This window comes from Ischnura elegans, chromosome X, assembly GCF_921293095.1.
Source record: "Ischnura elegans chromosome X, ioIscEleg1.1, whole genome shotgun sequence".
Classification (NCBI taxonomy): domain Eukaryota; kingdom Metazoa; phylum Arthropoda; class Insecta; order Odonata; family Coenagrionidae; genus Ischnura; species Ischnura elegans.
Genome location: NC_060259.1, coordinates 68,166,663 through 68,310,841, shown reverse-complemented (window position 1 = coordinate 68,310,841; position 144,179 = coordinate 68,166,663). Strand labels below are relative to the sequence as shown.

The window sequence follows — 144,179 nt, the reverse complement described above, 5'->3', positions numbered from 1 at the left end:
TATGCCCTCTCTCGTTCATATAAGGGAAGATGTGACGGAGCAGTTGTGATTTTTAACTCTGGCAACCCATTGCGCTCGCTTTATAAAAATGTATGCGACGTAAGTCCAGGGTACCACTGCAAAAAGTCCCTTCAGAGGAAAAGTGATAAGGCGCTTTCAACTTCATTCAGAAGGAAAGGTGTGCCAAGATCGAAGAGAAGTATATTCAATCGTCTGGGAAAAAATCGTGACCCTGATTACGGGCCATTTTCTGAAAGACCGGACATGCCAAACCCCCAATTTGAAGATGAGTGTCGGCTTTTCCTCAAATCCCTCCAAAGGACCAAAAAAGAAATAGAGGACATTGAAAGACAAACAGTGGGGTAAGGAAAAAACAATCAGTGGGTCACAGTGCGGCGAAAGATGCTCACTGCTTCCAATTTTGGCCGCGTATGTAAAATGCTTCCGCACACTGGCTGTGAAAACTTTATAAAATCAGTTATGTACAGCAATTTTGACTCTCCTCACTTGGAATATGGAAGGATAAATGAGGAAAAAGCTCGCACAGCATTGGAGTTAAAGGAAGGTATTTGCATTCAACCATGCGGGCTGTACGTCGACCAAGAATTTCCTTTCCTTGGAGCTACTCCCGATGGAATTGTTGGTGATCGTGGGATAGTCGAAATAAAGTGTCCGTCATCGGCAGCAGAGATGACTGTAGAAGAGGCAGTCAACAAAGGAAAAGTAAACTTCTGGATGAAGAATGATAAAATGAAGATTAACCAGAAGCATAATTACTTCTTCCAAATTCAGGGCCAGCTTCACATCACTCAGCGAGACTTTTGTATCTTTGCCGTATGGACCAAATGTGATTTAAAAGTGGAGAGAATCGAAAGGGATGACGATTTTTGGAGAAAATTTATGGTGGAAAAATTGAAAAAATTCTACATTGAGTGTATGCTTCCCGAAATAGTTGATCCGAGATTCTCCCAATCAATGCCGATTCGGAATCCTCCTGGAATTTTGGCAGCTCAAGAGAGGAGAAATACAGCAGGGAAAAGAAAGAGCGGGGAGAAGGACGGGGAAGGACAGTTGCCTAATAAAAAAGCTAAAAATAAATAATTTAAAAACAGATATTACATACTCTTTTCTTTAACTCTGGTGCAGTATCCCAACAATTACCAGGAAACTAATAACCTGTCCTCATCGGATAACTCTCCATACGGAAAAGCAACCAGTAACTGTAAATTACCTCGAACGAAATGACCAGCGAGTGAAGCAGGATTTCATCAGGACTTTTCAAAGCCCATAAGGGCAGTATTTTCGTTGTCATTCGTGTGACATATCCGATATAAGCAGAAATTGAAGTTATATGTTATACTCAAGCCAACATTATTTTGTAATCCTCATTGGTATTATTGATTTTACTGCAATATTTACCTTGTCGCCAAAGTTTTTCCAATCACTACAGCTGATGCAACTCCACTACGAAAGCTTTTCGGATTCATAGCGTCTGAATAAGTAAGTACTATAAAAATACAAATCCAATAGGAAAATAGAATATTATTTTTATGCTACAAAAATGATATTTTTCGTTCCCAAGTTTCTTTTCTGTGGTATTATTTAGGTATCTAAGTATGTCAGATTCATAGCATGTGTGCGATCTGGCCCGAGGGACCAAAAAATGTGCGGGTGGGGATGAGGACCCCCGGTTACGATAAGGCGGGGACACCTTCCAGCGAATGTGGATTTATTTCCTTCGTGACTTCGGAGGAAGCGCATTGCAAAATTCTGCGTCCATACGCTCTCAGCTTTCCATGAATACGGATAAAAAAACTCAAAGTGACACCCATGCTGAAAGTAAAAGGGCTCTAATGAGAAAGGGTAACTGATCCTAGAGTATCGCTACTGTCAGGGTGCACACACACCCAAGAGTGCGAGTGAATTCCCGTTGGCGACGGCCACGGGAGAAGCGAGAGAGGAGGAGCGAGAGCTTGCAGAAGCCTCGCCCGCCTCATTCCTTCAAAGAGGAGCACACTGAAGATAATAAACCCTAGTCAAAAATGCCGACGCAAGGATGGATTGTCTGAGACGACTCTACCGGCCGACAAGAGAACTATCTCTAAACTCAGACGGCCTCGTGGGAGGAGAAAAATTTATGTCCCACGTCCTCTTAAGAACGTGCTTATGTTCTCTTTGCTTGCTCTATATCGCTTCATGCTTTCTATATTTGCTTATAATGACTTAATTCGTCATTCTCTATCGTGTGTGCACAACTGCTTACGAAATCAAGGGCCGCTAAAGTCACGATGGAGTCCTTTAAATTCCAGCAGGAAAAACTTCTTCGTAAAATTACGAATTCTTTCACGAACTTTAAGAAGGAAGGAAGAGCCAAAATGACTCGGGGTGCGTGTGAAGTACGCTTGGAACAATTAGACGGGTGGGTGAGTCAACTAACACGTGACCACAGTTCAATGATTAGGTCAAAAGAAGTTGACTTCGAGGATATTTATTTTAAAGACGAATTCTCTGAAGTGGCTGAAGAAAGTTATGTCTCTCAGAGGGGAGAATTTAAGGAGTACTTTAACTGCTTAACGAGGGACGAATTTTCGAATACAAGAGAGAGTGCTTCAAATGTGATCCCCGGGGAAAGTAATTGTAATGCTCAGCTAACTAACTTACCTCCATTGAACTTGCCAAAATTTTCTGGTGTGTTCTGCGATTGGCTGCCGTTTAAGAAAATTTTTGATTCCTTGGTAGTGGGAGAAAAGGCCATCGCCGACGTAGCTAAAATGCACTATCTACGAAGCTCCGTAATCGGGGACGCTGCAAATTATATTTCTTCAATTCCAGTAACTGGGAACAATTTTCACTTAGCCTGGGAAACCCTTATGAACGCGTATGAGAACAAGCGTCGTCAAGTCAATGCGCACATCGACAGTTTGTTTTCTGTGACGGCTGCTAAAAGTGAAAATTCCGCAGAGTTGAGACGAATTTTGACATCAACTCTAAACTGTGTGCGACCATTGAATAATTTACGACAAGCAGCTGAGCAAAGGGACGACTTGTTAGTCTACCTTACCGTTAGCAAGTTGTATCCACCAACTCGTAAGGAGTGGGAGAGCCATCTGGGGAATTCAAGCACGCCAAGAGAGCCTGCAACTTTAGATACTCTTGTCAAATTTTTAGAAAGTGCGATAATCAGCTCCAAAGCCTTTGAGAGCGGGACTCATGGGACTTCTAAATCAACTAAGTACTGTGCGAACAGTGCAAAAAACAAAAATTATTCTGACTCTAAATATTCGAGAGTATTTCACGTGGGCTACGATTCCAAAAAGACCGAAGACAAATGTGCTTTGTGTAATCGATCACACTTCATAATGTTTTGCGGCCAATTTAGAGAAAAGACTCCACAGCAACGACAAGAGATAGTGAAATCAAAGCGCCTTTGCTTGAATTGTCTCTCGCGTCATTCAATAAAGTGTAGCAAGTCCAACAAAAGGTGCAGATTCTGCCAGAGAAAGTATCATTCGATGGTTCACGAGACAGAAGAGCCCGCAAAGCAATCTATCCTGTCACCAGAATCTTCTCACGCACATAATAGTGTTTCACCTGAAGATGATTCATATAAATCCACATTAATGCACATACCCCCGCCCCCAAAACGTGTTCTGTGCTGCTTGCTTCGGCGCTCGTTAAAGTAATTGGACCACATGGTCACTCAGTACTTGTTCGAGGACTTGTGGATCAGTGTGCTCAGTCACCTTTCATCTCCGAGTCATTGTGTCAACGGCTAAGGCTGAAGGGAAGGAACACTAATGTGGAGATACTGGGACTAGCGGGAAATAAACAAGCGAGTTGCAAAAAATCCGTGTCATTCAAAATCAAGCCGCATTTCCATTCCCCATTTGCTTGTGACGTAGACGCTTTTGTTGTCTCAAAAGTATCCTCATATATTCCAGATAATAAGATTTTTTTCTCTAACTGGAAACATATTCAAGGGTTGACACTTGCTGATCCACAGCAATATGAAGAAAGGGGGATTGAACTTCTACTTAGCGCTGCCATCCATGCCAAGATTGTGAAGGACCAGGTGAAGAAAGGAGGTTCAGGTGAGCCCATAGCTACGTGCACCACCTTGGGATGGATGCTGCCGGGAGACGTCCAAATCCAGCAGGTTGAGCCGTCAGAGCCTTCAACGGTTCTTCATTGCCTGGAGACTGAGGACCTCACTGACCTTCTGAGGAAATTCAGGGAACAAGAGGATTTTCAACCTTCACGAAAAATACTCACTCCGGAGGAGCAAGAGTGTGAAGACTTTTTTTCATGTCTAATTATAATAGAGATTTTTCAGGTCACTTCATCGTTCGACTGCCATTGAAGGATGATGAGACGACCGAAAACCTACAAATTGGTAATTCTTACTCTACTGCCAAGAGGATGCTCCATCGGATGGAGAGGAGATTCGTCAAAGATGACCACTTGCAAGAGAAATATAAGGCCTTCATGCGTGAGTACATTAACCTGAAACACATGAAAGTCGCAATAGAGTATTTGCAAGGGTCGGAATTTAGCGACAAATATTTTTCCAGAGAAAGATTGTATCATGAAAAAGACAATCTTGACGCAAAACGTAGTTCTGTTGCTTTGCCGAAATAATATAAGCCAATAAAGTTACATTTTTTTCGTATCTGAGGAAGGAAAAACGTGCTCTGATTGGCTGCTTAATTCTGACGTCACCAACCCTATTCCGCCTATTCCCATGCTGTTTGGCAACGCGAACGTGCGACAACGTCATACCTAACATTAGTTAATTCGAGAAAGTTAATTGTTTTCGCAAGCTTTTTTCCCGAAATGCAACCAGGATATTCGAAGGCTTCATTCAACAACCTGCCAGCGGTTGATGTTTTGATGGTGGCAGATTTTATGAAGAGAAACCCTCTCTTCGTGAGCTCAGAGCAAAGAGGAGTGAAACTTGCTCGGTAAGTTTCCTTTGCTCGTATTCTTCTAGGTAATCTACCGCTTAAGGTTAGTTTGTAGGCCACCCATTCCAAAATACACACTCATTTCATGTTATGCCTTTATTAGATATTTATTCGAATTGAATTGAATTTAGAATGTAAAAATATTAAGAACCTCACGGAGCTTTTTTTACCGTATTACAGATCTTCGAGAGAGAATTATGGTGATTCTGCCGTTGGATACGTGCAAGTAAAACGAGAAGAAGAAAGGTGTTATGTAATGGGTAAAATAACTCCAGAGCATAAAATAAGGGATAAGCCTTATTCAGTTTCAGCAGTTATTGACGAAGAAGAAGGGCGTGTAGAAGAAGTATCTTGTCATGATTGTGCAGCTTCTGCAGGTAAGAGGTCTTCATAGGCTTAAGTAAATAGTAAAATAAATTCAGCTAAAAGTTTTAGAACTATAATCTGCTGAGTCTATCATTTATTAATTCGCAATGACATTGGTTCAAATTTTAACGACCAGATATGCAGCATTTAAGAAAACCTGCATCGTTTCATTTCAAAGCATTACAAAACTTACTGTATGCAAATGATTTGGGACCATACGGAAAGGTGTTCGTACATAACTTGATTTCAATTTAATCTTGGCTTTACTTCTGCATAAACTATCCTTCAAATATTGTTGGTATAAAACGATATTAAAAATCGATGGGAGTTTTTAAATTGCTTGTTGCACATGAGTCGAATTTTGTTGAAGATTTGGTAATAGTGGACAATGTTTCTTAAGACAGTTTAAAGTTGTCATAACCATCATGACAGGAGGCTAACAATTTGTTGCTATCATGAGTAAATAAAGAAGTTAACACATAGCACTCAAAAGATTATTATAAATATAAATGAATTATAACATTTTAATGGTAAATTTTACATGTATTGCATACATTTTAAAGCAATTGGAGCTGCTATTTACACTCATATTCAGTTGTGGATTTGGCATCACTATTCTGTTTGGCACTTTCAAGCCAATAGCTTTCCAGGTCTGAACGTCGCATCCTAACCCCTATTCCTAACTCCCCCTCCCCATACACCTCTCCCCTTACCCCTCTTCTCCCTCTTCCAACCCTCTCCTTTCCTCACCATTCATACTTCAGCTGACGAAGAAGCCTGAAGTGCTTCGATAGCTTCACGTATTTTCTCTCGTTATGTAATGACCCGAGTAGGGGATGATCACATATGTGTGGATGAGCGTGGGTATGTCTGAGTGTGTGCGTAATAGTGTGTCATGCCCCGGGCATGAGGTAAAAGTGACTCACAAATGTTCAGTGTTTGGTCAGCTCGGACCGGTGGTTGCCCCACCCAACAGTGAGGCCCAAGTGTAACCCCTCTTGTCCCAAAAAACCCATCCCCTGTGTATCATCCCCCTCCAATATCACTATAAAGCGGCGGACGGAGAGAGCCTCCAGGCGAGAAATGCTAGTTGGTCGACGGGCGAGAAACGCTATCCTGATCGACGGAGAAAGGGATTGATGACGTGCCAGATTGGTCGTCATTATTCTGGGTGTACCCAAAGAGTGCTGTTAGCGGGACGAGATTGTCTACGGAGGTAGCCAGCAGCGGAGAGCAAGATTGCAGACGAGCGACAGGCAGGACCAACGCCCAGAGGTCGGGAGGAAGACAGCCCCCGATCCCACGGACATTTGGGGTCCAACGTGTCGCATCATCGACGGCTCCTACTGCTCAAGGCTCCGAGAAACCGTAAGAACGTCGCAGTCAGCGACCCGTCCCCGTGCTCGTTCGCCCAGACCCGATTTAATCCCCAAACTGTGTATCCAAAATATTTGGGTTTTTTCTCTCTATCCCGGTGCGCCGTATGTAATCACCAAACTGTTGACTCCTTGTCAGAAATCTGATTCAGTGTTACCACGAGAGCAGCCTAAAAACTTAATTTGGGCAAATTGTAAACTCGGCCCACGAATTCTACCAATCACAAATTGTTGCTTTTTTGTATTTCTTTTGGAGGGGGGGCAATTTGAACCATATCATCTTGTGCACTTTTCGTTCACCTCATTCTCATCAGGGTATTTAATTTCAATAAGTGTGTGTGTATGCTATGTCTGAAGTGGAAAATATATTTTTTTTTATGTTTCAAAGTACTCAATAATCGTTCGATCATTCCGTACTCGGGACCATTGATGCCCTCCCCACCCAGTTAAATAGGTGACGTTTTCATGTTCCACCACACATAAATGGCGCCCAACTCGCGGCACGATTGGTAATGCGTATAGTACGCAAAATAAATAAAAGGCGTCTTAACCCTGGCAAGGAACACCTTCACAAGGTTGGCATTGTTTTGTATTTTTAAGGGATATTTTGTTTTATCGAGGTTATTTTTCGCATGCCACTATGGCCGAACTTGGGAATAAAGAATCGGCATTTTCAAAGTATCGGGAGAAGGAAAGCGAAGATGACGAGTCTGATGCGGGCAGCGGTCGGTCGGAAACCAATTGCATAACAACTGGTTTAGCAGGCATGGTGTTGCGTACCCCAAACGAGCGTGAGGTAGCATCATCGACCGCCCGTATTAGTGACCATATGGGGGAGTTATTACCGGAAGATTCGAGGGATGGCACTCTTAAGACCCTCGTGTCCTTGATCCAAGATTTAACCAGTAAAACTAAGTCGATGCATGACGAGTTAACAAGTAAAATTACCGGCATCGAACTTAAAACTGAGTCGATGCATGATGATTTAACAAGTAAAACTGAGTCGATGCATGATGATTTAACAAGTAAAACTGAGTCGATGCATGATGATTTAACAAGTAAAACTAAGTCGATGCATAATGATTTAACAAGTAAAATTACCGGCATCGAACTTAAAACTGAGTCAATGCGTGATGAGCTGAAGGCTGACAATGCTGCGTTACGCGAAGAGTTTAAACTCAATAATGAGAGAATACAAGTCGAGATTCAAACTTGGAAGGAGACTCTCTCTCAGGAGGTGTCTCAAATGAATAGAAATATAGGTGAGGTAGAAACTCGTTGTGAAATGAAAATAAATGAAACCGCCAGGAAGGTGCGCGAACAATGTCGAGAGGTGGTAATTTCCGAAGTAGGGTATGTTAAGGTTCGTACCGAGGTGTTGGAAAAGAACGTTGAGGAAGTGGTAGCGACACAGAAAAGCGAGCAGGATAGTTTCAAAGCACGCGACGAAAAAATGAAATCGCTTGAAAATGAAATTGTCACATTAAAAGAAAAAAGCATTACCTCGCAGGTAGTTTCTGTGCCTGCCCAGTCTTTCACAAAGCCAAGCTTCTCTGCCCTCAGTCACGAACATCCCATTGCCTTCATAAAGGAAGTTCATGATTACTTCTCGGTGGTAAATATTCCGCACGCATTACAACCGCAAGTTTTCTTTCAAATGTTAGAAGGAGATGCCAAAACGTGGGGGAAGTCCTTATTTCCGCTTCCGGCCTCACTTGCGGAATGTAAAGACAAGTTTTTTTTCGAATTTCTGGGATGCCGATACTCAATACAATTTTCGTATGCAAGTAATCACAGGCAAGTATGTAAGAACGAAGATGAACACCATGAAACAATTCGCGACGGGGAAAGTAGCGTTAGCGAGATTGTGTTCTCCACCAATGTCTGAAGGGGAAATTATTTATTCATTAATCCGACAATTTCCCATAAATGTGCAAAATATGCTAAAATCTGTAGAACAGCTGACGGTCGATCGGTTAATAATGCTGCTTGGGTTATATGATCAAACGTATCAGTCAAGCGCGCCACCAGTGGGTAATGCTAATCCCCAAGGTTCGCAGCACGGGTCGAGTAACACGAGGCCGTCGACAGCTGATCACGAGTACCGAGTGAACTCAGTCACATTCAAAGGGGGACGCGGGCGAGGCAACTTGCCATCAGAAAAACAATCCTCCTTTCAACCGCATCGTAGTGGGTCCCCATTAAACCAGGAGGAAGGTTTAAACTCGCGCCGGCTGGTCTAGACTCCCTCCGGTGTCCAGCCGACGCGGAAAAAGCGGAGGTTTTATGTCAGATCATCGCGACTTACGAAATTGAGGTAGAAGGCGCAGGGGACGAAAGGAAAGGAAGTATTTATGCCGAGAGGCGTTGCTGTCCGATCGTGAATTGTTCCGCGAACGGCGTTCAGAGTAAAGCGCTGTTAGACACGGGCAGCGAAATTTCCGCAATCTCGGAGGAATATTTCAAAGAATTAGATATCAAAACTATGATACCTTGCTTTCCTCTGAACCGATCTTGTATCATATGTGCTGATAGTCGGAAGTCTCCTCCCATCACTCGTCAGGTTTTACTTACGATCACTATAGAATGCATTGAGTCCGAGGTAATTTGCCTGTTTGTAAAGAATCTAGTTAAACCATTAATACTGGGAATAGATTTTCTTATGGATAACAAGGTCATCATTGATTTAGAGAAAAAGCATATCTTGCTAAGGAGTTCGGAAACGGCACTTGTTAGTATCCCGATAAACGCTCGTGGGACCCGGGAGATTCCTACTGTTTTAGCCTTAGAGGAAAGGGTAGGGGAGGCGGAGATAGAATTGGCGATAGAAAGTAGTAGTAGTAGTAGTAGTATTTGGATTTAGGGTGCGTTGACGGCAAGGTCATTTTGCACCACTACTGTGCGATTTAATTACAAAAGTTATGTATAAAGTAATCTACTGCATCTGATGTCTTCGTTGAAAGTTGCATAATTAGACTTTATTAAAAATGTTTATTTCTCTGAGAAACCGAAATGTACAGATTAAGTTGGTAGGGTGGTCTCCTAAAAGGGTTTTTAGGTCTCCCCCTAGATTATTTCGTCTTCGCGCTTCGCGGTACTTAACACAATCTAGCATGATGTGTCTAATACTTAATGGACATTTACAATCCCCACATTGGGGAGGTTCCTTCTCTTCAGTAAAGAGATACGCATGGGTCAGGGGGCTGTGCCCTATCCTCAATCGTGTAAGTACTACTTCCTCTCTCCGATTACTACGAGCTGAGGAGGGCCACGCTGCTACCATGTCCTTGATGCCACGGAGCTTGTTATTATTTAGAATCCTCCATGACTCCCTCCATTTTCCAAATACCACGTTTCTTAGAGATGCTCGTAAGTCCTCGTGGGGAACCAGCGTTGAGACAAGAACTTCGTTATTCAGAGCTTCCTTGGCCATAGCGTCTGCTATCTCATTCCCGGCTATCCCCTCATGTCCCGGTACCCACAGAAAATGGATATTCAAACCCTTTCTCGAAAGGGTCAGCAGGAGAGAGTGTATTTCTTGCACGATCGGGTGCACGGGTGAGAAGCCAGAGATGGCTTGTAGCGAGCTCCTGGAGTCAGTGCATATGACAAAGGAGCCGCCGTGGTCACCTAGGGCTTCTAGAGCTGTCCTTATGGCATAAAGCTCCGCCGTGTACACACTGCACATCGGGTGAAGCTTTGCTCTGATGTTCCCGTGGATAGGGGAGAACACTGCACATGCACAAGCAGAGTTATCTTTCGAACCGTCAGTGTAAACGGGGGTAAGGTTGGGGTGATTCCATCGGAACATGGCAAACAAACGCTGGTACTCCGAGGGAGTTGTGGAAGACTTCGGTCGAGATCGTGAAAGAATATTCACCACCGGAGTGGGAGTGATCCAAGGGGGGTGTTCCGAGAATGAAACAGGATACATTTCAGGTAGCGTGAATTCGCATCCGCGAATAAAATCGTTAAAACGAACGCTTACTGGTCTGGTTGCTTTAGTCCTTCGGTTAAAAACATTAATAAAACGGGGTTTAAAAAGTAAACTATAACATGGGTGACTCGTCATTGCTAAAATTTTGGAAACGTAGCTACAAAGAAGCCAGGTCCTTCGGTAGCATAGAGGAGGCTCGCCTGCGTCGGTATATATACTGGGAATCGGGCTGGTCCTAAACGCCCCAGTGCATAGTCGCAGACCTGCGTTGTGCACTGAATTAAGTGCTTTCAAATACGTCTCGCGAGCGGACGCATACACGAACGAGCCGTAGTCTAATTTCGACCGCACCAGTGTGCGGTAAAGTAAAATTAAGGTGGTGCGGTCTGCTCCCCAAGATGCGTGGCTTAAAAACTTTAAAATGTTCAAAGACTTCAAACAGTTTACCTTGACAGAATTAATGTGCTCCTTCCAGTTGAGTTTGTGGTCGAGGGTCATCCCCAGAAAACGGACTGATTCCACAAATGGGAGGTTTCTACCACCTAGGTGTAACGTGGGATTTACATGGACGCCCCGAGTGCGAGAAAAGTGAACGCACTTTGTTTTCTCCAAAGAGAAAAGGAAGCCGTTATTTTGGGTCCATTTGTGAAGTTTATTGATGGTGAGTTGCGCCATACGCGATGCATTCACGACCCTAGCTGATCTGCAGAAAATCGCGAGATCATCCACAAACAGTGACCCTAACACTGGCTCCTTGATGCAGTGAGCTATGTCGTTGATCGCAATAGCGAACAACGTCACGCTCAGAACGGAGCCTTGGGGAACTCCGTTGTCAAGAGGGTAAAAATTTGACAACAACTGTCCCGTCCTTACTTTAAAAACACGGTTGGTTAAAAAATTTTGTATAAAAATGGGCAAACAGCCTCTAAAACCCCACTCGCGTAATACGCGTAGAATCTTACGTCGCCAGACCCGGTCGTAAGCCTTCTCTAAGTCGAAAAATACACCGACTACGTGTTGGCGGAGAAGGAAGGCTTCTTGGATGAAATTTTCAATTCTAACCAAGTGGTCCATTGTGGAACGGTTCCGTCTGAATCCGCATTGTATCCTAGAGAGGAGTTTTCGACGCTCCAGCCACCAAATGAGACGTCGATTTACCATTCGCTCCATTAACTTGCACAGGCAGCTGGTAAGAGAGATCGGCCGGTAAGAATTCGGATCAGCTCGGTCTTTTCCATGTTTTGGGATGGGAACAATGACGGACTCCCGCCAGGACAGAGGAAAATCCCCATTGGCCCAGAGCTGATTAAAAGTTTCAAGGATTTCCAGCAACGCCGATTCCGATAGATTTCGGAGGAAGGCATTGTGGATCTCGTCGGGTCCTGGGGACGTGTCGTGGGAGTCATGGATGGCAGATTTCAGCTCCCAAATGGTAAATGGCATATTGTAGTCTGCCGTTGTTTTAGGCTCCATAAAGGATATAGGGACGTTCTCGAGCCTTTTCTTGAGGATCGCAAAAGAAGGTTCATAGCATTCGTCGCTGCTCACTTTGGCGAGTAATTGGGCGAATACGTTCCCTATCGCAGCTGGAGAAGTGATAACCTTTCCTTCGACTTCTAGGAAGGATATACCTAGATGCTGGCTGCTACCCGATATGCTCCTCACCTTACGCCATACCTGTGCAAGTGGAGTCCTGTGGTTGACACCGGAGACAAAATTCATCCAAGAAATCCTCTTTGCGTCCTTTATTACCTGACGCGCTTTCGCTCTTAGTCGCCGAAAAGCGGAGAGATTATTTGCTGTAGGATACTTGTTGAAAATTCGGAGAGCTTTCTTACGTTTTTTAATGGCTTCTGCGCAGGTTTCATTCCACCATGGCACCGCATTTCTTGGAAGGATGCTTCGAGATCGTGGTATGCTAATTTCGGCGGCTTGAATGATGCTGGATGTCAAAAGATTTAAGTTTGTTACACAGTCTTTGTTTTTATCCCACACGTAGTTAAAATTTGAGTTAAAAAGATGCCAATCAGCTTTCCGGACAATCCAACAGCCTGGTCTAATAAAATCGGGGTTTAAATTTTGCTCCCTTTTGATTAAAAGGGGAAAGTGATCGCTCCCACTAAGATCCTTATGCACAGAGAGTTTGAGTTTATTGACCAAACTAGTCGATAAAATACTCAAGTCAATGGAGGAAGAATCGCCGCTATAAGAGTTAAAACGGGTTTTCTCGCCGTTATTGAGTAAAAAAAGGTTAAAATCACTAATAAAACTTGATAAAATACGTCCCCTGCGGTTGCACTGTTCCGGGGTGCTTCCCCATAGACGATCGTGAGCATTAAAATCTCCGAGTAAAATAAAAGGCTGAGGTAGCTGGTGAACAAGGGATTCTAGATTAAAACGGGTGACGGGTGCACCCTCCGGCAGGTAAACGTTGCACACCGTTATCGCCTCGGGAGCGTGCACAGCACCAGGCTCTTTACACCTCCCGAATAAATCTTAACACACCGTGGAACGGTGTGTTAAGATTTATTCGGTAGGTGTAAAGAGCCTCCCGGACAAAAACCGAAACTCCACCATGGGCTCGTTGGCCACTAGTATCGTCCAGTCTAAAAGCGTTAAAATGTTTTAAATATCCCTTGTCTGTATCTTTAAAACGCGTTTCCTGCAAACATATACAGGAAGGGTTAAAATCTCTTATTAAAATTTCAAGTTCCTCCTTATGCTTATAAAAACCGTTGCAGTTCCACTGCACGATAAAAGCCATGATTAAAATATAAAAGAGGATTAAAACTAAAAGGAGCAGTTGAGTCACGAAGGGCGCTTGAGGCGCTTGACGTGACTCTTCTTCCCTTTGCTCTCAATTTTTAAAATATCCGTATCGGATAGGTATTCCAACTCCATTAAATTGGTTTGGCTCTTTGGAGCCTTATCAGAGGGGCCGGGGGACTGAGAGTTCCCGCGTTTGGTTTGTGTAGCCCCGGCGTTGTTTTTGTTGGGTTTCTTATTTGGAGATTTCGTTCCCACGACTTTATCCTTGTTTGCCGGATCTGTGGCCTTAGCCGGCGCGGCCGATTTTTGTTCTCCAGCCTTCTTGTTCAAATTTTCTTCCGTCTGAGTCGAGATGGTGATTTTGGCGATAGGAGCGGAAGCTATTTGGGCGAAAGATCTGGAAAAAGTAGGAGCTACTTGAGCTCTGTACTTTTTCCTCGCCTCAAAGTACGGGATCTTTTCTACCGTCTTGATCTCCATTATTTTCCGCTCTTCTATCAGCTTCGGGCATTTGCGGGAGTACACGGGATGAGCACCCTCGCAGTTGACGCAACGCTGGTCACCATTGCACTCACCCTCATGCTTGTCCAGGCCGCATCGTGGGCAGGTGGCTTTGCCTTGGCACCTCGTGGCCATATGACCGAACTGCTGGCACTGGAAACATCTCAGGGGTGCCGGTATGAATGGTCGCACTGGGACCGATTCGTATCCGATAAACACTCTGTCAGGGAGTTTGTCACGCGCGAACGTGAGTACGACTGATGTCGAGTCGATTTTCTCTCCGTTGCGCCTTGTAGTGAGTCGACGAGCATCAGAGACTCCTTGGGAGGCCATCTCACGTTTGATCTCGTCGATCTCAACGTACAGCAGATCAAAGTGGCTTATAACTCCCCGACAGGTGTTTAGGGTGGAGTGCACCTCGACCCTGACGGGAATATCATGCAGCTTATTAACCTTAAGTAACTTTTCGCTCTGGGCTTCATTTTCAGTTTCAATGAGCAGTGTGCCATCGCGACTCTTTTTAGCTGATTTCAGCTCCCCGGGAACCAAACCCGACAAAACTTTACGAATAAGGAAGGGGGACACCTTTTTCAGGTTCTCCCCTTCCTTCTGGCACCTCATTACTAGGTAGCGCTGACTAGCGCCGTTAACTTTAACTCTCCCGTCGTCTGGACGGGATCTTTTGGTTGGAGGTAGAGTTTCTTCAGCCATCCAAGTATATAGAATTCATCCCCTGGGCTCCCCACCCACCACGGAGCCACACATTTGGGACGCCACCCGCAAGCCGGAATGGACGTCAGGGCTACCCAAGGGATATAGGAACCTTTGACAGGGGATCCCTTTCGGGTTAGAACCTCCAGCGCAGGGGCCCTCCGAACCCACACGCCTTCGGCCGCCCTACGGAGACCCCCATATCTCCAGCACTAACCCGTCCTGGCGTACGCTCGGAAGGAGCCGCCAAGCTCCCCAGCCGCCAGGAGCCGATTGACCGAGCTGGGCTCTTCTCGGCCGCCCGTTTTCGGGGAATCCAGGGCCGAAGTGGGGTATTGAACTCCGGCCCATACCGGGTTTCCGACGCCCAGCTGGGTGCCGGAGAACTCACCCACCAGGATCCCCTTCTCCCCCTTGTACGGGTCTCCACGCACGGCAAACACGTGGGTGATTCTGGACGCCAGATGTTACGGCTGCTCAGAACAGCAGAGTCACATGCTGTCTGGACACTCTCCGAGCGAGCGACGGGGTTTTTTAACGAGCTTGTCTCCTCGGTGGGCTCGGGTCCGTGGGGGCGCGGCTCCCCAAAGGAAGAGATTACTCTCTTCCCCCCGTGCGGGGGGCGATAGAAAATGTAAAGCATTTACATGATGAAGAAAAGGACGCTTTGCGGGGTCTCTTAATGAAATATAAGGCGTTATTTTCCTCTATCCCGAACCCGATCACGGGAGTCATCCATCGGATTAAACTTAAGGATGATCGGCCATTTGTGCAGCGGTCATATCCCGTTCCTTTAGCTTACAGACCAGCCGTTCAAAAAAAAAATTGATGAGATGCTTGCCCAAGGGATAATCAGCAAAGCAAAAACGGCCTATATCAACCCACTTTTGGTAGTAAAAAAAAAGGACGGTACGGTGCGATTATGTTTGGACGCTAGGCGACTAAACAGCGTAACCGTTCCAGAAAACGATATTCCGCCGCGCATTGACGAAGTTTTGCTGAGTTTTCATGGAACTAAGCATTTCTCCAGCCTCGACTTCACCGCGTCGTATTGGCAAATCATGCTACACCCAGAGGATCATAAATATACCGGTTTTTTGTTTAATTCGTGTAGTTATGTTTTTCAACGCGTCCCATTCGGACTAAAGACAAGTAGTTCTGCTCTAATACGGTGTTTGCATGATGTTTTATGCCATGAAAATAATCATTGTTTGACCGTGTATGTCGATGACATACTAGTCACGACATCCAATGTAGACGATCATTTAACACTAGAACCGCGGACTTTTTCGTATACCTAGAACCGCGGAGGGGGTCATTTTGACCCCTCGTCTTTTCTTGCCATATGTTTAGTATTTTGGGTTTCTTTTGGATACTGCACTATGTGAAATGAATTATATGAGATTTACAATGAATTTTGAATGATATATGGGCGGTAAAAGCGCTAGATAGGCTACCCGCCTTGCACAAATAATGCGTTTTTCACATTTTTACCGTATGTTCGGCTGAGGATGGGGGAAAAATCTAAATTTTTTTAAGAAAAAAGAAACACTTTTATTGGTGCAGAGAAGCATACAGTAATGAAGTATGTAGAATAAATTCGTTTCGTTGGGGAAAAAGAGAACCACTGAACAAAGTAAGTGTAGAAAAGGTAAGTAAACCACATTGATTACCTTGGTTTTCTTGTACAATTTTCACATTGCGAAACTAATTTCTATCTTTTGCCTTGCAGGATAGACATATTGCTTGCATTGTCGAAGTACATGGACCGCAGACAACTTTCTTACATTCCATACAGAGATAGGATGACTTGTTCTTGCTTTTCGCAGAGCATCTGACATTTGCGTCGGTTCTCCAGCCCAGTTAGTGAGAAGAAGGGTGGGCCCCATTCTTTGGACCACAAAAAGTCAAGCTCCAAGTTCCAAGCTCCGCACCAATCTCGCGCATACAAAACTGCAATGAAAGCTTCCAGTTCATCCATAGATACCGACCAGTCCTTGTCCCCACTTTCTTCACGAGCCCGATTTTCTTGCACATCTTCATGTGCTTCAGCATAGTTGGAGTTGTCACTAAATCCCATGCTGAGCGAACAACACCCTCATGAATGTAACGCTTTGCGAACGCAGAGGGTCCAGGAGCTTCACGAAACACAATGTGAGCGTCCCTCCGCCCAACATTTCCGGGGCCAATGTCTGTTACAGTCCATTCTGTTGCATCTGTTCCAGATACTTTGTCACCAACCTGAAGTGCATGCAGTGAAGAAGAAGATTGAAGACTAGCACGCCCCCGGCGCGCCCACCTCGTCCTCGTACCTGGCCACGAGGAGCGGCAGCAGCAGACTCAAGCGGCTTGTCGTCTTCAGCAGGAGCGACTACAGCATCGCCACCCCCACGTCCTCGATGGCCCCGAGCACCACGGCAGAGGCCCTGGGCAGTTCCAGGGCGACCCCGTCCCTCGAGCAGGAACTGTGGACGCGACTTGGTCCACGGGAGGCTGTGTTTGGGGACCACGTCCACGTCGTAGTGTGCGGGTGGTTGGCGGCTGATAGGGAACGTACTCCTCACCATCATTATCTGTACCAAACAAAATAAATGCTTTATGAAATAGATTTGTAACAATTATCAAAGAATGTGAGTAAAATAAAAAAAAGGAAACTTAGCAGTGTCTTCGCTTGAATCTTCAGCCAAGGACTCTTCACTGTCTTCCTCAGCGTCAACGCCGCCGTCATGCACTACAACAGGATCATCCTCCACCTCAGATCAATCCTCAGGCACATCCTGAAGTTGCTCTAGAATACGAGTGACCTGTTCAGCGGTGTACCCCTTTGACCGACGCATCGCTGGGCGTTGACCGGAGTATCACCCTTGAAACGGTATTGCCCTTTGTTCAGCACTGAGCGATGCAGCGCAACAAGCGAACGGGCAAGACGTCGTGTGTGTCAGTGTCGTGAAAAAAGACGTGTTCGTTCTGTGAAAACCAATACGAGGCGCACTCCCCCTCACCCCCTCGACTCATCCGACTTCTTGCTTTACGCAATACTGCATTGCCGCGCAAACTGATGAATTCGGGTGAATTGCGAAGTATTACATTGTAATTCATGTAATAGAGCTGGCAACTACAATGGCGCCGTACTGGTAGGGGAGGCACGGTAGAAGAAGTAAGGAGCCTTGAGTGGGGGTAGCCGAGGTAAGGGGGGTGACCGCAAAATTTTCGCATAGGTCCATTTCTACGCGGCTCGACTCTCACATTCTTTCAGGCGTCTGATGGGCGGGTTGCCTTTATCTGCGGCCTAATAAGAAACGAAGGAGGTAATCCATGCCATTCCCACACATTCAACCTTAGAAAATTACGCTTGCGGTGAATTTCTGCTACGAAAATATAAAGCTCGGGAACGACAACAGAGCAGGGGTCAAAATGACCCCTACCGCGGTTCTAGGTATATTGTTGTCTAGTGTTCACAAAAATAGTCCTAGAGTGTCGGAATTTCGCACGAATACACCTTTCTACAATTCATTAAAAGTCAGAAAATTTCAGGTTTGTGAAAAAAAAATTATGTGTGAAATATACATGTTGAAAATCATAAGGGGTCATTTTGACCCCCTCCGCGGTTCTAGTGTTAAAGCAATTAGCTATGCTTTTTGATAAGCTCTTAAAAGCCAATATTTCCCTAAATTTGACTAAATCACAGTTTTTTCAAAAGCAAATTAAATTCTTAGGACATGTCCTGTCCGAAAAGGGTGTCAAACCAGACCCCGAAAAGATAATGGCCATTAAATTCGCTCCACCCCCTGTTAATTTAAAACAACTGAGAGGATTTCTAGGTCTCTGTAATTTTTATGCCAAATTTGCACAGAGGTATGCCTCTTTGACCATTCCTTTATTAAGGTTATTGAAAAAGAACAATCCTTGGAAATGGGAGAAGGTTCATGACGAAGCTTTTAATAGGGTAAAAGAATGTTTCTTGGAAACAGTTATGCTAATCTTTCCGGATTTCTCTAAGAAAATTTACGTACAAACGGACAGTAGCGATGTAGGTATCGGAGCTGTCATATTTCAGAAAGGAGATAGCGGTGATGATCAGGTCGTTTCGTTTGCAAGTCGTTCTTTAAAAGGTCCGGAATTAGCTTATTCAACCACCGAGAAAGAAGCCCTTGCAATTGTCTGGACCTTAACGAAATTTCGAGTCTTCTTGTTAGGAAGGGAATTTATTATTCTCACGGATCACAAGGCCCTTTCTTTTTTAAACAAGTGTCACTTTAATAAGAGCCGTCTGACCCGGTGGGCTCTCCTGATTCAAGAATTTGCTTTTAAGATAGAATATTGTCCGGTTAAGAAAAATGTGGTGGCCGATTGGCTCAGCAGATACTCGTCGAGTCTTTCGCCGATGACCGAATGCCTTCCGGGGCAATTCCTGATTGCCGAAATCGACCTTCACATATCACCTTTTCCCGAAGGTGAATGCAGAGACATTTCACGCCTTCAATTTGAGGATCAAAATTTGCGTTCCATCATAGAGTGTCTTCGTGGAAGCGCTTTAACGGACGACGCACGGAGCAGACGTATAAGAAAGCTAGCGGAATCCGCAACCTTACGTCAGGGAATCCTGTTTAAAAAACTGAAATCGCCCGATAATCAAACACATTATCGGATTTGGTTACCACGAGGTATCAGGGAGAATGTTCTAGTCTTTGCCCACCAAATGTATGCCCATTTTGGAAGCACAAAAACCACGGCGGCTTTAAAAACGAGGTACTATTGGCCTAGCATGGAGAGAGAAATCAGAAAACTCGTATCGAAATGCGATCTCTGCCAAAGAACTAAACATAAGTCAAAAAATTTTCAAGGCCCAATGGCCAATATTATTCCCACCAGGCCAAATGAACTCATAGCTGTGGATATCTATGGTCCGCTTCCAAAAGCAAAGGGGGGCAATAGTTATATATTCGTTTGCGTGGACGTGTTCTCAAAATTTGTCCAAGTGTATCCTCTGAACAGGACGAAGGCAAAAGATTGTTTAACCTGCTTAAAAAATAAATTTTTCCCATTAGCGGGAACACCCATTGCAATTTTATCGGACCACGGGACTATGTTCACTAGCGATAGATGGAGGAACGAATTGACAGGGCTGGGTATAAAAGTCATATATTCATCCATACGCCATCCCCAGTCCAATCCGAGTGAGAGAGTCATGAAAGAGTTGTCTCGAGTTTTTAGGGTGTACTGTAGTGAAAATCACAGGACGTGGGTTGAACTTGTTCCTTTCATAAACAGATGGTTTAACGAGGTGGTTCATGAATCCACTAATCTCACGCCGATCGAAGTCCATTTCGGTCATAAGGCGCCAAACAGATTTCCCGATGGGCTGGTGATCCCAGATGATTCCAAAATTGAAAAGGAATCGATCATTCGATTTGCTACTAGACATTTGAAGAATTCTGCCGATCGAAGGAGGGCTTGCCAGGGAAGGACTCATTCCCATTTCCAAATTGGGGATTTGGTACTTCTTAGAACGCCGAGAGTTTCGGACACGAAGCTCGGTCTGTTTCATAAATTTTTCCACTTATTTAGTGGCCCCTTTAAAATATCCAAAGAGGTGGGACCTAATGCCTTTATTTTGGTCCGTAATGACAATTCCGAACTGGGTATTTATAATGCATTTTCTTTAATTCCTTATAAGTGTTAAGGAATCTAATTGTGTATTTTTTTTGTCATTACTTTTCCCTTGTCCTATATTTTTTAGACTAAATTTTGGTCAAGCTGTGTGATTTATTTTGTTCATCCATGTAACACGAACTCATTTTTCTTTGCGGGGCCCCTTTCATCCCTCGCAATGAAAAATTCCTTCGTGTTGGGGGGCAATTGTGACATACCGACCATATGTCACGTATTTTCTCTCGTTATGTAATGACCCGAGTAGGGGATGATCACATATGTGTGGATGAGCGTGGGTATGTCTGAGTGTGTGCGTAATAGTGTGTCATGCCCCGGGCATGAGGTAAAAGTGACTCACAAATGTTCAGTGTTTGGTCAGCTCGGACCGGTGGTTGCCCCACCCAACAGTGAGGCCCAAGTGTAACCCCTCTTGTCCCAAAAAACCCATCCCCTGTGTATCATCCCCCTCCAATATCACTATAAAGCGGCGGACGGAGAGAGCCTCCAGGCGAGAAATGCTAGTTGGTCGACGGGCGAGAAACGCTATCCTGATCGACGGAGAAAGGGATTGATGACGTGCCAGATTGGTCGTCATTATTCTGGGTGTACCCAAAGAGTGCTGTTAGCGGGACGAGATTGTCTACGGAGGTAGCCAGCAGCGGAGAGCAAGATTGCAGACGAGCGACAGGCAGGACCAACGCCCAGAGGTCGGGAGGAAGACAGCCCCCGATCCCACGGACATTTGGGGTCCAACGTGTCGCATCATCGACGGCTCCTACTGCTCAAGGCTCCGAGAAACCGTAAGAACGTCGCAGTCAGCGACCCGTCCCCGTGCTCGTTCGCCCAGACCCGATTTAATCCCCAAACTGTGTATCCGAAATATTTGGGTTTTTTCTCTCTATCCCGGTGCGCCGTATGTAATCACCAAACTGTTGACTCCTTGTCAGAAATCTGATTCAGTGTTACCACGAGAGCAGCCTAAAAACTTAATTTGGGCAAATTGTAAACTCGGCCCACGAATTCTACCAATCACAAATTGTTGCTTTTTTGTATTTCTTTTGGAGGGGGGGCAATTTGAACCATATCATCTTGTGCACTTTTCGTTCACCTCATTCTCATCAGGGTATTTAATTTCAATAAGTGTGTGTGCATGCTATGTCTGAAGTGGAAAATATATTTTTTTTATGTTTCAAAGTACTCAATAATCGTTCGATCATTCCGTACTCGGGACCATTGATGCCCTCCCCTGCCCAGTAAAATAGGTGGCGTTTTCATGTTCCGCCACAATATATATATATATTTTTGTGCAGAAAAAGTTCAATAAGTGTACTCATGTATTTTATCATTGGCTACTTAAATCAATGGCATCTTGTATTTCCATTTTTTTAACTTTACTTGTTTTACTCTAGCCAGGATCCAATCCTAGGCGCACAGTCTTTTGCTTTTCCTATTATTTGTTAGAATCTTAATGGGGAGTTTGATTTTAAAAAAAATTGATTTTCCTGTTAAAGAGAGTGAATTTTAAGACTAGCTTATGGGTAGAAATGTTTCTTAGCCTGCTGAGTGCTGACATAGCCACTGGGTAATAGTGTGATTTTATTAAGAATAAATAGAAATAAGTTAACACATAATGCAGTGAAAGTGTTCCTATAGACATATGAGACTAAACAAAGAAGTAAAGTATATAACAGGAAATGTTATATTGATAAATAGTTTAGATATGAGTACCAACATTAATTTATTTCTTTATATCCTTATAACAGGTGGGTGTAAGCATGTTATTGCATTCCTGATGTGGTTACATCGGCGTAGTGAAGAGCCTTCTCCAACTGAGGTGGAAAGCTACTGGAAAAAGTCTTAACTCTCTTCATCCATTGGCAACTTGAAGCCCCTGAAGGTGAAGGACATGACTGGAGGAGAAGGAGTGGATCATGAGGGTGATGGGATGTTTAGAAAAAAATTTATCAATAAATTTAGGGAAGTTGGCCATTTTAATAATGGCTTAATGGCTTTGTATGAGGACGTGGATTGTGGGGCCTTAACATTGAGAAATATTATGAGGCACTTCCAAGATCAACATGGCACTAAGAATCCCCAAGATTTCCTGGAGTTCAGCCAAATTTTCATGGAAAATTCAGGCCTCTGTGAAAAAGCCTATTGCCTGACAAAGAGTCAACATGAATGCCCACTGTGGCATCAGCTGCGTTGTGGTAGGGTTTCGGCATCAAGGGTCCATGCAGCAATGCATTGTAAAAAGGGAGATGATGTGCTGGTGGAGGTAATTTTAGGTGCCAAGAAACTTCGTGATACTGCTGCTATGCAGAGGGGACGCATTTTGGAAGGAAGGGTGGTTAAAGCCTCAGCAAAAGTTTTGGGCAAGAAGGTTGAGAAATGTGGTCTTTTCCTTGACCCACAGTACCCTGTCTTGGCAGCATCACCAGATGGAATATGTGAGGATATGGTAATTGAAATTAAATGTCCTCAGAAAGAGGCAACAGTAAAGAACTATTATGTAGATGGTAAAGTAACAAGAAAACATTTAGCCCAAATTATGGTACAAATGTTGCTTTCCAAGAAAAGAAGAGGCCTTTTTGTTGTAGCAGATCCAAACTTTGAGATAAATGAAAAGCTAAACATTTTTAACATTGACTTTTGTGAAGAAATGAAGTTAGAAATCATAGCTCTTTGCAATGATTTTTGGTCTAAGTTCATATATCCTGTGATGTCTGAATAAAAATTTTTTAAATGTCATTCTGTGATTCCTCTGTCCCACAGGAGAAGTAAAAGTTTTCATGTTTTCATCATTGAATACAGTAAAGGTATATGTGCAGATCTTGTCCTTGTTTATTTAAAATCTGAACCGAAGGGAAATGATGTAAATGATGTTTTATGGTCTGGGAAGTCATTGTCCACTATCTTTGTATACCTCATATTTGTTATGATATTTTCAATTCAAGTGCTTCTGTGAGCAGCTGCTTTAATGGGGGCATCAAAATTTACAGTGACATTATTTTGGTATTGATTTCATTCACTTCAATAGCTGAGAGTTGACAACTACCATCCTCATTGAAGTCTTTCATATCACCCCTTACTTTGAACATAATATTTTCACTTTTTTCAATAATATGTAGGAACTTCCATCTTTTATGTTATCCCTTGCATAGCCCTCAGCAGTATAAAATCCTTGATTTTATTTAGTTGTTGTTATTGGTAGGGTTTCAGCCAGTGTTGATTTATACACAAAATAGAGATATCCATTTTGGCCTTCTCGTCGATATATACCTGTAAATGATCAAAAATTCTAGTTTATGCCATGTATATTAACATGCATTGATCACTTAACTCTTTTTGTTTAAACTCATTTCTTTAGGAGAAAATTATTTCACTTCCAGTCTCTTTTGATGGTTTCCCCAGTTTTTACTAATTGAATTTATGTTTCTATGATTAAAGCTACAGGTTGCATAGTATTTGAGTTGATGATATCAGCAAGAATATTAGGAAAATGGAGAGGATGTACTACTTGTCTAATGTATCCAATATTTTTGGTAAATAAATGTTTTAAAAATTTTCAACGCCAATAATCACAATATTTCTTTCAATATCATGTGCATTTGGAATGTGGGTGTGGAGAGGGATGGCAAAAGTAAGATGGGTAGATAAGTTGAGAAATAAGGAGGCCTTAAGCAAAGTGAAGGAAAAAAGATAGCTCATAATGGAAATAAGACTAAGGAAAGGTAACTGGTTGGTCCATATGATCAAAGAGAGAAACATAGTAATAGGGCAATTTGAAGGTTATAAAAAGAAGGAAGAAAAATAATAAACTTAATGGAATACATGAAGGACAACAACTACATCTGCACTAAAAATATGGTTTGCAACAGATGGAGATGGAAACAGCAGTGGGGTAGAGTAACTGCCAGCAGACAGAAAACCAGATGATGATAATGTTTGTATTCGATGACAAGTTTTGAGGTGAAGCACTCAAATGGAAGCAGAGCATTATTATTAGGTCTTAAAAAGGTATTCTTATGTTCACACTAGGGGGCATGTATGCATGAAATGGTATGAGTCAGAGGAACTCTTGGCTACCTGTACCAATAACATGAATGATAATTAGGAAATATGGTCATTTGATTAGGTTGTGCCGAAAAATTAAAATTAAAACGTTTCACAGGTTATCACATCAATGCACCTGTGAGGAATAAGAAACACCATACTGCATAGTAAAATGGATCATTTTATTGAGAGTCATTATGTCAATGAACTGTAATAGTTGGCCCATTTGGGTCACATAAAATTTTAAATGCTGAAAGTAATATGAACAAACCTAAATTTAAAATTTAACAAGAGGAGATTGAATATTGACCAAAGCACAAGCAATCGTTATCATATGATCAGCATATGAAACTAAATTGTGGTCCATCACATAGCTTGGCTTCAAAATGCTGAAGTCTCTGATTCTGCCTATTGCCCGTTCCACATGAATTCTGAGACTGGCCACTGTTTTAGACATCTTAGCGTCATGCTCACTCATTTTTTGGCCAGCACTAACTGATGGAGGTCTCACCAGGCTACTCCCTTTTGCAGTAACCCCTGCCCCTGTCAGCCATTATTATTGAACCCTGCTCTAGAGTGTCCAAAAAACCACAGTCCATGGTGATGGCTTCATCACTGGCTCGTCCACAATACCCTTCAGAAATAAAGGTGATGAAACCACTTGGCAAGCAAGATAGCAAGTACTTTATAGTATTTGCCTTTTTATAGTTTGACCATGTCTGCGCTTGGTGGAGGGCATCACTTGGCTTTTCAATGGCTATTTCAAGGCAGTCTACTATGCCACACACATTTGAATAGCGCGCCATGAAAGCCATAGGTAAGACTCGCATGCGCATGTCCCTTTCTGGCATAAATATCAGCTCTTTTACACTTTTTGATATAAGAGGCAGCACATACTTTAAAATGCGACTCACAGAGGAAATGGCTGCCAAATTCATGTGCCAGAACCTGCAGGGAATCATTTAATTTAATTTTTTTAAGGCAGATCATAAGATGCCTTGGTGACACATCAATATGATCTGATAAAACACAAATCATGGCATAACCTTCACTTGGAATCCCCAGGTACAATTTTGGACTTCTTTCAATGTAATATGTTATACGTTTTATGCTCATACCCTTCATCACACTTTCCTCATCCTCCGAATAATCTGAGGAATCACTAAATACACTCTCATGAAATGATGAGTCCAAGTTTTCAGAGGAGGTGCTAGAATAGACAACACTTTCCAAATCATTTTCAAGGGTGGGCAAGACAACAGACTTAATTTCAAATTTCATTGGCGAAGTAGCAACTGTTCTAGAACACCCGCTCGTTTGCACATACTTGCTCCTGTATTTTATTCGAGCCTGTATCCCCTTCTCTGCAGAAGAGGGAGCTCCACTTGTGCTCGGAATTTGGTCTTCTTGCATCACTGGGCTTGAATAAGCTTCATCAGTCTCCACGTTGTCATTTATGGGGATGGCTAGGTCATTTTGTACCTCCTTGGGCTCTGCATGGTCCTGGAGGAGTTCAAGAATTTTTCTTTCCCTTAGTACTGGGCGATCTGGGGAGATAGGGCTGTTCCGATGCTGGCATTCAAATATATGAGGCGTTACTGTTTTTTTCATCCTCAAAGGGCCTCCCATCATCTTCCAATACATATAATTTTCGGCATCCTCTTCCAACTGAAAGGCATTAGTGAAAAACATAGTTAATACACAAACTAATTAATAATTATGATTGCAGAGAGTTAAATCGATGGTTGTGTTTTGAACTGCTTACTAATAACTATAACTATTCCACATAATGTTAATTGTTATTGATTTTCAATAAAAACCCTTCGTTTACGAGTTAATTGAGAGTTAGACTAATACTTAAATGCCATGAAGAACGGCTAACTATGTGGATTCTACCGCGAGAACGTTATCGGTCTAAATGGATTGTATTTTCACTATGCCAAAGATAGTAAGATCATGTTAAATTTTTTTTACACCAAGAACGTAGTGGTGAATAATCATAACAATTATTGGATTGAAAGTAGTAGTTCGTTCATTTTATTAGTCCTGAAAGGTTATATAAACCGTTATATTTAAATAAGCATGTAATGTAATGAACAAAAATGTGTGATTTAGGTTTTGTTATGTATACACAAGTAAGGTGATTTCCTATCGATTTTATAAATGTTCCATTTACTTACATTAAAATGATCAGCGCAGCAGCGGATTTGAGTTGACGCTGATAAAAGCATCTTCTTCAAATCCCTTCGGGCAGCTAAGAGCCACTTCTTCCGCAAATCCGGTTTTATGGGTACATTTACAAAAACTTTGTCAGGCGTTGATTTAATCGTGCTTGTACACATAGGCACGAAACAATATTCTTTGGATCCTTTTTTTTCAGTCTTCACTTCCAAACACGTATTATGTTCCTCCTCCATAGCGTACTTCAATAATACTCTTTGCTAGTAGCACACGATTTTACGGCACAAAGTCACGAAATACCGTAAATAAGTATGCAAGCAACGTTACTATTAGCAAGAAGCAATGGCTGTATAGGGTTGATTACGTCACATTTCATAGAAGATGGCCGCCGGTCGTTTTGGCGAAATGTTCAAAATAAGATTTTTAAACCGTTATATTTAAATAATTATGTAATATTATGAACAAAAATTTGTGATTTAGGTTTTGTGATGCGCCAAATATATATTTACCGTAGTTAGCGAAAGTTGTGCAAATACTCTATTCCTGAGACAGAGCTTCATGGTTTTTATCTTCCTCACCATGCTGTTTGGAAAGAGTCCAGTGCGACAACTAAGTTAAGAGTTGTGTTTAATGGTACGCAAAAAACTGATAAAGGGATATCTCTCAACGATAAGTTGCATATTGGTCCTAACTTATTGCCTGATTAAGCTGATGTGGTATTACGTTGGCGAACTTATCGCTTTGCTTTTACTGCGGACATTGAGAAGATGTTTCGCTAAGTCTTAGTTGATGAGCGTGACCAACATATACAGAAAGTACTGTGGAGATTTGACACAAATGAACCTGTGCTTTCATACAAATTACAAACTGTGACTTATGGCTTGGCATGTTCACCTTATCTAGCAAATCGATGTGTTAGAGAACTAGGACGGAGTAAAGGTGCCCATTACCCTCTTGCTGCCCCTGTGCTACTTGATGAGATCTACATGGACGACGTGCTGACAGGAGAGCACACCCTGGAGAACGCGCGCCGCAAGCAGGAGGAGCTCATCAACATGCTGATGGTGGGCGGCTTTCCTCTGCGCAAATGGGCTGCAAACGACCAAGAGCTTCTGGAATGGTTGCCACAGGAGGTAGTTGCTGCTGATCCTGGTGATCTTCCACAGCCGGAATCCAGGATGGCTGTCCTGGGCCTATCCTGGGTCCCCCAGGAAGACAATATTTACTTCCGGATAAGTATCGATTCAGTTTTGACTAAACCGATAACCAAACGCAATGTTCTTTCCAATATTTCTAAATTGTTTGATCCACTTGGTTGGTTATCACCGGTTATTATTACAGCTAAAATATTAATGCAATCTTTGTGGCTTCTGAGAATTACGGCACTCTGCTTGAGATTCTTAAAAATTAAATTTGCAACTTGGGTGGCGTCGGGAAAAATTCTTGAATCTTTAAAAAACTTTCCATCGTCTTATTCCTCGCATCCTAGCGTCGAGGAAACTGACTTCGCATGTTTGCTATGGGTCCATGAAGTCCAAAGAACTTCCTAATTTAAAGAGATCTCTTTAATCAAATCAGGACTTCGAATTTCTCATCAAAGTTCTCTACATAAACTTAACCCCATTCTTACAAGTAATTGTCTTCGTGTTGGTGGGCGTTTAAAACATTCTATCCTGAGTGAAGACGAGAAGCATCCTCTAATTTTACCACATTCTTCTCGCCTAACTACTCTTATAATAGATCATTTCCTCAAAATTACTCTTCATCGAGTAACTCATCTAACTCTCTCACATATTAGGAGAAAATACTGGATAATAAAAGGAAGGCAAGCTGTGAAAAGTGTTATCCACAATTGTACGACATGCCGTCGGTATTCTGCTTCTCCTACGTATCAAATAATGGGCGACTTACCTCCTCTCAGGGTAAGACTAAACAGACCATTTTTAAATTCAGCGGTCGATTACTGTGGGCCATTTCTCATCAAGTGTTCTCCTGGGCGGGGTCGCAAACACTATAAAAGATATGTGGCTCTCTTCATTTGTTTGAGCACCAAAGCCGTGCATCTGGAGGTTGTGTATAGCTATGACTCTGCAGCCTTCATTGCTGCCTTTAAAAGGTTTGTTATTATTGCTTTATTTTTTTCTCTCTGTTGGGTGATATTATTTTAATCATGTTTAACAAATGTTACAACGTATACGATGCTACAGCATGCTTTGCCTTTTTATGTTATGTAATATCTATATTCTTATTTAAAATTTCTCTATCTCAGTTGTTACTATTGCCATGATACTTTTATTTCGAAGTTTTCCTTTGTACCCTTGATGTGTCGTTTTTCTTTTTGCTTTTCTTTTTACTTGGAATACTTCCCAGTCAACAAAACAATTATGGCCACAGTGTGGCCGAACTAAATATTTCCCTAGGAGCAAAGGAACTCCACCCACAGCATACATCTCTTCATGTAAAGTAAGATTTGGACGAAATGCTTACCATTTTCAATGATTTACCTAGCAAAATATTTTGCGCCACGACAGATAGAGGAAGTAATATTGTGGCAGCAATTAAAATGCTGCTGGGTGAGGGCAGACATATTCCATGCCTTACCCGTTTATTAAACAATAGCTTAGTAAATGGAGAAAATGCCAATGAGCATCACAAAATGGTGATTGAAAAGGTCAAATAATAGTGACTTATTTTCACAAGACCACCAATACTATGGATGACCTGAGGTCAGAAGAGAGGAAGGATGGAATCCCAGAAAGTAATTTAAAGTACCTCAAACGGGTGGTAAAAACACGTTGGAATTCTACCCTTCATTGTATTTCCAGATTCGTCGAAATTGCTGTGCATGTTGGTAGAGTGCTACTATTTCCGACCAACAGAAGAGGGCCAGAAATGCCCCTCAAGAAATCTCCATGATCGAGGAGGTTGTGTCGGTTCGTAAGCCGTTTAAAGAAGTTACCATGGAGATTTCTGGGGAGATTTCTTTAAAGAAGTTACCGTGGAGATTTATGGGGAAAAGTATTCATCAGGCAGCATGGTCATCCCATTGATGAATTGCCTCAGAACATAAGTGAGCAGAATGCGACCGGTATATGCAACTGTGAGGGCACTAAAGGAGACTCTATGCCAGGAGATGGACATATATCTGCCTATCATTGAAAATAATGTAATCCTTGGTGTAGTGACAATTATAGACCCAAGATTTAAAAAAATTCATTTTTCATACCCTTTGATAGCCTCAAGGGCAATGAGGGCCCTAAGTGATGAAGTATACCGAGAACTTCGAACCAATGGGTCACCAACGCATTCAGCTGAAGAAGATGGAGCGGGTTCATCTTCGATCTGGTCCATGAAAAGGTAGCTGCTCTAAACTCACCAGATACCCCGGCACTTGGGACTGGATCTGTCCCTCATGAGGTTAAATTATATTTAAATCAGAATTTACTCGGGCGGAGTAAGGATCCTCTACAATTTTGAAAGGAGAGCAAAATGGCCTTCCCGGGGATGTACCAAGTTCTCTTCCGGAGAAAGTCTACGGAGGCATATGTACATCATTTGCGAAGGCATGAAAACAATATGTTACCTTCGGCGATTTTATGTGATGACATTTCACGTCGCGACATTTTGTTTTTTATTGTGACCACTTTCTTTGCTTTCCATGTTTAATATTTAAATATGTTACAGAATTTAATGGGTGTAACATATTTTCTATTTTTTTACATTCTACCTAAAGTACTAATTTATCAATGAAACTGATTATTTCTCACCGTCTTACGCATGCTATTATGGACAATTGATTGCATCGTTAGAGTGGATAGATACCGGACACAGGCTGTAACGAAGAGAAAAAAATTCGATATCTTACCGAGGAGTCTAAGAGAGAGATTCACAAATGACGTTTATACTAAAAATATTTATAAAGAACACCTAGCGGAGTATGAAAGTCTAAATTGCTCATAAGAGCAGCATTTCAGAACTTTTCTGGTGCTTTTATACGCGAATAACATCAGACGCTGGGTTGATAAATATTAATTCTGGGCTATTCTACAAGTGGACAGCAGATATTGTCCTGCACACGGATGACCAAGTAAAGACCCAGGACAGAATTTGCTTGAAATTGCTATGATTGTCTAATTAGTAATTGACAAGCTGCACAAACCATATTATACCACACTAAGCCTTAATGTACTCAAAACGTCCGATAAACAGTATTTTCTACCTTTATGACCCCGATTGTACGCCACGAACAGATGCTTTGAACTGTTCTTGCCGGTTTAAAGACCACAGCTTAATCTGATCTTTGCCGCCGCTCTCCAACGACTACGCCACCGATTTCGACCCTGCTCGTCTGGACCTTCGCCACCTGCTTGACCTCGCCTTCACGGACAACGATTTTGGACTTCACGCCACAGCACTCCGCTTCCGCCGGGAGCAGAGTCATCACTCCAGAGTCCCGTCGCTAAAAGGGCGCCCGGGGGGCCGCAGCTGACTGGGCTCGTACCTACCTTTTGAACCCGGTCACTGTGGTTATCACCTCCGGGTGGTGCCTTTGCCCAAAGCGACACGCCCAGGTTGTCTCGACCGCTACCCCAGGCATTAGAGTCTAACTCATTGCACGCCTGGGGGACACGGTCGGGTCCCCTCGTTTGGGTGTTAGGCCCCAAACAAGCCCTCCCTGTCCTCCCCAACGAATCGTCTGGCCGCCATGGAATCCATGGCGGCCTCAGCATCCACCGGCTCAACATCTGCAACATCTCGGTCGACTGGCTGTGACACCGAGGCACCGTTTAACGGCCATCCGACGCTCTACGCCTCCCGAATGGCAGCCAGGAACCTGCATCAAGGACCCAGCAACACTGCGCCACCATCGTTAGACTCCCCCGATTCACCAGACTCCGTCAATACGGAAGAAACCTCAACGGCCCTTTTAAGGTCCTCTTCATCGGCCCTCTTTGGGGCCTCTGCTCCATGCTCATCTGCTAAGGACGTCTACTACGCGCCTAATGCCTCCACTACATCCATGAAACACCAACTTTCTGCCTCCAACGGCCCTTACGAGGACCAAAATGGTCCTCTTCAGGACCACATGGAAACTAATGACGCATACGTTCCTTCCGGTGCATTTATACCGGTACAGAGGAACAGGAGGAAGAGAGGCCGTGCTTCTCCACCGACGATGCAGCCTGCTAAACAAATAGTGATGGCTAATAAATACAATGCTCTCTCGATTGTAGAAGATTCGGTATCTAATGGAGACTCGGCATCTAATGAACCAATTCCGGACGCAGCCATTCCGCCATCAGCACCTGCTGCACCGAAGCGTCCCCCACGACGACAACGTCCGCCTCCATTCCTGATATATGGAATTTCAGACTACAGGAAGTCTATTGAACTAATTAAGTCAGTAGTAAAAGGAGAATTCCGCCTTGACATAAGACGAGAGTTCACTAGAGTCCATCTTGATTCCATTGAGGATCACAAGGCCCTAAAAGAGCTGCTAGACAAGGAGCAGGCAGAGGCATCCTCGTACGCCTTACCCGAAGAGCGTACAACTGCATTCCTCGTAAGGGGATTGGAAGCAGAATTCGACGTGGAATATCTTGCGGAACTGTTCGAGGGTGAAGGCATTCCGTCGTTTCCATAAGGCCCCTCCTCACTAGGGAAAAAGAAAAAAAGGACCTATATCACCTTACCGTTCGGCCCACTGCTGAGTGGACACCGAAGCAAATTGGAGCACTTAAAAAGGTTGGGCCAGTCCATCTTCGGCTCTCACCCTTCAAACACGATCGGCCACAAATGTGTCACCGATGCAACAGATTCGGTCACTCCAGTGTGCATTGCACAGCATCACCACGCTGCTGGTCCTGCGCTGGCCCACACCACGGATCCCAATGTCAAGTTCCAAAGACAACCCCTGCAACGTGCTGCAATTGCGAAGGCGACCACCCCGCAATGTCCAGAAAATGCCCCATCTACAAGAGGCATCTAGAGAAGCTGAGAGCTTCTCAAAAGAAGCCTCAGACAAACGCGACTACACCGGCTGCTCCCAAGCCGATCCCGACTCTTGGGCGCCAAAACCCCTGGGGAACAGGACTTTCTGCGCCATCACAGAGGCCCTCATCCACTCCGCGTCAGCGCTTGGATGCCGAATTTCCAGGCCTAACAGGCACTCAGGAACCCACACCAACGCCTGCCACTACCTCCTCTAATGATAAACCAGATCTGGTAGCTGCCATCCAATCACTAGTCGCAGTCACCTCTGCGATACAACATCAACTCCTGCAACAACAGACGTTAATGTCTAAGGTACTAGCTGCTCTTAATATCAGCGTTCCCTAGATACGTCAAATTGCCACCTCGCCTCATACTTGCAACATGGAATGCAAACGGAGGTCTTTATTGGAAGACCCCTGAACTACTGTCCTTCCTTGAAGAATTCAAGGTTGACGCTGCATTAATCAGCGAAACGAAACTGCTTCCCACTCACAAATGGACCGTTCCAGGATACAGTCTTCCGCACTGATAGACCAGGTCAAACTGCAAGCGGCGGAACTGCAATCCTCCTCAGAGAAGGCTTAAGCGGCTTCCAGCTGCCTGACCCTCAAAACTCATCAATTGAATCAACATCGATTCAACTTATTACCAATGCTGGAGACCTTACCATAGTCGCAGTATACCAAAAACCAGGCCGGGACTTCTGTGCAGGAGACTACGCTGCGCTACAGCAGAGAGGACCTCCGACTGTACTCGGCGGAGACTTAAATGCCAAAGACTCTTCTTGGCATTCCACAGCGCCCAATTCCAGAGGAAATAAACTGAGGAACTGGCTGAATGACACAGACATCAGAGCTCTGGGACCTGAACAACCCACCCACTACCACTTCAATGGATCCAGCGATGTACTGGACATTTTCCTGCTAGCGAAACTGCAACTCTGTTTCCTGCCGCACCATAGAAGCTCTTGAGAGCGACCACTACCCGGTCCTTTGCTACATGGGAATAAAACCTGCCAGATTACCACGGCCAACTCATCGTAATCTTGCCAAGGCTGACTGGCAACTCTTCAGAACGAGACTGACATCTACGCTGCCGGAAACGGTGTCCGCTGAAACTCCAGAGCAAATTGACGACCTTGTGTCGACACTCACAGAGAAAATGCAGGAAGCTGCAGACGCGGCAATCCCAGTAGCAGAACGTAGTCCACCGGATTACCTGGATCTTCCAGCAGGGATCAAAGACTTACTACAAAGGAAACATAACGCAAGGAAGAGGTTCCAGCACACTCACAGCCCCAGCGACAGAAGAAAGTACCAGGCACTAAAAAGGAAAGCGCACGAGGCGGTCGTTGACTTACGTCACTGCTCTTGGGAGAAAAAACTCTCGTCCTTGCATACGGATGACGGAAGCATCTGGCGAATGGCAAGATCGCTACGAGCACCATACGTCAAAATCCCACCGATTTTCACGCAATCAATGACCGCATGCAGCAATGAGGAAAAAGCGACCTGCTTTGCAGACTACCTGGAAGAATGCTTCCAACCCAATCCACTGGACCCCCTAGCAGCCGACATAGAACAGCTGGAAAATGATGAACCACCACTACCAACTGCAGACACAGAACCGCCCCAAGTCACTCTACCGATGATTGCGGAAGAATTAAAACGGCTGCGCTCAAGGAAAGCCCCGGGACCGGACGGAATCCGAAACGAAGTACTGCGGCAACTGCCTAGAGCTGCTGGCATCCTAATCGCCTTCATCTTCACGGCCTGCCTGAAACTACACTATTTTCCCAAAGTGTGGAAGAAGGCAAAGGTGATTGGACTTCAAAAGCCAGGGAAGCCACCATCAAAAATATCCAGTTATAGACCAATCTCCCTACTGGACGGACTCGGAAAGATGCTGGAGAGGATCATCCAAGTCTACTTACAGCAGCACACGGACTCCGAGGAAGTTCTACCATCCTTTCAATTCGGATTCCGCAGTCACCACTCAACATCGCATGCTCTCCTAAAAGTCACCAACTTCATCACTGGATCCTTCAACAATAAAGGCTGCTGTGCCGCCGCTTTTCTAGACGTCAGTAAAGCATTTGACAGAGTCTGGCACCAAGGACTAATCTGGAAAATGAAATCATTCCGATACCCAACGTGGATCACCGCTATCATTTCCAACTACCTACAAGGCAGATCCTTCAAGGTCACCTGGGACGGCGCCACCTCAAATGACCGACTGATACTGGCAGGCGTCCCCCAAGGATCGGTGCTTGGCCCCCAGCTTTACTCGATATTCACAGCCGACTTCCCAAAGGAGTTCGGGTGGAATACCACAGTCAGCTTGTTTGCTGATGATGCAGCACTACTCTGCAGATCAACAAGACCAAAATTTGCTGCCACATATTTACAATCAGCCCTAAACCGAGTCTCCAACTGGTACGCTAAGTGGCGAATCGATTTAAATCCAGGAAAAACAACGGCAGTCCTGTTTGAACGCACGAAGAGGAAAGCTCATAAACCTGCGACACCAACATCTCTAAGAGGCCAAAAAATAGAGTGGAGCTCCTCTGCCACCTACCTTGGCGTCAAGCTGGACAAAAGGCTGCAATTCAAGGACCACCTGCTGGAACTGCGTCAAAAACTCACTAAAAATGCAGCATACCTCAGACCATTGCTGAATTCAAACGCCATCCCTCAATACCTAAAGTTGAGACTATTCAAGGCGTCTTACTTCCTTGCATAACATATGCCTCCCCAATTTGGTCTGGACTGGCACTGAAAGGTCCAACCAAACAACTCGACAAGACCATCCGGAATATACTGCGCCAAATAACGAGCTTCCCGAGATTTGCTGGCAACGAGGCCCTATACCTAGCAACGGGGGAGTCACCAATCGGAAAACGTATGCAGGAAGAAGCGAGAAGATTCTACGAGACGACGAGGACATCCCAAATAACAGATATTGCTTCCCTGGCAGTAGCGACTCCCAACCCATGGGACCGCTACCGTCGACCAGTGTCTTCTACGGGAGATGCTGTAAATATTCCACAACCCCGGAAATAAACAATCCCAGTCCTGGAAGGCAGGACACTAACTCGGCACCATCTTCAGAGTGCCCAAAAGGGTGGAATGAAGAAGCACAAAAAGAATCAACCTGTGAACTGTTCTTTTAACTGAACAGGTTTAAAGTGAACGGTCCATCAAAATGAACAGTTGGACCAACCTCTAGTAGGTACATTTCATGTACATTTCCCCAATAATTTCGACAAAAAATAGTCAATTTTTATACTCAGTGATATGCATGTGGATATTATTGACTGTAGTACGATATAAAAAAGTCAATATTATCATCCGCCAGTGACTAGCGTAGCTAATGAAAGAGCGAGTGGTGGAGATCTTAAAGGTTCGGTGAAGTGGCTCTTTCATGATTTGCATAGATATATTATTTATCCCATCGATCCCCTCGTTGATTTTACAAATGCAGAGGACATTACACCAAAAAAATATCAGACAACCGAAGGAGGCGGAGGAAAACTGAAGATTTTTGAAACAAGAACAGTGCTCTCATAGAAGTAGACGAGTTTGCCTCGGTGCCTGAGGAATATATCGACTATTCTGTTTGTGACCAGAATCTGAGGATGGATTTCTTCAGTTTACATAATATTTTTGGCAAGTACCTACACCTTATATTTATTACTCGGATGAAGTTTGAGTGTATTTATTAATTAGCACCTTATATTTATTACTGTACACCATTAGCCCTTTTCTCTCTCGCTGAGCAGTTTTGCAGGGCCTCCTCCTAAAAAACAATGGGCAATAGGTTTCTTACAAATATAGTGGGAAAACTGCATGTTAGGGTGCAATGTTGCTACAGTACCTTGTTCACATAGACCTCTATGGAGGAGACAAGTTTCACTACGTAGGTATAAAATGAGAAGCCTGCTCCTGCTTTTGCCCTAAATGCATATTTCATTCCCTCTTCATTTTTAAAAAATCTTACTCTCTTGTAGCTTATGAATTGTCATTCTTACCATTATAGTTCATCTGCTTGTCATCACACTCTCATCTACATGTGTGTCTGAATATATGCTTTACGAATGAAAAATGCCCTGTTTTCCTCATAATTTGTCAACAATTTCACGGGCATTGATAACTCATAAGTGCCTTATTTTATCTTTTCATTACAGAAAATAATAGCATGGAGAACTAATTACACTACAAACAAGTAATTTGAGCAAAGTTGAAGCTAACTTTCTGTTTCCCAAAATCACCAGTTCAGACCCCTTAAAGCAACGCAGGATAAAATACAGATTGACCCAGTAAGAATTTAATTCCATTTCGAATAAATTAATAGAAAAATATGTAGTGGATATGGCAGAGTTAAACAATTTACGTTTTAACTTTTCCGTTTGCTGAAATAGATATGCATTAATATAACTAATAAAAATAAAGTTTTAACCTAATGATTACATTAACTCTGAACCATAACATAAATTACGAACAGATAACCGAATGGTATATTGACAGCGCCACAGAAAAGGCAACTGTTTCACCTCAGCGCTATTTCTTGATATACATTGCAACGACGGCAAACACACGAAGCGCATGCATGTATATAACCATAAAACCGTGTGCGCGGGATCAGCATCTGAGAGCTTGTCAAGTGATGATCGTCGGTCACCTTGACGTCCAGTGGCCGCGACATTACCTTTAGTTCTTGTTCATTGTGATCTTTTCTGTTGGTTTCTACGAACTGTTTTCTTTGTGTGGGAATACAGTTGCTTTAAGGTAAGTGCATAAATATTTATTCAATTTTCTATTTGTTTTAGACCTATTGTGTGCTAGGAGTACTTGGCATCGTCGTCTCTGTAACATGTTCTTAAAAACGGTCAACAATTCTGTTTGGTAGTCCTATTGTTTGATGAACATAAGTATCGGGAACTGTTTTATTTTCATTGGAAGCACCAGGTAGTTGTTCCTTCAATGGTTTGCGAGATCCTTCATGGCGCGGTGTAATACCTCCATTCTCCTTTTCCGGTCATTTCGTCTGTAATGTTAGTTATTCTTCATTTCTCATGGAATGCATAATGTCGTTGAGATTTCGGAGAGCAGTGCTGGACGTTTGGAGGTAGTTCATGAGACATGGTTTACCCCTCGTAAAAGAGAAACGTATTGGCCCAGTAAAAAACAATTTGCTATTCAACAGAGCATAAAGTGGAGGAATGCCTCCTAAAGAGGATTGGGTTGTTTGTAGCATAAGAAAGATTTGTATGCCACTGGTAAGTTTTCTACGACCAGAAAGAGCATGCAATGAATTGTAAGTTACAGCGATGGTTACACGACATTCCTTGCACCTACTCGTATTATTTTCGCGTGTGAAATCGTCTCATAAATGTTAATTGTAATTTCAAATGACCTGTTAAACACAAGAAATGAGAAACGTGAGGCACAGTATACTTCGGATATCCGATTCGAAGTGCCCGTGATGAAAAGACGAAAGATCCTGCCTAGAAGGTTAATAGAATCGAGAGATGAAAATGAAGAAAGTGAGAATATTGGGAATACAAACAGTGCACAATACGTTCATATCCATCTCCTGAAGAGGATTGTGGTGGGCCGGACGTGACTGAGTCCGTTAACATCAATGCCAGTAGGTTCCACGTAATGGAAATATTTCTACTGTATCTTGTTCATAACAACTCGGAGTGTACACTGCTACTAATGTAATTCATGTATCCAGTATTTTTACTCTTTTCATTGATGAAAATTTCAACAACCCACGTTGTTCAACATTTCAAGATCCAACTGTGCCTGTAGGAAATACGAATTCACTAAGAAAAGGCAGTTATGGAGTTAAATAGAAGCGGTTTTACTTAGGTTTTCCCATGATTTGACTCTGAGATGTGATGGCTGTGTCATTATCTTTTCTAATATTCATTGTCATATCGAAGCATTTAGCGCGGCTGGAAAAGAAAGTTGACGATATACAGCTGCAACATCAGGAAATCTTAAAAAAATAAATCCTGAGTCTTCTAGTAATCAAGCCTCCATCCTGCCAAATCGCCTTTCATTTCCATGTGAAAGCCATGGTGACCTAATGGAAATTGATAAATGGCTTGCACTGAATACTGAAAATGAAATTTCTTTGGTAAGTGAATATGTTTACTTCTCCTTCTTATTTTCAGATAATCTCGGTGAGAATTTTGTTTTTGTAACGTTCTTTCAGATAATATCGTGAGACATCTTAGAATGCTTCTGAAAAGTTAGAGCTGAATATTATTTTTTTATTTAGGCAATGTATTAACCCTAACAACACCGGATACCTGTGCGATATCCGTTTCATGTTCACCATGTCGCATATCCGCTCCATAGGTCTGCTTGCTATCAGGATATTCGTCGGATCTCCGTATCTACTAACGACTATGTAACATTAATTATACATAATTTTTATGATTATACCATTCCGATTTGCAAAATGTAAATGCAGTCACGCCTTTCATTAATGGAAACCACAACTGAATGCAAACATCAATTCTGACAACAAAAATTATTCAAATAAGCATTGCAAATTTTTCCTGCGAGTTTTGGTTTAGGCTCATTTCTAACATGTATTGTCTATGGAATTCAAATACCTATAATTTAGAATTGGTTATCCATTGTCATAAGACGACGTAATTGCAAGCATTTTTTCAGTAACTAATTATCAACACCTATTCATTATTTTTTTATCTTTTCCCGTGAACCTTGGCTTTCATTGATCTCCAGCCGGCAATCTGAGTCAAGATCATAAATACTGTAACAATATAAAGGAAGCTGCTACAAAAGTGAGTTTAAGAATTGCCCACGAAATCGCCAGAAGAGGAAAGCCATTTACGGATAGTGATTACGTGAAGAACTGCATGTTGATCGTAGCTGAAGAATTGTTCCCTGTAAAAACGGAACAATGCAAAGCTATATCTCTGTCGGAAAATACTGTGGCGCATCGAGTAGAAGACATTGCGGCCGATTAAAAAAACTGTTGCAAGAAAGGGCACCCAAGTTTGCATGGTTCTCTATAGCCCTGGACGAACCCAGAGACATTTCCGATACTAGTAGTAGAATTGAGCGAAAGGGTGCGTCGACGGCAGGGTCATTTTGCACCACTACTCAATCGTTTGATTCAAGGCGCATTATAAATGGATCTTTACTACGCAATTTGTTAATATAAAATAGAGAGGAACTTTTAAATTTTATTAAAAAGACCTATTTCCCTGAGAAACAAAATTATACTACTTAAATTGGTGGGGTGGCCTCCTAGCATAGATTCTAGGTCCCCATCTACATTTAACCGTGTCCGCGCATCACGGTATTTGTCGCACTCTGTCAAGATATGTCGGATACTTAAAGGGCACCTACACTCATCACATTGAGGAGCTTGCTTTTCTTCGGTAAAAAGAAAGCCATGAGTCAGAGGGCAGTGCCCTACAGCGATCATGGACCTATCCCTCACAATTCCCTTTTTTCCATCTCCGAACATGCCATTTTCAACAATTAAATTTTAATTTTAAATTTGAATGTTTACCATTTCCTGAAATCTCAACGCCCGTTAGCAATTCTCTCAGGTCTCATCAACTATGATCTACGAAGGCAACCGCAGAGGAGTGACGCATTTTGTTGGGATACATTTAATAATGGATGTCTTGGATATACTCGGGTAAAAATGTATTGGTAGCCAGGCAACGAAGTTCCAGTGATATCTAACTGTGTGCCAAGAGACCGAATTTTTTAATTTAGGAGACATTATTTACATTTTGAGGGCAATCAAGGTGAGCACGACCATAATGATAGAATGTGGAATGCGCGTCTGTTTTTTTTATTTAGTAATACGTAAAAGTGTAACTTTACCCAGGCCAGCTCACGTCATTTAATGAACAAATGGTATTCTCTGGCATATGTTTGTTTCGCCAGTATGTCCCGTCTAAAGTGAATCCACTTAGGATTGAAACGTTTTGCACTCGCAGCCTCACATGGGTTAGAGTTGGATTTTCACGTGTGTACAGGCAAAGGTACAGTTCCTGACAATGATTTGAAAGAAATGGGTCTAGAATCTTCCGTGATAAAGCTACTCACCCAGAGTGTACCGTAAGATGGAAGGCACTGTGTTTACACAGACAGATTTTTTACCAGCGTTAAATCCGACAAATACCTCAGGAAAAACAATATCTTTCAAGTACAAACAGTAATGAGGAACAGAATTGAACCATTCACAAACAAATTAAACAGTGACAAAAATCTCAAAAGAGGAGAATGGGATGAATTAGTAGAAGAGAGTGATAGCGCTTGCCTCGTGAAAAGGAAAGATAATAAATGTGTGTTAATGCTGCCATCCTGTGCTGGAAGTCAACCACTATTGACTGGTAAAAGGTGAAGTAAGGAGGAGAAGAAAAAGATTGAGATACCCCAGCCATACGTTGTAAACATTTACAATGAAAAAATGGGAGTCGTAGATCTATGAGATATGTACATGTCTTATTATAGATGCAATGTGTTTGGACCTCAGGGTTGGGGTGAGTGGAGGTTGCGATGATGGATCTATGAGTGAAGGACTGGGTTAGGAGCCTTCTTTTATGATTTTGACTGATACGGTGAGGTTATGATTTTGGAATTGCACAGGCTTTGGATGTTTTTGCCAGATCTTGTAAAACTGCAGGTTTGAAGACATGTTGTTGACCCATCAGACAAGACTGTTGTAGTAGTAGTATTTGGATTTAGGGTGCGTCGACGGCTAGGTCATTTTGCACCACTACTGTGTGATTTAATTACAAAAGTTATGTATAAACAAGACTGTTGCTGGGGGGCCATCTCCCGTAAATTAGCTTTTTCAGTGGTTTTGGTTTGCGTATTAAAGAGCTTAGGGTCGGCCATGGCAAAATGCCTATAAGTAAGGACAAAGAGATCGTTGTATCTGACTATGGTACAGGTGGGCGACACCACATAATGCTAGAAGGATGCACATATCCACCAGAAAAGAGGGCAGTCATGGCACAAAGTTTAGGCCCTTTAACTAATTTAATACTCATGATGCGCACAGAAGATAGATACAAGGGTAAATGGAAGGCAGCGGTTGAGAGACCCTTTGCACATGTACCGCCATATTATTGATCATCTTCTCAGACCTGAGATTTCGCGCAAAGTGGCCGGGCTGGTGGCTGCGTTGGCAGACTTAGCTTTAATAGTGGGCACACGGGCTCAAACTCGCATATTCTTTCCAATAAACGGCAAAATGTTCGTTGAGTTCAAAAAGGAGAACGGTGTGTTGCAAGATGTTGACATTGGTGTATCAGGAATTAAATCCTATAATTGGTAAAGAAAGATGTCTAGAGTTCCATACTATATGAATTGCAGTTTTACAAATGAGCAGGCTGGTCAGTTAGTTTTTCATGCGATGCATGGGACATACAAAGAAGACCTTGGTGTTTTGCATAGTATCACCGGCGTGGAATTCCAAAGGAGAAAGGATCTAGGAAAGAATTTCCGAAAATCAGGCACAGCACCCACAGTGGAGTTTAACCTCGTACCTTTTCTCTATTACTTCAAGATGGCTAGTGCTAATCAAACAGACCTGATCACTTCTGGCACTCAACAAATTGTAAGTGCTAATGCCTTTTCAGGGAAAAGAACGGTGAGATCCAAAAATGTTCGATACTAAATACTCGTCTTCAAACCGAATGCTACCAAGATAGGTTGTATCGCAATCCATTTCAGAAGTCTGTATGGACAATATTGGGTATATACCCATTTATATAGAAGCGAAAAATGCCTTTGAATGTGGAATGTCAGGCTGTACATCTCAAACAAGGATAATGTGCAAAAATGTCATTTGTATCTGTGTATAGTTAAAAATAATTGTTTTGAAAATATGATAAAAAATAAATGGCAACACCAGTTAAAAATAGTAATTATTTAAAAATCCTACTCAATAACCCATAAAAAAGTAACAAAAAAATGAAATGTCTTTGCATGATTTTGCTTTGGCCATTCTTTGTATTATTTGACTCCTGAGATCCACAAATGAGGACCTCCCATTATGTCAAAATAGGCATGTGAAAAATTTGTTTTGGTAAATTTGGTTTTCAGTACTACATACGTGGCCATATTTCAGTAAATAATATTTTTAGGCAAGACTTTGATCTCAGATTTGAAGAGGATATATATCCCGGTCGAGAAAGATAAAAAATTGTGGAAAATTACTAAAGCTGTTTCAATTATTAGTATCCATGGACTTCCACAAAGTTAAATCGTCGACAATGTCGTTTCAACTTAGTTGACCTAGTCCAGGACCCCAATAGCACATGCTGTAAATATTTCTGACAAATTTAAGAGAGAAATTAAAAATTTTTCTACAAACTGAGTCGATGAAGTACAAAATGTCCAAAGGGAAAAATCATTTACTTAGACCTGGAAGTGGGAAAAGAATGTGCCTCAGTAGAAGTTGCAGAATCACCTCATTTTGGTTTGAAGGACATATCCCCGTCAAAGCAAACTAATTTTCCAAGTGGAATTTTCTTAATTTACGACATTCCAATGTCACATTGCAATCACGAAATACCGAGGGTGTGGGCCTAATAGATCTTGCTATGAGCTTTAATTTGATCCTCTCTCAGATTGAGTCCTTTGTTCCCCTCTCTCATCTCTCACTCTTGATTTTATAAGTTTCCTACCATTCTCTAAAGCTGACTTCTTCCTCTCACTCCCTCTCCATTAATGTCATAGTAGCATTCACTCTCTAAAGAATTACCTATGCAAGACGGATTTTCGGACTCGGGAATCTCTCGGACGGAAGCTCGGGAAGGACAGGGCTGAGTCACGGCCGTCGTTAAACTTCATCATTCTACAGTGGACTCGTGGTGAATATACTCAAGACTCCTTTGAAGTTAATTTTCTTCCTCTAAACCCTATTTTTGCAGGAGATGACGTTAGAGATTCATTTCTTAATTTATCTCAAAGGTAAGTTATCTATTTTGGTTTTTTCCTGATAACTCCAAAAATAATTCCACTTGCAATCGAAAGGATCAAGAAAGTTTTAGACTGCAATGAATTTAATATTTTATCCCTTTTCATCAGATGCCGAGGAAGTGCTGTGTGCCGGGATGTAAAAGCAATTACAGCTCCACGTCGGAATTTGTTTCATCCTTTAAATTCCCTTCGGTAGCTGCTGAAAAAGAAAGGTGGATTCAGAGTATCCCAAGGAAGGATTCCATCTCCATCCGCGGTTGTTTGTATCAAACATTTTGAAGAGACGGATATTTCGCGAGTGGAGACTTTTAAAGATAAGAATGGGGTGACAAAAACGTGGAACAGGAGCCGTCCTTTGATTGTTTCCGGTGCTGTGCCACGTTTGTTTGAAGGTTTACCGAAGTATTTAAGCAAGCCCACGGGCAGTGCTACAAGGTAAGCTCCTTCTTAGAGAGAACGTCAAGCTACTCGAGTGGAAGACGAGCAGGGATAGTGGCGTCAAAGTGATGTCGTTAGTGATTTTACTTCCCTGAAGTCCAGTATTCAGGATAAAATTGGTGGTGTTTGAAGTCTTTGTAATCCAGTTTGAATTCCCACCTATTCAATTCGTTCTTCTTTTATTTACAGAGTAAGTCAAATTTTGTAACTGCCCCCACGTGTTCCGGCGCGAGGGTAGTCAGTCAGCTTTTGGTCGCCATGTAGAACGGTTGAACGGGAGAGTTTTCCCTTTTCCTTTTTGTAATATATCATCAAACCGAAGTATTGCAATTTCAATTATCATAAACCGCCTGGTCCTTCGAATCATTTATCTTTGTACCCATCGTGTACAGGTGTTGATGGAAATTTGTTGTTTAAATTTAGTGACAGCTACGTGGTGATTTTGTTTGTGTTGTGAACACATACCCAAGGTTTCAGCCAGCATCGAAGTTAGTCAACAGATGTGTGTACATGTTTGTGTGAATGGCAATATCATCATTAGGTCTGATTTAAAATGGGCCCTTCATTCTAACTGCCGGCTTCAATATTGGTCGCAGTTACTAAACTTGATTAGTAGGTATTTAAAGAATTCCACTATTCCCAATGGTCAACGGTCTAGAAAAGACTCGTTAAATATTTTAGAAACTTTTGAAAGCCTTGATTGAAGTCCAGAGGAAGATGGTGATAGGCACTTACTGTTCATGTATGAGCAGTTAAAGTTAAGTGCTCTTTCAAAGCGAAGGTATTCAGTGAATATGATAATGATTTCATTTTGATAATGCATCATTCATACAATTGCTATTGCATCCTCAGAGAAAATGGTCTTCTGCTATTACCCCACCCTAAGCAAATCCGGCAACTGACTTCTAATTTAAATGTATCTGGTAGTAGTAGTAGTAGTGTTTGGATTTAGGGTGCGTCGACGGCAAGGTCATTTTGCACCACTACTGTGCTATTTAATTACAATTGTTATGTATAAAGTAATCTAATGCATCTGATGTCTTCGTTGAAGGTGTACATAATTAGACTTTATTAAAAATGTTTATTTCTCTGAGAAACCAAAATGTACAGATTAAGTTGGTAGGGTGGTCTCCTAAAAGGGTTTTTAGGTCTCCCCCTAGATTATTTCGCCTTCGCGCTTCGCGGTACTTAACACAATCTAGCATGATGTGTCTAATACTTAATGGACATTTACAATCCCCACATTGGGGAGGTTCCTTCTCTTCAGTAAAGAGATACGCATGGGTCAGGGGGCTGTGCCCTATCCTCAATCGTGTAAGTACTACTTCCTCTCTCCGATTACTACGAGCTGAGGAGGGCCACGCTGCTACCGTGTCCTTGATGCCACGGAGCTTGTTATTATTTAGAATCCTCCATGACTCCCTCCATTTTCCAAATACCACGTTTCTTAGAGATGCTCGTAAGTCCTCGTGGGGAACCAGCGTTGAGACTAGAACTTCGTTATTCAGAGCTTCCTTGGCCATAGCGTCTGCTATCTCATTCCCGGCTATCCCCTCATGTCCCGGTACCCACAGAAAATGGATATTCAAACCCTTTCTCGAAAGGGTCAGCAGGAGAGAGTGTATTTCTTGCACGATCGGGTGCACGGGTGAGAAGCCAGAGATGGCTTGTAGCGAGCTCCTGGAGTCAGTGCATATCACAAAGGAGCCGCCGTGGTCATCTAGGGCTTCTAGAGCTGTCCTTATGGCATAAAGCTCCGCCGTGTACACACTGCACATCGGGTGAAGCTTTGCTCTGATGTTCCCGTGGATAGGGGAGATCACTGCACATGCACAAGCAGAGTTATCTTTCGAACCGTCAGTGTAAACGGGGGTAAGGTTGGGGTGATTCCATCGGAACATGGCAAACAAACGCTGGTACTCCGAGGGAGTTGTGGAAGACTTCGGTCGAGATCGTGAAAGAATATTCACCACCGGAGTGGGAGTAATCCAAGGGGGGTGTTCCGAGAATGAAACAGGATACACTTCAGGTAGCGTGAATTCGCATCCGCGAATAAAATCGTTAAAACGAACGCTTACTGGTCTGGTTGCTTTAGTCCTTCGGTTAAAAACATTAATAAAACGGGGTTTAAAAAGTAAACTATAACATGGGTGACTCGTCATTGCTAAAATTTTGGAAACGTAGCTACAAAGAAGCCAGGTCCTTCGGTAGCATAGAGGAGGCTCGCCTGCGTCGGTATATATACTGGGAATCGGGCTGGTCCTAAACGCCCCAGTGCATAGTCGCAGACCTGCGTTGTGCACTGAATTAAGTGCTTTCAAATACGTCTCGCGTGCGGACGCATACACGAATGAGCCGTAGTCTAATTTCGACCGCACCAGTGTGCGGTAAAGTAAAATTAAGGTGGTGCGGTCTGCTCCCCAAGATGCGTGGCTTAAAAACTTTAAAATGTTTAAAGACTTCAAACAGTTTACCTTGACAGAATTAATGTGCTCCTTCCAGTTGAGTTTGTGGTCGAGGGTCATCCCCAGAAAACGGACTGATTCCACAAATGGGAGGTTTCTACCACCTAGGTGTAACGTGGGATTTACATGGACGCCCCGAGTGCGAGAAAAGTGAACGCACTTTGTTTTCTCCAAAGAGAAAAGGAAGCCGTTATTTTGGGTCCATTTGTGAAGTTTATTGATGGTGAGTTGCGCCATACGCGATGCATTCACGACCCTAGATGATCTGCAGAAAATCGCGAGATCATCCACAAACAGTGACCCTAACACTGGCTCCTTGATGCAGTGAGCTATGTCGTTGATCGCAATAGCGAACAACGTCACGCTCAGAACCGAGCCTTGGGGAACTCCGTTGTCAAGAGGGTAAAAATTTGACAACAACTGTCCCGTCCTTACTTTAAAAACACGGTTGGTTAAAAAATTTTGTATAAAAATGGGCAAACAGCCTCTAAAACCCCACTCGCGTAATACGCGTAGAATCTTACGTCGCCAGACCCGGTCGTAAGCCTTCTCTAAGTCGAAAAATACACCGACTACGTGTTGGCGGAGAAGGAAGGCTTCTTGGATGAAATTTTCAATTCTGACCAAGTGGTCCATTGTGGAACGGTTCCGTCTGAATCCGCATTGTATCCTAGAGAGGAGTTTTCGACGCTCCAGCCACCAAATGAGACGTCGATTTACCATTCGCTCCATTAGCTTGCACAGGCAGCTGGTGAGAGAAATCGGCCGGTAAGAATTCGGGTCAGCTCGGTCTTTTCCATGTTTTGGGATGGGGACAATGACGGACTCCCGCCAGGACGGAGGAAAATCCCCATTGGCCCAGAGCTGATTAAAAGTTTCAAGGATTTCCAGCAACGCCGATTCCGATAGATTTCGGAGGAAGGCATTGTGGATCTCGTCGGGTCCTGGGGACGTGTCGTGGGAGTCATGGATGGCAGATTTCAGCTCCCAAATGGTAAATGGCATATTGTAGTCTGCCGTTGTTTTAGGCTCCATAAAGGATATAGGGACGTTCTCGAGCCTTTTCTTGAGGATCGCAAAAGAAGGGTCATAGCATTCGTCGCTGCTCACTTTGGCGAGTAATTGGGCGAATACGTTCCCTATCGCAGCTGGAGAAGTGATAACCTTTCCTTCGACTTCTAGGAAGGATATACCTAGATGCTGGCTGCTACCCGATATGCTCCTCACCTTACGCCATACCTGTGCAAGTGGAGTCCTGTGGTTGACACCGGAGACAAAATTCATCCAAGAAATCCTCTTTGCGTCCTTTATTACCTGACGCGCTTTCGCTCTTAGTCGCCGAAAAGCGGAGAGATTATTTGCTGTAGGATACTTGTTGAAAATTCGGAGAGCTTTCTTACGTTTTTTAATGGCTTCTGCGCAGGTTTCATTCCACCATGGCACCGCATTTCTTGGAAGGATGCTTCGAGATCGTGGTATGCTAATTTCGGCGGCTTGAATGATGCTGGATGTCAAAAGATTTACGTTTGTTACACAGTCGTTGTTTTTATCCCACACGTAGTTAAAATTTGAGTTAAAAAGATGCCAATCAGCTTTCCGGACAATCCAACAGCCTGGTCTAATAAAATCGGGGTTTATATTTTGCTCCCTTTTGATTAAAAGGGGAAAGTGATCGCTCCCACTAAGATCCTTATGCACAGAGAGTTTGAGTTTATTGACCAAACTAGTCGATAAAATACTCAAGTCAATGGAGGAAGAATCGCCGCTATAAGAGTTAAAACGGGTTTTCTCGCCGTTATTGAGTAAAAAAAGGTTAAAATCACTAATAAAACTTGATAAAATACGTCCCCTGCGGTTGCACTGTTCCGGGGTGCTTCCCCATAGACGATCGTGAGCATTAAAATCTCCGAGTAAAATAAAAGGCTGAGGTAGCTGGTGAACAAGGGATTCTAGATTAAAACGGGTGACGGGTGCACCCTCCGGCAGGTAAACGTTGCACACCGTTATCGCCTCGGGAGCGTGCACCGTCACCGCTACCGCTTGGAACGGTGTGTTAAGATTTATTCGGGAGGTGTAAAGAGCCTCCCGGACAAAAACCGAAACTCCACCATGGGCTCGTTGGCCACTAGTATCGTCCAGTCTAAAAGTGTTAAAATGTTTTAAATATCCCTTGTCTGTATCTTTAAAACGCGTTTCCTGCAAACATATACAGAAAGGGTTGAAATCATTTATTAAAACAGCCAGCTCCTCCTTATGCCGATAAAATCCATTACAATTCCATTGTAATATAAAATTCATAAAAAGGGTTTAAAAAGGGTAAAAGATAAATAAAAACAGAAAAAAAGGATGTCAATATTGAAACTTGGAGCAGCATTAGCCCGGAAGTCTGTGGAATCATCGCTTTAAGCGACTTTTCCTTCCCTTATTCCTGACTTTTTCGATCTCTGTGTCCGAAATACAGAGATCTTCGTCTATGTCCTCCTGCATCGGTTCCATACCTTTGCCGGAGGGACCAGGAGAGGGAGTTTTCTCTCGCTGGTCAGGTTTTCTGGTGGTTTTCTTTGATGTATTTTTGGGAGACACTACGGAGGAGATAGGGGTGTTTTTTTTAGTATTGCTATTGTTACTCGCATTTGTTTTTTTTAATAAATCTATCTGCTTTTCAGGTTCCGTCTGTGTAGAAATGGTGCACTTCTTAACTGGAGCAGAGGCGATTGCGGCAAAGGAACGCGAGAAAGAGGGGGCACTAAGGGCTTTGAACTTTTTCCTTGCCTCCAGGTAAGATATTTTTTCCATAGTTTTTATTTCCATAATCTTCCGTTCCTCTTTCATTTTCGGGCAATCGCGAGAGTAAGCCGCGTGGGTACCCTCGCAATTCACGCAGCAGGCCGCTTCCGCACATTTGTCCCCATCGTGCTTGTCCTTGCCGCAGCGCGGGCAGGTGGCCTTGCCCTCACATCGCGGTGCGATGTGGCCGAATTTTTGGCATTGGAAGCAGCGCATCGGTTGAGGGAAGAATGGTCGCACAGTTACAGATTCGTATCCTAAGAAGACTTTAACGGGCAGTTTGTCTAGAGCGAACGTGAGAATTACTGACGTGGTATTTATCACTTCACCGTTTCGCTTCGTAGTCAGTCTGCGGCAGTCGATGACGCCCTGGGGGGCCATCTCTCTCTTGATCTCTTCTGGTTCCACGTAAAGAAGGTCGTAGTGACTTATTACTCCCTTAGAGGTATTTAGAGTGCGGTGGATCTCGACTTTAACTGGGATGTCGTGTAATTTTTCAGTTTTAAGCAATTTTTCAGCTTGGATGTTGTTCGCAGTCTCTATTAGTAGGGTACCATCTCTTAGTTTTTTCACCGAATTTGGCTCTCCAGTAATTATCGATTGCATAGCTTTTTTTATGAAAAAGGGAGACACCTTTTTCAGAGTGTCACCTTCTTTGGCGCATTTCATAGACAAAAAACGCTTCGAGCTTTCAAAAGACTTTTCTCCTCCGCCCGTGTCCGGGCGGGATCTTTTTGGTGGAGGAAGAGTAATCGTCTCCATGAATGTAAGAACATAATTCATCCCCTGGGCTCCCCACCCACCACGGAGCCACACATTCGGGACGCCACACCGAGATCCGGTGTGGTCGCCAGGGCTACCCAAGGGATATAGGAACCTTTGATAGGGGGTCTCTTTTGGGTTAGAACCTCCAGCGCGGGGGCCCTCCGAACCCACGCACCTTCGGCCGCCCTACGGAGACCCCCATATCTCCAGCACTAACCCGTCCTGGCGTACGCTCGGAAGGAGCCGCCAAGCTCCCCAGCCGCCAGGAGCCGATTGACCGAGCTGGGCTCTTCTCGGCCGCCCGTTTTTCGGGGAATCCAGGGCCGAAGTGGGGTATTGAACTCCGGCCCATACCGGGTTTCCGACGCCCAGCTGGGAGCCGGAGAACTCACCCACCAGGATCCCCTTCTCCCCCTTGTACGGGTCTCCACGCACGGCAAACACGTGGGTGAATCTGGACGCCAGATGTATCGGCTACTCAGCACAGCAGAGTCACATGCTGTCTGGACGCTATCCTAGCGTGCGAAGGGTTTTTTGACGAGGTTGTCTCCCCGGTGGGCTCGGGTCCGTGGGGGCGCGGCTCCCCAAAGGAAGAGATTACTCTCTTCCCCCCGTGCGGGGTTTAAATGTATCTGTTTCGTCAGCTGCTTCAAATAAAAACTTTCTGAGAATAATTTTCGAACGTCTGTCTGAAAGAGAGAGAGGTAAGTTTCTGCGTGAAATTTATATTCAAACGAGGTTAAACTACAAAGGGGGGAAGTTAATAGGCACAGCACAGAACTCTACAGAGGAGGCCAGAACTGCCCAAGTATTTTTAATTTCATTATTGTATTGTCACTGTAACGAAGTTGTTTCCGTACATCCAGTGAAAAACCAATCAAGTGGAGAACTTTTAGACGTGACGAGGAACATTTTGCATTTGTTGAAGGAAGCTGGCTTCAAAGTTTTGCTTATCGTAAGTGATAATAATAGGGTAAATTCTTAAAAATTTTCTTTGATGACTGCCAATGCCAATGATAAGCACATTTTTCGGCCAGGCCCCGTTGAAAATATGTTCATAACATTTGATTTTGTTCATGTTCATAAAAACTGGGCTAGGAATAACTGGATTGCATGTAAAGATGTGGAAAAGACATTCGTTTACCCCCCTGTTGAATCAGATGGCAAAGATGAAGTTAGGCATGCCAAATTTTCTGGCATTATTACCCTTCACAGAAAAGAGCACGGTGCTTTGATTAAGTCTGCGCCAAAATTAAATAACAAGTCTGTGTACCCTTCAAGGCTTGAGAGACAGAAAGTGGCTCTAGTGAACAATATATTTGATCCATCCACAATCTCTGCAATAAATGTAGCCCAAGGCACAGGAAATGGCATTGCAGAGTTCATGGGGGTTGTAAAGCAGTGGTGGGATATAGTGAACAATAGGAATCCTATTGAGGGAATAGCTTCCATTTATGACAAGAAATTGGAATTTTTGAGAAAATTTATAAATTGGTTTGACCGATGGCGGGGTGTTTCTAAGAAGGGGCATTGTCTTTCAGCCGAAACACATGCTGCATCCCGACAAAGCACTTTGGTTTTGTTGGAATTCACTACTTATTCCCTAATGATTCTTAAAATGCCGTATGTTTTGAGCAGCAAGCTACAAACGGATTATCTTGAACAACGCTTCAGCTGCTATCGGCAATTGTCCGGTGGTAATTATAATGTATCCCTGGGCCCAGTCCTTGAAACTTTCAATATGCATTTATAACGCAACCGCAGTGCAGCATTTCAGTCACATGGGTTAATATACGACCGTGGCCGTTTCTTGTAAATTTATCATATTTTCCGTAGCGTTTAAGTGAGTTGGAAATCTATCCATGATTTGAAATTGAAATGGTAGTAATAAGTGCCGAAGGCAATTTACTTATGTAACATCGAATTAGGAAAAATTTAAGCATAGCTCGACGGTGGGTTTTGAGAGAACATCTGATGCTTTCTTCAAGTCTTCGCTGAACGGTGGATTTTCCTTGTCGTATGAGATTTTCTTATCCAGACTCAGTGTGTAAGCGGAATGTACAAGGCTGTAGAGTTTAGCGATGACCACTCCATCACCATTGCCCATGCCGAGTAGCTTACTCCAAAAAAGAAGCATTGCCTACGGTCTCCTTATATGTTACCCTCCCTACGTACATCCCTCCCTACAAATTAAATAAACAAGCAGAGAAAGAAATTTAGGGATCCCGAACGCGACAAGAATCCACGGCCAAGTGGCGTGTATACGTTAAAATGTGAATGCAACGCGGTGTATGTTGGGCAGACGGGACGACAATTTCAAGAACGGGTGAAAGAACACCAAGCCTACATGAGAAATAAAAAGACTACATCACAATTTGCGAAACATTTGTGAAAAAGCAGTCATCAAAGTGATTTTGTATTTGAAGTGCTTAATTTTGACCCTAAAGGACCAAAATTAGACGCTTCGGAACATATGGAAATTTTGCAGCATGTATGTTCCAAGGACTCCTACTCTTTGGAGGAAACTCGGTTCGTGCATATTTATCAAGGATAATATTCGTAACCATTGAGCTAAAGATTATGATAAAGTGAATATCAGGTTTTCTTTGGTGCAATTATTGTCCATCTCAGTATTGGTAATTGTATACATTTATCTCATATACGTCACTTGCCTGCTTGGAGTACTTCTCAGTAGAATTATCAGAGGCTTTTTAGATGTGTTGGTTATCTAGTGTTGTTTGTTTCTTAGCAAGATAATTGTTTGATATTGATTCTTATTATATTCTTCAAATTGTCAGAGTAGAAGCCTATCCTTGGGTCCAGATTATACAATGAATTATCCCACACACAATTTTTATTTCAGATTGAGTTTCTAAAAAGAGTTGGGGGTTCTTCTCTACCAGATGCGACAAGGCGCTGCTTGAGAGCAATATTTACTGACGTTCCCGTCGCAAAAATTATTATTTAGATGGCCTCAAAGGGAAGAATAAATTTGTAGATACATTCATCTCTATTCAGATATTCATTCATTTCTAAGCTGTAAGTAAAATTTTCAAATTTCTATAAATTAAATACTATAATAAGATCCAAAATATGCCGGAGGATTAAGTATTTTCCTTGATAGCTAGTGACAATCCCTCCACACATTTTGTGTCATTTGATTTTATTCATGTGTTGATCACTTTGAGCCATTTGCTGTATCCGATTCAATTGTTTTATTTATGATTCTCCATGGTTTCATCTTGTCGATGTTCATATGTTATGTATCCAGTAGCTAGCCACCATTAAAGCCATGTGAAAGTTATTGCAATATCGTTCTTGTACCTACATATAATATCATTTTGTAGAAATTCTCGTAAGGGCTTAACTTCTGTTACTTTATGCTATCCAGCGCCCAGAATTGAATAATGCTCTCTAGCTTACTTCTCCCTGCCTTTGCCACACTTTATCTCCCCTCCTCCTTCACTCCAATGCAACCCAAGTGTCCAATTATTTTCGTTAAGTTGCATGCTCCATTGGCATAATCGTTTTTCTTTTCTCTTTCGTATCACTGTACCACAGAGTAGGGGTATAATAATTTGATGATCCGTGTGGCACCCCTGTGCGAGTCTCCAGCAGACGCTTTAAGGGCTCGCCGATAGAGGGATGAGGAGCGTAAGGGGCGCGAGAAAGTACCGTTAGTTCCACGGCGAGAGGACTGGCGAGAAGGATATACGCGCGTGCCGCCTGAGTGTCAGTGTATCATAATTGGCTGTGTTACATTGTATTGTAAACATATTTTCTTTTTTTGGAATCAATAAACTCCCGTTACATTAATCGGTGTTCGGAGTATGATTACATCTTAATCACCCGTACTTCGGGTCCTACAGTGGTGACGCCGACGTGATACTTAGGACCACGTGGGTGCAATTATACTGACTGTGTTGTATATTATTATAGTGTTGTGATCGCGATGACAGACTCTGAAAGCCGTATTTAACGTATTTATGTGCGCGTGCCCTCGTTTTGGCCCGCAGACCCCGCAGTGTGGTTCGCACAGGTCGAGGGGCAGTTTCACTTGAACAGCATCACGCAGGATGCCACTAAGTTTTACTATACCATGTCCCAGTTGGAGCAAAAGTACGCCGCCGAGGTGAGCGATATTATTATTTCACCCCCGGCGGAAGGAAAATATACGCGATTGGAGAAGGAGCTGATACGCCGTCTCACGGCGTCACAGGAGTAGCGGATTCGGCAGCTCCTCGAGCACGAGGAGATTGGGGATCGCAAACCCTCTCAATTTTTGCGTCATCTCCGATTCCTCGCCGGCACATCGATCCCGGATACATTTCTGCGGACGCTATGGCTCAATCGGCTGCCCGCGCATGTCCACACCATCCTAACGGTACAGCAGGACGCCGATTTGAATACCCTCGCTGCCTTGGCGGACAGGGTACATGACGCCACAATCCGTGATTTTCACTTTAATGACCAGGTGGCATCGTGGAAGGATGACATTAAGATGCATGATATACACAAGCAGCAAAGTTTGAGGCTAGATGTCAAACTAAATGAATCAATTATTAGCCCAAATAACTTTATGAAAATGAAAGCAAAATATGGAGCAAAGGCAACGAGTAACACAGTGGCTGCTGCAATTGAGACCCATGTTCGCTTGGGCACAGTGCCTTCCTCTGCTTTGGGAACTGCTAACCCTGTAAACACAAATAGCTGCAGAAGCGCTGCAGGGGTGTTTCACAGCTGTAAGTTCCCCAGTAAACACACAGAGCTGCTGCAGCGCTTCACAAGGATGTCAGCGCTGCTACGGCAGCACGTATCAACTGAAGCGCGTCAGCAGCGTCTCAGTAGCGCTTGCATAAAGCGAGTTGTCGAGCAGCGCGTCATATGCGCCTTCGCAGCTCGCGTATGAAGCGCTGCTGCCGCTAGTTGCAGACGCGCTGCCACAGCGCTGCAGACTGTCTTTTGAGTTATGCTATGGTGGCGCTGCGTGGTGAGAAAAAGTAGTTACCTGCGAGTGCTTGTTAGAGAGGAAATAAGTGCTGATAGTGCTAAAGGAAAAGGAAGAAAACTAAAAGGTAAGTGACTAATTTCATAATGCTCTTTCATTATAGTGATGAAGTACAATACGACCTTAAAGTACACTTTCCCTCCGTGAGGTTATAATTTATTTTAGCGGGTAATTGTGATTTTTTGCAGTTTTCTTGCAACACGGCTAGGGCTGTCGAGCTTTCGCTCACGTGGCGATACTCAATTGCTTTTCACTAGCATTCAAAACAATAATATCATTGAAGGATGCCGAAAATAAGTTACAAAAGTTTTCATTTGTTATAAAAAAAACAGCGAAGGCATAGAGTGCGAATGGAACTGAATAAACATGATAGCCAATTTGAATCGTTACACGATGATCATGAGAATTCTTCATCGTTAGAAAATCAACGGGTTAGCCATGACATTAATTCTGAAGATGAAGGTTCCATCAATGTTAGTACGGGAGAAGGTGCTGTTGATTTGGAGGACATTGATGTATCAGATGCCTGTTCGTCATCATCAAGCGATTCAGATTGTTCGGAAGGTAACTTGTCAAATGCAGATTTGTATCATGAACTTTCTCTCTGGGCTGGAAATATTCCGAGGCATAAAGTCACCTCCCTCCTGAAAATTCTGAAGAAGCATTCGTGTTTTAAAAACTTTCCTGTAGATGTGAGAACTCTTATGAAAACGCCGAGGCCATTGGAAGTGGAAAAACTGGGACCAGGAGAATTTGTCTACCTCGAAGTAGCAGAATCGTTAAAATATGAATTAATGTAAGGATCACCTCTGTCAGCTCGGCTTCCGTTTTCACCTTCCTGCACCCCATCCCAACTATTACCCACTCCACCTCTAGCATCTGAGCTAGTAAGCATATCAGATACCTACACCTCCTCCTTCCTTCTATTTCCTCACCCCCTTCCCCGAATCATCACATTCTTCATTTCCACGGGAGCGCATTGTTTCCGCTCTCCCATGCGAAGCCTACCATGGGGAACTGCAAAGACAAGCACTGCGGCAGGGGGAGGGGTGCGCCGAGAGAGAGCTGCGAAGAGACAGCGCGTGGCAGTGGCAGTAGTTATTGTATCGTCGCTGAGAGTGATCACAATAAAAACCTGTAAAGAGTGTCTCTGAGTTTCCTTCACAGAATCCCTGCCAAATCGGTGTTGATTCCCCTTTTTAGTGATCAGGGGTCTTACACTGGTGTCAAGAAGTGGGATTTGGCAAATTTTGTGAGGAAACTCAAAGACGAGATGGCGGGGAGAGTGAGCCTTGGGGGACAGGAGATGGAATTACAACAGGCCATCACGGAATTGAACGAGAAACTCCTTGAGCTGAGCGTGGATAATGAAAGGCTCCGACGGGCAGGGGCAGCCACGGGAGAGGAAGGGGGAAGGAAGAATTTTGGCCTGCTTTCGGCTGTCGAGGCTTTTTCTGGGAGAGCGGGCGAGTCGGTTGCGGCCTTCCTCGACAAGATTGAACGCGCGGCTGATCTGGGGTGTCTCTCTGACGGCGACAGACTCAGCGCAACAGTGCTGAAACTGAATGGAGAGGCTGCGGAGTTTTACCGCAGCAAGGAGGAATGCCGGGGGGCCGAGACTTTCGAGGAGTTGAAGGCGCAACTCCTCCTGAGGTACCGGACGAAAAGAAGTACTCGTTTCTTCCGGGAGCTGTTGACTAACATGAGGAGGGGCCCCCAGGAGGACCTAGAGGCCTTCGCTGACCGAGTACGAAAGGTCAACAGCCAGACGTTTGACGCCACTGGCTCCGTAGAGCATGCCGCCGCGACGCGGTATGAGGCAGATCAGCGCGCCCTCGACGCCTTCCTAAATGGCCTGTCGGGGGAGGTGGGCAGGCAGTGCCGGTTGGCGTCGCCCCAAAGTTTTGAGGAGGCTGTCGAGGCCGCCATCAGGATTGAAGAGGTAGAAAGGCGCCCAGCACGGGAGGAACCAGCGAATCGTCACGTCTTCCGGACCCCGAGAGAAGGGAAGTGCTATAACTGCGGGGAGACCGGACACATGGCGAGGGAGTGCCGCAATCCGAGGCGGTGCTTCAATTGCGGAGGCGTGGACCACATTGCCCGGGAATGCAGACCAAGGCGCCAGGCGGGGTTAAACGACAGCGGGGCCGGCAACGCCGCCAATTCCGGCCCCTACTAGATGTCTTCCTCCCGAGGGTGGAGAGGGGCGGAGGACCCACGGACCTGGTGGCGAGGGTGAGCGTCGAGGGAAAGATGGCCAGGTTTCTTTGCGACACTGGCGCCCAGGTATCTCTCGTGTGCAGTAATGTGTGCGGATTGAAGGGCGTGAAAAGGTCTCCTTATCGTGTGAAGGGAATTACTGGTGATGTGGTGAAGAGTGTAGGGGAGAAGGACGTAGAATTTTTAGTTAAGGGATTTCGGTATGTATGCCGTATGCAAGTAGTGGACGAGGTAGGTGGGTACGATGGGATTTTAGGTTTAGATTTTCTAGAAAGATTTGATTGTTGTATAGACGTTACACGGGGAACCCTTTCTATAGGGAAGGATACGTGGTATTTGAGGGATGGACACGAGGAAGGAGTTAGCGTGGGGCGGCTGAAGCGAGCGAGAGAGTGGTGTGGCGCGGAATTCCCTATCCGGTTGGTAGAAACAGAAATTTTGCCGGGAATGTGCGAAAAACTATTTAATTTTAAGGTCCCTGATTTGAATGTCCCAGCCGGCACAGATGTTTTAGTCGAATCGAAGTTTGGTGATTTAGAGGGGTGTGTTGTTGCGAGGACTATATCGAGAGTGAATAAAAACCGGGAAATTGTGGTGAGGGTGGCTAATCTTAATGCAGGAGAAGTAACTTTAAGAAAGGGAACAATATTAGCCTCCGCCACCGAATGGGAGGACATTAAAGTAGAGGCAAAAGACGATCGGGGGCCGCGAGTGCATGCTGTGAGATGTTGTGAAGAAAAAATTAATTTTTCAGAAAAGTTAAGCCATCTAAATGACCAGGAACGCGAAAGTTTGGTGCCGATTCTCGAGGAGTACGAGGATTTGTTTTCTCGCAAGGGCCTCCCACCGCCGACGAAATTAGTATCACACCATATTCCAACAGCTGATGAGAAACCAATTTATAAAAAAGCGTACCGAACACCGTACCACCAGAGGGAAATAGTGGAGAGGTTGGTGCAAGAACAACTAGAAGCAGGAGTCATAGTGCCGAGCGTTAGCCCTTGGGCCGCCCCAATTGTTGTTGTGCCAAAAAAGTCGGCGGATGGAAGCGCATCGTATAGGTTTTGTGTGGACTACAGAGCGTTAAATGCAATTACTATTCCTGATGTATACCCCCTCCCAAATATAGTGGAAACTTTAGATTATCTCGGGAACTGCCGCTATTTTACCACCATGGACCTGACAAGCGGGTACCATCAGATCCCAATGGACCAGGAGTCCCGACCTAAGACGGCATTTAATACGGAAGGGGGGCATTATGAATATACGAGGATGCCTTTTGGCTTGCGAAACGCGCCGGCGAGCTTCCAGCGTCTTATGGATAGTGTCCTCCGCGGGCTTAAGCCAGCGCACTGCCTTGTGTATTTAGACGACGTGGTCGTTTTTAGTTCCACGATCGAAGAGCACGCGAAGCGATTGGGAGGCGTTTTAGAGAGGTTGAGGGTGGCTGGATTGACCTTAAAGTATGATAAATGTCACTTTGCTCATGACAAAGTTAATTATTTGGGTCATGTTATTACTAAAGATGGGATTTTTCCCGATCCGGCGAAGCTCTCGGCGGTGAGCGAATATCCCTCTCCAACTTGCACGAAAGAATTGCAGTCCTATTTGGGTTTGGCTAATTACTACAGAAGATTCGTGAGAGGTTATGCTCGCATAGCAAAACCTTTAACGAGATTGTTGAAGAAGGGAGTTACTTTCAGTTGGACGAATGACTGTGAAGAGGCAATGCAAAAGCTTAAGGCCGCGTTGACTAGTAGCCCAATTTTAGTTTATCCTGACTTTAGTAAACCTTTTATTGTTTCCACAGATGCCTCGAATTACGCCCTCGGGGCAGTTCTTTCGCAGGAGATAAACGGAGAGGAACACCCCATTGCCTTTGCCTCTAGACAATTAAATAACGCGGAAACTAATTATTCAGCGACGGAAAAAGAACTTCTTGGAGTCGTATGGGCTGTAGGCCATTTTAAATGTTATTTGTTTGGTAGGAGATTCAAAATTGTGACGGATCATGCAGCCCTTAAGTGGTTGTTTAGCCTTAAGGACCCTAATAGCCGTTTAGTGAGATGGACATTGAAATTAAGCGAGTTTGACTATGAGGTCGTTCACAAGCCAGGGAAGCTTCATTCGAATGCTGATGCATTAAGTCGGAAGGTGCGGACGGTTGAAATAGGACCGTATGACAACTTAATTGATTGTCAGAATTCGGACGCTGAGTGTAAAAAATTACGCACTCAGGAGGGGTTCCTGGTAAAAGGGGGAGTTTTGTACAAGGAGACCAATGGTGGACAAAGAGTAGTGGTTCCCGAAGTGTTGAGAAAAGGGATACTACAAAACTTTCACGATCATCCGTTATCTGGTCACTTGGGGGTTCGACCAACATTGGAAAGGGTACGATCGCGGTATTGGTGGCGCGGAGTAACAAAGGATGTGAAGGAAGTGGTGAAGGGTTGTGTTGCGTGCAATCGCCGCAGCCCTTATGGGAAAACGAGGGCACCTGTGCAGGAATTACCCTCATCAGATAGGCCGTTTGATTTCGTTTCGTTGGATACTGTTGGCCCTCTTCCATGCAGTGACCAGGGTAATAAATATATTCTTTCCATCATTGATAATTTTTCCCGCTATCTTGAGATGGTCCCATTACCGGACCAAAGGGCGGAGACAATTGCTTCAGCATTCGTAAGGAAGTGGGTCTTGAGATTCGGAGTACCAGATAAAGTCTTGACAGACCAAGGTGCGAATTATATGTCCGAATTTTTCAAAAATGTTTGTGCGCTGTTGCAAATTTCCAAACTTCGTACGTCCCCTTACCATCCCCAGTCCAACGGCAAGGTGGAGAGAGTACACAGAACTATTGCAGGTATTATTAGCCATTATGTAAATGAAAAAAATACAGATTGGGATGTCTGGTTGCCTTATGCTGTCACGGCATATGATACAAGCACCCATCGGAGTACCGGTTATTCCCCCCATGAAATTGTTTTTGGATGTACCATGCGTTCGCCCTTTGAGTGCTATAATTCGGAAATAGGAGAGTTTAATGACGTGTATCTTCGAGAGTTGAAAGAGAGATTGGAGACAATGTGGGAGAAATGTAGAGTTAATGACGAGCGGAGCCGGCGCGAGAGGGCCGCAGTATATAACCGAGGCACGAAGGACGTAAAGTATGAGCGTGGTCAATATGTATATTTAAGTGATCAGTGCATAAAGACAGGGGGCGCGAAGAAGTTCCATTACCCATGGAAGGGCCCTTACCTGGTGACGGAAGTAATATCCCCTTGCAATGTGCGGATACAGCTCCCCTATAGGTCCCTTCTGGTGCACAAAAATCGCTTGAAATTACATATAGGGAATCCGCCTAGTAGTGGATTTTTTCATCGTGGAGAACGCCGGCGAGGAAGGCCCCGGAAACCCCCCCCTCCCGAATCAGCAAAATTATTGCCAGTGGATGTGATCGGAAGCAAGCCCCCCCACAATACTTTGCCCTCCTCTTCCCCCGGAACCACCCCCCCTCGACCCCATTTAGAAGAAGAATCGAGCGAAGAGGTAACAGAAGAGACTTCACTGCAGGAAGGCACGGAGGAATCTTGCGACGAGGCGACGAGCGACGGAGAGGAAGGCCGAACAGCTGAGCCACAGAGAAGTCCTTATCTCCTGAGGTCCCGACCTATCCCTACGTCTCCAGAGCCGTTGGGATTACGAGAGGTCGATCCCCGTCCTTCAACGGAGTCGCCTGGTGCTCCAGATAGCGAAGGTGAAGCGCAGCCGCTGCCTTATCAGCTGCGGCCGCGGAAGTAAGGAGAGCAAAGGATAGTCAGTGAGAGTGAACGAAGAGAATTGAGGCAAAATGTGTGGGGTGGTGCTGTGCGTGGTAATTTTGATGTGGGTGCTTCTCATCGCATGGCACTATTTGTATTTTAAAAAATTAACCCCTTGTGAAGTTGTGGAAGGACTAGAGTAACTGTGTGACTTGGTTATAATTTTGTTTTGGACTCCATTGGAATTTTCGTATGCAATGAAAGGGAGGGAGTGAGAGTGATTGTGGGTTTGGGTTGATGATACAAATGAAGTACAAAGATGCATCAGCAATTTGTGTGATTTTTGTGTTCTGGTTTTAAAATTTATTGTTTTTATGTTGTCTAGTTGGGAAATAATGATTTTTTTAAATGTGAATTGATACTTGGTAGAGGTAGCACCTTTGGTGGGGATTATTTTATTGCTTCGCAGGGTTTGTTGCATTTTTTTTATTTTCACAGGTTCGACATTTAGTCCACTGACTAAATGCCGTTTGAAAGGGGGAGTGATGTAAGGATCACCTCTGTCAGCTCGGCTTCCGTTTTCACCTTCCTGCACCCCATCCCAACTATTACCCACTCCACCTCTAGCATCTGAGCTAGTAAGCATATCAGATACCTACACCTCCTCCTTCCTTCTATTTCCTCACCCCCTTCCCCGAATCATCACATTCTTCATTTCCACGGGAGCGCATTGTTTCCGCTCTCCCATGCGAAGCCTACCATGGGGAACTGCAAAGACAAGCACTGCGGCAGGGGGAGGGGTGCGCCGAGAGAGAGCTGCGAAGAGACAGCGCGTGGCAGTGGCAGTAGTTATTGTATCGTCGCTGAGAGTGATCACAATAAAAACCTGTAAAGAGTGTCTCTGAGTTTCCTTCACAGAATCCCTGCCAAATCGGTGTTGATTCCCTTTTTTAGTGATCAGGGGTCTTACATTAATGTGTTTAAATGATGTTAGTTTTGAGGAAATTAAGTTACAAATGAATGTGGATGGGCTTCCACTCACAAGAAGTTCAGGGTGCCAGTTTTGGCCCATATTGGCGTCTGTGGTTGATCGCACGGAAATGGCTAGACCATTTTTGGTAGCCATATACTGGGGGCATCAAAAGCCAATGTCTTGCGAGCAATATCTCACTCCATTATTGAATGAACTAGTGCAGCTTGAAAATGAAGGACTCACCTATAGTGGAACACGGATTAGCATCCGTGTGCATTCCTTCGTGTGTGATGCTCCTGCTAGGGCTTTTGTATTACAAACGAAAGGACACAATTCCTACAGTGCATGCCATCGTTGTCATGTTAAGGGGAATTGGAGAGTGAAAAAAGGACTGATGAGAAGTTCATGTTGAGTGATGATCCAGGGCATCACATAGGTGTATCTCCTTTGGCAAGGCTACCTACCTTTGATATGGTGAAAGATGTGCCGTTTGATAACATGCACCTTATTTGCCTTGGAGTTACTAGGAAAATGCTCCTTTCTTTAACTCAAGAGACTTGTGCAGTGAAGCTGAGAGCAAGAACCCGTGTTGAAATTAATAATGAGTTGGTCAGGATTGCGAGGTACACCCCACATGACTTTCAGCGCAAGCCTCGCCCTCTCACAGAACTCATGCGCTGGAAAGCTACAGAGTTGCGATATTTTTGTATGTATCTTGTTCCACTCATTGCACCTTTTTTTGTGAATGAGGCTGTAAGGAATCACTTCATGTCATTTTTTTATGCCCTAAGAATATTGGCTAATGCCTCCCTTTGTGAGAACAAGCAGTTTTTTTCATATGCTGAGACCTTGTTGAATTATGTTGTCAGTGTTTTCCCATCTCTCTATGGTCAGCACAATTGCACTTACAATGTTCATTGCCTGCTTCATGTATGTGAAGATGTAGCTAGGTTAGGAACTTTGGATAGTTATAGTGCATTCAAGTATGAAAATTACTTGCAAACACTTTAAAAAAAATGTTACCAATACTCGTCTTCCATTGTTAGCAGCAGTTCGTAGGGTGATTGAAGATCGCCAGTTTCTGTCCAAGTCAGTCGTGAGGATTAGGGATTGTGAAATTAAAAGTCCTGTTGAATTGCCCGTTGGTTTCAGTCCACCGTACTTCAAATATGTGATGACCAAACATGGAAGGATAGGAATCAAGAGCCCTGACAACTGTATAGTTGCTAAAGGTGGTGACGTCGGTTTAGTTTCTTGCATATGCTCAAGAAAAAATGACCGTTGCTACCTTTTTAAAAAGTTTCAGAGAGTAAGACCATTTTTTGAAAGCCCCTCTCCTTCACTTGATATTGGAGTAATGTGTGCTAGTGAACAATGTGATGTGGAAACCATTCTCTATGAGAAAGACATTTTGTATAAAGCATTATGCATCCATATAGAGAATGATTCCAAATACTACGTGGCAACTCTTTTGCATAATAAGTGACCTCTAAAGGTATTGTAATTTTTTAAGTGTCAGTATGGTGTTTTCCACTTTACATAAGCTTATGAATATTATATTGAAATTTTATTGAATTCATAGAGAATGGAATGGATCGTTGTAGAGTTTTTGGACACTAATGAGTGCAAGGCTGTCCCTATTGATTGGGTTGCTGTTTGATGCAATGGTGATGCCAAATGCCTCTACCCCCCCCCCCCCCCAAATAATACAGCATATAAGGAAATGCTGACCTTGCTGAACAGATGCCAATTCCCACAGTCTGGCTGGGAAGAATATGTGTGTCGAGTTTTCAAAAAATCTCAAACGGGTAATTGTAATGAATTCTGCCATAAATTTTTACATTTTGTAAAGGTGTTTCAGAATTTGATGTAAAATTTATTTTCTTAGGCCTTCAATTAATTTTGATCAGTCACTGATATCAGACTGGATAATTTCACTGCAACATTGCCAACCGTGTATTTTTCAAGAATCAATGTTTCAAAAATGTTTCCATTTATAAATTGGTATTCGATTGCTGAAATTGGTTTCCTTTGATTTGCTTCAGATGTATTCTCAAGAAAGCCAGCTTTAACCAACATGAGCACAACAAAAATTGAAAAGAAAATGGGGGAGTGGTTTAGACAAACTGGGACTAGGATGAAAAGGGTCCAGTCCAGGCCTCCTTCAGACGTTTAATGTAAACTAGTGATGGGTCGTTCATGATTCATTGCGCAAAATTGTCTATCATTAATCAGTACTCTAATGTATACTTAAAACAGAGTAATCATTAATAAAATCATTTATTGCAAACCTGCGTTTTCAATTAATTCTTGCTGCCCCGCACATACTTAAGTAGTACTAGAAGATTGCTATTATCGGCGTAAAAATGGTAGAACGCTGAACTTTAAGCATTTGTATAAATTCTGCCGAAGCTCGACAGTCGTGTCAGATATCGTTCAACTCATTGTTTATTTGACTACAACAATGGATCATTAGCACAACGAGTACAACGATATCTGAAACGACCCTATCGAGCTTAGGCAGAATTTCATACAAATGCCTAAAGTTCAGCGTTCTACCTTTTTTGCGGCGATAGTAGTGGCACATTAGGAATGTATTTTCAGCGACTCGGACATGCGTTTGAAGCGATCGTGGCACATTAGCGCATCGCTCCTGGCATGCTACTGCAGCGCTTATGACATGCTTGTGCAGCGCTTCTGACATGCAAAAAAGGGAAGTTTGGGAGTGCTAGACGCGCTGCAGCGAAGCGCATCTGCAGCATTTTGTGTTTACTGGGAAATGAATCAATTATTAGCCCAAATAACTTTATGAAAATGACAGCAAAGTATGGAGCAAAGGCAATGAGTAACACAGTGGCTGCTGCAATTGAGACCCATGTTCGCTTGGGCACAGTGCCTTCCTCTGCTTTGGGAACTACTAACCCTGTAAACACAAATAGCTGCAGAAGCGCTGCAGGGGTGTTTCACAGCTGTAAGTTCGATTCCGTTTCAATGAAGCGCGGTAAAAGCGCTTGTGCAGCGCTCTTTCGCATCACGCTCGCGAAACATACATTTGCAGCGCATGCGCAAAGCATGCCTGCAGCACGCTGCTGGGACGCTGCCATGAACATACATGTACTGCATACATTTATTCCTTCCCTCCTTTTACAATTGATCTCCTTTTGATTGAATCTTTTGTACCAGTTGATGCTTCATGTGTGTTCTTTGGTATTTCCTCAGATGCTGATCAGAAGCCTACGCTGGTTCATGTAGGTCTTGGTAAAATAAATAAAAAGATAGGAGAGTGGTACCAGCAATTGCACCAGGATAAGGAGATCCGTTGACAACAGTGATTGTGTATACTGTTACATTATAAAGAATATGCTTCTATTTTTCATGGCATTGCTCTTGCTTCCGCTGATGTGTCTAACATACTTACTTTAAATGACCACTGCTACTTCTCTAATTTTCAGTTTTGTATTTCGAGGAAAGAGCGTAAAAACCTCCACTCCTATTATATGCCATGCAACTATGCCTTTGGGTACTGTCATTTTGTTCTGTAACTAGGAATTGTGATTCATTCTCATTCTATATTGTGTACTACGTTTGTTGCCTTTGCTTTTGATGATTTTTCGTTGCATTGCTTCTGCTGACATATCAACCATTAATTACTTAGCATGACTTTTGTTTATACTCTAATGTTCAATTTTATATTCTGAGGAGAGGGCAGAGAAACTCCCACTGCCATTAATTGCTATGTAAATCTGGCCTTGCATACTGTCACTTTGTTCTGTGACTTTTTGGGATGCAAATAAAAGGATGCACTGGAAATAAAATTTGTTTTAACCATATTTTGTATTTTTGAGATTTTACTCCTCTACCATAAACTCATGCTGCTGTAAGGATAATGCTATAGAGGGAATGGGGAGTAAGTATCTGTGTTTAAGGTATGCTTCGTTCTTCTGAGGATTTTTGTACTCTTTATACGGAGTGGTCGCCAGTTATTAATTTTGCATTCTTTTTTCGTTTCGAGATTTGAGAACTAATGCTGTTTTCGTTGAGTGAAGTACTGATGGTCAGCCTAGAGTGAAAGCCTATGGAAATTTTACTTTCTAGTTTATGACCGTCATAGAATTCTACCCTGTGTGCCAAACTTCTTGCCCAAGTAATTGCGTTTTGGTTTACTTCCCTGTGGCCATAGCTATGCAGTTTATTTCGGATCTTTTCATTGATAGTATGCTTTCAGTGTCAATCCCCAAAAGCAATTCCATCATTCACGAGCAGGTCTGAATTATCATCGCTGCTATGCTCGTAGATATATGTCTAAGAGTTCGGGCACTAGTCAGCCTGGCAGGTGGATGAATAAATACCTATTGGGCATAAGCTATGAAAGAGTACTGAAATAAATTACTAGGTCTTGATTAAACTGCGTAATTTGATACCTCCGCTGCATAAACTCTCAACTCCCTTTTTAGTTTTGTAGTGTTGTCTTGTTTTCAATGTATCTATTAAACTTTATGTATCTCACTTTTAATTTATAAAGCTTTTTTTTCTCATTTAGTTATATATATGTTTGGTATATGATGATATGATTTGATGGTATGATATTCGTATGTTTATACAGGTTTATATTATGTACGTTTTTTTGTGTAACTACTTCTATGTTGTATTTTATCTCCTAATATGTATTTCATGTTATTGATATCTATGTTTCTGGTATTTGAAGTATATTGATATTGTGATAACTTTGTGCAATTTCAATTTGTGCTAATGTAAAAGAGCTTAGGCCCGTGGAATAAATTATTATTATTATTACTATTATTTATTATTATTATTCATTATTATTATTTATTATTATTATTTATTATTATTATTAACAATCGCCCACTGAATCAAATCCGCTCATCTGGTACTATAAGGGCTATCTAGATGAGCGGATTTGATTCGGTGGGCGATTGTTGAGCATTTATACAGTGGAGGTATCGAATTGCGGCCACCGGGTAGCAATCGGCAAGGATAAGCTTGATTCGGTGCGCAATACGGTCGCCGCAGCATCCCTGGTGTAGCGCTGCTAATGCATTTCTACAGCGCTGCAAGACGGTTGTTGCAGCGCTGCCGCAGCAACTGAAAGGCGCTGCTGCAGCCGTTCAGCAGCACTCGTGATGCTCCTCCGTTACGCTGCCGCAGCTGTTCTGCAGCGCTACAGTGGCGCCCCAGCAACGCGTATGGCATTCAAAAAACGGAAATTTGAAGTTTGCTGTCGCGCGTCAGCAGCGCATGGGCACCGCCTGCAGCGCTACGGTGTAGAGCTGCTGCTGCGCTTCAGCAGCTATTTGTGTTTATAGGGAAGTTATTGGGTCTGTTTGATAAGCTTTTTGATTGCCTAAACAGTTCCAACTTGTATTTAAAATAACCATATCGCTCTGTTATTTCTGCAGACTCTCCTCATATTCTCTTCCTGAGAGAGGCATTGGACTTAATTAAAAACATAAAAGTGAAATCTAAGTATGGGGAATGGGTCACAAAAAGAGTGAAGTGTTTATATGGGTGGCAAATATCAATATCAGCTATCATGGGCTTGTGGCGAAGATTCCTTGATTCGGGTGGGAATTCATTTTTAATGACTCGTAGGCTCAATCAAGACCCACTCGAGAACTTATTTGGAGATATAAAGAAGCAGGGTGGAAATTGTGATCATCCATCTGCCACAGCCTTCCTTTGCGCTTACAAAAAGCTACTGCTGAGCTCATTGAGGGATCAGTTTGATAATGGGAATTGTTTAACTGATATGAGTTCATTTTTAACAAGTGTTGACAGTATTTCAAGGCACACCTCCAGGAGCACTGCTACACCGAGTAAGCTCCCAATTTTACGTGTCGAGACGCATGATTATAGGCACAAATTGCTTCAACAAAATGCTGAAGTATGTTTCTGGCTATTTAATTAGGAAATGCCCTCAGAAGTATTCTTGTGGGTTATGTATCCATTACTCAAATGGGAGAAACGTGATGTTTGATCCTTCTCAGATGTTTTGCATGAACAAATCTTACGTAGAGGATTCCTTTGGAGGATTATTGATGCCCAGTAAATGTTACGTATAATTCATATCTAAAATGAATGCCATATTTGAAAAACAATTCCCCAAACTTTTTTGGAACCCTGAGTTAGGGAGCAAGATATTGAATGCCATGGAAGGCATACCTTTGGAGTTGCCCAGTCCAAGCTTTCCCATTGAGTTTCTAAAAATACAATTTATCAGAATGAAGCTGCATCATGGTTTCAAGGCAATGAACAGTGATGTAAAAGGAAATAGTATAAAAGTGAGAAAGCTGACAAAGGTGAATACAGTTGGTATGATGTAAAATTCTATATGTAAATTAAAAATACAGTAACTTTTATCATTGTGATTAAAATTAATGTTCATTTGTTTTTAAATAACATGGGTTGTGATTATTTTCATGGTTTGTTATGTTTACTTTTACCCTCATCCTTGCATTCTTTGCAAAAAGACCAGGTTTATAAAGTATGGTATAGTTTACTGCACGAGCTTAAGGAGGAATGGAGCATTTGCTGACCGAGTATGTGATTTAATCTCTCCCATAAACCCATTGGGTAGGTACGGAATGGAATGTAAACTTGGAAGTGAGAAGGTATTAATATATCATAACATATCTTCTGCATATAATGCCGCATGCTTTTGATTCTTTTAGTTCATTTAGTATTTCCTTATTCTAGTCATCTTCAGGTGTAGCAGTTGATTAAAGAGCAGACTATTGTTTTCAAGATAAAGATGTAGTTGGGATTTGATCAGAGCTTTAAAAACTTTGCCCAAGACTGGTATCATAGAGATTGGACGATAATTCTGAGGGTTATCCTTAACCCCTTTCTTGTGAATGGGGATCACTCTTGAATATATGAGAGCCGTAGGAAAGACCCCAGATAGAAGACAAGTATTGAAAATAATACCGAGTGGTTCAGCAATATTTTCTTTTGTACTCTTGTGTAGGTTGTTAGAAAGACCATATGTATCTTTGGAGCTTGAGATCTTAAGTGAATTTATTATTTTCATGACTTCACAGGGTGTTATACACTTCCAACTGGTGATTACTTTTAGTTTTTTCTTAGCAGCTAAAGAGCCTTACTTAGGTCAGTAGTGTTCGTAACGATATCCTCCACAGATTCTATAAAGAATTTGTTGAAAGTATCCGGTGATATTGACTGCTTCGGAGAGCCCTTAATTTTCCGTTTCTTTATTAATTATTTTCCACATTGCTCTAATTTTATTTCCAGAATTGTTCATGACTGTGTTGGAAATCTTTTTTGTTCTTACGATACGTGTATTATATTCCTTACGTAATTGTAACAGTAGCTTTCTGTCATTTTCATCAGTGTACCTTACAAGATCTGTGTAAGGAAATAATTTTATTTCTAATACTCTCTAACTCTGGGGTAAACCAATTATTTTTAAGCTTACTTTTTTTGTTGTTCTGATAGCATTTCTTAGGGAAACATCTCGAAGAACCCCATAAATTCAGTAAAGAAAATTTTAAAATTTTGCTCCAGAAAAAAGTGCAAAATCCAGTGTAGAAATCCACGATATCACATAATATGCTATTAGTCAATATTTCGGAGGGTAAAGCTGATGGTGGGTAGGTATGCAAATGGTGTGGACCTAATTTTTAGCTGGAATATATTGAGGGGGAAAACATCTATTCACCAGATAACTCAAGTTACATCTTTTTAAAATCGTGAAAAATAAGTGCACCGCATTTTAATGCACTTATGAGAGTACATCATTATCATTTTGCGTTTCCTTCACATTTTAATGCCAAACCGTGCGATTTGGCGTTCCTTGTTTTACCTTTAGTAGTAAAGAAATAATTAGACTACTTTGAATTTTAAACCCTCTTTTTTTCGGTGGATGGTAAGTCGTTAGCATTATTTGGTTTGAATTTCCCGCAAATTTTACTTATTTTCAATGAGGCCGCCGTGCGCATTTTTCATTACCGAGAAACCTATGGTACATCCACCTAATGTCCCCTCTGTATATATCTACTCTGTGACTGTACGCTTCATAACTGTATCTCTGAATTCAGCTTTGACATTCGCTGAATATAGACGTGCGTGATGATCACCAGTTTTAATCGCAACAGGTTATGGGTCCAGACAGCCTAAATTGCGCTAGTAATCGTGATTATACGGTAAAAACTTGCGTTTATTCTGTAGTTGTAGGTTTCAAGTGAAGCGATTCCCTGCATTCAATTCAGTTATTTTGCAAGCATGGCGAGTAATTCTGCGCCGGCTATAAGGAAATTATCGGGCATCAATAAATGACTATAAAGGCTGGGACACAATCAAAGCTAACGTGAGACGGTATACGGGATCCGGGAGAACTTGAGGCGGGGAACACCACCGTGCGGACACAATAGGGTTGTTCACCAATTTTCTTTTACCGTCTTAAATGAAAGTACACACCGAGGGGACACCGGCGGCAGTTTCAGCACTTTTCTATTCAAAAATTTAATCCTAAAAAGGCTAAGCGAAAAGTGTGGAATACGAGGACCGGCTCAAACGCTCCGAAAGCTCACGATGGTTGCCCAAGGCATGCTGACGTCACACACAGCGAACCTCTCGCGGAACCCGTCGGTAGATATGGTCAACCCCGTCGACAAACCTGTGATCCTGCGTCACCGAAGAAACAACGAGGGTGAAAATGGAGGAAATTAGGAAGAAGGCGTATATATATTGCTTTCTACCTTCTACTGCTTTCTATTGTTTCAAAGTGTTAGTGCTAAATGTACACTAAATGCCAGCATTAAAAGGTCAGTTAATGTGATTTACTGTTTTACTTGCGGTCTTCCAAAATAAGTCGAACGGACGAAAACAATTTTAATTTAAGTTATTTGAAGGGAAATAATTTACAAAAGATAGATAACAATGTTAATGCTACTATTCAATGATCACCGAAGTTAATTGATGCAACCTCAGTCTTAGATTTAGAACACCAGAGATTGCCATACAGTCACCAAACATAATGTTTGATGAAATATTCTCGAGCACATTCTCAGCCGAGAGTTTTGGAGTTGGTGAAAACAATAATATAACTGACTTATTAATGAAGTTACCACAAGAGGTACTTAGGAATACCTAATGATCCAATGTACGTCATTGATTTGCCCTCTGGAATATTTAAGATTACCACCAGAGACATTTTCACCACTCTCCGCTGGAGTTTCGGTAGGCTACTGAACAGTGTGAAGTAGAAACCAATAGGGCAACAGTAGAGTTCAGTAGGGTACGGTAGAGTTCAGTTGAATTCGGTTGATTTTCTCTACTGAACCCAGTAGAAATTTTCAGCTGGGCCATCATCAAAATTAAGGTAAGTCGATGAGAGACGGCCACCGAGGAGAGATGGCCATTTGGCATAGTTTTTTGAACTGCCACCGCTCAGCGCTGTGAGCGCGTCAGTCCATTCAGTAGTCAACTCTTGCACGTGGTGAACGTTTTCGTGTAGTTTCAACGAGTTCTATGAAGTTTATTACCTTCAGAAGTTTTCTTAGGCCTTGGAAATTATCTTCTACACTAAGGTAAGTCTATTTAACTGTACTTGCGATGGATTTATCGTTCGGCCATGAAATAACCTGTTGGAGTATGTATTCTTGTGCATTCCTAACCTCAAAACTTCTGTATTTGACTCCTCGTGTGGGAGCTAAGGGGGTGGCCCTCTCTCCTCGACAGAAATGAGAGATGGCCACTTCATTTCGAGGAGAGATGGCCACGCCTTTAAAACTGTATGGTAAGCCAATTTGGCTCAGAAATTGTTATTTAAATTATATTTCTCAAGTATCTTGAGGTCTTTTGCTCTCTTACAAAACGACTTTGTCAAATATTTATTTATAATAATATTAACTGAGGAATGTAAATGTACAAAAATCGCACACATTCAAATTCTTAGGGTCATTTATTATTAGTGAAACTACGATAAATTTGAAACATTGCTAAATAACTGAAATAGATCTACAACCTGTTTCATCCTTATTTTATTTTTTTCAATGCTGTCTCAATACAAGCCGAAACCAGGAAGCTTAAGGGGGCAATCTTGGACAGAAGAGAACTTGCAGAGAGCTGTGCAGGCGGTCCGAGACGGAATGAAAATAAAATCAGCAGCTGATGCCCACGGGATACCTAGGACAACTCTTCGGAATCGAATTAAATCTAAGTCTTACAGTAAGGGTCGATTGGGTCCCGATTCTCTGCCTGGGGAGGCCAATGAAACTAAACTATGCAACCACATTTTGGATCTTCAAAAAGCAGGATTTCCAATTAATCGTAATGATCTGAGGTCATTGGCTTTTGAGTTTGCTGAAGATTTAAAAATTCCTCATAACTTAGACACAGAAGAGAGAAAAGCGGGCTATGTTTGGCTCAACTCCTTTTTACGGCGACATCCAAATCTTTCAGTTAGACAATCTGAAAATGTGTCACTAGCTACAGTTAAAGCTATAAGTCGAGAAGAGGTAAGTAATTATTTTGATCTTTTAGACTCTGTCTTGACTCAGTATAACCTTCATGTATTTTCAACGTCGATGAGTCAGGACTTCAGCTTAACTGTAGAGCAGAGCAAGTTATTGCTGAAAAGGGATCAAAGGTAGTTGCTTCCGTATCTTCTCGGGAGCGTGGAGAAACGGTAACTGTCATTGCATGCTGCAATGCCGAGGGAAATTTTATCCCTCCAGTAGCAATAATGAAGGGCGTGAACAAGAAGCAGGAGTGGGAGGATGGTATGCCACCAGGAGCAAAAACTTTTACGTCGCAGAAATCAGCTAACGTCAATGCAGAACTATTTTACTTGTGGTTGCGAGACTGTTTTGCACCGAGAAAACCCGAGGGTATAGTTCTCTCGATTCTTGACGGGCATGTGTCTCACTGCAACTCTGTTAGAATGTTAGAATTTGCCGCAGAAAACGGCATAATTCTTCTTTGCTTACCAAGTCACACCACACACTTCTTACAACCCATTGATAAGGCTTTTTTTAAAGCACTGAAGAGTTATTTCTACAAAGCTATAAATACGTGGCAAAAACAAAATGTGAATAGGAAAGTATCTAGATTGCAGTTTGGGCAGCTGCTCAGTGATGCGTGGGGAAAATCTGCTACTCCTGAAAATGCAATATCAGGATTTCGCGGAACTGGAATATTCCCACTGAACCCGAATGCGGTGCCAGAATATGCATTTGTTGAAGTTGAACAAACCACGCAGGAATCACAGAATATTGGTGAGGTTCCTGAATGCAGCAGGTTGGACTCGTCAGTTGAAAACATTGAAAATCCACTGGACAACAGGCAGTGCAACGGGCAACGACTCCTCAACCAAGTTGTTCTTGGCAAAATGTTTCAGAATTAACTCCTTCTAAAATATTGAAAAAAATTTCACCAGTTCCCAAAATATCTTAGACTTCTGCTACTTCTTCAAGACATAAAATTGGTGCTTTGGAACTAACATCAGCTGAAAATATTGATAAAAATAAAGTGAAGGAGGAAAAGAAGAGTAAGCCATCGAAAGCTAAGAAGACTGCCCTTCAACCAGCTGGAAAAACAAAGTCAAAGCGTAAACGCAAAGACAGGAGCAGTGACGAATCAATCGATGCAATGGAGTTGGACGACGGCTCAAGATCTCCACAAGACTGTTTAGACCTTGAATATTTCTGCGTAGGATGTGGGGAAAATTATAAAGAAACCAAGTCTGCTGATGATTGGTTCGAGTGTGTGAGGTGCAAGAAGTGGCTCCATGTCAGTTGCTCCTCATTCAATGACATTTGCAACCCATGTGGCAAGGCCATAGTAAAAAATGTTTAACCCACATAGAAAACATCCAAATTAGCCCACTTTGTGTCAGTTTCACTTTTTATTTTGTAATACTGTAATGTAATACTACTTTATTGATACCATTAAAGCTAATTGTAGTTAACACCACGCATGGAACTCTGGGGGGAACCCCCCCCCCCTCGCTGTGCCACTTGTCACTTGTGCCAATTTCAATACTGCAATCAAGAGGACACTGAAATAGTGTAACCTCATCCGAACAAAGACAAATGTCGGCCTCCCAATAGAATTACTGCAGTTCTTTAGCTAAAGTGGGCAATGCAACGGATTATTATGACATCGGTAACTTGATCTGAACGGGCTTCTATGGAATAATATTAATAACGTATTACCTTCTTCCATATTATCACATTCTTCACGCTGAGCTTGCTCGATATCCCCAACCATTCTTGGAGTGGTCAAGGGAGGTTCTGAAAGAAATTGTATCTTAAATTATTTCGGCATCTTAAGAATTATATTAGGAAACTATGATGGAAATTCTAATTATCTGGAACGCCATTAATTAATATACGCATGGATACGCATTAATGCATATACGGAATAACTAATTACGAATGCAAACCTGCAACTTTAGGAAGATGATGAAAGAAGTCATCCTGCAAGTGAGACACGTACGAAACTTCATCTTCTTCGCGGTAAACATCGTCCGACATGTATAACTGCTCACCGTCCACAGAGGAGTTCTGATATTGCCTCTTCTTTCTTCTCCACTCGGTTGTTCTCGACAATCCACAATACAGTCGTGTAGACATTATTAAGCACAAGTATACTATTCCACCAAATCCCAAAGTTTGATACACCGCCACTGAACTGAACCGCGAGGACCGGAAGTCATATTCGCACTAACCGATTATTTTTTGCGATTTCATATTTTAAATACAACAATATGTGGCTAATCATACGCTTAATTTTATTAATAAATTTTTAATCCAGTATTAGGGTTTGGGATGAGCTCTGTACACTTCAATCTTACGAGAGAGAATTTTCAACTTGACTCATAAAGCCAGCATAAGTTTTGCCAACATACGTAGTAGTAGTAGTGTTTGGATTTAGGGTGCGTCGACGGCAAGGTCATTTTGCACCACTACTGTGCTATTTAATTACAATTGTTATGTATAAAGTAATCTAATGCATCTGATGTCTTCGTTGAAAGTGTACATAATTAGACTTTATTAAAAATGTTTATTTCTCTGAGAAACCGAAATGTACAGATTAAGTTGGTAGGGTGGTCTCCTAAAAGGGTTTTTAGGTCTCCCCCTAGATTATTTCGCCTTCGCGCTTCGCGGTACTTAACACAATCTAGCATGATGTGTCTAATACTTAATGGACATTTACAATCCCCACATTGGGGAGGTTCCTTCTCTTCAGTAAAGAGATACGCATGGGTCAGGGGGCTGTGCCCTATCCTCAATCGTGTAAGTACTACTTCCTCTCTCCGATTACTACGAGCTGAGGAGGGCCACGCTGCTACCGTGTCCTTGATGCCACGGAGCTTGTTATTATTTAGAATCCTCCATGACTCCCTCCATTTTCCAAATACCACGTTTCTTAGAGATGCTCGTAAGTCCTCGTGGGGAACCAGCGTTGAGACAAGAACTTCGTTATTCAGAGCTTCCTTGGCCATAGCGTCTGCTATCTCATTCCCGGCTATCCCCTCATGTCCCGGTACCCACAGAAAATGGATATTCAAACCCTTTCTCGAAAGGGTCAGCAGGAGAGAGTGTATTTCTTGCACGATCGGGTGCACGGGTGAGAAGCCAGAGATGGCTTGTAGCGAACTCCTGGAGTCAGTGCATATCACAAAGGAGCCGCCGTGGTCATCTAGGGCTTCTAGAGCTGTCCTTATGGCATAAAGCTCCGCCGTGTACACACTGCACATCGGGTGAAGCTTTGCTCTGATGTTCCCGTGGATAGGGGAGACCACTGCACATGCACAAGCAGAGTTATCTTTCGAACCGTCAGTGTAAACGGGGGTAAGGTTGGGGTGATTCCATCGGAACATGGCAAACAAACGCTGGTACTCCGAGGGAGTTGTGGAAGACTTCGGTCGAGATCGTGAAAGAATATTCACCACCGGAGTGGGAGTAATCCAAGGGGGGTGTTCCGAGAATGAAACAGGATACACTTCAGGTAGCGTGAATTCGCATCCGCGAATAAAATCGTTAAAACGAACGCTTACTGGTCTGGTTGCTTTAGTCCTTCGATTAAAAACATTAATAAAACGGGGTTTAAAAAGTAAACTATAACATGGGTGACTCGTCATTGCTAAAATTTTGGAAACGTAGCTACAAAGAAGCCAGGTCCTTCGGTAGCATAGAGGAGGCTCGCCTGCGTCGGTATATATACTGGGAATCGGGCTGGTCCTAAACGCCCCAGTGCATAGTCGCAGACCTGCGTTGTGCACTGAATTAAGTGCTTTCAAATACGTCTCGCGTGCGGACGCATACACGAATGAGCCGTAGTCTAATTTCGACCGCACCAGTGTGCGGTAAAGTAAAATTAAGGTGGTGCGGTCTGCTCCCCAAGATGCGTGGCTTAAAAACTTTAAAATGTTTAAAGACTTCAAACAGTTTACCTTGACAGAATTAATGTGCTCCTTCCAGTTGAGTTTGTGGTCGAGGGTCATCCACAGAAAACGGACTGATTCCACAAATGGGAGGTTTCTACCACCTAGGTGTAACGTGGGATTTACATGGACGCCCCGAGTGCGAGAAAAGTGAACGCACTTTGTTTTCTCCAAAGAGAAAAGGAAGCCGTTATTTTGGGTCCATTTGTGAAGTTTATTGATGGTGAGTTGCGCCATACGCGATGCATTCACGACCCTAGATGATCTGCAGAAAATCGCGAGATCATCCACAAACAGTGACCCTAACACTGGCTCCTTGATGCAGTGAGCTATGTCGTTGATCGCAATAGCGAACAACGTCACGCTCAGAACCGAGCCTTGGGGAACTCCGTTGTCAAGAGGGTAAAAATTTGACAACAACTGTCCCGTCCTTACTTTAAAAACACGGTTGGTTAAAATATTTTGTATAAAAATGGGCAAACAGCCTCTAAAACCCCACTCGCGTAATACGCGTAGAATCTTACGTCGCCAGACCCGGTCGTAAGCCTTCTCTAAGTCGAAAAATACACCGACTACGTGTTGGCGGAGAAGGAAGGCTTCTTGGATGAAATTTTCAATTGTGACCAAGTGGTCCATTGTGGAACGGTTCCGTCTGAATCCGCATTGTATCCTAGAGAGGAGTTTTCGACGCTCCAGCCACCAAATGAGACGTCGATTTACCATTCGCTCCATTAACTTGCACAGGCAGCTGGTGAGAGAAATCGGCCGGTAAGAATTCGGGTCAGCTCGGTCTTTTCCATGTTTTGGGATGGGGACAATGACGGACTCCCGCCAGGACGGAGGAAAATCCCCATTGGCCCAGAGCTGATTAAAAGTTTCAAGGATTTCCAGCAACGCCGATTCCGATAGATTTCGGAGGAAGGCATTGTGGATCTCGTCGGGTCCTGGGGACGTGTCGTGGGAGTCATGGATGGCAGATTTCAGCTCCCAAATGGTAAATGGCATATTGTAGTCTGCCGTTGTTTTAGGCTCCATAAAGGATATAGGGACGTTCTCGAGCCTTTTCTTGAGGATCGCAAAAGAAGGGTCATAGCATTCGTCGCTGCTCACTTTGGCGAGTAATTGGGCGAATACGTTCCCTATCGCAGCTGGAGAAGTGATAACCTTTCCTTCGACTTCTAGGAAGGATATACCAAGTTGCTGGCTGCTACCCGATATGCTCCTCACCTTACGCCATACCTGTGCAAGTGGAGTCCTGTGGTTGACACCGGAGACAAAATTCATCCAAGAAATCCTCTTTGCGTCCTTTATTACCTGACGCGCTTTCGCTCTTAGTCGCCGAAAAGCGGAGAGATTATTTGCTGTAGGATACTTGTTGAAAATTCGGAGAGCTTTCTTACGTTGTTTAATGGCTTCTGCGCAGGTTTCATTCCACCATGGCACCGCATTTCTTGGAAGGATGCTTCGAGATCGTGGTATGCTAATTTCGGCGGCTTGAATGATGCTGGATGTCAAAAGATTTACGTTTGTTACACAGTCGTTGTTTTTATCCCACACGTAGTTAAAATTTGAGTTAAAAAGATGCCAATCAGCTTTCCGGACAATCCAACAGCCTGGTCTAATAAAATCGGGGTTTAAATTTTGCTCCCTTTTGATTAAAAGGGGAAAGTGATCGCTCCCACTAAGATCCTTATGCACAGAGAGTTTGAGTTTATTGACCAAACTAGTCGATAAAATACTCAAGTCAATGGAGGAAGAATCGCCGCTATAAGAGTTAAAACGGGTTTTCTCGCCGTTATTGAGTAAAAAAAGGTTAAAATCACTAATAAAACTTGATAAAATACGTCCCCTGCGGTTGCACTGTTCCGGGGTGCTTCCCCATAGACGATCGTGAGCATTAAAATCTCCGAGTAAAATAAAAGGCTGAGGTAGCTGGTGAACAAGGGATTCTAGATTAAAACGGGTGACGGGTGCACCCTCCGGCAGGTAAACGTTGCACACCGTTATCGCCTCGGGAGCGTGCACCGTCACCGCTACCGCTTGGAACGGTGTGTTAAGATTTATTCGGGAGGTGTAAAGAGCCTCCCGGACAAAAACCGAAACTCCACCATGGGCTCGTTGGCCACTAGTATCGTCCAGTCTAAAAGTGTTAAAATGTTTTAAATATCCCTTGTCTGTATCTTTAAAACGCGTTTCCTGCAAACATATACAGAAAGGGTTAAAATCATTTATTAAAACAGCCAGCTCCTCCTTATGCCGATAAAATCCATTACAATTCCATTGTAATATAAAATTCATAAAAAGGGTTTAAAAAGGGTAAAAGATAAATAAAAACAGAAAAAAAAGGATGTCAATATTGAAACTTGGAGCAGCATTAGCCCGGAAGTCTGTGGAATCATCGCTTTAAGCGACTTTTCCTTCCCTTATTCCTGACTTTTTCGATCTCTGTGTCCGAAATACAGAGATCTTCGTCTATGTCCTCCTGCATCGGTTCCATACCTTTGCCGGAGGGACCAGGAGAGGGAGTTTTCTCTCGCTGGTCAGGTTTTCTGGTGGTTTTCTTTGTTGTATTTTTGGGAGACACTACGGAGGAGTTAGGGGTGTTTTTTTTTGTATTGCTATTGTAACTCGCATTTGTTTTTTTTAATAAATCTATCTGCTTTTCAGGTTCCGTCTGTGTAGAAATGGTGCACTTCTTAACTGGAGCAGAGGCGATTGCGGCAAAGGAACGCGAGAAAGAGGGGGCACTAAGGGCTTTGAACTTTTTCCTTGCCTCCAGGTAAGATATTTTTTCCATAGTTTTTATTTCCATAATCTTCCGTTCCTCTTTCATTTTCGGGCAATCGCGAGAGTAAGCCGCGTGGGTACCCTCGCAATTCACGCAGCAGGCCGCTTCCGCACATTTGTCCCCATCGTGCTTGTCCTTGCCGCAGCGCGGGCAGGTGGCCTTGCCCTCACATCGCGGTGCGATGTGGCCGAATTTTTGGCATTGGAAGCAGCGCATCGGTTGAGGGAAGAATGGTCGCACAGTTACAGATTCGTATCCTAAGAAGACTTTAACGGGCAGTTTGTCTAGAGCGAACGTGAGAATTACTGACGTGGTATTTATCACTTCACCGTTTCGCTTCGTAGTCAGTCTGCGGCAGTCGATGACGCCCTGGGGGGCCATCTCTCTCTTGATCTCTTCTGGTTCCACGTAAAGAAGGTCGTAGTGACTTATTACTCCCTTAGAGGTATTTAGAGTGCGGTGGATCTCGACTTTAACTGGGATGTCGTGTAATTTTTCAGTTTTAAGCAATTTTTCAGCTTGGATGTTGTTCGCAGTCTCTATTAGTAGAGTACCATCTCTTAGTTTTTTCACCGAATTTGGCTCTCCAGTAATTATCGATTGCATAGCTTTTTTTATGAAAAAGGGAGACACCTTTTTCAGAGTGTCACCTTCTTTGGCGCATTTCATAGACAAAAAACGCTTCGAGCTTTCAAAAGACTTTTCTCCTCCGCCCGTGTCCGGGCGGGATCTTTTTGGTGGAGGAAGAGTAATCGTCTCCATGAAAGTAAGAACATAATTCATCCCCTGGGCTCCCCACCCACCACGGAGCCACACATTCGGGACGCCACACCGAGATCCGGTGTGGTCGCCAGGGCTACCCAAGGGATATAGGAACCTTTGATAGGGGGTCTCTTTTGGGTTAGAACCTCCAGCGCGGGGGCCCTCCGAACCCACGCACCTTCGGCCGCCCTACGGAGACCCCCATATCTCCAGCACTAACCCGTCCTGGCGTACGCTCGGAAGGAGCCGCCAAGCTCCCCAGCCGCCAGGAGCCGATTGACCGAGCTGGGCTCTTCTCGGCCGCCCGTTTTTCGGGGAATCCAGGGCCGAAGTGGGGTATTGAACTCCGGCCCATACCGGGTTTCCGACGCCCAGCTGGGAGCCGGAGAACTCACCCACCAGGATCCCCTTCTCCCCCTTGTACGGGTCTCCACGCACGGCAAACACGTGGGTGAATCTGGACGCCAGATGTATCGGCTACTCAGCACAGCAGAGTCACATGCTGTCTGGACGCTATCCTAGCGTGCGAAGGGTTTTTTGACGAGGTTGTCTCCCCGGTGGGCTCGGGTCCGTGGGGGCGCGGCTCCCCAAAGGAAGAGATTACTCTCTTCCCCCCGTGCGGGGGCCAACATACGGTATTCATCTACCGGATAAGTACGGAATCCATTTTGGCAGCGGTGATGTATTTTTCTAATTTAGGTGTTGGCAGCACGGATATCTTTTCCCGCTCAACGCTTTTATTCGTTGACTCCCGTCGCCATTACTCGCCATTACGCCATTACTTCTTGTTGAGCGAGGTCGCGTGTTCTGGAGTGTTCGTTCTTGACTCGTAAAGCCGAAGGCAGATACAGATAGTATATCGCGTGATTTAATTATGTATAGTGAAGACTCCATGGATTCTGTGGGGAGCTGCCAGAGGAAATCGCAGAGATCTGGGAGGGAGAATTATCGCATCCTCTTCCACTGCGAAGAGGATGATACTTATATGTTAGAGGATGATTATCGTAGGTATTTACCAGATATTTCACCTGTTGTGAACGGGAAATACAAAATCGACATTAAAGTGAAGGGGAGAACGAGGTCGGTGGAGGTGACGGCCCTGAAAATTGGAGGTAAGCGTTTTAACATATCTGATGGCATGGATTTTCCTTCCACGTTCAGCTTTGTGAATTTTGACGTTGAATTTGCGTTTTACTCCAGGCAGGGTTAAAGATTTCGAAGAATTAATGAATGAGGAGCCCGCAATGTCCATGATGAAGAAGAGTGAAAATCCCAGGATCTTGAAGCCGTCGACAATGAATTCGTTGAACGCCGTGGCGACTGCTGTGCATTTCTCCTGCATGATGGATGAGCAAGAGAATGCTGCACCGATTATCAATCCTGCGCCATCGGTCTCTCATCCTTGGGACAAGAGCGAGCTGGAGACGGCCTTCGACGAAATTAGGAATGCGGGTGTGTCTTGCTAGTGCGATTTACATTTAGATGTATGCCCATTTCATGAAAATATATACCCCAATAATTTCATTTCTTGTTTCTATGTACGTTTGCTATGCCATATGCGATCGGTATTTTCATTGGAATAAATTCCACGTTGCCTAGCAGCATGAATATTTAACTTAAATGTGGTATTTCACTATTGCAGGAAACCAAAACGCCATGGCCGACGCCACATATCGGCTGTTTCTTCGGCTAAAACCGACTGGCTGGGATGAGCAGGTAAAGCAACCATTAAGAGTATTTAGTTGCAGTTTGCTTCACGTGGTACACTTTTAAATTTCTTGAAAAAAGAGGCCTATAATGAACTGCTAACATCTTTTAATCATTCTCTCCTGTCAGGTCGAGGTTTTTACGGGATCCAACGTATGGATTAAAAGGCGCGACAAAATTGATGCCCTGGAGAGTTGCCGAGGCAACCCGAGAAAACTGCAGAATTTACTCCTTACGAAAGTCTTCGGTGAGGAGTACATTCGTAGCCATTGTGCCACAGGTCAAAGGCTCGAGTGCAATGGCAACCCTGCAGCGGATAAAAATGTGCTGCAGGCTATTTCAAGTAAGGCTCTCTGTATTACTGTGCCCCTTTATAGTCAAGATTCCTTTAGGTTGTTGTAAAACTTTCACAATTCACTTAGTTTTGAGCGTCATACCCTCAATGTATTACAAATATATTTGCTTCAGTCTTTTAAAGGGCTTCATTTTTGGAAAGTGAATGGGTTGAGCATTGTAAATTAATTTCTTCGTTCTCTCATCCTTTCTTTTTAGATTTTGTCCGCTGCAAGTTCCGCGGCGAGAAGGATCTGCCCACGATCAATCATGCATTCAACTCTCTTTCAAATAATCTGCGGGTGAAGCAGAGAAGGCAGATGGGGCTGTTGAAACGCTCTCAAAGGCGACCAAAGTAAGTCTTACTCCATTCATAGTTGTCATCTGCAGATGTCAGTGCTTAGATTATTGAGGCAAATGACTTCTTCTGGAATATTCCCTTAATATATATATTTTTTTCCTTATTTTACTGCAATTACCTCTTCCTTTGTGTTATGTAGTTTGCATTTTCAAGTATGTTCCAGTGGCAACCACTGGTAATAAAACTGTTCTTTGGTAATAATGGTTACTTCAGAAATGCAATAGGCCACTCAATGTCCACTTGATGAAGTTTTATAAGAGAGGTATTCACTATTTCAGATTAATCTTATTTCATACCTGAAGTTAGTTCCTAACATAGTTGAGATAATATCAAATCAGTGAACATGGAAAGAGTCAAATCCAAGATAGAAAATTAACGGCTACAAGGTTTTAGAAATGTATGCACAAAGTATCCTAAGGAAACTACCCTTGTTAAGTTTTACCCATGTTCCATCTTTTTCATGGCTGTGACAAAGACGAGCCAACAAAAGGCTATCTAACTTTCATATGTTGGAACCATTGAAATTGTATTGCGCATGCCAAATTGCTTATTTACTTTGGATTATAAATCAGGATTGACTTAAGCCATGACTAGTTTTTGCCAATGTTGGACCTATTTTTTAGTAAATTAAGTAAGAACCACTACCCAAAATTTTTTTCTTGGAGATTCCTCCAATTGTTAGTAACAAATAACCCAAGCAAAGTACAGATTTTTTAAGATGCCTAGTATCTTTCTCATTTGAAATAATTGATGGTTAGACGTCCTTTGTTTGATGGTGGTATGAATGCAGTGTAATTAATGAGGGAAACAACGGTTCTGTGTTTTAATGTCATTTGATTTTTTTTGCAAACAATTGTGTGATCATTATGCTTTCACTGGTTATCCTATCATAATCGACTATCTATTTTAAAATTTGGTTTTCAGTTAGGTCATTTGTGATTCATCATTTATTTTTCTTCTCTATTGCAGGAGCGCCCAGCTTCCATAATTTATTTAGTCTGATCCGGATTTGAGGTTTTCGTATTTAATGGTTTTCCACATTTAGTGTTTATTTTTTGCATTTGATGTATTTGGTAATTTGTAGTAATAATTGATGTACAGTCAGATCCGCATGTAAGGTTTTCGCATTTAATATTTTTCATCATTTAGTGTTTCCGCAAATATATAATGTTTATTAATATAAAGCCATTCCAATCATTACAGACCCTAAAATCTCAAAAAATGGCTTGTACTCATTTAGAGTTTTCAATTTTGTCCCCACTGAAAAACATTAAATCAAGATTCTATTGTATTTATAATTATTGTTTGTGCATTTGATGTATTTGGTCATTTGTAGTAATAATTGATGTACAGTCAGATCCGCATGTAAGGTTTTCGCATTTAATGTTTTTCCTCAGTTAGTGTTTCCACAAATATATAATATTTATCAATATAAAGCCATTCCAATCATTACAGACCCTGAAACCTCAAAAAATGGCTTGTACTCATTTAGAGTTTTCAATTTTGTCCCCACTGAAAAACATTAAATCAGGTTTCTATTGTATTTATAATTATTGTTTGTTTATTTGATGTAATTGGTAATTTGTATTAATAATTGATGTAATTGATATTTTTCAATTTGTAATAAATTGTCTTTTGAAAACTGTTGTAGTCAATGCAGAAACAGCTATTGCTCACAATCACTTAAACATTCTTTACCTTTTATCATGCATGCAACATAGTGGATGGAACCAATTATGTGATCAACCAATGTTGGCTAGGTTAAGCAAGGTGATTTATGGTGCTCCATATGATTTGATGAGGGAATTTCAATGGATTGGGCTGGAGAATTGTATTCAGCCAAGCAAGGGGGTTTCAGTCTTGCAGGCAAGGGAGTTTCAGTCTTGCAGGCAAGGGGGTTTCAGTCTGGCAGGCAAGGGAGTTTCAGTCCTGCAGGCAAGGGAGTTTCAGTCTTGCAGGCAAGGGGGTTTCAGTCCTGCAGGCAAGGGAGTTTCAGTCCTGCAGGCAAGGGGGTTTCAGTCTTGCAGGCAAGGGAGTTTCAGTCTTGCAGGCAAGGGGGTTTCAGTCTTGCAGGCAAGGGAGTTTCAGTCTTGCAGGCAAGGGAGTTTCAGTCTTGCAGGCAAGGGAGTTTCAGTCTGGCTGGCAAGGGAGTTTCAGTCTAGCCAGCCCAGTCGGCCAAGGGAGTTTCAATCTGGTAGGCAAGGGAGTTTCAGTCTGGTAGGCAAGGGAGTTTCAGTCTGGTAGGCAAGGGAGTTTCAGTCTGGTAGGCAAGGGAGTTTCAGCCTGGCAGGCAAGGGAGTTTCAGTCTGGTAGGCAAGGGAGTTTCAGTCTGGTAGGCAAGGGAGTTTCAGTCTAGCCATCCCAGTTGGCCAAGGGAGTTTCAGTCTGGCCAGCCCAGTCGGCCAAGGGAGTTTCAGTGGAGTAGCTGGAGTACCTAATTGCACTGCTACTGCACTGCCATCCCTCTTCCTAACTCCACTGGTTTGTTTCAATTTCAATGCAGTTTCAGCATAGAAGCAAGGCAGTGAGTTTCAAGGTAGTTTCAGCCCAGTTTCAGTCAAGTTGCAAGGGAGAAATTTTTACCTGAGTTCTTCCAAAATGGCTGATATTCGAGACGTTCAGGATGTGTTAGGAGTAATAGCAGTGGTCGAAGCAGTGAGAGTGGTTAGGAGGGAAAGAGAAAGAAATAAAAGGTGGAGGAATAGAAGGTGGTGGACGAGGCCGTGGATACAGCGGAGAGATGAGGGTGGAAATGAGATTCACAGTATGCTGTGCAATGAGTTGCGAGTGGAGGACCCTGAATCGTACCGACAATATTTAAGAATGGACGAAGGGACTTTCAGGAAACTTTTAGCACTCGTGGATACTGCGATATCAAAGCGGAGCACTAATATGCGAGAGAGCATATCCGCTGAAAGAAGGTAAGGGAAATAATTTTTTTATTTATGGTTATCATATTGTACATAATGGTTCAACCGAATGCAGCAAAATAAATATTAATCATGTGACTTCTTTTTTACAATAATTTTCTTTAATATTTTAGGCTTGTAATAACACTGCGGTTTCTGGCCACTGGGGAGAACTACCGCAGCCTAACATTCGCGTTTAGAATCCCAACTTCTACAATTGCGAATATCATCCCCGAAGTTTGCAGAGCTATTTATCGTTGTCTGAAAGAGAAATATTTTCAGGTAATCATGTTTCAGATGCAAACATGTAGTGGATCCAATGAATTTTGACTATTTTTATGCTAACTTACGGCTTTCTTTGCAGGTGCCATCTTCAGCTGAGGCTTGGAGAAAGATAGCGGAAGGGTTTAGTGGTCTTTGGAACTTTCCGAATTGTTTGGGAGCATTGGATGGGAAACACATAGAATTCAGGCCACCAAGAAGTATGGGATCATATTATTACAATTACAAGGGTGGAAACAGCATCGTGCTTCTCGCACTGGTTGATGCACAGTATAAATTTCTGTTTGTGGACGTAGGGTGTAATGGACGCATAACTGATGGTGGCATCTATCGCGACAGTGTGCTCTCCGATGACATTTCACGAAATTCATTTAATTTCCCTCCATCGATGAATTTACCGGGAATGAATCAACCGGTTCCGTATGTCATTGTGGCTGATGATGCCTTTCCTTTAACGAAGAACATTATGAAGCCATACAAAAGTAGGCATTTGTCAGTGGAGCAGAAAGTGTACAATTACCGTCTTAGCCGAGCTAGGAGAACCGTCGAGAATGCTTTTGGCATTCTTAGCAATCGATTCCGGATACTGGTAAAAAAATAGAGCTTTCTCCGGAGAAGGTTGAAAACATTACCTTAGCTGCATGCACATTGCACAACTTCCTAATTGAAGAGTGTGGTGGTGGATATACTGCAAGCTGCGAGGATGGCTTGTCTGGTGGTGAAATTACCAACCTAGGCAGGATAGCCAGGAACGTTGGTAATCGCTCATCCAATGAGAGTCAAGGAATAAGAGATTTATTCAGAGATTATTTTAATGGGGATGGATCTGTTCCTTGGCAGTGGGATGCCATTGAAAAATTCAATTATTGATAAATTTCTGTGTCGTCATTCATTGTAGTGGTTGACTGTTCACTACTAAGTACTGAGTGTTTATTAATTATAATTTTTCATTAATGAAGTAATCAATCAATCATTTATTAGCACATTTGCCTTTTCACAGTGCCATTTACTGATTAATTTGTCTTTAAAAAATTCATTTGTCATTAATGTGTCATTAATTTTTAACAAAATTCTTTTTGTGAGCATGCCATCAAAGTTTTTTAATGTTAAACCCGAAATCATTTTTAATTTCACTGCCCACATAGTACTGTGAGTTGTCTAAGATTTTTAGTGTTATGAGTGGTGAAGTTTAGCATGTTTTATTTCTTTTGCTATGTAATATTGCATAATTTTGCTAAAATTGTATAAACCGCTGTTTCAAACTTTTATACATTCTTATACATTACCATGGCAATGTATACGAACCCATAGCACACGCCGATTTTGGACGGCCGTCCACATTCCGACAGTGAACAATGGAAGGGCATGGGAGCTTGCACACTGACCGACCGCGCACCGGCACTGGTAAAAAGTCGGTTAGCTACCTGCCAATGCCACTGCGGACCACCGGCGTGCCGCGCCGCCAGCGCAACAACCAAGTAACTTAAATCTTTTGACCTGTCTAAATCTGGCGTTAGTTCAAGCAGCGCTATACTAGTAAAATATCGGCCGGTATTTTACCGGCCATCCAAAATCGGTGCGTGTGCAAGGGACCTTACAGTAACATTCACAAGAATAAATATTGACAATAATTCGCCATTCTATATTATGATTTAGACGAATCTGAGACGAACAAAAGTGATTATTTTACGATATTAGTTCCCTTGAGTCACCTAAGTTTTTATAGGCTAGAAATTATCAAAAGCCTTTAAAACTAAAAAAACGAGCATTGCGTGACAGGGATTTGTGATATAATATGACATGTACCTCGCGGGAACTATTTCGGCGTTTACCAAGGGATAATTCTAATAAAAATGGAAGCCAAGGCAGAGTAAATCGTAACAAAATTAAGTATTTGATACAAAATATACTCATAAGTACGATTAACATATATAACAGTGCAATCATATGCACTGACTCTTACCTTGCCTGCTTGACTCTTTGAATTTTCGGAGCGCTAAAAATGTCATTACTGCGTCTTTAGATTTTTTTCTCGTCTAGACCTATTTTTATTGATGATAAAAAATGAGCTTCAGAGCACTCATTTTAGGCACAGTTGTAGATTTAGCCCTCACAAAACCACAATCCAAAATCTGTTTCTCACAACGGCATCCACAAATTCAAGCACGGCTCGGGTAACGGCGTTCACCGAACGCGTCAACGAAGTAGCTGTGTGTGACGTCAGAGCCATTCGAGCCTGACTTCCCGCCGAAACTGGCCGCTTCAAACGCGCACAATTTTCATCGGAGCACAAAAGAAAATGTAATGCTCCCATTGCAGAAATTTTTTCACCAATGTGAATTATTAGCCAAAACTCACCGTTAGCATCTACTTAAATGGGTATTTTCGTTTGAGGTTAACACCCCTATTGACGTTCCCGTGGCCGGAAAGAAAATTGACTAAAGCTCGCGCAGAGGTTTTGTTTGTAGTCATCAGTCTTTCGTTTGTGTACGGGAAGTTTTTTAAGAATGTTTGAATTTGACGAGGATACGGCCATGTACCTTGGTATCATATCAACGACATCAGGGTACATGCTGCACAAAATAAAAAACGGTGGTAAAACAGGAGATGGTGGGTTAGGCCAATTAATCAAGATAGGGAGCAACGAGGCGCATATTCGAACATTTTCACGGCTATGAAGACCATGGACGACTTTTTCAAATATACAAGAATTAGTCGCAGACAATTCGACTTGTTTGTGAAACTCTTGACTCCGTTTCTCAAGAAAAGAGGTCAAAGGAAAGCTCTTTCCGTTGGTCATAGACTGGCGATGACTCTTAAGTAAGCATTTGCGTTATTACGTGGCCGTCTTCTCGTAGCTATACTAGTGATGTTTATATTGATATCGTGCATTTTAACATTGACAGATACTTGGCACATGGAGGTAGCACAAGTGCACTGGGGTGGGAGTACTACGTGGCTAAGTCTACTGCACACAAGGTGCTGAAGGAGACATGTCAAGCGATTTGGAGAGCTTTCTCTCCAAAGTATTTGATGAGACCCAAATGGAAGACTGGCGACGCATTGCAGAGGGCTTTCCAAGGTTCTTAGAGTACAGTCTAAGAACCTTGAGGGCTTTCATTCTAAATGGAACCTCCCCAACTGCGTTGGTGCCATCGACGGCAAGCATATTGCCATACAGGCACCCAGCAATGCTGGAAGTTTATTTTTTAATTATAAAAAATCACACAGCATAGTGTTGATGGCTGCCAGTGGTGCTCAACACAACTTCACGCTTATAGATATCGGAGCATATGGTTAGAAATTTCTCAGATCGAACCAAATGTTATAAAGACGACCCTGTAGACGTATCATCAACATGCACCCGCAGTTGTATTGAATTATATTTGTTCATTTCAGGTTCCCAAAGTGATGGAGGAATATTTTCGAGAGTTACTGGTAGAGCTGTGGAAACAGGCGACATTGTTTCCCTCCTCCTGAGGTAATTCCAGGTATGGCCCACGAGATGCCATACTAGCTAGTGGGAAATGACGCCTTTCCTCAACGGTAGATGTTGACGAGGCCATATCCTGGAAGAAGCCTGAGCCTGCAGAAATTAATTTTTAATTACCGGCTCTCCCGGGGCAGAAGAACAATAGAAAATGCTTTTGGCATATTAGCTTCCAGGTGGAGAATGTTAATAAGTGTAATGGTTGCACAGCCAGATACTGTGGAAGCATATATGTCAGCTTGTGTGTGCCTTCACAATTTTATCAAAAGTGACACAAGTGCCTCAAGATAATATTGCCCACCTAATCATGAAGTACTTGGCTTGTTCTATGACTTATCTAAGGCCTTTGATAGTGTCAACCATAAAATTCTTATGAATAAGATATCCTATTTTGGTATTAGAGGTATTCCATTTCTCTGGTTGGAATCATACCTCGCCAACAGATCACAGACTGTTGCTGTAGTGTCCAATGGTGTGAAATTTATTTCCCCACCAAAAGTTATTTCCCAAGGTGTCCCCCAAGGATCTGTTCTTGGCCCTATCTTGTTTTTAGTATATGTGAATGATCTCACTAACTTTGTCTCTCGATCCTCTGATATCACCCCAGTGTTATATGCTGATGATGCCAATTTTGTGGTTACTTCATCTCAAGTGAATAGCTTATGTACCTCTGCTAACTCTGTATCCCAGCAGTTGTATAAATGGTGTGTTAAAAATTGTTTGAAGCCTAATGTTTGTAAATCTCAACTTATCTACTTCACAAATATTGGAAAAAATAATAGGCAGATCACTGTGGACCTTAACGGTGCATGTATACCACAAGTTGAGAGTACAAAGTTTTTGGGTGTGACTATTGATTCTAATCTTTCCTGGGCAATGCATATCAGCGAATTGGCACGTAAGCTCAGTTCTGTGTGTTATCTAATCAGGTATATACGCTCCACTGTGTCACTAGATGTTCTGCTACTCTTGTATTATGGTGAATTCCACTCTCATGTTCTGTACAGCATTCTACATTGGGGTTCATCTCCATATGCCGTTACCATATTCAAAATTCAAAAAAGAGTGGTACGCTTATTGTCCAACAAACCCTATCGGACACCCTGTCGGCCATTGTTTAAAGATCTACGAATATTACCTGTGCCCTGTCTTTATATATTCACCATACTTCTCAAAGTAAAGACTAACTTCCAAGACTTTGTCCCAAACGCCAGCATTCACACTCATTATACGAGGCAGCACAAAGATTTGCATGTCCCCTATGTACGGACTAAAAGTGCTGCCTGTGGTGAACAATTTATGAGTCTACTTTTGTACAATAAGCTCCCTATGGAGCTTAAAGATCCCATGAGTCAAGGGGTATTTAAAAACAAGCTGAAAGACTTTTTACTTTCAGGCTGCTTTTACTCTATATCAGAGTACCTGTCACAGTAATATTATATATGCTCACCTCACTTTGCTGTTTGTGCCTTATATCTTTTATTTGTACCCAACCTGTGTTTTTGACGTGCCTTATACAATTTATGTATTGCATATAATTGTCTTTCCGGCAAATAAAGATTATTATTATTATTATTATTATTATCATGTCGATTCCGACAATAATGGTTTGGTGAACGAGGGGAACTGGAGATGGCAGCATTGAGAGGTGTTGGTAGATTAGGAGCCAATATAGCCACCAGGGTGGCATATGAACTGAGGGACTTGCTGGCTGCTTATTTTATGACAAGGGAGGGAGAGGTACCTTGGCAATATCAAAAGGTAACCAGCATCAATTGATATTGCAAGATTTTAATGTATCCCCATATCCCACTAGTTTCTTTCTCATTTCTTCTGCCTCAGAACAGCCAACATAGTCAAAGAAATGTAGGGGAGAGTGGGGCACAATGAAGCATTAGTCACTTAGAGACAGTGAGAATATTTAGCTTTGGAGTTGTATGACAGGTGCTACTTTCTTTTGGCAATAGCATAAAATTCATCATCACCCATGCTTCCTTTGCATGACTGCCATCACTCTGCCGCAGATTGATGTACTTTCATTGTTTTTATTGTGCAAAGTTGAAATACTGCTGTTTTTAATTGTCATTTAAGACTTGAGCAAGATGGATATTTTGATTTTACAGAGTTAAGCATGAAAAAGTGTTTCAAATGTGACATTTCAACTTAAAGATAAAAGCTTTAAAATAAAATACACCGCTGAATTTGAAAAATTCTTAGTGTTGATAAGATCAATTAAGGTTATAACTAACTAATCTATTCCTACCTCAAAATTTGCAAAAATTGATCAGTTTCTTAATGGTGACTTTTACACCATCCAGGCAAACCAATAACCATTAATCAAGTTGCTCATTGTGTTGGAATTGCTTGCGAAAAAGTTATGACTCTTGGTTAATTTTTGAAGTTTAGCAATGCTTTTCGTTTTATTTTCTAGATCTAGTGTAACAAAGCAAGGTACATTTTATCAATTGGAAAAAAATAATGTGAATTTCGTCTCATTGTGGCCCACTATCCCATACATTTCTTTGACTATGTTGCCTGTTGTGAAGCAGTGTGTTCATTCCATGTAAGATTTTAAAAAGGTGCATGTCTTCCAGATCAGCTTCTATTTATTAATCAAAGAGGGGAAAATTCTTGTATAGAAAAGTTTAACTCGACTCTTAGTCCTTTCTTTGCCAACAGGTGGCTCCCATGTTCGGGCTCTTTTGATTGGCTTTCCATATATGGGACATGGGAAGAGATGAAAGTTGCCCACCTCTCGCGTTTACATTCTCTCCCTATATGGTGATTGTGTCCTGCAGATACACCCTCTAGTGACACCGACATATCTTTGCCATTAAGTGTACCTCCCAAGTGTTCCACCTATCAGCAGTCCCTCCCCTAGTGAATCTGTGAGTGACACAATAGTGCCACGAGTTCCTCTCCGACATTCTGGGAGACGGGTGCAATTTCCACAGCATTTAACTGATTGTAGTGTGAATACCAATGATACTAAGTCATAGAGCGCTGATATTTCATTCTTTAATTAGTGTCTATTTTTGTTTAGTATCAACGTGGCTGATTTTATTGGGCATGAACACAGCTCACTGATGCATATTTGCTATTATAATTGTTCTTCATTTCTTTATGTTAAGGGTAACATGTATGTCAAGGTAAATAACTGTGAGCATTCTATTTTCTTTTGGGTTAGTAAACTTTTTCAACAGGTGTATCTACGGGTATCCCCGGCAATGGGGATGAGTTGTTGAGAACCATATATTTTTTTGATGTGTGTTACGTTTCTTTATATCTCAAGGCACGCTCCGCTACTGCCAAGGGGGGTGTTGTGGCGGACAAGCAGAAGGCATTTCAACTGTTTTTCCATCAACTGCCACAAGAGAGCGTTGGCTGGTGAGGACGCCACGAGGAGGAGAGAGGTGACGCCATGACAGTCCGGACGTGAAGAGTGTTTTGTGTCAATACCATAGAGCTTGCCTGTGCTACTCAAATACCGAAATAAACCAACCCTGTTTTGCATAATTGGTGATTGCATTTATTTACCACGTGCCTAATCATCCCCACGCTACATATCCCTTCCATAAGCTTTCCCTTCCGCCATCTTTTTACCTATTCCTGTTAACTCACGTCTCATGTTAGTGTTCATTGTGTCTCAGCCTTAACTCTTGCACCTATGCTATGGAAGTGTACCTTGTGCACAAAGAGTTTAGGGAATATGTTACCCGGGTTAAAATACTGAAGAAAAACTATCCTGCGAAACTTGATAAGAAAGCTTGGTCACAAATAGTGCTTATGACTCAACCAGAGCTGTACCTGTACTGGAGGAAGGTAAAAAACCACTTAAGAAGCACGAGACTCGCTTCGAAATACTTCTGCACCTTCTGATGTAAGTGGGGAGAGACTTCTTCTTAAGATATTATCATACACGACCAAACTTCAAGACTACCCAGATATGGAGACGATAAATGCCAAGATGGCGTCCGATCCGATAAACGTAGAATGTAACGAGTGTAAAAACCATCTAAAAACTAGTGAAAAAGCCCTCCACTGTGAATATTGCAAGAAATTATATCATCATAAGTGTACGGGCTTGAAAGAAATTGCTTTAAGAGCTCTGGAGGAATTTTATGGTTTATTCTGGAAGTGCTTATCATGTCGCGTTAACGAAGGAAACCAACTTCATAAAATGGCGGACGACATCGAACTATTAAAAGAAGAAATTCGCAACATCAAAGATAACGCTAAGCTACATAATGCTGGGAAGGAATCTCGAGTGAAAAATGTGAGTTTTGCAGACACAGCAGCAACAAGGTCTGTTTCTAATAGTGACGCAAATCATGAAATCGAGGCCTCTCGTGACGCTGCCAAGCATCGGGTGAACGACAAAAATGAAGCTGGTTTTGGAGCAATGACTGTTTCCGGCAAAAAAGAAGTGGTAAATAACAAAAAGAAAAAAGCGTTACGTGTAGATCAAACAAACTATGGGGTATTGCGTATTGAGTGTCCAGCATCTGAATCAATCGACGAGTGCAACAACAAAACTGACGAAGGTTACACTCAAGTGATCCATAAACGCAAACGTCGTCCTCCTCCAACTGTGGGTTGTTCTGCCAAAAAAGGTTCTCTGATGGGTATTCCAAAGCGTGTGCACATTCACATTTGGAACCTTCCTTCGAATACAACAGCGGAAGACGTCCGGAAGTACATCGGAGAAGAAAAGCCCGAAATCACCGACGCTTCAATTGAAATTGAACAGTTAAAGGTAAATAGAGGGGAATACGCCTAATTTCATATTTCTGTAAATGATGAGTGTGTTGGCCGTGACTTATTGTCAGGAGACTTTTGGCCAAAGAACGTTTACTACGGAAATTTTTTCTTGCCGAAATTTCGTCAGAATACTAAATATTTCCCCCCAAAAAGGGTTGTTTCAGCTGATGATGCAAATGGTGTGAAACAATCAGTTGTAGGCCAATCCTCTGTTGGTGTCATCAACGAAGATTTTTGTGAACATTCGGTCGATGACTCAGTGAAACGGCAGGCGCTTGGTCAGATCAGTTTGATTAAGGCCAAACCATCGGCAGGGACTTCGTGACTAGATGCAGATGCAAATGTAATTAAGTTCCTTTACCTTAACATTAGATCGTTAAGGAACAAGATTGTTGATCTGGAAGTCATAGTGCAAGACACAAAATGTGATATTCTTCTTTTGACTGAACACTGGTTATTACCAAATGAAATCGAGTGCTATGTCATTAGTGATATGTATCTTGCTGCATCATTTTGTCGAAAGGATACAATTGGCGGCGGTGTAGCAATTTATTGTAATCGCTCCATGAAATGCTCGAAAATCAAGCTAAGCAATAACATCGAAAAAGTGAATGAGTGCGCCGCAGTGATATGCAAATCCAACAAATCCCGTTTCGGGATTATTGTTGTTTACAGGTCTCCCACCTCCTGTTTTCATTCCTTTTTAAAGGAATTCAGTGACACGATACAATCTGTGTTTAGTGCTAATGTTGACAACCTAATCATCTTTGGTGATCTTAATACTGATATATTATCTTACTCGACTCAGTACTTAGAACTGGATTGTCTTTTCCATTCATTTGGGTTAGCTGTAATGAACAATAATCCCACCAGAGTAACCTCACACTCTTCTACTCTGATTGACCTAGTAGTTTCTAACTTTCCAGAGCAAACTTTTTCCTGTGATACTACATCTTGCTATCTTTCGGATCACTGTATGCTAGGGGTTGTGTTGAAGATTACTGATGCTATACTCATTGATCCTATGTATGTAACTAAACGATTTTACCACAGGGAAAGCTGTGAGGAATTTATTTATAATGTGGCTAATACAACATGGAGTGAACAAGGCCATGGCAATCCACTCGATGTTGATGCTAGGTTTAACTCCTTCCTGAATGATTTTCTGCTGCTTTTTAATCATTCATTTCCTTTAAGAACCAGGAAGTTTAACTATAAAAGCAGAAATATTAAATTCCCTCCTGAGCTCCTAAATATGAATGCCAGGGTTAAAGAACTGCATAGACTGTCAAAGTTTTCTGATCCATCCCTCCTCAATCAATACAAAGCTCTTCTACATAAATACAAATGCAGTATTAGGGAATTTAAGAAAAATCGTCATAGCCATGTCATTGCTTCTTCAAATAACCCCTCCAAAGCTGCATGGAGGATTATTAACCAACAAACTAAAAATAACTTTGAACAGAGACCAACTTTTATCAAATTTAATGACCTACCTGTTTTGAACCCTATTGCAATTGCAAATTGTTTTAATAGCCAATTCTGTCAAACTGCTAATAACACAGATCTACCTTCTCTTAGTTGGGATAAAACACCCTCGTCAATTTTTCTCTCCCCATCTACCCTTAATGAGGTTGCCAACATCATCCACTCTCTTTCTAATTCCTGGTCAGTAGGATATGATGGAGTCCCTATACCTATCATTAAATTAGTTGCTAGGATTATTTCTGCTCCCCTGTCCGACATTTTTAATTTGTCTATCTGCAATGGTCATTTTCCTACCTACCTGAAAACTGCTGTCATCATTCCAATCCATAAAAAGGGATCCACCACTGAAGCCAATAACTATCGACCTATTGCACTACTCTCAGCTTTCTCAAAAATTTTTGAGAAACTCTTCTACAATCGCATAATGAATTATTTATCCCATTTTAACTTGCTGAATTCTTCCCAACATGGCTTCATCAAGGGAAGATCTACAATATCTGCAGCTTTCCAACTCATTAATGATATCACTTGGGGTCTTTCCAATCAGAAAGAAATACTTGGGATTTTCTTCGACCTATCGAAAGCTTTTGATACCCTAAATCATAATATCCTGTTCTCTAAACTCAATCACATTGGAATAAATGGCAATGCTCTAGCCTGGATACAATCTTACTTATCCAATAGAATGCAAATGGTTCAATTAAATACAACTTTTGCTGCTGGTGCTAACACACTTCGATCCAACCCTCTCAAATCGAACTGTGGGGTCCCTCAAGGATCAATCCTGGGCCCTCTTTTATTTGTCATCTTCATCAATGATCTCAAATATCACCTACCTATGTGTAAGGTGACCCTATATGCTGATGACACTTCTACACTGAACCTTAGCGATACGCTGTTAGGAGTAACGAATGCTGCTCAAATTACTGTTTCAACTATAGGTCAATGGTGCCATAATAACAGCTTACAATTAAATGACCTCAAAACATCTTTTCTCCACTTCCATAACAAAATTTCTCCCCCGACTTCAAGCCCTTTACTCCGAACTATCAGTAATAATTCAATCAAGCAATCTAACTGTACTAAATTCTTGGGTTTAACTCTAAATGAAAATCTTGACTGGCAATTCCACGTTGATAATCTCAACAAAAAAATTTCATCTGGTATCTTCATGATTCGTAAACTTGCCCCCACCACCTCTGTGGAGATCTTAAAGCTAGTTTACTTTGCTAAAATCCACTCCTACCTGTCTTATGGTGTGATATTTTGGGGCAACACCAGTGCTGCCACAAGGGCCTTCTCCATGCAAAAGAGATCTTTGAAGGCAATTGCTGCTGTTTCCATCAGATCTCCAGGAAAGCCACTGTTTCTTAAATTCAAGATAATGACACTACCATGTCTGTTTATTTTTTATTGTGCACTATTTGTCAAAATGTATCCTGATTTGTTCTGTCCGAGCTCTACCATTCATGATTATTTCACTCGGCGCAGAAATGATGTTCACCTGAGAATGCAACCCTGTGCCTTATCTAGAAAGGGAACTCATCACTCAGCTTCCCTTATTTTTAATAAATTACCACCGCATGTAAAAACTCAGTCCAACATTGCAACCTTCAAGCGCAAATTGAGAAGGCTGCTTTTATCCAAAGCCTATTACAATCTAGACGAATATATGTGTGATAATGTATAATTGATCTGTGTCGTTTTTTGTGTGTTTGGTATCTCTTTTTATCTGTAATATTCTCTTGACCATGTTCTATGTTCTATTCCTTGGACCAACAGAACAATAAAAATTATTATTATTATTATTATTATTATTATTACGTTGCTGGCGTCTTGACGGTAGTTAATAAATTATCGGATATGAATTACTATGATATGATACTATCTTTGAGAATCAGTCATGCATTACGGCTCTAGAAAGCTGGGATGAGAAAATAATAAAGCATTTTGATGTCAAATATTATTTCATTAAAGATTTGCATCAGTCCAAAGTAATTAAGAGTAGAACATATCCCCTCTGGAGATTAGAAAGCAGTCTAAATGACCAATGCATTTGCTCCAGTAATATTTTGAAAGCAAAAAATGAGTTTAATAAGAAATAGTTTTATGTCTATTAGACTAAATAAAGTTAGGTCAAGAAGTTACGGTTACTCCAGAGAGTGATAATTGTATTTTTGTGTGCATTTGGTGCCAGTGTTCTGAATTATTCAACATTCCTTAAGGATTTGATACAAGGCCTCCTTCAAGTCAAGGTTAATCTACTGGATGGCTTTCCCCAATGTAACTCATGATAACACATCTGCAAAGTACAAATATTTTGCATGTATATAGGTCAATACAAGATCATATTTCAGTAACTTCAACCTAAGCCTTTGTAACCTTACTCAACCGATCTTAGAAATTTGTTTTTCCATCACACACAACAAAGGTTTATGATCTGTTTGAACGGTAACATGTAGACCATAAATGTATTCACGGAATTTCTTTGCTACATAACATAAAATTCACTTCACAATCATTCATTGTTCTCGAAACACATGCCACTGATTTATTCTCATCTCCACATTAAAGAAAGAGACAATATCCTAATCCATCCTTAGATGCATCACATTGCATAAATATTGGCTTACTTGGGTCAAAGAGAACTAAGGATGATGCTTGTGAAACTTTCTCTTTAAGATTGTTAATGACCTTATCATGATTAGGAAAGCATTTAAACTCAACATTTTCCTTGAACAAATGAAAAAATGGTTTCATCACCTGATTCATATTTGAAACATACCATCTAACATACCGCTTGAGAATCTTCCAGAGGACATACATGTTCAGATCATATGCCCTTTTCATTACTTCCCAACAGTCCTGAACCAAGATACATGCTATCAGTCAGTGTCTCTACTATTATAAGTTTAAATAGTTACCAGAAAATGTCCATGCTGAAAATACATTATCAGCCTTTAAGAGAGTTTCTTTAAATGCACCAGGCCCATGCTGCGCCACCGGGACGTATCCCGGTGCACCCTCCAGCCTAGAAATCTTTGGCACCCTCCCGTTCCAAAACTAATAAATCTTAGTCAGAATACCAATGAATAGTGCTGATGCCCTCTGACCATGGCTGTCCACTGCCTTATGAAGGGGTCCAGCACGGGCCTGATACACACATATACTTATTTACTGTTGATATACCTTGATGAATATGAAATCCAATTAATAATGTCCATTAATACTTTAGTTTAAATTTTAATGATACTATGTACTTTATATATTACCTTTTTTGACTACAATGTACTAATAAGTACAGTTTCCCGTTGATCTTGAATTAAAATAAAATAAACAATCACTAACGGCCCATATTTTCTAGCAAGCATTTTCATGATGTTGAGGCCTTTAGGAGAACCCTTTTAGTTGCCTCTTACAACAAGCAGGGATACTGTGGGAGTATTCTATTATTCCCCCAACCCACAGGGGAGAAATGAAATGCAACAGCCATATTACATGGCTTCTTTGAAGATGGCTAGGCAATTCCTCCAACTGGCATCATTCTCCAAAGTACATATTATGGTTTACCACCAGCCTGATGACTTTTGCAAAAAGTAAACCTCCCTTTCTCAGCCCCCACATTACTGAGCCCTCCACATCCAACAACTATGCCTTACACCAAATCATCTGCTCCCCAATTCTGATGCTAAAAGCCAAATTTTTCACTCAACATAAAACTATAATGCATCGAAATAATACATATATTATGCTTGAAAAAACCACCATGAGGTCAAATTCTTTCACGAGGTCAAATTGTCTTCGTCATGCACAAGTGACTGTAGACCCAACCTCTCTCATCAATGATTCAAGAGTGGTGACACATGGATGCAGCAATAACCCATGTGTCAACAGCACCCTTCATAACCCTTTTAGTTGCCTCTTACAACAAGCAGGGATACTGCGGGAGTATTCTATTATTCCCCCAACCCGCAGGGGAGAAATGAAATGCAACAGCCACATTGCATGGCTTCTTTGAAGTTGGCAGAGCAATTCCTCCGACTGGCATCCTCTTTAAAACAATACCAGAATCTCCTTTGATTCATAAGCATCAAAGGGATTGAAAATATAGAATCACAATTGCAAGAAAATCCAAAGCTGAAAATCAGTGATTTACAATAACAACTCAAATATTTAGGAATTGGGTTAACAATACAAAGATTAACTGGGCCAGATGAAACAGAATATGTGTTTTTAATAATAGATGTGAGCACAAGACGCTTGTAAAGGAAAAAGCAATCAACAAAGAAGTGGAGATTATGAACCCTGAGGAAGATAAGAACAATATTAAGGAAGTTCTGAAAGCAGGAAATTTGGAAAGAAATCGCTGGAAGGGCAAATGGATTGGAAGAATATTAAGGAAAGTATGACAACAGTTCTTGTGAATGGGGTTGAGAATATAACAAAAAAGGAACAAAGTTAGTTAATTTGAGGTGTTTTGGAAAAGCTGCACAAAAGACATTTGGAAAGAAGACATCTGAAGAGCAAGAAAGAGGGAGTGACAAAAGATACTGCAAACTGTGCCTTAAACTTAAGGGTGAAGGAAAATAGCACTAATGCTGACTAGTTAAAAGTAAAGGTACAAAGTCAAAATGTGAAAAATATTGAGAAGTTGAATTACATAAAAACAAGGAGATTGTAAGAGGAAAGGAGGAGCAACAACACATAACGAGGAGGAAAAAGAAATTAGGAAAAGAATTCAATTTTTCCTTCCTAAATAGCCTTCTATCTTTTCTGCCTTATAATTAAAATTTTAAAGGCCGTTTTACACAGTACACGGAATTGTGCCATCTGACGTACGTGCGAAGGCTCGAAATTGCATCATGTAAAGAGGTGAATAGCTAGAACACATGCGAGAATGCGTGGATGCGAGACGGCAAAATAGCCCGTTCTAATTTTGTGCAATTCCACGCCATTTTAGAAATTAATGCAGCTCTAACCTGCACAATTCCATGCCCTGTGTAAAATGGCCTTAAGGATCCCCAAACCTTCCACTACCATTATAATATCGTCATATAATTTAACTAAATCACGCTACTCACACCTAGTTCCTAATATTCCCGTCTCATCACCCCTTCCTCATTTTCATTTTTGCTTCTGGATTTTTTATTGCCTTTCTACCAGGTTTCAATTTCTTTCAATTAAAGTTCTATTTTGTTAGAACAAGACTTCAGTAGTGTAGTTTGCTGTGTTGGTAAGACAGGACCATTGTCTTAGCATTAACAATGCTACATTCAAAGTGTTAAAATGGAGGATAAAAAATTGACAGTTATGGTATTACATGCTATTAATTACGTAACCCCTACACACCATTGCGTATGCACATTAAAGAAGTGCATTTTGGACACAAGCATGAACTTTTTTCGATGTTTGATTAGTTTTTGCAATAAAAGTTTTGCCACAAAATCAACTAATTGCAAGGAACACATACTGGAAACCATATTTTGAACCTAGAATGGCAACAATCAGCCCTGAGTATAAAAATTTAACCACTTCAGTGAAAAATTGGGAATTAATTGGAGAGGCTGGCTGCAATGTTTTGAACTAATTGCACAACAGACAAATATTTCCGCAGAAAAAGGCCCCTACTGCAGTTTGCAGGGCATAATGTGTAAAATATTTATTATGCTCACAAAAGGACTATGCATGAGCATTTCATGATAGTTGTCAAAGCATCCAGAACACTACTTGCTGGACCAGTAAGTATGAGTGTTCCAAAACTACCGCATTTTTCTGAATATAGTCCCCCCTTTTTTTCCAAAATTGCCCGTGGTAAAAGTATAGGGGGGACTATACTCAAACATATTTTAAAAATATTTTCCCAAAACTGAAGCCTCAAAATTAGGGGGGGGGGGGGAATATATTCAGAGTGGGGCTATATTCGGAGAAATACAGTATTAAAATTCTTTACTATCATTGTGCCACAGTAGATGGCATGCCATGTGTATGCAATCCCAACTAATTTTTACCAAGTGATACTTGGCCAAAAGAATGAGGATTTTATTAAAGCATGAATGAATTGTGTGAAATCAAGCAATTTCTAAGAGAAAACATTTATGAAAGGTATATAAGTCATTCATCATTTTTCAACTCTCTATTGACCATCGGCAAATGGAACAGTAGAATGCAAAAATAGAAACATAGCGAAAGGGTTATGAACTGGTAGTAAATCTATATAGTAGTTGAAAGGTGAACTGGTGGCACTTCTGTCCATATTTTCCTTTGAAAGATAAAGGTAAACAGTCATGCAATGCCAAGTATATTAGAGCCAGATGATGTACCACTAATGCAAAAGGCCAAGAAACCTATCCATATCCACATTATTTTGATACGTCCCCCTGACTATCATAGAACTACAAGGAAATGGTTTTGATTTCTGATGATCATGGGAGAATTTACAGTAGGTTTAATGCTAATGCTATACTATGTACATAGGTATCAAGAAAGTATTTAAAGTAAATTATTTTGTGTGGAGGAAGCTGAAAAAAGGCTAAATATGTATTATGGACTGAAGGAGACCAATTACAGAACACAAGAAACCAAGTTTTTCACAGAATTATATTGTGTAAAATATTACATGTTTTATAAAATATTTCTTTGAAAAATGTGTATGTTAATTCAGTATTGAAGTATACTCAGGTAGTCTAAATTTCAACAGCATGTTACCCTGTACTTAATGTACAAACGTTAATAGTTTGCTACAAATACAGTTCATGTATAAATATTAATGTACATGTTTTTGAAGCCATTGTATTTGTTCACCATTATGACTAGAACACCTCCAAAAGGAGAAAATGTATGTGATGTCCTATGTTCAAAAAACAGAACTACCGTCTTGCTAATATCAGTCACAATGCTACATCTGGGGTGTTTAAGTGGAGACCTTATTTCATTTGCCAGGATCAGTAGAAAACATAGAACCAAAAATAAGCCATTGGCATTGCTCAAAACAACCATTAGGTATTTTCAACACATTGCCTAAAACATTTTCAGTAGACCACTTAAGACATAAGTAATTTTTTAAGAGCAAATTTAAGTGGCTGTTATGCAGATAACATAAAAAACACAGAAAAAGGCACATTCTGAAAAAGGCACATTCAGAAAAAAGTTCAACTCACAGCATCATGGACAATTAATTCTACGATATTATCAGTATCTCTCAATATAGTCACAGGGTATAGACTGATTAATAGGATATAGACTGATATGTTAAGTGAACTAAACCCAATAATGGAACCAAAATATTTTCTCAGGAAATGACAATTACACTGCATGGTTTTACCAAGTTGCCCCTGCAATAAATATGAATATGTATGTGCTTACACAACACTGATTGAATTCATATGCCCAGATTAATGTACCAATGGCAATTTTATTTTTTATTCTTCAAAATACAAAAATGACCAACATGGGCCTTTACATTGAACAATTAAAAAAATAATTAACACGTATTTATTTTTAAATAACTCACAGCACTTTTTGTCATAGACTATGAAGACAGAAACATAAATAGGGTTTAGGAGGATAACTCTTCCTGATACCACCGTCAGAAAAAAGACTAGAATGAATTATGCATAGAGCCCTACTGTAAAAAAGAAACAAATTCTTCCCTAGGATAAAAGGGAAGTAATAGAGGAGACGTTATACCCCTTCAAAAACAGGGCAGGGCTGAACTGCTAAATGCAAATAATTTTCTCTGACTGATCACATACTATCCCAAGTCAGTTTATGGACAGTTTTTTTCACATTTGAGATTTCAACAGGAAATTTTTGAAAGCCCAAGCTTTATTGTCCCGTGTTTCCTTTCAATTATTCTCTTTCACACTAAGTAGTGTGTGGGTCCAACACACATAACGACTTATCTCCTAATAAAATTAATTCTATATGCAGGCACCACAAATATTTGAGGTGGTCAATGCATAACTTATTAATACAGTCTTTGTTGAGAACAATAAATTTGAATTAAAAATATTCATTTTTAAATTGCAATGCATAAAATGCAAACAAATACTTTCGGCTTTTCAATAAAACATTCAATAACAAACAATTTATTAAGAGGATGGGTCCATTCAGTTCTTTGGTTCTCGGTTCTTAAGCTTATTACCTGATTCGAAACCGAGGTCAAAAAGATTCTGTGCCACAATTAATGGCACAAAATCCACTTTGAAAATTTCACTTGAGCATAATTTACCATACATACTTTGAATAGAGTGATGCAATAGAACCAATCATCAGTAAGGTAACTTATTGCAATTATCAGATGGTTCTCATAATACCAAAATGGAAATCATTGACAGATTTTTAAGATTAGTCATTGAAAATTAAACGCAGGAATGAAGCCAGGAACAAACAGGAATCAAAACTGACCACATAGAAGAAATGACCCATCCCTAAAATTAAACTTATGAACAATCATCTTCAAAAGTATACTAACTTAGTTAAAAACATAATTAAAATATGCAACTAAACATTTTTCTTTGGCATATCTCATTTAATTTTCCAGAAAAGGAAAATAATTCATTGGCATTTCTCAAAATACCACTATTTTCATTACGTTGCCTTAACCAACTTTCACAGGGCAAATTCAATTGTCTTGAATTTTTCACTCTGTTGTACATAAGTAGTGTAGAACCATCAATTATTTCTTTCAGTTACATAGATGTATGTACCTGGCTTCAAATTCTCTGCTACAGACAAAACCACCAAAAAGTCTGCATTTTCCAATCTCAGGGTATCTTTCAAATATTTTTCCAAGGTAATGCCTCCTCTGCTTTCACCAGGAAATTGTATCAGGTCACCTTCATTGCCAGTGCTCCTGAAATATAATTACTTCACACATTATGCATACATTTCACACCCAAGAATCCTCAGATTCACCTTAAAATGCATTAAAGAATTTCAAAGCTTAATTATGCAGCAACAAAGAGGGCTGATCATATGGGGAACAATAAAGTAAATTTATAAAAGAACACAGCTTTTCCCATCAAATAGAGAGTTCGTCACGGTAAAAGTAAGATTTTTCTATAGATATAAATATACAACCAGTGTTTAGCTATCATGCAATACAGAGAAAAATACTTTTGAAAATATCCCAAACAGTTATCAGGTAAAAACAAGAAAAAAAATTGGTAGGCTGTGACAATTAAGAAGTTCAGGAATGACTTACTTAAAAAAATATATTTTCACTAACAAGTATTATAATTCATAGTAATTTAGGGGTAGAATTCATTGGCAAGATAACACTGAATTAATGGCATGATAAATTTAGTCTACAAATCTAGTATGATGTTCCAATAAATAAAAATCTAAATTTCTTCAGTTCATCGGAAGCAAATAGAAATGCCCATACCCAAAGCCTAATATCCCATTCATTCCACAGAATTTTGAGCAGATTATTAGGTCCTTTTTGGCGTAAATAGTCATTGGAGTCATTTTCACTAGGGTGAAACCACCAAATGCTGCGAACGTCCTCACAAACTAAAACCAGTTCCTTTTCCTTCAATATGTACTTCACCAAACCGTATGCATATCCCTCCCCAAAGTAATCAATGAACTACATATTGTTCATAACGCTTCAAAAACAGAATTTAGCCTACCTTCTTCTAGTAAAAGTTGGTTAACAATAAAATATACCAGTTTTGGGTATATACTTACAAGTATCATCTCATTAATTCATCAAAGTATAAAAAGTATCAACCCCATTAATCATCAATTTGAAAGGTATTATTCATGCTTGCCAAATGATAACTCATATTCCTAAAAGACATACACAACTGGCATTTTAGTAAAGCATTACTCTTCGCCCTGCGTAAATTACAAAAACTTATGATCACTTAATATTAAAGTTGAATATTCATAATTAACAAGGTTTTCTTTCAATCACTAGTGTGACCATTAACTGGGGGATGACGATATTTAAACAAGCTCATTTGATATACATTTTCCTTACATAGTTATTCCTACATTTATCAATTTGCCCTTGTATATATTATCATACAAACATAAAAACTGTGATGTTCAGAAAAAAATATTATTGAACATATTCGATGTTATGATAAACACATACTAATGAGCATTCGAAGAGGGTTACTTCAAGATTATCAGAATAATAACTGAGCGTGGATCTCAAATTTGTTCAACAAACGTACGTCAAACATTGTGTACATAACGGTCATTCCATCTCAATTCTATCACCATTTGACCCAAGGGATCTCAGACTTCATCAAAGTTTTTGCATGACTGTATATTAACCTCAAAATAAATACTCTGACACTATTTCACAAAAAAAAGTTAGAGATTTTTGAGCTAGTGACGCCATCTACTTATCGCCTTAAGGCCATCAGTTTTCTGTCATAAATAGCTTGAGGAGATGGGTCTAGATGGAAAAATGGCAAAATGTGGGTTTATTCATTTTTCAAAGTCTATCACAGTCCAAAAGAATATTTGGTGAATTGGCAGATTCACACCATAAAGACCATTGGCACGGAAGCAGACATGCCACTTTCAAATTCTACACTCTTGTAGGTAGGTCTACAGGAACATACGCCATAAAAAAATAATTCAGTACCCTAGGTATGAATTATGGAACTATCTTCCGACAATGCTAAGAATCTCTTATTATGACACCAAAAGTCAAAATTTTAGAGAAAATGTCACAGCCAAAACTGCACCAATTTTGTCTTCCTTCATCCTTTGTACATCGTCCAGATTCTACCCACATGCTTTCTGCTATATGCATAGTTGCAGAGAATTAACCAGTAAGAGATTCACAAAGCTTCATTTCAATAAATATAGAAAAATTTATTGACACTAACATATGCAAAAATAATCTCTAGAAAGACAGTCAACAGAGGAATGGGTGATGTCTAAGTAACAACTAGTTTTTTCTTGTGCTAATGGCACAAGTCTCCTTGCAAGCAAACTCCCACCATGGTGTTAAAGTCAAAATAAGAGCATGATACTTCAAAATTTACACATGGTAGAAGGAAAACTGAGTTCATTAAGAGCTCCAATTCAATCTCCATTAAATACTTAGCAATATAGAAATATTCCACATGTACTCCATAGCACCACAGCAGTACATAAAATGTGTGTGCAGGTGCTGTTGCCAAAATATATTTCAGACAATATAAAAGGCACTTCAATAAAAATAATATATTTTCACAACCAAGTAGGTAATAATAACGTATGCACTTCTTTGAACATAAATAGTAGGGATGGTTGGATCGGATCCAAATATCTGCAGATATTGTCCTTCACCAGATACATCGGATCCAAAGTTGCTGAAGGCATCAAATCTGGATCGGAAATTTTTAATTAAAGCTTGAGTGAATGAATGAAAAGAGTTCCAATTCTCTCATCACATGCACCATTACACTGCTCAAGAATCATTTTGTTTAAAACCTCTCCCAGGCATTACGTGAGATAATTTCAGCCGTGGAAAATTTTAAAGCAAAATACCATCAGGCACATAGAGTGAATCTTCCCAATAGATTGAACAACCATAGAGGAAGGCTCACAGGGTTGCCACTCAATATAAACTATAACATCGGAACAACATTGAGCAATAACAGATTAAGAACAATATAAGATTGGAACAACAACATGGCGTCCGGTGACAACGTAAACAAGTGTGGCTCCTGTTATATTGGCCTCGACATGATGGAAAAACTTGTCCTTTGTGGGATATGTTTGAATTACTTTCACCTTAAATGCTCAAAGTTGAATGAGCTCAGTTTTTAAGTCGTCCAAGAAAACCAGTCACTTTTCTGGACCTGTCTAAATTGCAATGTCAAAAAACTTCGTGCTGTCTTCAAGATGGCCGATACGATTACTGTACTTGCAACAGAAGTGGAGCACCTTAAAATGAAATTAAGCAGTTTAACCCTGGGAAAAGACTGCAGTGTACGTATAGCTGAGAAGTCGCATGTTTCCACAATCATCCCTGAACGTGGGGAAACTAACGCTTCGTCTGTATCTGGAGCTATTCCTGTTCCTCCGGCAGTTATTGATATTGTCTCGCAAGGATGAAATGCTGAATTTGAGAATGCAGAAATCGGAACTGTTGGTGACATTACTGACAAAATTAGCAATAATCAAAATGAAGCTAACGATCCTGTGAACGACGGCTTTCAAGAGGTTATCTCCAAAAAGAAAAGGAGAGCAAATCAACAGGTACGTAACGACGGACAATACCCAAAAACGTACTCGCGCAGCAAACCAGGAGTCGACGAACTCATTCAGAGGACACAAGCCCAAAAGTAAACGCAATCATTGTGTTTTTGGGACAAACACGGAAGTGGAAACCTTCACGGCGATCCCTAGACGAGCCTGGATATTTCTCGGGCGCATTAACCCAAAAACTACTACCAGTGAAATATATACGGAAGTGGAAACCTTCACGGCGATCCCTAGACGAGCCTGGATATTTCTCGGGCGCATTAACCCAAAAACTACTACCAGTGAAATATTAGGTTTCCTGCGACACAAATTTACTGATAGGGAGTTTGAGTGTGAAGAAGTTAAAAGAAGTAAAAAGAGTCTTTCATTTAAGATTGAGGCCGATTTAACTCTTCTTGATAAATTACTCAGTCGTGAACTCTGGCCCCTGGATGCATGTATAAAGCGATTTATTTTTCGCAAGCCCTTCGCCCGCAGTGATAGGGTAAATGTATCGATGGTAAATGCAGAATGTGTTGGGGAAAATCATACAGATCTACCCTTGGTGGACCCATCTGGGTTGTCGCAGGATCACTCGGGAACTGAGCCTCGGGAAATTCCAGTGAACACTGTGTCGTATAATACAAGATCGAAATCTAAGTGACTAGGAGAAGATGGAAACTTGCTCAAGTTTCTTTATTTAAACATTCGATCTCTCAGAAATAAGACTACTGATTTAGAGGTCCTTCTTCAAGAAAAGAAGAGTGATGTTTTATTGGTAACAGAACATTGGCTGTTAAGTGATGAAATACAATGCTATGCTATCAATGACATGAAACTTGCAGCTTCGTTTTGTAGACAGGATAACAGAGGGGGAGGTGTTGCAATTTATTGCAAACCTTCCTTGTCTTTTTCATGCAAGAAGACAAAACATAACATTGAAAAAGTCCATGAATGTGCAGCAGTAATCTTAAGAGCATACAAACTCAGTCTAGGGGTAATTGTGACGTATAGATCTCCAAGTGCCTCTTTCATTTCTTTCTTACAGGAATTCAGTGACACAATTCAATTTGTGCTAAGTTGTAATGTTAACTACCTAATAATCCTTGGTGATTTTAACATTGATTTATTAAGTCCCTCTATCCAACGTGAAGAACTTGGTGCCTGGTTTCAATCTTTTGGCTTAGCAGTAATTAACGATGTCCCCATGAGGGTAACTTCTCAATCTTCTACTCTTATCGACTTAGTTGTAACTAACTTACCAAATAAGACGATTTTGTGTAATACCATATTTAGTCATATGTCTGACCATTGTGTCCTTGATATTGAGGTGAAGCTTGACGATTTTAAATCTACTGCACCAATATATATCACTAAACATTCTATAATGATAGCAGCGTTGATGAATTTCTTAAGAGTTTGGCATGCGTAATTTGGGAGGACGAGAATTACATTTCTGATATTGATATTAAATTTAACTCCTTCCTTAACAATTTTTTATTAAATTTTAACCGTTCCTTTCCTTTAAAAACAATAAATTCTACCTGTAAAAGGAAAAATGTCAAATTCACTTCGGAGCTGATGGACATGAGTATTAGAGTAAGAGATTTACATTGTTAATGTAAATTTTCTGACCCATCTCTTTATAATGAGTATGAAGTACTTTTGCACAATTATAAAGCCCAAATCAAGGAGTTTAAGAAAAATTATTACAAACAGCGTATCTCCTTATCTAATAATTCATGCAAAGCAGCATGGAATGTTATTAAGCAGCAGACAAATAATAAACCCACCCAACAGTCGCCACCTTTCATAAAGTTTAAGGATATTGCTGTTTCAAAGCCCAAAAACATAGCAAATTGTTTTAATAAACAGTTCTGTCAAGTTAATGATGATAGCATTCCATCCACTATCAAAGCGATGAGTACTTCTGCCTCAATATTTCTTTGTCCCTCAGATCCAGCCGAGGTTGGAGATGTCATAAAATCTCTCGCTAATAAATGGTCTGTCGGAAGTGATGGGGTACCTATGCCCATTATTAAGCTAGCTGCTAAAATTATTTCTACCCCTCTATCGGATATCTTCAATTTATCAATCTGCAATGGTCATTTTCCGACAAATTTAAAATTTTCTGTGTTATGCCCAATTCATAAAAAGGGATCTTTGAGTGACTCAAATAACTATAGACCCATAGCACTACTTTCCATTTTCTCGAAAATCTTTGAAAAACTCTTTTACAACCGTATCATTGTCTATCTGTGTAAATTTAACTTATTGAATCTCTCCCAACATGGCTTTATTAAAGGCAAGTCAACTATGTCTGCTGTTTTTCAGCTTGTTAATGGCATTATCTTAGGTCTTGCCAACCAGAAAGCAATTATTGGGATTTTTTATGATTTAACAAAGGCATTTGACCATTGCATATTGTACAGTAAACTTGTCCAAATCAGAATTAATGGCAATGCTTTAGCTTGGATAAAATCCTATTTAACTAATCGTAAGCAGGTAGAGCAATTAAACACCAATTGTAATGGTGATGCTAATCAGAATTACTCTGATGTCCTTATTTCAAATTGTGGAGTGCCCCAAGGATCTATTCTAGGGGCACTATTATTCATCATTTTTATTAACGACCTACCATCTCATCTGCATCAGAGTAAAGTCATTTTATATGCTGATGATGCTACTACTCTTGAGTTTTGGTAATAAGACAGGGGAGGTGATTGATATGGCACACTCATCAGTAGCACAAATGATTGGCTGGTGTAAAAGTAATAACTTAAAATTGAATGGAAATAAAACATGTTTTTTAAATTTCCATCACAAAATTAGTCCTTCAGAAACGAGTCCTCTACTTAAGACTAATTCATCAACGGCCATTCAGCAGTCTAGCTCTACAAAATTTTTAGGGTTGAAATTAACTGAAAACCTTGATTGGCAATATCATATTGAGGATTTAGGTAGTTAGCAAAATGGCAACGGGAATATATATGATTCGCAAATTGGCTCCAACTACTTCATTAGAAATACTGAAATTGATATATTATGCCAAAATTCATTCTCACTTGGCTTATTGTGTAGTTTTATGGGGAAACACAAGTGCTGCTACTAGGGCATTCTCTATGCAAAAAAGAGCTTTGAAAGTTATGGCAAATGTGTCGATCAGGTCTCCTGGAAAGCCATTATTTCTAAAATATAATATAATGACACTACCAAGTATGTACATTTTTTACTGTGCATTATTTGTAAAAAAGAACCCTACCTTATTTTTACCAAACTCCTCGGTTAATGATTGTCTGACCCGTGGGAGTGAAAATATACATATCTTACAACAATTATGTGCCAAAAGAGGTCCACATCACTCTGCCTCGCTTATTTATAACAAATTGCCTATGAGTATAAAACATATTTCAAATATTAATGTTTTTAAGACAGAATTAAAAAAATTTCTACAGCCTAAGGGTTATTACAATGTAAATGAATTTTTGTCTGATAGTTTATGACAACATGTATGTTTTGATGTCCTCCCTGACAATGTTCTATGTCGCATGTATGAACTACAGAACAATAAAGATATTATTATATTATTATTATTAAAATTCACGGTTTTTTCCAGGTTTTCACGGTATACGAAATTCACAGCTTATTCACAGTTTTAAGGTTTTCAAGGTTGAATGGGAACCCTGGGCTCAGTACCGTAGGATAGTAACCATGTCGAAAGTAACTACACCGAAGATTTCACAAAACCACTAACCTCCTCCCACAGCCCTCGGCCAGTGCCTCTAACTTTTTTTCTCTCCGAGTTCGAACAGACCATAAATCATTGGCTTTGGAGGAAAATATCAAGTTACATTAGGATAATGGAAACCTTATGTGACCCTCCCCGTCCACCGAATTACCTTTTTCAGTCCACCACCTTCAAATTCACCCCGTTTCTGGAGGCAACTGGTATGTGAGTCTCTTACACCCATTGGTGTCTAACAACAGCTTTTGGCTATTGGATGACATGCACGAAATTCAAAAAATTATGAGACCAAACTAGACGCATTTCTGACAGTATTTATGTTTTTTAAGCTCTAATTGATTGACACAAAGCTTTCTAGTTACAAAAAGGCTATACAGTGAGTCCTCGTTTAACGTTGTTGATTCGTTCCTGAAAAACACGACGTTAAGCGAAACAACGTTAAACGATGCAGTGTTTCCCATAAGAAACAATGTAAAAAATTTAGATTGGTTCCTAACAATCGATTTCTTCGTAAAGAATCCAGAATTTCCCGGGTAAGAATCCAAGGAGGCCAATTATCGGAGCTGTAACTTTTAAGCAGACTTCGTGACCAATAGGGAGACACCTGAACCTGGCCAAAATGAAAAAAATCTGACCCTCGGGAGCACGAGAATGAAGTGCAAGTCACATTTCGTGATGAGATGAATTCTTTAACCCGGCGGAAATCGCGAGAAACTCTCAGTACCGATTATTCACTTCAGCATGATAACGATTCATGCGCAGCGCAAAGGTAAAAGGTTGGGAATAAGGCATTATTAAATGAAATATACAAACTAAATTAAGAAAGTATTTTAATGGCGAAACATCGATATTTTCTGTAACAGAAGAAATTTTAATTGTAAAATCTCGATCCGAAAACCTAAAACTAGACCGATCTCTCCAACAGTTGCACCTTCGTCAATTCTTATAATAATATCAAGTTTTTGTTCTGTCGCGGTTTTTTCTTCACGTCTGAAGAACCACCAGGATAGCCACTCCTCTTCGTGGACATTTTTTTAGGTTGGAATCAGAAAAATATACGGATAATGGGTAAATGAGGCGATAATTATTCGCTCAGATGCATATTTAACATACGCTACCCACGCCAACCTTTTCTGTCGAACGAAAATTTTCAATCGCAATAATATAGTAATATTTAATATACATCAGATGCGCTTGCATCCTATTCGCCATTCATTTTTTTTTCGTCGCGCATAATTTGAACAACGTTATCGCGAAGCAATAACAACTTTAAATGATGAAGGGTTTCAATTTTTGGACAACGTTATCGTGAAACAACGTTAAACGGGACGACGTTAAACGAGGACACACTGTACAATTACTTAATACTGTCCACACATCACAATTTTCAAAGAAACAAGCGTTGAATGACCACACACACAAGTTGAGACAGACTGGAAATCCAAACTGCGTATATCAAGTAGCTCACCCGACTTCACCTTTAAGCCTATGACATCACAAAGTTGCACAATCGGACGTGCTGGTCCCCAGGCTCCCTCATTCGTGGCCTTGTTGCTTGAAAAATGGAGGAAGCACTTCCCCTCCACTTCTCCTTTACACACTTCTGCTGCCCAACCCCTCGCTAAGCAGTTGTCTTGTTCTGTTCACCCTCGAGCAAGCGTGCATATTTTTCACGGCCAGGCGCATGGCATACTTTGACCACCATATATGTATGCATGAGCAGCATTTATATGATAACACTCGATTTTGGCTAAAATTTATTTTTATTTAAAGAAATTAGTTCAAGCTTGTAAATTTATAGGTGATACAGATATAAAGGTACACAGGTGGTACATGGCCAGTCGCGTGGCATACTTTAAATGCCACGGGTGTCGGGTTCCTCTTGACAGTCTAAAAAAATTTCTACAATACTTTGTGCTATAAAAACTCACACTATAGACAGTCAAAATGACATTGTAAGAATATGCGAGGTCATTCAAGAAAGGCAAAGCACGAGTTACACGGCCAGTCGTGCAGCGTAGTTTGTACGCCACGGGTGTCAGTTCCTCTTGCCGATCTAAAAATAAATTAGCTACAATACTTTGACCTCTGAAAACTTGCACTGTGGACCGTCAAAGTACATTGCAAGAATACACATGGTCATTTTAGACCAGAATGTACGTACAATGTTGAAATCCTTGGTTTTCGAAGATTGACGTACTTTATATGCCAGCATGCCCGCTCGAGGGTAAAAGTTCACCGTGTGTGTCAGATTGCACAGTTGCAATTTAATTTTATGAGGAATTATGCTTCTAAAAATGCCTTCCTAAGTGGGGAAACATTCCATTTGGATATGAAGAACTCAATATATGCTATGTGCATGCACTGTGGTGTGGAAACTATCGCAATGAAGTGAAAACTATCGCAATGAAGTGAAAACTATCGCAATGAAGTGCAAAATCCACCTCACCACTACTGAAGCAAGTGACAAAATTTGGGGAAAACATGTGTAAGGAATATTTGAAAATATTAAGTGTGTCACAATCAAAATAGCATTTCTTTTCTTGAATGTACCCTGAAGAAACTTGAATATTTACTTCATTTAAGAGCAGACAATAAAAAAAGCATTTACAGCAGACTCCCGATTATTCGGCTACAGTTTATCCGGGTTGCGAATAGGGTAGTTTCCTTCATCAAAGAAAACGAAAGGCATTGATTGCGATTCGTTACCCACCATTACTGTATTCATAGTATACAAATTATTTGGTTTTAGAAATACCGGTTTAGACGAATGGCAATGGTCCATTTTTATCCGGATTTGAAAAGGGCCAGATTGGCGCCCATGCAATGCCACTCCACGTGACGTCACAGGGACCTAGTTTCTATACGAGAAGATAGGAGTTATCATCGTCTGAGGTTACCAATGCATGCATGAGGCGCAGAGCTCAGGGAAACATTTCTTAATAATCACTTATTAAAACTGGCTAAGGTCGGAAAGTTTTCTTCATTTGATAAGGTATTAATAATCCTTATTTAAGCCAAGCGCTACCAGCCAGCAGGGTACTCAGCAACCTGCAAGCAGCCTGCGTCGTATCAGCGCTAAGCCTCGCCTCAAGGTCACCTCACAGGGCGGCAGTGGGAACCAGAAATACGTCACACGGAGAGATTTCCCGGTATTCATACTTACACGTCGCGTTTTTGCGCGCTTGAAAATTTTCACTTTTCATTTAATCGCGAAAAATAGATATCGTCATTTAAAAATCTAAAAGCGTGAAATACGTACTCCAGGAGTAATAATCTTTCGATTAAGGCAATAAAAAAATAATAGGAAACCACCCTATTATCCGTGCATGATTATCACTCTCGCTCAATTTTTTCCGCAATCTTTATTAAAAAAATCGGATGCAAAATCATCGGAATGACAGCAATAATGCTAGGATACCCCGGGCTTATTATTTCCATTAGAATCCCCTTCGTAAAATGGAAGCGATCACGTGCTAGCTGCATTCACGGGAGCACCGTGTTCCTGTTTTCCAAGCCTCGCACTGCACGACCGCACTCCTTGATCACGGATACACATTGCGCAGCAGTTACAACTCGGGCAACTTGTGCGAGACACGACTACGTGGCGTGATGCCTGACAGTGTTGTTTCCGATGTCGAGCAGTGGTTTTGAAGCATTCATGCTAACCACTTTTCTATATTTGTGATCACACAGCCACGGATGTGGTTTTCGAAACCATGGCTTACATGGAGCATTAATAATACAAGTACAGTGAGTCCTCGTTTAACGTCACTTACCGTTCCTGAAAAATGTGACGATAAACGAAATGACGTTAATCGAATCATAATATCCCATAAGAAACAATGCAAAAAGTGAATACCGGCTCCTAGATCTCACAATTCCAACGCGAAAAAAATGTTAGCGTATCATATCTGGGGCATTTTTTATGGTGGGAATGCCAAACTATCGCATAAATACGAGTTCCTGTCTTCATCGACGACAATAGCAGCAGTGACGTAAATCCTTCTCCATTTTTGTATCTTCCAGCATTTGCTTTTCGGCTTCGCTATGGTGGTCGCCCGGGCGAGCGTCGACTGGGCATCATCATCGCTGAAACATCGTCGCAGTTACAGGAACCAAAATTATTGTGAACTCGGCAAATAAAAGTGACGACAAAATCTCAGAGTTCTACACGAAAAAATGCCTTGAAATCACTTTTTAGGTTCCTGAAAACAATTACGCCAAGTAAAACCTTGCGCACCTACGTAAGAATTCATTTTGCAGAAGTCTTTGCTAAAACCGTAATCGCAATTACGAATAAACACACCGTTTTACACTTTGCTTAGACTGACTGTATTACCGCCCACAAAACGAACAACCTGCAACGCCCGCCGCTTCGCCTTTTTTTTTCGCGCGAAATTTAAAATACTTGACGTTATTGCGAAGCGTAGGTGCGATAAACGAATAACAGTCTCAAAATTTTCGTGACGTTACCGCGAAATGACGTTAAACGGGGTGACGTAGAACGAGGACTCACTGTACAACCATGCTATCGCCGCTAAAAATAGATTGCGAACTGGCGAAGAAGGCCCTCAATGAGTCGAGGAAGCACACTTTAATAACAGAATGACTGCATAAATAATAATAATATATTGCTTGTTTTACGTTAGTTATGAACATTACAAGACATTTGCGTGAAAGTTTGGATTATCCGTGTTTTACGATTATTCGTGCCATCCCTCCCCATCATTAGCCCTGATAATCGGGAGTGTACTATAGATCCAAAAATATCCAAAGATTCGACACCTGAAATCCAGGATCGAATCCGCATCTGGATCCGAAAAAAATCCTGGATCCATCCATCCCTATTAAATAGAACATGTTCATCAACAAAAACTGCTATCTGAACCATTTTTTATCATAAAAAGCAAATTTATAAGAAAAATTTACATTACATAAATGAATTTCAGCTCGACAGTAACCAATTTCACAAAAATATTTTCTATTGCTAGGGTCTCCTAAATTTTAGTATATTGCAATTCTACTGAAAATAATACTTCTGCTTTAGCCTACATCTTACCAATAATGCTCATGGCATGCTAGCTTCCATACTGAAGAAAAAATTAAATTATGAAAAAAACTAACCTTAACCAACTAATAAGGCTCAGCAATGACATGGCAAGGCGGTTTAATTTTCTCAGAAATGTTTTAATATACACTCCCCAATGCTCAGCAGGAAGCAACTCCATGTCTTTGACAGCATCTGACACCAGTTTCCCGGATTCACGAACGTTTATCATCACACTCCTGTATAAGAAAAATTTCCATGAATGACAGCACTATCAATTTTAATACAAATACAACATTTTAAATACTAATAAAAAATTAGCATACTCGTGGTCCTCAGAAGAGCCATTCTCTTCATTCAAAAATCTGTACTCATGTCGAAACATTTCTTGTCCACCAACTAAATAGGAATGGAAGTTGGATGTTTGCTTGACTGCACCTACTGCTTCCCCCACAGTGAGATCAATAACCGTAACTGGCATAGGGTTGGACATCAACTCCAGTGACGCTAAGTCTCGGCCGCCATACTCATCAAGTAGTAATCCCTGAAAAAAATATCCAGTTTAAAACACATCTACGCAGTAATAACTACTCAAATTCACAAATATATATATCCGATATAATATTTCCTGGAGTTTAGGTCAATTTTAAAACAAGTTTCAGCCAACGTTTCGATTTATTTTTAAATCATCATCAGGGCTATGTAAGTAAAAAGTATGAACAATATAAAATACAAAGATTAAAACGATATACAATATTTATACATAAAAAAAGGTACAATCGGGTTTTTTATACAATAATATAATTATGGTTTTTATGGTTATTGTTCATACTTTTTTCTTACATAGCCCTGATGATGATTTAAAAATAAATCGAAACGTTGGCTGAAACTTGTTTTGAAATTGACCTCAACTCCAGGAAATATTATATTGTATATTAAACAAGGTCAAGAAAAGGAAAAAAAATAATAAATATATATATCTTGAGCATATTTTTGGCCAGTTACAAATGAGAGCCTTCATTCATGCTGAGCTACTTTTCAAATAAATCTGTCAGTCACATTCTACTCATGATATTGAGTTGATTTTTATTTCACCTGAATATTGATTCTTCCATAACGATAGGTGGGATGATATAAAGTTATACTTTGTCTTACTTGGGCAGAATTTATTTTTTATTATTTTAAACATTGGGAGAGGTAATACTACAATTCCCACCATTGCAGCCAAAATGTGTATGGTTGTAATATTCTGTTGTTAACCATTACATTTAACTGAAGAATCATCACTTATCAACAGAAAGCAACTAATGCTAAATCTCCAGACCATCATTTAGGCTAATAAATAATCTTAAAACTCGGTGATGAATAATAGCCTACAAATAAATTCACAGAGACTGAATTGAAGATTAAATAGCCTCACTACAAAGGCTTTCAAATGTTGATTAAAATTAAGAATAAGGCATCTAAAGTTTTCAATATAGCACTCTTGATCTCATTCCAGGAGTGTACTAAATTACTTTCAGCCATTTTGCCCACTGGAAACTTCTCCATGGTTGAGATAGATTAGGACATACAATTTAATCTTCTTGGATTACAATTCTCACACTCACTTCCCAAAAAAAAGATAAATTTTAGAATGAACTGAAAACTTACTACTTGACCTCTTTTATGGTGTTATGGTGTACATCTGAAGCACTAGCAATCTTTAATGCAAACAGCCCCTAACTTCTTTAACTATTAACATGTTTAATCTCAGCCACATCCCTTTCTCCAAATATTTGCTGACTTCTTTAATTACAGACATGATTTCTAACCACTGAGCACCAATAAATTTGTACTTACTGATGGCCCAATTTCTCACTCTACAAAATGAAATGGAAACCATCCAGAAATTACAAAACTTACCAAAAATTTTAATGGCTTGTTATCTGGCACTGTTCATACTTGTTTATTTCTAAATAATTAAAAATGATTTTCTCACGATAAACTCATTTTCTTGGGGTAGGAAACTTTTTTTGCATGCATAATATAAGTAAGGAAGAGCTGCCAAATTAAATCAAACCTTTTGATAAATGAAGTTTTAAATAATTAAAGATAAATAAAGACTATGTGAAATAATATTCCTGAGCACAATCATATTTTCAAGAAAATATTATTTCTTTATGAAATCCATTCCAACAAAGTTATCGGTTCATTTTGTAGTAGGATATGTTTTGAGAAAAATTGACACTGGGAGTTCACAAAAATAGAGAAGGCACCAACCAAATGGATGCAAAAACAACAGCCTTCTTGTTCAGTGGTTCAACAGAAAGGGATAGATTAAAAAAAGAGAATACATTCACAAATCCCCATAGAAAGGATTAACTGAAGAAACAACACGCAGGGACCACAAGAAATGAGATAAATCCATAAGAATAATACATAGTACATTAATATAATGTGCTTATTAAATGGTCACAATAGGGTGGTTTCCTATTATTTTTTTATTGCCTATATCGGAAGATTATTACTCCTGGAGTACATATTTCACGCTTTTAGATTTTTAAATGATGGTATCTATTTTTCGCGATTAAATGAAAAGTGAAAATTTTCAAGCGTGCGAAAACGCGACGGGTAAGGAAATCTCTCCGTGTGACGTATTTCTGGTTCCCCCTCCCGCCTTGTGAGGTGACCTTGATCGAGGCTCTGAGCGCTGATAGGACGCAGGATGCTAGAGGGTAGCTGAGTACCTTGCTGTCTGGTAGCGCTTGGCTTAAAAAAGGTTAATAAATACCTTATCAAACGAAGAGAACTTTCCGACCTTAGCCAGTTTTAATAGGTGATTATTAAGACGTGTTTCCCTGAGCTCTGCGCCTCATGCATGCATTGGTAATCTCAGACGATGTATAACTCCTATCTTCTCCTATAGAAACTAGGTCCCTGTGACGTCACGTAGTGTGGCATCGCATGGGTGCCAATCTGGCCCTTTTCAAATGTGGATAAAAATGGACCATTGCCATTCGTCTAAACCGGTATTTCTAAAACGAAATAATTTGTATATTATGAATAAAGTAATTGTGGTTAACAAATCGCAATCAATGCCTTTTGGTTTCTTTGATGAAGGAAACTACCCTATTCTTTCTTGCTAGCCACAGAAAGGTTAAACTCCCATTACCTAATTCTTGTGAATGTCATGAGCCAGTATCATTACCCATGAAACTGATATCAGGAATCTTGTATTCCTTCTTTGTTCCCATGGAATGTCTCATTAACATTTCCGCCAACTCTTTTATTTAAAAAAAATCACCATCAGAACTTCTTTTCCATTCACCTTTTTATTTTTGTTGCCAAACAAATATAAACTCATACGAAAAATGTCACAAAGTGTAATGAGGATAACATTTTCAACCTGTACCCATATGTGCTATTATTACTGAAGCCTTACAAGTTATTTGTTTCAGCAATAAAGAGCCATATAAAAATTCATGGTCCTCAGAAGATGAAAATGGGGAATTCAGCAATCATTTTGGTAAATGGGACATGATTTAGGGAAGATCATTCTAGCTGTAAATTTGTATTTTTCAGCAGTCAGACAGCCTAACCAAATATGTCATTGCACACCACCTACAACCTTCCACATAGGAATGATGGCAGGAAGATTAAACCTGTAGACCTCTTGATTAGATGTAGAAAGATATACGTCAAAGGAATGAACCCCTAGGGTCTGGAGTAAGGGCATCACTTTCAAAAGCTTCTCTAGTGGCCCCAATTTAACAATGCTGACTTCCATTCCATGTCTTAGGTAGCAAAACTAATACATAGCAGACTCAATTTAAACTTTCCCAGCAAATAGAATGAATAGGGGAGAGTGGGCCAAAATGAGACAAAAATCACTTCATCATTTTTCATATTTTTTCCAATTGATATAATGAATTACTATCTAGTCAGCTGATAACTTCACTGTTTTCTAGTGATGAGCGATATATCGCTAACTGTGATTGAATCACCGTTACTGAAAAGTAGCAGTCACTGTCGGTGATTCAATATTCGAAATCACTGTGATCGGTGATTCGATCACTGGATTCGGTGAAGATAGCTCTGGCTGCTACCAAGTGATATGTGATACATCGCTACCTGTGATTGAAGAGAAGTAGCCGATCACTGCCGGTGACTAAATCACCAAATACTCGAAATCACTGCGACTGTGAATACGGTGAAGTTAGCTTTGGCAGCTACCATGATGCTACCAATAGTAATATAAGGATGTCTTATTCATCTTTTATGATAAATAGGTAATTCTGTAGGAAATATACAGCTAAAGGTTTGAATTACGATGGTTTGATTATAAAATATGTCTACAAAATGCCGACGGGATTTTAATGATTGCCCCTAATCAATTCTTTTACCACATCAACTTTACTTAATTATCGTAAAATAAACTCGGAATCAGAACTATTCCCTCATAAAAATATTTTGCCTAGTTTTACAATTTTCTACAAGTTAATTCGTTCCTTTTGAGGAGAGCTCATTACGTGGAATTGGACAAAGTAGCAGGAATAGCAGCGCCACAAATCACCGCTGAGTTCTAAGAGTGATTCACCTCGGTGATCGCAATCACAGTTAAGAATCACCGTTACTGATGAGTAGCAGTCACAGGTAACGAAGTGATCGGAAAATCACAGTTCCGCTCATCACTACTGTTTTCTACACTATACTCTCTGCTTTTCATGATGTAGCGTAACTTTGAATGGCTCTACAGTTATTTAACAAAAATCCTTGCCAGCGTCTTAATGTGGCACAATGAGACATGGTAATTAACACAAGAACAATACATTTTAATGGCTATTTATGGTAAATTTTACAAATAAACCTCTTTTACATTTAAAATACTAGTGATAAGGTTATTATTATTAAATTGTTACAAGTAGGCCATTGGCCTGTAATAATACTTTAGTTAAAAGTTATCAATCTACAGCTAGCACCAAACTTATAAAAGGAATGGAGCCTCGCTGTGTTACCCATAGGTGAAGGTTGTGGCAAAATCATTATATCAAAAAGTCCAATCAATGAAACATCTAAGATGAGAGGAAAATAAAAATAACCTTCATTTTTTCTATAATATTTTTAATTTCTTTGAAGTCAGTCTTAATGTTAGGTACCTGGAGTCATAGCTTTTTCGTTAGCATGCTTGCAATTGTAATTCCAACACAAGGAGTAACTTGATAAATGGTTATTCGTTTGCCCGGGTGGTGCTAATGTCACCTTTAAGAAACTGATCAATTTTAGCAAATTTTCAGGAAGGAAAAGATCAGTTACTTAAAACTAATAAATTTTGTCAGCTCTAAGATTTTTTCAAGTTTAGCAATGTTTTTTGTTTTATTTATCAGCTTTTATCATTAAGTTTTGAATTTTAAATACAGAATAACTCCATGGGCCACATTTAGACACCTGAAATCTGTCTCATTGTGACCCAAGCCAAAGCGTCTCATTGTGGCCCAATGTGCAGCCTTACGTAGTTTTGATCATACAACTTGTTTCAAGAGTGATAAAGCTAACGTAAATACATTGGAATGTCACGATTAAAATACTCTTTAATGCTTTACAATGAAAAATCCAAATATCCATCCTACCTGAGTAGTAACTGGCAATAAAAAACAACAGTATTTTAACTTTTGCACAATAAAAACAAAGAAAGTACATCAATCTGCACTAGAGAGATGCCAGAAATGTGCAAGGTGGAAGAATGTTTAATAATGAGTTTTATGCCATTCCCAAAAAATAATAGCACCAGTCACTTAACTCCATAGCTAAATATGCTCACTGCCTCAAAGTGACCTAAGTCTCCTTGAGGACAACTCTCCCCTAAACTTGCTGCTGAGCCGATGTTTTAGGTTCCCTCTCGTCACCCATTCTCTAGGCTACTGAGAATGAGTTATGAGATGTGGCCCAAAATTTTGGCACTCTTGGATTTTCCAACCCACACGGAAACCCAAGAAAAGTTTATTCATTCAACTTTAACTACATAATTGTTTAATAAAAGGGGAGGACATAATGGAGGGTTAAATAATCATCTGAAGTTGCTAAAAAGTTATTTTTAGTAGAAAGGACCGTGAGACCAAGAACAGTTGGAAATGTGGTTAAAGTTTTATACAAGTTCATTTTTCCATTACCTCGAGAAAATATGTCAAAGAAAATCTGAAAATCTAGAATTAAAGCTGTAATTCAATGTAGATAGCACCCTGCAAAATGGCTTCTTTATTTGCCTATAATCGGTTTGTTGCTAGTGAGCCACTTCCCATTCCAGATAATGATGGAGAAATGGGCGAAGAGCTCGCATTCTGGCAAAGTAATCGGAAACCTAAGGCTGAAAGTGGCTACACTCAACAAATATCATAAAGAAGTCACACTGGCCCACCTGCCCCAGAAAACATACCACTATTCTGAAGCTCCTGAGAATGCTCTCACTAGTTTTAGATTTGAGCAAAGCAAATTTGTAAGTGAAGGCCCAAGCAGGTGCTGAGTCACCTGAATCTATTCATACTTGGTGGTTGACCGTGGGCCCACGGAAAGTGAGCAGCCAAGCACTGCCACAATTGGTTAACTCAAGGATCGAGAGTATAAATTCCATTCCACCCCAGCAGAGTGACAGTGGGTGAGTTTGGGAGGTGCTTTGCATGGCTCTAATTGTAGCATCGTGATTCTAACAGCCCTATTTGCGGAGTCTATGATATAAAGATTATTTTTACCAACAATTTTAGGTACTTTTTCACCCCATTGACACCAAAAGTGTAGTTCATTGCTCTGATAGAGGGCATCTGAGGGCAAGAAGGAGCAGAGCTGTTAGCTCCTCTCAGGCAGGCGAATTTGATAATTTTCACTATAAAATTTTATTTATATCACATAACTTTGACATCAGCTTATGCAACGACTTCAATACAACCATTCAAAAAAGAAAAAATGAATTTAGACTATGACTAAGCTATGACGGCGAATTTAAAGAAAACAACTGTTTCAATCAAAAGTTTAAAAGACAAAACTTATGTCTGGGCATGTGAAAGAATGAGTTTTTAATCACAATTCTAACTTACAGTCACCTTTAATGCAACGATACATCATAAGAAAAATACATATATTAATCTTCGATGAGACAGTACAGCAAAACCCAGTTTTGAGCATAAAGCTAAATAAATACTTAAAAGCAAATAATAATTGCAAGAAAAGGAAGTAAGCTTAGAGGAACCAACAAGATAAACTCTATTCCTCTTCCCACTCCAGCAATGCAAAAATAAAATGTCTACATACAAGAATGTCATTAATCTCAGACATTAAAACCTATAAGTCAACTGGTATAATTCCCATGCACTATTCCTATGAGCCATTATGACAGCTTCAGAAATGAGGAATAACAATATAAAATATCACACAGTCAAATGGTAATGCCTATCCACACTCAGACTCAGCCATTTGGAGACTAACTGAATAGCATTTGAACGGTAAAAAGGATAACACCTCACCACATTAGCCAAAGGTCACAAAAGTAATGCTTAAGAACAAAAATACATAAGGTTTAAAAAATTGCCTCTTCATAAAAGTATCAAATTTCAAAGTATTTTATTAATAAAATCAAGTGATAATTAGCTTAAAAAACTAACACCTTGGTTGGTTGTGCAACAACAAAGAGAAAAATTACTTAAAGTTTTCACCTTGCTACACTATTTGTAGACTATTTTATCATAGTAGAAGTTATGAGAAGTTTCTTATTACCATACACATTTTTCCAACTAAGAATTAAGAATGAAAAGTCATGAATGCAAATTCTTAATCAGGCCTATGCAGTGAAAAAATACAACGTTCTGAAGAAATATATCATTTACACAGAAATTCAGTCCTTTTTTAGTATGCAAGGGCAGGAGCACTCAAAATGTAACCCTCCCACATAACTACCCTACATTCAGCAGTAACCAATACATTCAAGAAAAAGCTGTTACTTATTAGCTGAAAAAAATCTCAAAGATTAAAAAAACAGTTTGGTGGCTCCTTGAGATAATATTGCTTCACTGACATACAGATCTTAACATTTACATAGGCCCAACATTTTACAACTTATAACATTGAAATGTAAGCAACAATTCAATATTGGAATTGTTCCTGCTTCACGTACTTGTTTGGAGAGAAACAGCAAATTTTTTGTGCTCATCAGGCAACATAAGTCACTCGCCAAAATGATCTTCCTAATGACAGATTGCAAAGGGATAGTCAAATCGAGATAACTTATACAACAGCCTACATGCCATTCTTTAACACTACCTCCAGGATAAATTTGGAATTTAGGAGTGAATATAGAAGTGCTGAATCCAATAATGAGAGAGATATGAACTGAATGGACTATGAGGGCTTACAGTTTGCTTTTTCAATATTCCTTCTGCGATATCAACTAAAAAATCCAAAGAAATGTTTGCATAGTAGAAAAATATCGTAACACTTTTGAGGCTTAGAGAAAACAGGTCTCCTCCAGTAGGAAGTACCCGATACATACTATGATCACTCCTCTAAGTAAGCAATGCTTCATTAACAGTAAATGAGAATAGGACAAATCATGAATTTCAAACCCGTGAAAAGAAGGAACTGAATAAAATATCAACGCAATAATGCATCCTAAGCCACCCTTGCAACTAATTCTTAATTTGCATCTCTAGTGATGAATGTGCTAAAGGACACTCAGTTCATGGATTAATGGAATAAATGAGCTAACAACTTCATCACTGAATCACAGCAGTTGTTTCTTTGGCAATGAACATACTAATTATAACTTCAAGAAAGGGGGAGAGGGAAAAAAGATAGTAATTTCTTTCCGGGCTTTAGGCAATCCATACCAAATTTAAAAAATATAGATGCACAAATAGGTACCCAGATATTACAAAAGCATAAAGTTTACCAAGCATCAAGCCCATCAATGATGTTGCAAGCATGATCAAGGGATTTAAAAGGCCCAAAGGCTTAGGGACATACTGCTTTAATTATGACCCTCTAATGAAATACCCCTTGAAGCCTGCATATCATGGGATAAAATAAGCAACTTATGATTCTCGGGGATAGAACCAGCACCACCTTCTACAAAATCAGCAAAAGAGTACTTTCTTAGCGAAAATTTTTAGACACCATTGTGATATAAACATTTTATCCATGAAAGCCTTCAATAAAACATAATCAGGGTTCCCACCTTAACTAAATTATAAAATTGACGGTCTTTTCCAGGTTTTCACGGTCTTAATGTCGTCAAATTCACGGTCTGTTTATAAGCCATTTAAGGCCAAAATTTTGACCACGTCACAATCACCGGCCGCACGTAAACCAAAAATTTAATAAACGCGGCGGACGCCGTAAATGCAAACGCAGAAATGAAAGTGACGTCATTCTCTGACTCTCTCATGACGTCACCAATTGATATCAAAATTCAGGTCTGGCTGAAGGTTGTGAGTGGGAAATTGTCAGCAGAGGTAGGGAAGAGAGGAAGTACCAGATTTTTTGCCAGAGTTAATGACCACTTAGTTTACCGCTCATCCGATCACAGGCTCACGGTCAATGTGTCGTCATGGCACACAACCCAATAATAGGGTAGTTTCCTTCATCAAAGAAACCAAAAGGCATTGATGGCGATTCGTTACCCACCATTAGTGTATTCATAATACACAAATTATTCGGTTTTTGAAATACCGGTTTAGACGAATGGCGAGGGTCAAATTTTATCCTCATTTGAAAAAGGCCAGATTGGCGCCCATGCGATTCCACTCCACGTGACGTCACAGGGACCTAGTTTCTACACGAGAGGATAGGAGTTATGCATCGTCAGAGGCTACCAATGCATGCATGAGTCACAGAGCTCAGGGAAACATGTCTTAATAATCACCTATTAAAACTGGCTAAGGTCGGAAAGTTTTCTTCGCTTGATAAGGTATTAATAAACCTTTTTTAAGCCATGCGCTACCAGACAGGAAGGTACTCAGCTACCCGTTAGCATCCTGCGTCCTATCAGCGCTCAGAGCCTCGATCAAAGTCACCTACCAGGCGGGAGGGGGAACCAGAAATGCGTCGTACGGACTTTTTCCCTTCATTCCTACTTACGCGTCGCGTTTTCGCGCACTTGAAATTTTTCACTTTTCATTTGATCGCGAAAAATAGATATCGTCATTTAAAAATCTAAAAGCGTGAAATACGTACTCCAGGAGTAATAATCTTTCGATTTAGGCAATAAAAAAATAATAGGAAACCACCCTATTATGCTTCAAATGCACGTGTGGAGATAAATTCGTGGACACTGTCTGTCTGCACGTGACTGACCTTGAAACATGATCCACATATCGATTTTTCTTTTGATCTATCAATCATAGTTCTACATTCAAGTCTGAGAGATTTTTACGGTTTCATGACAAAATTCACGGCATTTTCCAGGTTTTTTCACAGCATACGAAATTCACGGCTTATTCACGGTTTTAAGGTTTCCACGTTGAGTGGGAACCCTGGTAATAGAATATATGTACAGTAAATAAGATAGAGAAAGTAGTTGCCCACATGTTTCCCAAATGCCAAGTCTTGCACAAAAATCTACCCCAGCGATTGGCATAGTGTGCAGATACTTTCTTTACTTACAATTATAATGCATAATTGAAATTAAAAAGAAAGTAAGCTTCAACAAATACTGGGATGGATATTTATTTCATCAGACCAAAAGAAAAGCAAGGGCTGCTGCATCAGACTAAATATTGATTCCATTCAAAGATTCCACCAGTAGATGAGAAGAAAAGTAATCATCATTCCCCACTATCTCATCAATCAAAAAAAACACCACAGAAGTTATGATACATTCCAGACAGCTAGGCTGGGCTTTCAGGGATTGGTGAAGTATATTTATTAGCATGGTGAGGTACCTAAATAGATAAACATGACCTCAAATACCTCTTCTTGCCTTATGCATAACCAATAAAATCAATGGGAAATGATTGCATTTGGCTTCATACCTGCACAGGGCCAAATTTAAGGCACCATAATGCCCGGGATTAAGAGCTAATTATGCATTGAGGTTAACCTCACTATTTCAAATGCATATTTAGACAGATTATAAGAATGATTGAAAACCACTCATAAGTTAACCAATTCTCAAGCTGTGACAGATTAATCACCGATGTAGGAACAAAATAACACACACTTCATAGGAAAAAAAACCAACAGACCTCTTTCTAGACTTCAAAACATAGCCTTCAAATTTCTTAATAAAATTTTGCATCGTGCTCAATAGTTTTAAGAAGTTATTCCGGCAGAGTCATACTTTACAAGATGATTGTTAACTTGCCAGAGCAAATACTATGGAGCAATACAATAGCATAAATGGTAGCAGCCAGAAAATTTTGCCAGAGGAATAATTCAAACAAGTCAATACTTTCAAGTTCAATTCTTATAGTATCAAGATAAATCAATGGTTATCATCTGCAACCATTGCAATGAAAGCTATCCCACTATGATCTAAATGTAAGAAACATTCAAGTTTCTGCAGTTGGTGACTCCCAGTCTGATTTAGAGCCATGCAATAAGAAATTTTCAATCTACAATTGAGTACTTGACAATTGAGTTTTCTTGTCAAACATTCCACATTCCGATGCGGCTGTATAAATTCTACTAATCTACTACCCTTAAAATCATGGCAAATACATTTTAGGTCAGAAAATGGGTGTTGAACTGGCAAAATTTTATGTGAAATGCATTAGAAAATAAAAGATTTTGAAATTCCCGGTTGGAGCAAGCATTCATAATATGTGCATATAATAAATGCGTAATTACAGGGACTAAAATTCATGTACAATTCCAGATTTTCCCAGTTTTCCTGGTCACTGGACACCCTGAAATATTATGAGGTCTGGCTTACATAATAATCTGTACCTATGACCAAGTAGCTAAGTGCTAAGAGAGAAAAATAGGTCTAGATTGGCATTGTTTATGGGAACAAGTAATGACAGACATCTTGTGTTCGAGTTGAGAAGAGAAAGCAATTAAGGCAGAAGCCATAAATAGATTAATGAACTAAGGCTACGTGCCTAAACTGGTGTTCACAATGTCCCAACTCCAGAATACCTTCATTTCAAATAAATTCTCTATGTTGAACATTAAAAGCATTAGTCCTCATTTGAATACATGGTTCAACCTGATATGCTCCCTCACCTTCACAGGGTTACCTCTTCAAACTCCAGTATGCATTTCAAATGGGTATAGACAACATACCAGTTAACTAATACATCCAGCAAAAGCCATTCCAGGGAGTCAACTCTCGTATAATAAACAAATATGTTTAATTTCTATGTACCTCCAACTGAAAAACATACCTGTAATTTCAACCCCATGTGATATGAGTACTTCCTAAGGGGATCCATGAGGCAGGTGGAATATCTGTCTGCTTCATTCAGGAAAAGTCCAAGAAAACATAACACCTTTTGCATAAAATAAAAAAAGAAATCAAGATTGACATCATCCTGAAGCAAATACGCACTTCAAGTGCTACTCTAACATGGCTGTCTGAATATGCACACATGAGTATTTCCTAAGTATGGCATGTACTACGCCATACAGACTATAAACCATGAATATCACAGAAAGTCTATAATAGCTTACATCGTTAATATCCTCGGCTGTTTTGCCAATGACAACGGAGCTGCCAAACGTTTGTAGATGAGACGTCAAGGCTCGTTTCATTATTTTTAAGTCCACTGCACGTCCAGAGGTGAGAGTCTGGGTGCCTAATCCAGTTCGGTTCACTTCTATCAACATGTTACAGAAGTCCAAAATCCACTCATTTACCTTATTCCACAAACTGGAGTCAAAAGAGGATGAATTCTGAAACAAATTTATGAATCAGCACCAAAATTAGAACGGAATGTCACCAGAAATTATGCAATGCCACCGCGATAAAAGTATGTCAATTAGTTCCATTTTTAACTAGTTTAAGGGGCGAAACAAATAACCACTCATTTACCATCATTACTGTTACCATACATCGGCCACTAACCTTGGTTAACAAAGTGTTGAAGCGAAAAGCAATTCTCCTCAGCCACAGTAAGCAGAGCCCTCTCAAACGTAAAAAGTAATGATAATTATCATAACTTGCAATGATTGCAATTGAATAAGGCACGAGTATACGGCCTTCTTTCACAAGAAACATCAAAGAAATGAAAACTAAATTCACATCCGGTACTACATAGAAACTTGTGCCCTTTTCGTTCAAATAGTCGTTTTCAGCAGAGTTCCCGTCAGCACTCACGGACAGGCAGTTGACCGTATGGTTAGTAACATATTTAATAGCAGAAAATATATCCGATTCGGCATATTCACTACTATTACCGATGTTTCCAGCTCCTCCAAAATGAGATGCCTGCCCCATGAAATGCTTTCCACCCATGCCTAATGACTGACTGACACGATATTCTACAGGTACCGCGGAATCAGAAGTTCCCATCAGATTTGACTCTTTGCTGAAATCTGGCATCTCCATGGGATAGGCCAATGGCTCCCCTACAACTTCTTGGAACCACACGCGAACAGTCTTAGGACCCACAATATCGTCCCACCTCGACATTACCACAGCCAATACACCACATTCTGACTCAGGTAAAGAATAGGAAAACTTGTAAGGAAGCATCTTGGACAGAGCACACACTTACCACGCAAATGTCAGAACAATTGATCGAAAATACACCCGACTTTTCCGCTGACGGATATTGGACACCTCCGGAGTTCAACCACTCTATATCCCTCGGAATACAAGAGCCACAAACTCTATTAACGCACTAGAAAACTAGCTAAACCTTTGTACTACAGCCGATACAAAACCTCCTCGACCCACTAAGCCATAACTACAATGCAACCCTTCAACGTATATCGAAAGAGGAATGAACTTCATGAGAGTAGTCTGAATATGAAGGTGGGTAAATATACGTATCCAACTTCAAATTTCACTATCAGTAACCGTGGAGAGATTCAAAAACGGCCAACGTTTGCTTCTCTAGATATCGATTGTTGGCACACAGCGTTTCCATAGATGACAATTTGTTCCCTGAGACCATTAGTGACGCTTTAGAACTTCTGAAGAGTATTTGATTGTTGCGGAGTGATTGTTGTCGAGGTTGACGGTACTTGTTAGAGCGCGAAATCACAATTCGTTTGTCAACTTTCATAATGAACAGGTGAACAACAGAGAATCAAAATGCAAGATAGTTTGAATTCGAATTGTTTTTAAATGTAAAATGAATTGTTTTGAAATGTTTTATATCGGCAAAGAAATTTGTCCTGGAATTCCGCCACGACTTTAAAAAGGAATGAAGCATTATTGGAAGAATGCTTTCTAAGATAGTTAAAGTTGAACTTCTTTTTTAAACTGTATTCTGTGATTGACATGATGGTACTTATGTTTCCTCAAGCTGTCATTCATTAACTTTATTATGATGGTTACTCTTTTCATTATAAAATTTTAATGCTTTATTACAGGATAACGCCTAAATTTAAGTAACAATTTTCGAATATAGTGCCGCAAGGAAATATTTAATGCTAGAAGAAGCTCGCATAAGTGCGAAAATGTCATCCTTAAACCGAACTCCATCCAACCCAAGGTTCTTAGAGTACAGTACAGTCTAAGAACCTTGCATCCAACCTAGGTAATGAGCAGCAACAAGCCAAATATTTTGCTGCAGCATGATGAGACAGAGGTTAGATAGGGGGTTACGGTTACAGTACACAAATATATACATATGTGTACTGCATGTGGGTGTTGCCACTGGAGTGGGTGAAAGAGAAAAATTGATTATTTCTTTTAGCTAGTATGCCAATAATGTGGCATTATAAGAAATATATATAAAATACTGAGGAGTACAACCTTTGTTGATGGTTCTCATATCTTTGCATGCCTCGCATAGAATATTACAACCTTGTATAGTGTAACCAGACCTTTAGGAATAAGCTGAATTATGCCTAGGCCACTTATGCTTTTCAGAGAGTATGGGGGTTCAGGGCGAACCCTTCAGGGATAAAATGCACCGCGGTCGGGAACCAAGCCCATAGGTTGTATGCCCGATCAACTGGGGAGGGGCTGGAGAGGAAGGGAAAAGGAAAGAGGCGCCGCCATGATAGGAGCCCGATGACGCCTCTGGGAAAGGATAGGAGCGGAAGGAACAGGACGGGTAAAACACCTCAACGCGAAGTGAAGAGGGCCCTATTATAGGCTAAACCAGGCAAAGTCATTAATATTCTAACGATCTTGGAGGATCATTCTATGAGGAAGAATGATCCAATGATCAGATTGTTAGATCACTTATGCTTATCACTGAAAACCGGGACATCTGCAATCTTTGACTGCACGTGGAATAATAATTTAATCCAATTGAAAATGAATGATAAAATGGCCATAATAAAGTAACTTCTCCCTTTGAGCTCAAATATTTACGTACACAAACAAAATATTTATGGTGCGCAGCCAAAGACAACAAAATAAGTAAGGGAAACAAAATTTTCTTGAAGCAGAAGTGGCACCAAAAACTTCATTCCAAAGTAAAACTTTCTGCTTTCTTGGCAAATGATGTGGATGAATGTTTTGTGGGATTCCCACCCAGGTCCTGAGGACGATGGCTGGTTTAGCCATGGAAACGTCGCCTCCTATCGGAACAGCTCACTTGGTGGGAATCACACGTTCATCTACGTTGTTCCAGAACTTAAGGAAGTGGAAGTAATTTCCATTATTAAAATATTTGTTATTATTTCTTAAAGCACCTATTTCCTGTCAGTCTCTTTATTTTTATCTGGCTACATGCTGTTAGTACACTTGTTTTATTTTCAACTATGATGGTATATTTCCTTTAGGAGCCCTCCGAGAAATTGAGATATGAGGGTATGAATCTTTTTGATTTTGAAATTAGTTTTGTGACACCAAATTTCGTCAGATCCAAGGTGAAAATTCAAATGTTCTATCTTTCAGCCTGACAATGGTTTTGATCTGTATGCTTTTCCAACATACTTTTGCATGCATTCTCACTTTTCTCATATTTGTAGCATATTTATTTCAGATATCCTCCTCACGCTCATACAGTATTCCCGCTTCACCCTTTCCTCATACTCTTAGCACACTTATGTAACACTTTTTGCACACTTTTCTCACATTCTTTTCACGCTATTCGCACTTTCCATTAGTCCCAATTCACGCTTTCCTCACACTTTCGGGACACTACGCACACTTTTTTCACTCTTTCCTCACTCTCTTTGCGCACTTTTCTCACGCTTTTTGCATGCCCCTCTCACACTTTTTGCACGCTTTCCTCACATTCTTTTCACACTTTTAGGGCATTATGCTCACTTTTTTCACACTTTCTGCACTCTTTTCTCACACTTTTTGAACATTTCAGTAGTCCCAATTCACTCTTTCCTCACACTTGTTGCACTTTTTTGGGGTACTAAGCACACTTCATGCATGCTTTTTTCACATTTCTCTGAACATATTTTGAACACTTTCTGCACGGTTTTGTGCACACTTCATTTTCACCAGGGAAACGTTTAGGAGACTTCCATGCATATAAGTTATGTCACATAATTTTGATGGCTTCAAATTCATTAAACCATGATGTTATCCTTTGTTGCCATGATGTCCTTTTTCAATTCAGACTGCTTAATTGTCATGTTTGTTTCCATTATTTGAATATTTTTATATGATTCTTATGCATAATTCCTGAACAAAACTGATGAATGGTCATAGCAAAAAAAATAAAATGTGTTGTTAGCCCCAAGATATAAAAAAATGTATAATCTGATCTGTGCAGGAAACCATTCAGAAAAATGTACAGAATCTTGTACATTCTAATGTACCGTGTAACCAAGCCTTAAGGAGAGTTTACTGATTACGTGGAAAAAATACTATAAATCATTTAGGCAAATAAGTTCTTTATTCTTAACTATTTATTAAACATTTATGTTTTAATTCCAGGGAATAAACGTTTCTCAGGTTTCCATGCAGGAAAGAAAATCCAAGGCAAGACATATTTTGGGTTCTGTCTCGCCACCCACCCAAGGCTATCTATTCTGAGTAGCCTTGATAATTGGTGACGAGACAGAACTCGAAACGTTAGTTGCCGTAATTTTTTTACCTGCATGGAAACCCAAGAAAATTTTATTCATTCTATTCATTAGGAAGGTTTTAAATCATACTCCTCATTTCAGGTTTTCTTTCTCCATTTCTTTGAAATGATCGCTATTCGAAGTTCAAGTTTAATAGAGACCAACGATATGCTGAATGGCTGTATTTGTTACATGAGGGTATGACTTTCTTAAAGCTCCTATGCTCCTAAAAGAAATAATATCACAAGATTTATTTCTATTCCAGTGAAAAAAATACACAATAACTGTGAGTTCTATTTAAAGGGAAATATAGGTGTCATAAGCTAATGTCAAAAATAACCAAAATATCACAAACTTTAATGCTTAAGATAAAAATAAAGACTTAATTCAGATAAATTACGAATCCCTCTAGCACAGTTTTTAATTGAATGAAGTTATGCAAATGTAATGAAGAAGGATCTATTCATTAGCATTTGTAGATACTCATGCTTGACGTGAATTAAGATCATCAATTAACACTTTTGTAGAGGATGCATTCTACTTACAGCATCATGTAAAGCAATCAAGGATAAATTCTTTTTCCCCTTCTTTCCATAGCAACTTTGCTGTCTGCAGAGATCATTTGTGAATAGCTTTCTTAACCTTTAATCTGCGTGAACGTTTTTATATGTTTTGTACGCTGACTGCAGAAAAATGCTTTAAAATGTTTGACCATTGCTCGACTACCTTCTTTAGCTGATTTGTGAATGAAAAACTTTGCTGTTTCTACAATTTGTAGGGATCGTAGGTATCTACAAATGCTAATGAATAGATCCTTCTTCATTACATTTGCATAACTTCATTCAATTAAAAACTGTGCTAGAGGGATTCGTAATTTGTCTGAATTAAGTCTTCATTTTTATCTTAAGCATTAAAGTTTGTGATATTTTGGTTATTTTTGACATTAGCTTATGACACCTATATTTCCCTTTAAATAGAACTCACAGTTATTGTGTATTTTTTTAAATGGAATAGAAATAATACAATACCTTCTTTAGTTTCCCAAAATTTTTATTGCTATACCCGGGTAGAGCCCAAGTGCACTTTTCCTCACTGTAGGGGTCACTAATGCAGCTTAACTCTCCCTGATCATCCCAGAAAAACAAAACGTTCCCACAGTCTAAGGGTTAAAAATTCCTTGCCAGCTGCACTTCTGAGACACCACCAAGTAAAGAAAGCTCCTAACACATGTTAGAATAAGAAGGTTAAATCATGTATTATTAAAAAGACAAACTCAAACAATTTTATAGTGAACTGTAACAAAATATAATTGCTTTCTCATTACCTGCACATTTCTTGCTGATTCCTCCCTCAGTTTGTCTCACAATGCCCTCACCAACATTTCACCATCAAGTGGCAACCTTTTGACTTCCATAACAATGATGCCTGCTCATCGTCTTTTGGCTCCCTGTCCCTTGTCCGAGTGACAACCGGGAACTCTTGGTAGAATATAAATTGGAACACCTTGTCTGTTCTCTCCCTGCTGTAGGAAGTGACATTTTCTTTACCTCACTGGTTGGACCACAGCCAATGAACTGGTAGAGGACTGTGTGCTGTTAGTTTTCTGCCTGTTTAATAGGCTCTTCGTTCCCTGATCATTGTCCGAATAACAACAATCAAGCGATGGTTGATAGAATGTAAATTGGAACACCTTGTCTGTATCATGTCTGTGAGATGGTGTCTTGCCTGTTCTCTCCCTAGAAGTAATACTTTGTTCCTTACCTGTTGGCTGTTGCCAATTTGGTAGTAGACAGCTGTTTCCTGGTTTTATTATGTTGCCTCTTTGCTAGCTGTTAGTGTACAGTCACTTTCAAAAGTCGGTCCCCACGGCCAGTGCGAGCAACTGTGATAAACGCTGGGTTCAAACTTCGGGTATTGCCTATGCCTTCTATGCCTTGAAAGGGCCAGTTTGACTTACTCTCACCATCCGGGAAAGACCTACCGAGGCATTCTTTGCTATTCCTAAATTTTTCGCGACCTCCCCGACTCCTGGTGCCACAACACAAGGTGAAGCATAAAAAGAACTGCTATTTCACTTGTAAACATTACAAAATGACTGGAAATCATTCGCCGCCAACATGGGTGAATGCAAGCATGAATGGTAACCATGAAGCAAACAACAATATTAACATTGGCGTATATAATTACGTATTTTTCACAAGATAATGTGGAGGAAAAAAAATGAGCATTACGCCGGAAATGCTCCGAAATTTTTATGTGTACTATATGCGCTGTATAAGTTTACCACATGGCCCAAATGTTCCTCTCTCTTCCTTGCGCGATGAGTTACTCGCCAGAAAAATCCTTTAATTCTTTTCCGAGTTCTTGGATGGTGTAATTGTGTGGCTGTGGGGGAGGGAGGGCTCACGCAGCCTTCCTACCTCTGAAATCGTGCTTGTGGGTCTTAGCGAGGGTTAAAGCAGTCAAGTTGCACCATTTGCACAACCCAATCAAGTCAAATCAGTGGACAAGGAAAGCGTAAGCAATACGCGAAGGTCGACTTCGGAGAATAACGGAGACGGCTGCGCCGGGTATGTGGGCCGACTTTTGAAAGTGACTGTACATCCTGTTTACAGCCTGTTCTCAAGGCGTTGGATGATGGTGCTCTGGCTGAGGGTTGTCTGCTCAATTATTTCTTTGGTCTACTCTAGCTTGCCATTCTTTGCCTGTTAGCCATAAATATGCAAAATTGAAACTATGTACTTACCACTATCTGTTTGACCATCAAACACTGGACCATTTAGTACTTATTGATCCATTAGTCAAAATTTTTCAACCGCAACAACAATATAAATTGTTGCATCAATAAAATATGCAATTCTTCAAGACAGATTGACACTAAAACTTGTAAAAAATCTTCTGCTTATATGCCGCTTCTATACATTCAAGCCACCATAGGTAATGCTTAAACTCTCCGGATTTCAGGATGTTACGTTTTCTCTCTGTCATTCAACGTACATAATTTGCAGTGTTGAAACTTATTAAATGAGCAAAGCAAATAGCCATGTGGAACTGCATTCAAAACTGGTCCACCTTATGAACAATTTTATTCATTATAACTAGAGCATGAATAAGGATTGAGTGAATGTTGTCTGTTCATTGCCCATTAGTAGACATGGGCGACCAACCAGCCCTTACCTGTTGAAATTCTATTCACTGTTGTCCATTCATTCCTTTTTTAGTGAAGTGCACAACCAACCTGTCACTGCCTGTTGAGAATCTATTCACTGTTTCGTGAACGCAATCAACTGAAGTAAGGTATGCTTAAAATCTCAATTTCATGAATTCCAGCTTATAAAGTAATAATTTATGTAAGCATAGAATTCAAAGCTGACATCTCATATGAAGAATCATAAGAGGAACTTTTATTTTGATTTTCCACATCTATCGTCTTTCTAACTATCTGGAATACTAATTGAAAAGCAAGTTTTGCAGTGATTAACAGGACAACCACTACACCAACAAATATTTCACATGTCTTTATCAAAAAATGACTTCTTTGAAAGTATATAATCCTGGTTCTGCACTATGCCAACATTATACCAGTGTGTCTAAACAGAAATATGCCATTGATTTTTATACATGAACACATTGATTTCACTTCACACATTCAAAACTGCAAAAAACACTGTACTCTGACATTGTTAGCAGGTTCTTATCAGTGATGCAACACACGTACGCATTATAAATATTAAATACAAATATTAATAATCCCTCAAAGACTGAACACACAAGATAAATTAGGTATTAAATGAAGACAGTAAAGAACAAATATCACATCAAGACTTTCACTATCACTGAATGGACGCACAACTGACTTAACTCAACACTGTCAGGATTTAGCACAGATTAAATAATACTCATATTAATGTATAAATGTTTTCTCCACAGCCAAAAACATATCCAAAATTCAGTCGACCACGTGGACATAAACATGAAGGATAGCAGGCATTGGCTCATCATTGCTCCCTGAGTCCCAAATCTCTGGTCACTTTGATTGAGCTTCTTAAGAATTCTTAGGAATTGCTAATTTCCCGATTGCGATGTGGTTTGTGTATTATGGATGTATTTGTACTGAACGCTCCAGTTCATTTCAATTTGAAGGGCCCTCTTGTTGATTCTTGTTGCATTTCAGGGTGACGATTCCTCGGATTCTGACGTGGAAGAAAATTACAAAGATGTTAGCAAATCTCAGTTAATACTGAAAGTGGAAATACGGGCCGAGGAAATTCGCCAATTAAGGGCAGAAGTGGCAAGATTGAAGTCATTGAAAGTACTTAATGAAGGTGAGAAGCAGGCTATAGCAATACACAAATGGCATTACATTTATTTCTCAGCAAGCTTAAGTTTTGAACAATTTTATCGGCATTTAATGTTGGGTGAGAATATTCTAATTACCCACATAACAAATAATGCCTCCTGTGATATCTGTAACTTTTTCTGTTACTATCTAGTTAGTACATCTCAGAATAGGGTAGTTTCCTTCATCAAAGAAAACGAAAAGCATTGATTGCGATTCGTTACCTACCATTAGTGTATTCATAATATACAAATTATTTGGTTTTAGAAATACCGGTTTAGATGAATGGCAAGGGTCAATTTTATCCTCATTTGAAAAAGGCCAGATTGGCACCCATGCGATACCACTCCACGTGACGTCACAGGGACCTAGTTTCTATATATGAGCAGATAGAAGTTTTACATCGTCTGAGGTTACCAATGCATGCATGAGGCACAGAGCTCAGGGAAACATGTCTTAATAATCACCTATTACAACTGGCTAAAGTCGGAAAGTTATCTTCATTTGATAAGGTATTAATAATCCTTATTTAAGCCAAGCGCTACCAGCTAGCATGGTACTCTGCTACCTGCTAGCATTATGTGTCGTATCAGCGCTCAGAGCCTCGCCCTAAGGTCACCTCACTTGCAGCAGCGGGAGCCAGAACGATATCACACGGAGTTTTCCCAGCATTCATACTTGGCCGTTGCGTTTTGGCACGCATGAAAATTTTCACTTTTCATTTAATCACGAAAAATAGATATCGTCATTTAAAAATCTTAAAGCATGAAATACGTACTCCAGGAGTAATAATCTTTTGATTTAAGCAATAAAAAATAATAGGAAACCACCCTATTAGTCGATTGTAATTAATTTTTTATCACTATAGATCTGGGGAAAATGCTTGAAGTCAGAAAAAATGTACTTAAAAATATGGACAGAATGGGAAAGAAAACTGGTATTCAACTTGGCTCAGAAAGATATCCATCTGAAACTTCAGAATTAAATAAGGAAAACCCTCCAGTAAAAAACCGTCCAGACCAAGTGCCTCAGCTCCTTTGCTGCCTGCAGGCATTGTAAATGAAATGGTATGTAAGTAGTGCTGCCTTAAATATTTATAAACTTGTCTTAAGGCCGTTTTACACAGGGCACATAATTGCTCATGCTGGAACTGCATTAATTTCTCAATATGGCATGAAATTGCGAGAATGCAAACTTGGAATTAGAACAGGGGCTATTTTGCCATCTCACATCTATGTTGTTGCATGCTTTCTTGCAATTCGACTGCACCTTCGTACATAAGTCATATTGTGCAATTACATTCGAATTGTAACGTGGTGATTTGCTAATTATACTGATTATACTTAACGCAAGAATTTTTTAAATCCAGTTATATTAGAGGTATATTTGTCTTCGAAAGTCTCTAATCTTATAATTTCTTTACAGAATAATGCTGTAGGACAACCTAGGGCAGGTATTACTGCTCTTTTGCTGCCTGAAGGCAGTGTTAATTAAGTGTGGTATGTGCATATTCTAGTGCCACCTTGTGATTATACAACTAGTCTTAGTTTTATTTGATTTATTTTAATGCATGTGGGTAATAGGAAAGTGATTTTGTTTATTTTACTGATTATACTTAATGTAAGAAATTTTTTATTCCAGTCACTGAAGAGTTATATTTGTCTTTGAAAGTCTCTAATACATATTTGCCTTTCTTTATAGAATGAAGCTGCAGAAGGAAAACGTAGGGCAAACACCGCTGCTCCTTCGCTGCCCAAAGGAAGTGTTAATGAAGTGGTATGTACATATTCTGGTACATCCTTGCAGATTTTATGACTAGTTTTAGTTTTACTTTGTGACATTTGTAACAGCAGTAGCGATGTATGCTAATTCATTTTAATGCATGTGGGAGACTGGAAAATGATTTTTTAACTATACTAAACACAAGACAGTTTTTTATTCCCGTCATTGGAGAGGCACATTTGTCTTTGAAAGACATTAACCATTGGCTTTCCTTCTAGAATAAAGCTGTCAAAGGACAACCAAGGGAAGTTACCACAGCTCCATTGCTGCCCGAAGGCAATGTTACTGAAGTGGTATGTATCTTCTTCTTCTGAAGTGGTACTAGTATGTACCTTCTTGCAGATTTTCACTCATTTTTGCCTCAGGTGTAGATTGCTGTTGTTCCTTAATGGTTGATGTTGTTTCATACATAATCTCATTTACCCTTTTTAATTGCTTGAATTTATAGAGTGAAATTTGTGTCTTTGGTGGCATTGAATATTCAAGAGAGAGGGTTGCTAAACGCAACCATAATATCGCCAGGCAGCTAGCCACAGATTTGGCTGTGATGGTTTTCTCCATGGAGGAGCTAGGGACAATAATAATAAATTTTATTAGTCCTGAGACTGGTATGTCACAAGTATAGGACAAGTCAAATATAAATCTTAAATCATTTGTTACAATACACATACATATATCATAACATAGTACAATATTATACATCAGAAACCCGTTTAGCATATATGAATTTATCTTACAATAATCAATTTCCTAGGAATTCATTTATATTGTAATGGCATATATCATACAATAATACAATACACATACATATATCACAACATACTACAATATTATACATCAGAAACCCATTTAGCACATATGAATTTATCTTACAATAATCAATTTCCTAGGAATTCATTTATATCGTAATGGCACTCGTTTATCAATAATAAATTTGCTCTTTTTTTATTTTTCCAATTTCTCTATTGATTTTATATTTTCGGGTAGTTTATTGAAGCATTTTAGTGCCATTTTGTATGGGCCCTCAAGGTGTAATTTTGTATGGCTTTGTGTGGTGTGAATATTTGTTTTACACCTTGTGTTGTAACTGTGTATATCGCAGTTCTTACAGAAAATATATGATTGTGTTTTTTTACAAATACAACAAGTTGGAGTATATATGAACATGGCAGTGGTAAGATGCCTTACTTTTTAAAAAGTGGCCTGCAGTGATCCATCCCAGATAGCACAAAGTAAGTGAGTTAACCGTTTCTTATGGTTTTCTTACGGAAAAAATTGATAAGCAGCTTATCGTAAGCTAAGGGATTTATATAAGGCAAGGGTAAGTCGTTAGGGGCGCTTAGGTAAGGAATGCCGTCAAATATCCTCAGGCAATGTAAGTCACTTCTGTTGGAGCGCCAAAGGCGGCTGAACAGCGTACTACACATGCTACGCGGCTCATCTTGACATGAATTTGAAGGCTATTGGGGAAATTTAGCGAGTTTTTATAAGGGCTGAACAACTGATAACAGATTTTCCCGTAAATAGAAAAAAATTAATAACTGCAAGCAACCGGCTATTGAAGATATAAAGCATAGCACAAGTACTCTATCCATGCGGCGGAAAGAAAAAAAAGTAACATCAGGGTGGATCCGAACGTGCGACCCTCGGAGCTGAAGTACTACACGCTAGCCACTGCACCACGGCAGTTTTTGAGAACCGGAGGCGTAGTTACTAATTAAATATCCAATTATGTAAAAAAACTTGTTTGACATGTGCATGAAAAACTGAATTTATTCAAGGTCCATACATTTTAACATTTGTGAATTTTAAATTATGGTTTGATAACCCGATGCCTACAATACGTATATTAGATGTTCCTTCCGGCATTTCTATATTATTCTACGTTGGTATTCTTGTGAAATTGTGTTTTTCTTACGACCTTCGTTAAGCTATATCAGTTCATAAATGTGAATGATTTTCAAATTATGGCGGTATGATGTTATTTCTCCTCATAATATAGAAGCGCCAATAATAAAAACATTGTTTTAATGCATAAAGGCCTTAATTAACACTCTGTAACGATGGGATAATAACAGCATCTACGGAAGTGCTGAAAGTTTGGCATCCATTTTGCCATTACTCTGGATGTTTGTCGCCCTGGCCGTAAGAAAGCCATAACATGCTTACTTGAGAAGCGACTTCCTTATTTCTTCCTTTCACCTTATCTCAATGACTTATAATGTGCTAGCTGGGCATACTCTTGGCACCTGTCATGAACCTTATTGCTCTTTTCTGTAATAGTAGAACATCTCTGGTATGACTGCTATTTCCCCAGAATATTAAACCATATGATATTCTGGATTGAAATAAAGCATAGTATGCCATTTTTAATACATCCACACTAATCTTACTCCTAAGCTGTCTGATAAGGTAGCAGATGGAGGTCAGTTTTCCTATCAGGATACTAATATGATTATTCCATGTTAGTTGACTGTCTATGTGAAGACCCAAAAATTTAACATAATTCACCTGTTTCATTGATTTGATATTTATTCTTACTAGTACACTTTCTGTTTGGGGCTTTTTGGAGGTTGTGTAATTTATCATAACCGTTTTTTCTACATTTATTTTCAGGGCATTATATTCACACCATTTGGTGACGTCATATATTACCTCCTTTTTTAATTCTAGTGAAGCATATTATGAATTACCTGAAACCACAAAGCTTGTGTCATCTGCAAATATTGATGATTGCACATGTTTGGTTTGCTTATTTGCAAGATCATTTATGAATATAATGAAGAGAATAGGGCCAAGAATTGAGCCCTGAGGAACTCCAATATTAATTTCTTTTATGCTAGATTTAGCCTCACCAACTGAAACATACTGCTTCCTATATATGCTAAGTAAGATTTGATCCAGTCTAAGGGAATTCCACGTATACCCAAGGATTCCAATTTTTTATCAATAATGGGTTATCTACCATTTCAAATGCACATGTTAAGTCAAAATGAATTCCAAGGGTATCATAATTCTCGTTAAGAGAGTCCAGGATGTGATTGATCATATTAAAGGTGGCTAAATCAGTGGACATTCCTTTCCAAAAGCCATATTGATGCGGAGACAAGAGCGAATGATTTTCTAAAAAGGATGTTAATCTTTTACAGTATAATGATTTGAATATTTTTGAAAAAGAACTCTGGATTGCAATGGGTCTGCAATTTTCAATCCTATCTTTAATGTCTTTTTTATAGACTGGTAACACTCTGGAGGTTTTTAATACATGCACGACATGCACGCTGAGAGGGACAAAAGCCAATGTGTTCTTGAAGAAATCTTTGGAAGTGAAGCCTGCATTAGATAAGGGTAGAGTGGAAGATATTATTGGTAAGTACATCGTTTTATCTTTAATTTGATAACTTTGATTTAGCTAATATCCTTCTTGTTACCGCAATACATAACTCCATTTTAATTCCAAAGTAATTTAATAGAAATCTATATCCCTACTTGGCCTCATTTTCACTATGATTATTATCCTATAGCGGTCTCTTGTTAACTTTTTATGATCTAAAAATGAAATTTTCTGCAGTCCATCTTGTAAACTCAAGGCACTTCCTCAATACGGATGAAATGAATGTCATTCCAGCAATTATTCATTTAAAAGCATTATAGTAATTCAAGTTTTGATGTGAAATTGCTGCATGATTCTGTGTTGTATTGAATGTTCCTTTGAAATTTGTGTTTTTTTTTGCTTGCAGCTCTTGGAAAATAATTTTCTGCATTGTTTATTGTGCCACATTCACAGCTTTCACCATAAACTCCATGATTATTAAGAGAACTGGTTTATATTGTAATTTAGTGGCAAAAATAAATCATATTCAGTTTATTTGCCCAACCATTTCTTTTGTTCCGTAGTTATTATGTTCACATGTGGATTCATTTTTCTATAAAAAATGGAATCATTTGAATGGACATTTGGCCTTGATAGCACACTTCAGACACTCAAATTAGTATTGTCCTTTTAAGATTTAAGCTTAAGCAAATTTGCCCCTCATTTTGAAAAGACAATCAAATTATAATGTACCCGTCATGTGTTCTTTATTAAATCAATTTTAAAGTATATTGTTTTCTTTCAGGATACGTCAAGAAGTTATTCCCAATGAAAGAAGACAAATTTCAGATGAGGAATGGCTTAAAAAAGAAATGCAATAGCATATCTCATACGTTGAAAAATAAATGTATTAGCAAAGACATATAAATTTATCTACCAGAGACTGCAGCATTTTGTATTTCAATTATTAACAATGGGATATATCATTAATCCACCAATGCTAGGCCTGCGTACTACCTCTAGTAAGCTGAATACACATTTTGTGTACTATTCCAATGCGTGTACTCACTTCCATACAAAATTATATGTGTAGTTCCCAATACTATTTTTAATACTTCCAGTACTACTCCCAATACTTGTACTAGTACTCATGAAAGTAGTATACATGTACTTCCAGTGCTACCACGAATGCTAGACGTAGTATTTGTGAAAAAAGTACATGTGTATTTCCCAATACTAATTTTTTTAATACTTCCAGTACTACTTTTTTATAAGGGAATTTCCCTTCTTTTTTTGTAAATTCTTAGAAATTCCCTCAGGCTCAGTATCAGATATGATTGAAGTATGTTTGGCCATGGCTGCTTTCTTATGGGCACTGTTGCAGTATGAATCTTCTAGTAGCAAAAATTTTAA

At 40.6% G+C, this 144,179-nt stretch overlaps 1 protein-coding gene and 2 long non-coding RNA genes across 4 annotated transcripts; 2 read left to right on the top strand and 1 right to left on the bottom strand.

Moving 5' to 3' along the window:
- Positions 1–81,666: 81,666 nt before the first annotated feature.
- Positions 81,667–83,837, top strand: LOC124171697. Its single transcript, XR_006867913.1, has 3 exons — positions 81,667–81,943; positions 82,153–82,288; positions 83,264–83,837. It is a non-coding gene; the product is annotated as an uncharacterized LOC124171697 (long non-coding RNA).
- Positions 83,838–102,618: 18,781 nt separating this feature from the next.
- Positions 102,619–130,384, bottom strand: LOC124170956 (guanine nucleotide exchange C9orf72-like). The gene is made up of 6 exons (XM_046550043.1): positions 129,248–130,384; positions 128,854–129,075; positions 128,568–128,672; positions 116,544–116,761; positions 116,295–116,456; positions 102,619–104,078 (listed from the first exon to the last, which is right to left on the bottom strand). The coding sequence occupies exons 1-6, from the start codon at positions 129,875–129,877 to the stop codon at positions 103,898–103,900; spliced, it is 1,518 nt and encodes a 505-aa protein (XP_046405999.1). The 5' UTR covers positions 129,878–130,384; the 3' UTR covers positions 102,619–103,897.
- A 69-nt stretch (positions 130,385–130,453) lies between these two features.
- On the top strand, positions 130,454–143,707 carry LOC124171615. 2 transcript variants are annotated; one of them, XR_006867873.1, is made up of 10 exons: positions 130,454–130,636; positions 130,723–133,530; positions 136,554–137,419; positions 137,507–137,657; positions 138,540–138,738; positions 139,097–139,170; positions 139,373–139,447; positions 139,672–139,746; positions 142,690–142,822; positions 143,572–143,707. It is a non-coding gene; the product is annotated as an uncharacterized LOC124171615 (long non-coding RNA). The 2 variants fall into 2 exon arrangements; XR_006867872.1 differs by having other exon boundaries at positions 130,723–130,889; positions 136,554–137,657.
- The last annotated feature ends 472 nt before the right edge of the window (positions 143,708–144,179 follow it).

Coding starts and splice junctions, on each gene's coding strand:
- LOC124170956 (XM_046550043.1), bottom strand. CDS start 129,877: ATGCTTCCTTACAAGTTTTCCTATTCTTTACCTGAGTCAGAATGTGGT. Junction 116,762..128,567: donor ACATGGGGTTGAAATTACAG/GTATGTTTTTCA, acceptor TATTTTTTTCAG/GGATTACTACTTGATGAGTA. Junction 104,079..116,294: donor AGCCTTATTAGTTGGTTAAG/GTTAGTTTTTTT, acceptor ATTATATTTCAG/GAGCACTGGCAATGAAGGTG.